Below are 144,179 nucleotides of genomic sequence, written 5' to 3'. Positions count from 1 at the left end.
GATCCCGGGCGGAAGAAACAGTGTAAATACGCATACCGAGAAAAGACAAACGGGGAAATCTTCTCGACACCAATTCAGTTAAAATTGGATGCGACCGCCGTGCAACCCACATCTGTGGTCCTCCGGTGCACCCCAATGGGCTTTTTCTTACGCGTTTTTCCAGTTCGCCCCTTAAGGTTATGCTGGCCGGTTAAGCTTCGCTTCAATTTCGCTCTGAAATTGTATTCGTTTCCACGAGAGGCAGCATCATGTTTCAGTTGTTTACGGGTCTTCTGTACTGTAGAACCGTTGTACGGGTTCCGCTTAAACGATCCTTGTTTATTCGATACTGCGGACACGTTACGTAAAACAATATTGGACCATAAATATCTCGACGAGGAATAAAAGTTGGAATTAGAAGATAAAATATTGACGGGTGATTAGGCTGTGAGATGCAATGAATCCTTTACTCGATTATTTTTACATTTCGTTCTTGCCTTTTCGCCTCCGCATCTCCGCATCATCGTCTTCCCATTGCCCGTTGAATTTGATTTCGAAGTCGCTTCCTTGTTCCGGAGTGGCGTGGTGGGTGGACGTTGCTGCAGGATAGATGTGAGGGTGGGCTGAAATTGAGAGGCGTGGGTTGTGGGAGAATATGTGTTCGTAGATGATGGTGTAGGCTTCGGACACACCCAGCAGCGCTTTAACCGAATGTGGGCCATACTGCTCAAGAAGAAGTAAGATACAAAAGTGAAATTTATTGGCCTTCAGAAATCAATTGTGAGGCGTTAAGAAAGCCACAGTGGGCGCAGCACTGCGTGGCTACTTTTCAGCCACGCGGGAAATTAAAAAGCTGCATCGAAGTCGTCGCGCTGGTGCTGAGCCGCTTGATAAGTCGCAAAGGGATCTCGATACTGTATACACAGTATCAAAAGCGAAGTACCGAAGAAAACAGGATTTCCTTTTTGATGTTACATAAGCGGGCTTTCAAACTATTTCCCAGAAAACAAATTGATGTCACTATTGCTTTCACGAGAAGGCTTACCGTCCAATCTCGAGGCCCACATATCGCTCTCGGAGATACGTTGCGCGAGAATACAAAGAGAAAAAAAAAATGGAAACCGTACGCAGTGGTGGAAAACGTTCGACCTCAAGACACGTATCACTTGAATTTCAATTTGTGGGAATGTTGCGAGACGGCGAACGAGGTTTGGGTGGAGTCGCGACAGTCGTTATTTATGGAGTCGATTCGGAATGTCGAAATGAGCTTCCTCTGCGATGCCCGAGTGGGAGCCCCAGTTGCAGTGTTTCCGGAGCGAAGGTGAAATGACAAATGATTGAGAAAGACTCCTTAAGCCGGGGGTAGGGCGATAATGAACCAAAAAAACTTAACGATATGCAGTTAGAGTAAGGAGCCGTTATTGATTTGCAACGATGCGGCTAAGACTTGTGCCAGCGAATTCGGCCACAATCTGGTAAAATTAATCTCTTTAGCAACAATTATCACACAATAAACCGAGGTCAGATAACGGTGCTGTACTCATGAGTGCAGTCGTATGTTATTGCTTGTGTAGAAAGTTTTACATTCAAAGCCAAAATAGTCACGTATGAACTTGAATTCCGACCAAGTTTAAATAGTTTTTTTTGCATGGTCATGATTTTTGTAGCGAAAGCTACATTGGCCACAGTCTCGCCAATTCTCTGTGCCTGTTCATGCCTGTACGAAGAGCACGAGCCGAGAAAAAGAAGAGGAAGAAAAATAGATGAAAAAGAAAAAGAGATGAAAACGAAGAAGAGGAGAAAGAAGAAGAAGAAAGCGGAGAAGAGAAAAAGAAGAACCTGTTCGAAGAAGGAAAAGAAGAAGAAAAGAAACAAAAAGAAGACGAAAAATAAAAAGAAGAAGAAGAAGAAGGAAAAGAAGTAGAAGAGGAAGAAGGAGACAGATAACTCTGTAGTTGCTAGAGGCGAACGACAACAGCGAGTTGCTGGGAAAGAAGGTTCGTTCGAACGTTGTGACGTCGCCGTGCCTCTGAGTTCGACGTAGAGACGATTTCATACCACTAGAAGTCTTCTACAAGCATATGAGAATGGTCAACGACGAGAAGCAAGTTGTGCTCATACGTGAAGTGATTCCCTTATGGCATAAATAAAGCTGAAACTATAGAGTAACTGCTATGGTCTTTACTTTCAAGCTGAACCTAAGCGTAGCCACGCAGATTGCTCTTGCGTAACTCCGAGGTTAACCACAAGCTAAACCACAGGTAATTGTTTTACTTCGCGGCGACTAAAGCTTCTTCTACTGAGCGGATGCATTCCCGCCTTTTTCGACTCCCTTACCTCTGTTGAGTGTCTGGAGTGCGGTGGGAATCAGTCGAGCTACAAAATGCACGCTTGGCCTTCATCGGGACCACTCGGCTTAGGATCTAAGAGAGCCTATCTCAAAACTGACAAACATGACAAGCTACAGCCCAAGCATGAAGGGCTGCTTTTTAACCGTTTTCCTTTGAGAAAACGGGGCCCTGTGCGTGTGCGCGGATCCTTTGAATGTGGTGGCAGCTAGAACTCAACAGCGATCGTTATTCGATTCGAATACATTGCAGGCAAAGAAATGGAAAAAGCGGGGGTTGGGGGGGGGGGGGGGGGGGGGTCATTTTATGGAATGGCGCGCGCTAGCTTCCGAATCTTCTACTTTACGATCTGGCTCGTCAGTACAGAACTCAATGAACTTGCCTTCGCGAACTCCCCCCGCAATGAACTATTTACTCTTTTTTCCCCCGATTTTTTCCAGCTACTTCCACTCGAAAATAAGATTAGTCGCCGTACGCACTCGTTTGCATGTGGGCTGCCACTCCGAGCTGTGCAACATCTCTGAACCAACCAGATAGTTGCTGCGAAAAAACGAGTGCACAGATAACAGAGACGCGGAAACTACAGGTTCTTTTGCATTCATGAAATCCTGCATGAAGGATAGGAAGCACAAAATGTGAGGTGAGGCGGGAGAGAAGCATGAAGGTGCGGCCACGAGGTATTCCAAGCTGAAGACGACAGCGTGCTTCTTTTTTCCGCGGATGCATGATGAGTGCTGTCGCAACGACGATGAAATGAACTGGTAGTGGCAAACCCCCCTCTTCCCCCACCCTCCCCCCGCTCCTCTACCACCACTCACATTTTACCCTCCGTCAAGCCCAGCCAACTATGTGCCCCCCGCAAACCAAGCGCACGATGAAACCGGAGCTCATTACGCAGTTGAGTGACTTTGAGGACTGCTTTATGTCTCGGCTAGGGCATAGCTATTTGTCAAAAAGCAGAAAAGCACTGGAGAAAAAAAGACAGTGGCAGGCCCACACGTATGCCGAAACTGCCTAGAAACAAAAAAAAAACAAGAACAAAAAAAAAAACTGGGTTTTAACTTGAAAGCGGGATCAACCGACAGATGTACATGCGAATACAGAACCACTGCAACCCCTTCGTCGGTACCTTTCCTTCCTTTTTGGAGCACTGAGCCGAATATATTTTCCACGAGTTTCAAATGCTGAAAAAGGCTCAAATAGAACAAAAGATAAAAGCTGGGAAGGGAAGGGTCTGCAGAGACTAATGATGACGAAGTTAGCATTTGTTGGGCGTGGTTGTTCGACAAAGGGCAAGAAGTGTCACGCGCATAGTAAGCTTGACAATTGAGTTTCAAGAAGAGTCTTGAGCCATAAACGGAATTTTATTAGGTTTACTGTGAGACAAAAACTGTGTTTCGCGACATTTTATGATTGTTAGGTGCAGCCTAGAGGAAAAAAAAAAACGAGCATGATTTACAAGTCGCTGTACACAATTGACTTAGCATCTACAGAAAAAAGAAAAACATTGCCTTATCTGAAGCGCATAATGTTTCCCTTGCTCTTGTGTAGAAGGGACAAAATGAGCACTGCGGCAATATTCGAGTAAACACCAGGATAAGTACGGGGGGGGGGGGGGGGGGGGTAAGGGTTGGGACGCGGGAAGGTGTACAGATTATATATATATATATATATATATATATATATATATATATATATATATATATATATATATATATATATATATATATATATATATATATTCTAAATCATACGCGCACTGTTCGTTTTCTTCTAAGCGTACAGAATATTGGGTGAATAATGGACCTGCATAAAAAGAAAATTCTCGCATGCAACAGTGACTCAACATCGTCAATAAGCAGTATTCTCACACTGTTCGCAGAAATAAGATTCAAGAAAACATTTCAGTTTGGTTAGGTGCCGCCCTTCATTTTATTCAGCGCTTGCATGCGTGAAAAAAAAAAAAATAAAAAAGGCCGATGCAGAGTCGTATCAATGGCCCGAAGGAAGGTAGCTTTCTCCGTTCAACGACCGTGGCTAAACAACGGCATCACAGAAACTAGGGAGCCGCACCCTGCAGTCGCTATCAGTGCTCGCGGAGGAGCAGACGGCAAAATAAAACGAAGAGACAGCTTCGACGAGGATGCTTCAAACTCTAATGGCGTTCCCATGTCGCCAACTTCATGGACAGGTTTTGAGCAGCTGCTATCAGCACTGGGAGGCGCCTTCGTGGCAACATCTGGACTCCTTCGCAATGCTCCCGAGTTCTGACTGCAGGCGGAAACTTCTTTTTTTTTTTTGTCCTTCGTTCGGTTGAGTCTGCGATACGAGTGTTGTCTTCTTCTATTTTTATTCCTTTTTTCTCACAGTACATCTTTCCTCCATATTACACAACGTACTGAAGAATGAGAGCGGCAGAACGCAAAAGATATAAAATCCATAAGACGTGGACTCGTCTTTTGAACCTAAAATGATTCGCCCATACAGCTATACAGCAGATGGTCTTTGATAAACGCGAAGCGCATCGCAAGTCGAAGCACATCGTCAGCCGAAAAAAAAAAAAAAAAAAAAAAAAGAAGTATACTTTATTTTTTCGCAACAAGCTCGAACACGAACATTGGCGAACGCATGTGATGTTTTGCACACCACCTTGCCCATTTTGGGGTGACGTCCCTGAATAACCGACTTGAAACGGGCTTAAAAATAATAATAATAATAAAGAAAACGGTAAGAAAAGTTCAGTCTGGCTACGCCCTGTGTCTCGCTCGGAGGGTGAATTGAGAAAACACAACGGAAATTTTAAAAGTGAACACGAAACAGGGAAAGGCAAGTCTCGGAACGGTTACAAATGTTGCCGGTATGTAATAGCCGCTCTGCTCTGATTTGTTTGTTCTCGCATTTGCTTTTCAGAAAAAATAGTTTCGCGTAACATTGTCTTTGACTGCCATGATCTACAAATAGCTACTGGTTCTGGGTAAAAGAAGTGAACACAACACCTATTACAATGTTTCCGTTAAGAAGAAAAATACACATATACACACAGTCTCAGTTTATGCACAGGACTCAATAACTGCGAAACCCACCTCGTTCCCAATACTGGTAATACGGCACCATCCAGCTTTAGTAAAACGGTAAGCGCTACAAATTAAAGCTCCAGCTTATCGGACAAGAAAGCAAACCTCCCCCACAAAACATACAATCTAGCGAGGATCTCACTGCCTTGCTTTCCTACTGAGAACGGAAAGACAGAAGGACGAATGACCGCAGCATTTCTGGAGGAGGTCCACATCTGAAGCCGAAACAACTCGTAGTAAAACGTGAAGAAGATTGCGAAAGGCAAAAAACAAAAAACAAAAACGGAATCGCAAATAGCATGAAGAAGAGCAGGAAGTTGAAGGAGACAAGATGGCCATGGCCGCTGCCGTAAAACAAGTGATGCATTTGGCCGAGAGCAATTAAAGATACACGAGGATCCGTGATCAAAGCGACCGGTTCGGGGACCAGAAACGAGCTTAACATGGCTAACGATCCCGTGTCGGCCGATTGGCTTCGAGCCGTTCGGAGCCAAAGGGGACCCGTCGGGATCATTAATCCGTGCCTCGTTAGGGCGCGACGCCACTTGTCTCTTCTTCATTGTCTCGCACAACCGCGAGGCTTTGGAAGGAGTAAGTAACGCGCACACGAACATACGTATGTTCTACGCAACGCGCGATCCTCGCCCTGTGCCAAGCGGGGCTTCGGGACGGCGCGGCCAATGCAGCCGGGGATCGGCCGGGGCTCGTTACGGCTGTCTCGCGGAGCTGTAGGCTGCTGCCCGCTTTGCTGATGTAAGACATACATAGACCGGGTCGTCCCGTGTAGAGCGCTCGAGGCCTCGAGAATTGCTGTATACGTTGCTGATCCCGGAAAAACCAAACGGCAGGATCAGTCGTAGTCTGGGCGTGGTGTTCGCCCCAGTGGAACAGAAGAAGGATGCTTGGGACGGATACCGGCCAATCGAGAGAAATGGTCCAGGCGTATGAGAGCGGAATGCTGCGAGCAGTATGTTAACATCCTTGCTCAGCTCTTAGTACGGTACAGATAGTGGGCTTGGCTATAAACGTTTCTGTGTTGTGACCATATCGTTCAAAGCGAACACTGATGATCAATCATTATTGATGGAACGAGTGTGTCTATAATGAAGCTTGAGACATTTGGCACACCGTCCTGTTGCACAAGATGATCCAAAAACATGGCATAGACTTGTCTCTCTGTTCTCCTCGCAAGCATATTTTAATTAGTCATACCGTCTGCACTGCAACTGTCAACTTTCTCGCACCGGTGTGTTATGAAATTTTTGTAAGCGCCTATTTTTTTTTTTTTTTTTGGTGCCGATTTTGGCTTGAATCAATGTTGAAAACACTGGAAGTAAGACTGAAAGACAATTAAAGGTTCCCTCAGGGGTTAAATACACACTTAGAAGTTGCTGCTTAGAATATCGCCAGAACTCCACATCAGCTATCGGGAGCTATCAACGCACCAAGCATGCCCTGAACCTTCGTCCTCGGTCGCCTGTGACATTTGCATGTATGTTCAACTTTCTTATTACAGTGGCGCTCTGTCTGAACTCAGTAACGAGCGGCTGTAAGTTCGGCTGTTTGCACTGCACTGTCTTGCCCACTGGGGCGTGGGTGCTGGTTGGAGTCAGCAGCTGCGAGTGCCTCTTGCAGGAGGTCATGTGTCTGACCCGAGACACTTTTCATCGCATTTCGTCGTTGCTTCTTTTCCGCTAATTCGCTAATTCGCTCATTCTCTCTGAGCCTTTGAAGTATCACCGTGTTAATTCAAACGGCAGTCTGCTTTCTGTATTTAAAGCTACCAATTTCTTATCAAGCGCGTAACCGTGTTTTACGGTGTCGGTCACCTCTGTTCGCTATTGCTTGTTATTATACGCCGAAAGTGCTGTCCTTAAAGGGCAATAAGTGCCTTACACCTCACAGTACAGTCAATACGGGCCATCCAGATTTCGACTCATTTCGCTGCTTTTGTGCAGAAGATACGTCCAAAAAGGTGAGAGAAAGGTCCCCGAGTTCTTGCTAGAACATTCCTTCCAAGCAGCTGAGTGCTTGCATAGCTGTAAACGCTAGCGCTGAGCAGAAAGCACATATTTGACACAGCGTAGAGGACGCAATGCACATGTGCGTGTGCGTGTGCGTGTGCGTGTGCGTGTGCGTGTGCGTGTGTGTGTGTGTGTGTGTGTGTGTGTGTGTGTGTGTGTGTGTGTGTGTGTGTGTGTGTGTGTGTGTGTGTGTGTGTGTGTGTGTGTGTGTGTGTGTGTGTGTGTGTGTGTGTGTGTGTGTGTGTGTGTGTGTGTGTGTGTGTGTGTGTGTGTGTGTGTGTGTGTGTGTGTGTGTGTGTGTGTGTGTGTGTGTGTGTGTGTGTGTGTGTGTGTGTGTGTGTGTGTGTGTGTGTGTGTGTGTGTGTGTGTGTGTGTGTGTGTGTGTGTGTGTGTGTGTGTGTGTGTGTGTGTGTGTGTGTGTGTGTGTGTGTGTGTGTGTGTGTGTGTGTGTGTGTGTGTGTGTGTGTGTGTGTGTGTGTGTGTGTGTGTGTGTGTTTTCAACATTTCATCCGTATATTCCCTTTGGAGTGCGCTTGTGGGATGCAAATACGCTCTCTTGGGCAAATGAGCGGCAGCGCCCACTGATGCTGGCGGCTGACCACTGAGAGCCATCGCGGATGACCTCTGTATAAAAATCAACGTGTGAAAGAGAAATACATCCAGCCAACAAGAATTCCTACGAATAAATACTCTTACCGATACAAATAAAATTGACGTGCGAGCTTTATAAATCCAATTGCCAGACGCGGTTTTCATTACACAAATTTGCATAGAATCGATATGAATTTCATCACTCAAGTGATCTCAGCTCTGGTACACGCTGTCGCATCCAACGATTTTTGTCGTGGAAAAAGCAAGCGTGCTGGGCAAAAGGGAGTTCACAACACATTCGTAGTAACAGAGAAACACGCTCAGCAGAGCACACGCTGTACGCATTGACAAAGAAGAGGGCTCGCTATTTGCGTGGCACTTCTTCCTTTTGCCCTTATTTTTCAATCGATTCGATCGGGGCCTGTGCTATATCTGGCTGGAGAAAACTGCGGATGTAGCACTCCTAAAAGCGATAAGACGTCGCAAACAGAAGGGACGACGATTCTTCAGCCACGGAGCTGAAAAGCGGCTGGAAACCCAACACAACGTTATCTATGTTCCATCAAACGCGGCTAATGGTGTTGTAGCCTTATATGGGGAGCCAAAATGTTTCCTTGCTTTTCCACTGTGGTCTACCCCTCTGTGTGAACGAGCGCAGCCGTGATGCACTACGGATCTTGTGACGTATCAGTGCGCAGTCGTCAGGAACCGTTTGTTGCCTCTTTTTCGTGTTTGACGACTTTAAATCGAGATACTGTCCTCAGTTTTAAGAGCCATTTTACGACAGCTGCTGTACTGCGATACGCGGCATACTAATATGCTGAGCAGTAGCATGTCGTGTCTGATGCTTAGACATGGTCACGTGCTCACGATTACCTTCCGCACTTACGAAGCGCCCTGAAAGACGTCACATGCGCAAGGGATATTTGTAGTCAGGCTATTGTAGTGTGACGAAATATTTTCCGACTTCGTCGATATTCCAGGCTACTAATGCATAGATTTTAGGGTAAGATTTGATAGACTTCAAGTGGCTTTGAAATACGGGTATACTACATCACGATATCCTGGTCTGATCAGTTGTTGCTTGTTATAATTTTTGTGGCCAACTATTGCTTGCAGACAAAAAATTATTCCACCCTTTCAGGGAATGCCAACTCTAGAATGAGTGGTTTAGAGGTTGGATGAAATAAGTATCTGCGCCCTTAAAAATTACTTTTTTTCCCGTATATGTACGTTATTTGTCGCCTTAGGAATATTGTCGACAAACCATTCAGGTCTACAAGGGTTCACCGGGCATGCTTAAACTGACGTTTCTTTTCATTATCGTTATCAGTGTATTATTCCCCTTCTTCCTCTGAAAGTACAAATTTTATCGATAAATTTAGAGCGCGCTAAGAGTGTTCAGAGCTCAGAGAAATTCCTTATAGCATGGATACGAATGCAGATAAATTCCCGCTTTCATTACTGAAGTTCCAGCGAATACAGGCCGCTGACTCGCTCGTTTAAAAGACTTAGAAAAGATTACAGACTCTCGGCGAGAATCTTCGTGCTTCAGGCTCAGGAGCATTTTTAGTTAAAGAAAAGAAAAAGGCACTCGAAGTGCATAGTCGAAGGCGTGGTCTTCACTCCATGTTTTTTTCTTGGTGAAGACATACAGATCTGTACAAAGAAAGGAGTCGTCACCTATATTCACTGTCTGAAATCGTTCCTGTATACTCATCGCCTTCGAGTTATGCTCATTCTTAATTCTGGAGGGGACAATGGAATGCAGCTGACATCAGATATGCAAAGCGCCCGCCAGCGATCTTCGTGTGATGGTTTTACGTCAACTCTTTGCGACCCGTAGCTTCATTGTGGGTGCATAATTTCTTTATTTTTCTTTCCCTGAGAGCGAACTACGTACTGCATATTTTCTGTACCCTGCTCCCTATACGCCTTGTGTTACAGGAAAAGTAGATCGTGCCTTTTGTCTTTCGTTTTCCTTTACTGCCCCCTCCTGTTTCGCTTAAAGTAGCAGTGAGCGCTTATACAGCACATTTCGGAAGCCGGTGTTTGCTTTCTTAAGCGAGACTGGGGTCCGTGGGAACCTTGCTTGCTGTTCTTCTCTTAACACGGGCTTCGGTACGATTCCGAAGAGGTTACGTCCTAAGGCTGATCTCCTGCTTCGAAACAACGCATAAAAGGTGAGGATAGAAAGCTTGTGTATTTCATCACTTTAAAATATATTTATGGATTTATATACGACGGGAATGGAGAATAAAATGTTCTCGATATATTATTTTAGTAAATAGAGCGCACGCATTTAAAATGAGGAGTGCTGTCTTTTGCATCCATTGTAGTAGATTTTTACGTAAGCATTACTTTGAAGGACTCTGGCAGTTCATTGAAGGTCTTCCTGTCCACCTAGCAGCCAATCGTTTCGCCGTGTGGAAACAGTATTACTTCTGCGCTCTTCCATAGAAACAGTGTGTTCGGTGAATGCAGCCGTATGCTTTTCGCATTTCGGTCTCTCGGAGTGATGATGTGCGACCGGCAGTGGTAGTGGCGGTAGTAGTGGTAGTGGTGGTTGTGGTGGTAGTGGTGGTAGTGGTGGTAGTAGTAGTAGTAGTAGTAGTAGTAGTAGTAGTAGTAGTAGTAGTAGTAGTAGTAGTAGCAGTAGTAGTAGTACAGTGAATGAGCGTTATTGCTGTGCAACAGAAAGGCACACGCGGCTCATCGCGGTGAGTATGAGTCCGGAAGATTCGTCAGGATGCTTTTGTTTATGTCTATGGACATGGTAATATCGTTTTTACTTTCTTTGCCCAAGGGGCGCTGTTATCACAGAGGCTTCAATCGCTTTACATTGCGTGCGTATGCGCAGCGCGTGGTTCATTGATTTGTTTTTTATTACATAGTTGTAGGAGTGTTTGGAGACTGCTGACGTACTGCGTGTCGTAAATGACATTCGCCCCTTCACATGGCTGCTTTAGGGAGCTGTCGAAGCTTTAGGGAAATGCTTGCTAATGAAGTATAAATATTAAACTAAGAACATTTAGGTATTTTTTTTTAGAAAGGTCAGAAAGTAGAAATTTGTTTTCTGCAATTTAATCGGAAAGTTTGTTTGTTTTTCGCAATTACACCACTTACTGAGTGCGGCAAGAGGCACGAATGTTGAGATACAGAAACTGTGATAAAGGGCTTTTAAGGGCGATGGTACCTAGCTACGTGCCACGACAGACAGTAGACAACAAGATTGCGGGAGATTAAAATTTGCTGCCTAATTGTTTTTCTCGAAACGTTCAGCCTTAGAGCGCGCCTGCTTTGATTTTGTACAGCCAAGTATGATACTTGTCCTAGCTCCATCGAAACACCGTGCATCTACAGAATGCAGGAAGCCTTGAATTGTTATCAATTGGAAACTTCTCTTTATAATCGAGTTGACTGAGATCGAACTTATTGTTGATCCGATGTTGCTACGGTATCAGTTCAATCACTATCAAGAGCCGTCTTGCTGGGTCTCATGTCAGATTACAAGATCGACACTTTAGATAACGTTAGAGGGCTTCTACCCCTTTTGCTTAATATACAAACATGTTCAAATGAAAACAAAGTCTGCGCTAATATATCTGATCAAAGTAGTAATACTTCAAAGCAACATTAATTTTATTTATGATGGCTTCATTCTTATAGCTTTATTAACACTGTAATACTCACACGTTGGACGTAATTTGCAGCAACAGCGTGCAAGCAAAAACGCAGTAACAACGTGAATGCGCCGACGGTACGAAGATTTGTGGGGTAATGTGGCGTAACGTACTACATCTGCTAGCTAAGGAATAAATTATGACAGGCGTTCATGCACTTCGTTATACTGTATTGGAAACTAATTTCTCAACAATCTGCTTCGCAGCATTCGTTTTCCTCACCTGCCCTGTAGCAAGCCTACCCATCAAACGGTCACGAGTGTCTCAAATTGACACAGCAAACTTTCAAGCCAAACGGACTGAGTCGAGGTCGGAAATGAAACGTGACGGTAGTATCAGCAAATGAGAAAAGTAAAATCATTTCTAATGCTCGGCAAGACATTTTCTATAGACGTATCAATAGCCAGCTAATGTTGGAAAACAGCTTTCACTTTGAACAGAAAAACCCTGACTCTGATGACTGCAACCGGGATACCAGCCACAGACTATTAAGACTTTCTCAGCAAAATCGCTACACACTTTGTTCGCAACATCAGCACAGCCAAACTGGTCAGTTCTGGTAACTTAGCAACACGCGCCGCCTACGGACCACGCTAGATCGAAGCGCCACTTCCAACGCGCCAGAGTGGTCATCTTGCATTAAAATCGGCGCTCAAGAATTCGCAGCTCGCGAGGCGATGTCGCCTGAAGATTAACTCCACGACGATGCTCGCCGCCCTCTTAGTACCGTTCCCCGGGACCAACCCCATTCCTCCTCCTTCTCCTCAGCACGTCTTTCAGAACGCGCTCTGCTACTGTCAGTGATAGGCCGCCCGCTCATCGGTGGGGACGCAGCGGGCATGGGTGATCGGCGATCGCAGAGCCGCCAGCGCCCAATTTGCATGCGACGACGCTTAACTCCAGAGCCCCGCCGGGCGAGCGCGCGTCTGTAATGATAAAATCAATGAAGGAATAATAATGTCGGCGCCTTGTAACTAAAACCCTCGGCCTGCGCGCCGTTAATCTTCTGTAACGAAATGCAGCGAAGCAAACCTCAAAGGGCACTGGGCCGCTGCTGCTCTGAGGCAGGGAGGGAACCCTCTTTTCTTTTCGTGCATACTTTCTGGGCTTCTTGTTTTATCTCGTGCGCGTGCCAGTGCGTTTGGATTCACCGCGACTTAGCTTTCTCGAGCGAAAAGAGAGCAGCAAGATACGATTTGACCCTAATGACCTGCATCTGCGTTTTTCGTCTCTCGGCCTATTATCATAATGACAAATGATGACGGTGGACCAGAGGGCGAGCAGTGGATATCTTGTGGACGCTAGCCTGGCTGATATCATTGCTGCAAATATATAAAGCTAATGCAAGAAATAAAGCGTCACGAGAATGAAATTAGCGGCCATGAAGAGGCGTGAATGTTTTAACAGCCTCTTTGTTTTGTCAACAGCTGCATTTAGGTCGCGAATTAACGATTGCTTCAATTAGGCATGCTTTTTGTCTATCCGCTTGCACAAATCAAACTCAATTCCATAGCTAGCAGAGGTAGTACACAGGAACCTTCCAGATACATCCATCATCTTAGCGCAGCTGATATACTAAACCACTAACGTAACGAAACTTGCTATTTGATGCTTTTTTTTTTTTTTTTTGCATCTCACTTGCAGAAATCTCAGCCTGCGGTAGCCCGCGGCAGTACTGTGCGCTTTTATTCACGTGTTTAGAGAAGGTTTTATTAGACATAAGACATTCACATTAGACATACACATGAGCGGCGACAAATGACCAAAACAGGACTTCCACATGATTAACAACAAAGGAAAGTGTACATAAAATACATTACAGATCAGTATTTACATACAGAATAACATTTGGGCAGTTCGTGATGATATATACAATTGTGAATGGCAATGTACATGAAGGTATACACATGTGTAGAAAATTTGCCACATAAAATAAATATAAACATATACATATACAGCAATCATATGCACAATACGTATTGAACATGTGGGTTGCAATATGAACAGCTGTGAGTGGACATATATATTTGCATTATATTGCAGCTACCAAGGTGTGTTAAAAACCACTAAGTACACGTCCATTCGACATGTCTGGATGCACATGAGTGTTGCGATGTATACAGGAGTGAGTTGACATAAATATTTAGATTGTATTACAGGTACCAAGGTGGTTTAAAGACCACCCGTACACGTCTATCCGACAGGGGGAAAAAAAAGGGCAAGACCATTGGCGAAGGAACTCTCGTTCACCAAGGTAGAAAAGTTCCTCAGCCAGGAAGCTTACGATCTCCATTCGTTGACGCGCCAGGATAGGAAAGAGCACACTTCGGCACCGGCTCGATGCGACAGCCTCACAACGATTGCGCCATAACGCGAAAGCGCCAGCTACAATCAGAAATCGTGCAAAGCAACTGCGAGGACATCTACCATTTATCTGAAATCGATTAATACCTGGACATCTGAAACCGGCATGAACTGTTAGCCAAAAAACACGAGCAACGACGCATTGCTGGGCCATCTAACGATTGGATTCTTGAAGTGGGCAGTTGGCGCCCTGCGCTGTCCGCACAATACCCATCGCTGCAGCCGATCTCGTGTAGGCAACCCCCCCCCCCCCCCCCCCCCTCCAAAAGCCACATAAAGTCACGTAAATGCCCTGGCAGAAACGACGCTATGAGTGGTAACCAAGAAGTGGAATCCACCCTTCGCCTACGTTCCGCAGGCACCAGGGGAAATAGTAGCGTTCCCATTGACTCCACTACTCTGCTCGCCGAGACGTCTAAGTCAGGGCTCACATGGCGGACGTGGCGATGAAATGCCACCATACACGAATAAAAAACAGGCATCCGGAAAGCCCGAGATCCCCTATTCAGTGGTATGTCAGGGACAAGCTCCCTCACATTTGTGCCTAAAATATAGAAGGCAAGCACCCGTGCTGGGCACTCATCACCCTGCAGCAAACGAAGAAGGAAGCGTAGAGCCAGCAGCCGACAGCAGAATGACAAAGAAGGGAAGGCAAACCCACCCTTCGAACGTGGCTGGCTAAAGTGCCGCACGGCATACTAGTTCCGTGCGACCTGCCCCCCCAAAAAATGAACTTACAAGAGACTGAAGGGAACGCAAAATTCTGAGAGGTGGATGCGTTACATGTGCGAGGTACCATATTCGCCCGCAGAAAACAGTGTGGACAAGGTAGCGTTTCTCAAACATGGGTAGTTCAAAGGAACTGGCTGTAGTCATCTTGATGCACACCTCGTTTAAGACGGAGGTCCACACCGAAATTGATACCCCACGTGCCTTATAATCAATGCCAAGTATGCGGATGGTGTCGCTGTGAATAATTGGTAGGCCACCATAGGCGCGCTTCTGACCTGCCAATTAAAAGATATTTACTTTTTTTTTTCAAAATTGAGAGCAGCCCCAGATAACTTGCCGTATCTGTCAAAAAGATGAAGGCAGCGCAGCAGGCTCGCTTCATCACGCAGATACAGCGTAATATCATCCGCGTAAGCAGTCACACGCAGCGTCTGACGCCCTGGGAGAGGGAGGCCACGGATACTTTGGTCTATTATTGCCCCCAAAACACCGATAATGTAGCCAAGTTCTATCCGGTCAAAAGCTTTTTCTTGATCTAAAAGAACAGGGATGCCACTAGCTAAGCGTCTCTGTGTGTAATCAATAATGTTCCGAGTGGCATACGACAAACTATGTATTTCCCTGCCAGGAACAGAGCACACCTGATGACAACCAATAAGGGAGGCCATCACACCCCTCAAGCGCCGAACCACGATGGCTGCGAGAGCCTTGTAGTCTACGTTTAGAAGGGTGATCGGCCTCCACTCTTCTGGTCGAGATGATCCAGGATCACGTTTTGGGATCAAAATTATTCGCCCTCTTCGAAAACTGGCCGGAAAATCGAAATGCTCAAAGCACTGTCGAAGGACAATGGTCAGTGCTGGACCGACAAGATCCCAGAAACCCAAATAAAGTTTCACAGGGAGCCCATCAGGCCCAGGCGATGACCCGCGTTTCATTTACTCTAAAGCTGTCTTTACCTCTTCTAAAGAGGGAAGTGCACAAAGCACATCATGCATCTCCGGGCTGACCAGCGGCAACCCAGCTAACATTGGATGCGTCTCTACAGCTCCTACATCATTCGTAGCATCTGAACACGCCATGCTTTTTAAGTGCGTCAAGAAACGCAAGCATTCCTTAGCTTGATGGGACGCAGAGTGGGGCGCTCCGCTCAACGCTGAGCTAAGGATGTAAGTTCTCCGTGAAAATCTAAGCACCTCAGGATGTGCAGATGCACTACGTCTTCCACGCCAGGCCGCCGCCGAAAGGGACGAGGCTCCAATAAGGCACTGATACCCCCAAATTAGTGATAAGTACACAGATCTTGGCTCCGTCAAAAAAAAAAAAAAAACTTAGTTGTTGTCTTCCGGCCATTTTACACGCTGTTACACGATGAAACATACTCAGCAATTTCACTCCCTATGTGCCGGTGAAAAAATAATTATGATGAACATTGTCATGGTCAGCGTTGTGACCCGCACGCAATTCAAATGTAGTCTAGGTACTTTTAAAGCTTCCACGCTTTAATTAATACTGTATAAAATAAAAACCTTAATCAACGAGGTGTGTGTGCTTACACAGAGGATAATTCCATAAAACAAAAAATACCGGCTCATGCTTTTCTTTACTCCTTTTTGTTTGTTTCTAGTTGGAATCGGCGCATTGTAACTGTGGTTAAATTAATTAAATTGATTCACGGGAAGGGAAAGGCGCAGTAACTGTCACACTTGCTCTGTGGACACCCGAACCGCGCCCTAAGGGAAGGGAGGAAGGTGGGGTTGAAAGTGGAAAGAGAGAAAGAGGAGCCGTAGTGGAGGGCTACGGAGTAATTTCGACCACCTGGGGATCTTTAACGTGCGTTGACATCGCACAGCACACGGACGCCACTTCGTTTCGCCTCCATTGAAACGCAGCCGCCGCGGTCGGGTTCAAGCCCGGGTACTCCGGCACAGTAGTCGGGCGTCTTACCACTGCACCACCCCGGCGGGGCCAATATAACTGTGGTGCAAAGCGGAAAATTGAGAAGAAAAAATAGGAGGGGGGAGCCTGACTTGAACCTAGTGATAGAGCGAAAGCTGTGAGTGTTACAACGATAGCCTCTTTCACACCCGCATTTCAATCCGCGTTTTTTTTTTTATAATTTATATTTAAATTAGGTTTTGGGGAACGCACAAAATCGAGCTTATTCACGTGACGTCATTGCAGCTTTACTGATTGATTGATTGATTGATTGATTAATTGATTGATTGATTGATTGATTGATTGATTGATTGATTGATTGATTGATTGATTGATTTATAGGAAGGGAAAGGCGCGGTAACTGTCTCACTTGTTTTCTGTCGACACCTCAACCGCGCCGTAAGGGAAGAGAGGAAGATGGGAGTGAAAGTAGAAAGAGAGAAAGAGGAGCCGTAGTGGAGGGCTACGGAGTAATTTCGACCACCTGGGGATCTTTAACGTGCGCTGACATCGCATAGCCTCCACGCCTCTTCGTTTCGCCTCCATCGAAACGCAGTCGCCGCGGTCGGGTTCGAACCCGGGTACTCCGACACAGTAGTCGGGCATCTTACCACTGCGCCACACCGGTGGGGCTTATGGTTAGTCTTTGAAGTCCTTTTGTGCACAATCTTTACTAGCCAATTCCACCCCCTCCCCCCCCCCCCCCCCCCCCCCCCTGCCGGTGTTTCTGCGAGTGTGCTGCATATAGTAGCGATTTATTTGCTACAGCTAAGGACGTCCTCTGTCAGTTTCACGACGACAGGTTTTGCCAAAACTTGAAATATTTATTTTCATAATCTCAAGGCTGACACGCATCTTAGAAATACCTTACGAATCAGTTAGATGCTGATGGGATGGCGCAGTTTCTTCGGCTCTGGCACACGCGGTATTTTGTTACCCGGACATGCTGGCACCGTTGTATTGAAACATGATTGTTCGAATTTTATTTTGTGCTGTATCATAATTGTATTGTTTTGCAAAATTGTTATGAATTGTTAATGTGCTAAGACTGCACAGAATTGCAAATTGTACTGAATTCTAATGTGCTAAACCTATAGATCTAACACATCTGTGTGTCCTTATTAGTTGAGAAATGTTTTGTATGTTTGTAGAAATTGTTTGGTGGAAATAAAACTTCCCTGTGTGGAATAAAAATGGCCGTTCCGCAATCCCTGGGGTATATGCATGACTAATGGACTCCGGCACTTTGAAGATGCAATTTTCAGTATTTGTTACGGCATTTTTTCGATGCCTATATAAAATTAGGAATTGATGCGTAGTGTTGTGAAACAATCAATTCGTTTCTGAGGCCTGCATGTGTACCATTTACGCGGAAGATGTTAATTCTTAATTTAAAAGAAGCGCGGCCAGAAAGCGGGAATGTAGCCTTGCTGCGGTATTGAAACGAGTGAATTCCATCTGAGAAGTCCGATCATCTGGCTGGCAAATACAAACCGTTTTTTTTTTATGTACATTTATGGCTGTAAACAGAAAGCACTGCGTCACTAAACGAAATCAAATGTACTCGGTGATCGTCGATATAAAAATGCAGATCGCCTTTTTTCTCGTTCTACAGCAAGATGTCTGTAAATACCCTCGAATATCGCAGAAAAGGCTGCACACGATAACTACGGCTATACAATGCTGTAGTCGCGTCTCGTATACAACCAATAGGAAGGAATGGTTCAGATGACAGCGACTTCGAATCTCAGGTCTGCACTGTAGCGATGGAAAGGAGGTAATATAGCGCAGCTTGCCTAAACCGATGAACAATGAGCATGCGAAAGCAAGGAGCATTATAAGATACACAAAACAAGATGTTTCCGGATTTTGTTACGCTCTCACCACAAAAAAATTTCACAATCGTCCTTATTCAAGATCTATTCCCGCTAGCCTCCCTGCCTTTCCTCTTCCTCCTTGTACTCCTTCTCCTCCGCTCGGATAGAGAACCGAAAATAGACCCCAGTAATAAGAAAAAACACGGACCAATTCAGGGACAGTGTTGAGGGAAAATTTCACGCATCGTCTTTCCCTTTCGCGTTTTCACGCACTACGCCCTCAAGCGAAGGAGGCGTTCTTGAAAAACACGCATCAGCGCGGTGCCGACGGATCCGGGGCGACAACCAATGCGTCATGGTCTACGCGGCTTATCCCCATCGAACCCAAGGTAGCGCCGTCAAGTTCCGTGCAGCAGCCCTGAAACTGCCTTGCTTATCGTCCAACTCAAATTGCGAGCTCGAGACCGTAACCATCAATAATATCGGGTCACTGCTCAACCTCTGGTGGACTACAGACGAGATTAATGGAATTTTAGCTCCTAAGTTTAATTGATAATTTTACAGCGACCTTATGCTTAATAGTTGTAGCATGCAACAAGACTTAGCCGGTGACGAGCTGTTCACGGGCTAAACCTATGTATAGTATATGCTGAATTTTGAGCATTCATGGTGAGGTCCCTGGCACAGCTGGCATCACCAGTCGGCCACTTCATCCTTAATGAGTTGCTTCCGCATTTGTCAACTATTGCAAATGATTGCGTTGAGAAGGAATGGTCGCAGTCTATGACCCCTGTTTGTGCTTTCGTTTATGGTTTTCTACCAGCAATGACTCGAACATCACATCAGAGGCACCTTCATTGTACCAGACATGCAGCTTTCTCCAAGTGCCCACGAACGAGCAGGCATTCTCTGCTTTCCTATTGGCCAACATGGTGACAATTGTGGCGTTAGTGAAAGACATCTTACCGATGTTTCTTTAGCATAAACCAAATGAGGCATGCGTTCAAATGCTATCGAAGAAGGTGGCTGTTCTTCACTACTTGTCGAGCGATGGCTCGAAATACTCTTTGCACGTGAACTATATCAAAAGGACTGCATGGTACCCCAGTGAGCCAGGAAATAAAGGAAGGCTTGAGATGGAAGTGGGGCTTGGCGCAGCGGGGAGGCTTGGCTTGGCTTGGTTGACTTTCGCTTTGGCCCTTCGTAAGCGGCAGCTCCATCATAGCGCGGCTCAGCGCGTTCTTGAAAGCGTGAAATCTCCGGGGATTTGAGTGCGGCTCGGCGTGTCACCAATTCGCGCGTGAGCGCTTCGCGATATACACACACGCCTTCATTGCTGTGCCGCGATAAAGAAATGAGGACAGGAAACAGGAAACCAAATTTCTCATCGCCTCTGTGGTTACAGCTATGATGGTGCCGAGTTAGCAAAAATGCGAAGTGACAATCTTCTATTTATTTATTTTTTTGTATTGAGGGCCATATAACCTTTCTTTTCACATTACAGTCCTGATCATTCAGAGTGCCCGGTTTTTCAGCGCCCACTAGTAACATATTACCTCCCTGAACACACATCTGATTTGCAACAATCATTTTGTAATATTTGTGCATTGCGTTTATTATTTTAAGAGCGTTTTTTTTTCTTTACTGCAGCACTAGCTTTCACAGTACATATGAACGAACAAAATTTCATGAACCCTTGTGTTAAGCACTTGCACTGCGTCTAATTCTTTATTTCGGCGAAGGATCGAAATATTCAAATTGGTATTATAGGTAACGCACTACAATCATTACTGATTAGTTGCAGTAAAATACGTTTTATCCTCATTCTGCAATAAATAGATTACTTGGTATATGGTGCAACATTCTCTGTAACTCATTTACTTTTTTTCAGTAATCGATTCTTAGTAATCAGTTACATATTTTTCCCCCGAAAACAAGTTGTGCCTAGTGGTACACGTCAGAGAACTTAAACGTACTAACCTCGTGGCAAACAATACGGTAGCACTGAATCCCCTCGCATTAGAGCAACGATAGAGTGGCTATGGAGAAGACCCACGTGAGACGATGTATCTGAGGTGCACGCTTCGCATTTCGCTACGACGGAGCAACAAAACATCATCTTTAATGAGCTTAGCATTTTGCTCCCCAGGGCGCGAGTGCGAAGCAGTACGCAAGGTCTACGATCAAATCAAGGCCACTTTTCTCCCCGGCGTCTATATCGATATACTGTTCACTTCCATGACTGATGTGTTGGCGAAGAAACGTGAAAAAAAAAAAAAAAACAAGAATGGCGGAGAAAACTTTGAAATAAAAATCGCTGATGATGATAGCAACATATTTGTAGCCGCAGAGTAGACTATATGTAAAGGAAGCCACATTCTCATCTATATACTATATTTGGGACGTGCTAATAAAATTTGCACGAAAAATATTGTATTAGAAATTGATTACCACCCCATATTTGTTTTAAGTTCTCATGCGATAATGTTTCCCATTCAGAAATAGTAATCGGCTATTTGTTCTCTGTTACGTGCACAAGCGTGATTGACGTTGAAATCATTGAAAGCTGTACAGTCGTGAGTAAAAAATATTAGTACAAATGATCGGCGACCAGGGCTGTGATATCTCAAAAAGCGGCACTGCTAATCGCAGGCATGATTTTCGGGCCTTTCTCATTTTTGCAGTGGTTGAGGAGGGGGGGGGGGGGGGGGGGGGACCTTTATCTCGAGCGTCGAAATTCCGCCCTTACGCGACTGTGCGCGGCATTTCTTTTATTTCAGTCATGATTGCACCAACGATGACTGATTTTTTCTTTCTTTTACGTCAGCAAAAGTGCAGTTCGCTGAGCCCCCCTAATACTGAAGAAAAGGAACTTTCCGGTACTCTCGTTATCATCCTCTTCGTCAGCCGCAGCGCCACGCGTTGTCATTCCCGTCATTCAATGATCCGTGACGTGTGATAATCTTTTTTTACTCGTAGCAGCTTTAATAAAATAGTGTGTTTGCTCATTTGTGCGTAGGCCGCAGGCGCAAGTGGCGATCAGCAATAAGGCCCATCTTTGAATAACAGAACAAAGAAAAGCATACCCATAAACTAAAATGACCGAAGCAAAGCTTGTTATCGCCAGTGCTTATTTCAGGCGGACGGCCTGTGAGGTTGTATTTACAATTTAATATAGGCAGATCCTTCGCGATAAAAGCTACGCGCTAAAGACGGGGCTCTGAAATTTATAATAATTCATCTCGCGGTTCGGCGTGAGGTTGGTTTTCGCGATGTGCTCGATTGCCTTGCAACTGTTCCTTTTTCGCTGTGGGTCCCCCAAGTGTGAGTTATGCAGAAACCCAGAAAGAAACTCAATTAGCGTAATACCTCGACGTTATATTTCACCTTCGGGGCTTCCCGTTGCAATAAGCCGATTAGAAAGATACGCCATATGGTTCGCGGCGTTGGGAGCTTAAATGCACAAAGCTTCATTTCTTTGTTCAGTGGGAATCTAAGAAACTTTCGCGCTGTGCACGGGTGAGTAAATTCATCGCGAAGTTTTGTGTGCGCTTTCTTCTCGTTATGATCTCCAGTTTTCTTATCACAATCGACTTTCTAGCTTTAAGCAGAATATTCTCAAAGAGGAAAACAAGAAAGGCACCTTTTTTTCCGAAGTGCAAAGCAGGGAACTAGCAGGTCTGTCCAATTAGCTTCAGCGCACAGGATCTGAATTGAAAGATAAGAAATCGGGCCTATTGTATTTTCAGTTCGCAGTAGCTTTCTTAAGAAGCGCAAAGGATTTTTAAGGTTGTTCAGCCTCCCGCAGAAGTCTCGAGATATCCTCCCATGAGCTTTGTGTTCGCCTTGACTACAATAAGCGCTAGGCGTTCGCACGAATTGAAAATTCTAAACCCTTACAAAGCAGTTCGGGAAAAATATAGGCTGTCGTTTTCTAGCCAAGTGTCAATACGCTAGTGACTTGATACATATTGCATACTGCATTAGATATACTTGTCACTAACAAGACAAAAAGCTATCAGCATTATTTATGCGGGTTGCTGCTCGCTGTGAGCGAGTTATGATGGCAGGATTGGCGTTTAGATATAGAGAAAAGGCACTAGCCGCGAGGCTCTTGCCATTAGTGCATTAATGAGAAAAAAATTATTGACTAGTTTAAGGCATACCTATACGATACTACGTTATAAGCAATGAATTATTTATTCGCTTTGTCATACGCAAACGGCGTGTTGCTTATGTAAACTAAGTTCCCTGCTTTCAGCTTTGCATCAATTGATTCCTTAATAAGAGAGACTACCCTAACTGTATTTATCCCTGTTGTACTATTCTTACAGTCCATCAAAGGTTAATTCCACCGTGGTTTTCATAAGTAATGCCTCTGATTCCAGATTTAGCAGCTTGAAATCTGGGCCCCGAAAGTAACGAAGCAGGAATGTCAGAAAAAAAAAAAAAAAACTCCTCTCTTCTCCTCTTCTCCTTCTTTAAATCCATCACTCTTGCTGCTCTTCGACAACTCCTTTTTGCGATTTCGACGTGAAGCGCGTGCTGGGCGCGAAATATCGAAAAGCGAAGACTTGATACGCCAGGGAATGAGCTTGCACAAGAGCCTCTACGCCGAGCTCGAATGATGCGTTTCGCACCTGATTACGCAAACACCGACCGACGAAATCAGGTGCAAGCTACCCGCTCGCACAACGGGACGACCCAACGGGCGAAAGGCGAGAAGGACGACGTAGCTCGATACAAATGGCCTCCTACTCAGTTAAAGCAATATTGATGGAAATATCGGGAGTGGATTCGCTATAACTCGCCACCTTGTATCGGCCTTCGCAGACCGTCGGCGCATTTGGCGCGCGCTGTGCCGTAGCCATCAGGCGCAGGTTAAAAAAGAATACGAAAAGGGGAGAGGTAGGTATCAAGTAAAAAGGAGTCGGGATCCCGGCGTGGTGGGAGACGTTGATGCATATTGATGACACTGTCGGGAATCCGAGAGAGGAGGAGAGAGCGTGAGAGTGCCGCCATCAGCGTGAACGACGGGAGTGGCACCTTTTATGGCGTCGTTGACTGGACGGCTGCGTTCTTTGCCGAGCTTTCGACAGTGAACCTGCGCAGCAATGGTCGGTCCGTGAAGGGAGCCGTCTACGGCACTGAGCACGATGAGTCGCACAGGGAAAATCGCAGGGAGAGATAGAGAGGGGGGGGGGGGGGGCAGCGAGTGGAGGGCAACAACACTGCTTGCTTCTCGTTCACTTTGCGTAGCGCATATGACGTTCGGAATCGTGCGAAAAGCGTGAGATATATCGCTTCATATCATGTCGCAAATCAAGAGAGACGCTTGCTGTGATAAAGGGGACAATACTTGGTGCAATACGTTACGTTGTAGGTCGGGACCGGGTTGAAAGAGGCTATAGCTCGACCGATTGAAAACACTATATCTGGCGTCTGAATTGATTCTTACCATAATTGCTATATAGGCTTAATTTCAATGAAGGGTACCTGCCTAATGCGGGTAGAGTTCAGTTTTGTAGCAGAATATGTAGCCGAATTTTTTCTCTTAAAATAAGCAGAACATCTCCCAGGTCCTTCCCCTGAGAAAATCACATGTTTCTGTTAAACACTGCCATATGATGTCGGCACCCATTTCATGTGGGCAAGCCAGTTTAAGACGTCAGAACCTACTGTGACATTTGGCGGACACATCTCGCGCAATTTTCACCATGAGCCTTTCTTAGAAAGGCTTGCGCATTCCGAAAATAATATTATTTGTACATGAGCACATTGCTGGCATGCGACTGTCCCAACAAGGCTCACGCAGTGCCACGGACATTTAAAAGTGAATTCTCAATTTTATCTGTACAAATCCTCTATTGAAGTGGCATGTGCGACCATAACGTGGATTACATTTGCTAAGATTTTATCTTTTAACTGATTGTGAGAGGACTGTTATGGCAATTCTTCCTCCGCTCAGCTTGAAGCCTAAATCGATCACATCAGCAGCAAGTACTGCTAGAAAACTAGAAAACTATGGTTGCACCTTCTCTCTGAGCAAATTCAAGGGGCAACTATAGAGCTATTTATTTTGATCTCTGGCATTCCTGTGACCTTCGTATGCGTGTCGTAACGTGGTATTCACTTGCATTGTTGCTACTGATCTTATCTTTTTTTATCTTGATTTCGACTTTCACCCTTCGAACTTAGACAGCAACACTTCCTTCTGTGATCATAGTGTTCGCATGGTTTTAGCGCAGCACCACATTACTGACGTCGGTATGGGAAATATGCTGCGTTCAGTGTACACGATGACAAATACATTATTTGAAGATGGTGCTTCTGGCCTTGCCGCTGCTTCCAGCAATGATGACTTTGCACTAAGCACGCTTTCTGAAATGCAAATGAATGATATTTACTCATGCACCATCCCGCAAAAGCAGCCGTAACAGTAATAAACCGGTTCTGATCGGCGGAGCTTGCTAGAAATTTCGCGCACGCTCCGACACTAGTAGTAGACAGATAGCGACAAGCCTGGGCTTCGTTAATGAGCTGGATCAGCTCGCAAGCAGACATGATGCCTGACGCCAGAATAGTGCTTCGTCTACGCGCTTTCAAGCAGTGCAGAGAAGCAAGCTTTTGCGACTGGCTCCAACCAGAATACAGAAAGGAAAACCCACGAAATCACGATATCGCGGAGCAATTTTGTTTGCCAGTGATGAGGCCAGCTGAATAATCCCAGAAGTGCGTATGCAAACGGACTTCAACAACGTGCATCTCTAAGCAGCCGAGACCCGCAGATTTGCGTGGTAATGAGCGCGATGGCACGCATTTTAGCGGGCTAATTCTGCTCCGTCTCATTGGCTCTCGATCCTGGCATATGACGCCGCTCTCCCTTCCCTAATGAGCGAAGTGCTTCCGAAGCGATGAACAGGACGTAGAGCCAAGTGTTTCGGTCTCCCGTTTTTCTCACAGCTAGCTCGTCTAAGCGCCCGCCATCAGACGGGGCATATTTATCTGCTTTGTGGAATATAATGCGGGGCTAGCGCCAAAATTTAGTCGTTAACAAAAAATGCGAGCTGTAAACGCAGCAGCCAAGTGGTGACTCAGTTTGTGACCATACAAAGTACTAGCAGGAGTTAAGCGTAAAATGTCCTCTCTTCTTGCAATTAGGTATAAAAACGCGCAGTACGAGAGTATCAGGCATCTACGGACCACGGAATGCATAACGAGCAATGCTACTTTTTATTTATTCTTCCATGCACGGAGAACGTTCCCTGCGGCAGCTTAAATGACGCAGTCTCTCTGGACATATACATTAAGGCACTGTAACCTAAGCGCCGAGTCCAGAACAATGCTGCTAAAAGTACTACAGCAGCGCATATTGTTGCCACATATGGTTTGTGTTCACAATGCCCACATGAGGAGTGTTCTCTTTATGTCTCTGTGGCCACATCACCTAAGCGTAGCACGCTAAGTGTAAGCGAGATATCAGCTAGAAAGGCAAAAGGAAGAGAGAACCCGACACAGGAAAATATCGGGGGAAAAAAGACGAAGTCGAGCTCGCAGCTGTCACCAAAGTCACCCAAGACGCGCTAGTTTTTTCCTCAGTGTCTGCCCTGGTTCCCTTTCTGCAGAAAGAAGTGGGCACACGAGAGAAAGGATGGAGCCCTGGCGTCGGGTGTCCCGTACACTTTCAGACCCTTTTCATGCACCCTGGCTCCTCGCCACTGACTTCGTGTCGCGTTTCAGCAGGGGAATGCGCGAGCTAGGGTTTCTAATGGACCGTTCTTCTTTTGCTCGTTTCAGCGCGCTTTACTGCGCTGCATTATATTCTTCTTGCTGCTGTTTTTCTGTCTCTTTCGGAGACTCGTGCACCTAGGTATCTCATATCTTCGCTTGTGAGACTTCTGGGCATAGGCTGAGTGAGCTTGAGTGTTATTCTATAGAGCATGAGGTTGAATCACCGCGAATTCAGAAGAACCATACAGGAGGCTACCATTAGAATACCTTGCATGATTTGCAAGAGGCACTGTATAGCTTTGTGTTTCGGTTTTTTTCATTGTTTTACTTATTTATGGCCCGGGCTTGAAGCTGAAGTAAGGAAGTTCTATTTTTTCTGGTTTCTGGGTGTTTTTGATTTAAAGCTTGTGACGGTCAATACTCAACATACGAAGAGGAGGACAGCGTCGTGAGATAATTCGCACGTGAAATTTAAGTTATATGTGATCAAGCTTATTGTTGAGCAGTCATCAGTGGACGCATCTACTAGCTTTACTGACTCACAATTCTCATTGTCTAAGTACACACCAAAATACGTTTTGCGCCGCTAAATGTGTACGTGAAAGGCTTGGTGCAAGCTGTGGTGGGCAAAAATGTGGGCACCGAATTTCTTGCCTAGCTTGGCATTAAGAGAAAGTGTTTGAATGCGATTGAGTAACGAGCGTATCAAGAAATTTCTTCTGGGGTTGTTGAGTCGCTGTTGTGGTCGGTACTTGGTGTGCATTGTCTCGTGTGTGTCGTATGATGAGGCACGTGACTATATGCATGCCATATCATGACTCGTCAGCATTACTAATTTGATAACAAATAACTGGTGGCGATTGCTGTGTATAGAATCCACGTAACAGAGCAGTGTACAAGTCCTATGATCGTTAATGGTTCATTGCTCTGTAGTGGATAACCAAGCCAGAAGTGACGTCACTTTACCGGAGGTGAAGGTTCCTAACCAGAAACTGACGTTTTTTTAATCTGAAGTTTCGTTGCATAAACAGATAGTGGCGTTACGAAGATGCGTCGTTAAAATATTCCAACGGATACCTTGTGTTATCGTAAACCAGACTTGCAACTATCTAATAGGATTCCAGTAATATTTGAAGGCGCTAACCCTTACCTGGGTAGAACGAGAGGAAGAAGATGGTTTACACGGTATGAAGGAGCACTGAACAAGGGTGAAATGGGTACGTCTCAGTTCGCAGGTCGAGCCAATGTTTCGACAAGTGGACGTACCCATTTCACCCTTGTTCAGTGCTCCTTCATAACCCTTATCTGAAAATCTGCTTTGATCGGTGCTTATATATCAATTTTATACAGCGTGATTTACTTTTTTTGTTTCAGCAGTGTGCACGAGCGTATTTTGCTGATAAAATTTCACCTTTTTATCGTTGGTCGTCTGCATTTTCCGGACGCTTTAATTGGTATTGTATTCGTGTCATATTATGAGAGAGCTGCATTCTTATAAATAATTCTTGCTATTTTTTCGTAAATTTTTGGTTGGCCTGCACATTGACGAATATAAAAGGCGAAACAGAAAAAACATTGGGAGCCCGGGCATTGCGGCAGCCTTCATAGTTTGAGACGTTTAGGACATTGAACCGTTGAACCCAATCAGACTTGATATAGAACGCTTGACGAACTTACCTTTTGCCGAATTCTGCAAGGATTGTTTCCCACGTGTCATGTATGACCAGAACAAGATGACGGTGCTATCGCTGGAAGGCTTCCGAGCGGTAAAAAATGAACACCATACTGCATAGAAGCTTTGTATTAATTTTCCATGATCAAAGCCGCCCAGATGCTGCTTTCCTTGTGAGTAGATATTTGACCAAGACCCGGGTTCTAAAATTATCCATTACCGATTATCCATTTTTGTTAGATGCGAAAACAGTGACCGAAGACAAAAACCAAACTAATAATTGGCTCACAGGAAAGGAAACACGCAGTACCTGTCACGCCCCGCCGGGGTGGTGCAGTGGTAAGACGCCCGACTACTGTGCCGGAGTTCCCGGGTTCGAACCCGACCTCGGCGGCTGCGTTTCGATGGAGGCGAAAGGAAGTGGCGTCCGTGTGCTGTGCGATGTCAGCGCACGTTAAAGATCCCCAGGTGGTCGAAATTACTCCGTAGCCCTCCACTACGGCTCCTCCTTCTCTCTTTCCACTTTCATTCCCACCTTCCTCCCTTCCCCTACGGCGCGGTGCGGGTGTCCACAAAGCAAGTGTGACAGTTACTGCGCCTTTCCCTTCCTGTGAACCAATTTAATATAGTACCTGTCACATTTGCTCTGTTCATACGTGGAAGTGAAAGCGAAGGGAAAGAAAGGGGGGCTTTAGTAAAGGGTTTAGAAATTACACCGGAGCCCTCCACTACAGTCCCCTTATTTCTCTAAGCTTTCATTCCCACCTTCTTCCCTTCCCTTGCGGAGTGGTTCAGGTAGGGCACTGTAGTTCAGGAGGGAGAGGTGGTGAAGGGTGGCTGTTCCTGGCCCTACGGGGCTGGGACTGGTAGATCAACGCCTCCTGCGGCGGGGGCTAGCCAGCCACTAAATTTTAAGGCGAAAGCCTTTAGTGGTTCATTGTTTCGTGGACAAGATGTGTCCTGCTTTTGCGGCGGCTCTGATTGGCCGAGGCTTGATGGCATCATAGAGGTATCGGCCATTCACAGATCACCACCGCAGTACCAGACGGCATTCTTAGCGCTAAAAATAACCCGACCTCGGCGGCTGCGTTTCGATGGAGGCGAAACGGAGTGGCGTCCGTGTGCTGTGCGATGTCAGTGCACGTTGAAGAACCCCAGTTGGTCGAAATTTGCGGATAACTCCACTACGGTGTCTCTCATAGCCTTAGTCGCTTTGGGACGTTAAACCACACAAAACCAACCAACATATTAGCGCTAAAAATACACACGCACCTAATTAGCGCTAAGATCATGCCGTCTGAAGATGAAAACCATATAGCCCGTCTACAAGTTCTTTTACACCACAGTATGCGCGAATGCGTGCCTTATGTGGCCATATGCCAATCAATGATCAATTACTAAAAACGAATAATAATTGATTAATGATTATATAATAATATAATCAAATGAGTAATTAATTAATTACCTTTTTTGTGACTAACTAAACAATCAATCAATAAATAACTATTTTCTAATTAAAATGATTACTAATTAGTGCTAGTTCCGTAGCAGAACGTCGCACTCAGGCTTTCGCTGTTCACTACTTCAGTCGCTAAAGTCCCTCGTAATTGTTTTTCGTTGTAGGCCGTCATTGCACCCGCTACAGCTTAGGTGGTGAACGATGGCTGTGGCGGCGCGAGTCTTTCTCTTCCTCTTCTTTTTCTTTCTTACTTCTCTACCTTCTCTCTTCTGTCCGCACGAGGCAGCGGAGGTGGCTCAGCTACAGAGCCAGTAGCAGGCCCGTGCATTTTCTTTTTCCTGCTTCCTACCGCCACAACAACAACACGAAACAATTGTGACAGATACTGTTTCTTTTCTTTCCTGTGAACCAATTATCAGTTTGGTTTATGGCTTGACTATTGTGCTGGTATACCCGGGTTCAATTTCGACCGCCTGCGGCTGCACTTTGATGGAGACGAAACGAAGAGGCGTGTATGGTGTGCGATATCGGCGCATGTTAAAAATCCGCAGGTGGTCGAAATTACTTTGCAGCCCTCCACTACGGCTCTTTCTCTCTTTCCACTTTCACTTCCACATTCCCCTTCTCTTACGGTGCAGTTCAGGTGTTCACAGCCACAAGTTTCAGGCATACTGCACCCTTCCCTTCCTTTGAACCAGCCATTATTACTTATTAATTTTTGGTCACTTTTTTGGATCACGAAGCCAAGGCTTTAAGCGCCAATGCGAAGCGAGCAGATGACTTCTTCATAGGTGACCAGCTATCAGCATTGGCAGTATGACGCAGCCGGTGCATGCAACATGTGTGAATGCAATCTGAAGCCAGCCGCCTTCAGTTAAATGAAATGAAAAATGGATTTTCATTTTAAAAACGATCCTTGCAGTACGCACAGACACACACGCACACGGACGCGCGCAAACACACACACACGCACACACGAACACACACACACACACACACACACACACAGACAGAGCTTTATTCCAGCTGCTCAGTCTCACGCAGCTGCTTCTAGAATACTGACCGAGTTGCTTTTGAGCTTATTCGCAATATTTTTTTTTTTGTCGGCTTCAAATTAGTGCAGCAGAGAGCGTAAAAATGCCGGTCTTCAATGACCGACGAGCACGTCTCATGCTGAGGCCAGCATCGACTTCTGCATTTATTTGCGTGTTCAATTCAGCAAAACAAAACTTCCTTTCGAAGACACCTCTTTCTTCTCGTTCATTGTCCACAGTATTATCACCAAGCATGAAATACATGTTGGAAGAATCGAAAGAAAGCGAGCATTTTCCTGTTAATATTGCTCGGATCCTGTTATCTTGACTGGGTCATGAGATTGTGTGCCGCAAGGTTCGCTTCATAAATTTCCAGTAAGGTTTTCCTCTCAGCACTACAGCTTTGCAGGCTAGTCGGTTGGCGTACTTAGAGAACCTGAAACTCTCCAAGTACGTTATCGTAAGGAAAACAAAGAAAATAGACTATTCTAATGGTAAGTTTCCATCGCCAGTAAGATGCCACTGGAATGGAGAAATTGAAAGGTTCACGAATATGTCCTTGCGAACTGAAGTGTGATGAATTCGAGGTGGGGAGGGCATGTTTATTCCAGTACACCGATGAAGCCAGCATTCGCTGAGGACATGAAGAAGCAGAAGAATGATGCCGCACTCTATTATTGCAAGTATAGACAAGGCATAGAACAGCGTAGGAACTAAAATCGCGCCTCTAGAAGATAAGAAACCCTTTCCTATGCATGTAACCTGCGTTACTCCGTTGTTGTGAGCCACTGTAAGAGAAAAACTGACCACCAACATATTGAAAGGTCCTAAGCCCTACGTACTGAAAGCGAAAAATGCACAACTTGCCAACTGATAAGGGAGATGACACGGCACAAAGTGCATACCAGAGAAACGGCCGGTCGGCTGTTTGTAAATGCTGCAGAATGCCTTACTTATCCACATGATTTTATAGGAACAACATTGCTTATCATGCGACAGAATAAGTCCGCGAAAGGATGCATCAAATGCCGATATAGCAGCCAGTATGGTCATAAACCGCCCGTCTGAAGACCTGTCCTTTATGTGATAATGTGAGAGAACCTGTACAGATAGATCTGATCTTGCTCTCGAATGCAGCACCGCGCTCCGAGATTAGCACCTGTTGCGAGCCACAAATTACGAAAGTGCATGGCCAGGACGTTTCCAAATTCGGGGTATGCAACAATACGAGGAACCCTGACGAAGCGTGATCCACTCGCGCTACAAATGCAAGCGAGGCAACTCTAAAGACCGAAACGGGCCAATGGTGTATCATCTTAACCAACGAAACTTAGTGGTTTCTTTCGATTATATTACATAATACCCTCCGCATTATTGCAATACTCCAACAGAGATTGGTTCTGCTAATATCTGTACAGCAAAGCAACGCGAACAAAAACTCAAATCAACCAAGCTGTAGCTGCGGGCTGCACATACATTTCTTGCGTATCCGAGAAGCAAAATTGATGCAGAGTTTTTTTGTGGTCGTTGTTTGGTAGAGCAAATTCTGCGAGCATGACGACACGTCCCAAAACACAGCCACTGAATGAATAACATACTGCGATGGCCAATTTTTAGGTCGACCGTTTCAAGCACGTAACTTACTTAAAAAAGCATGCTTGTAGGCCATTTGGTGGGACATCGTAAAAATAAAACCGTAAGAATGATAGGACAGACTCAAGGAGACAACACAGGGCTGTACTCACAACTGTTGTCAATGGCGCCCTGTATTGCCTTCTTGCCTCTTCCCTGTCATTTGCGCGGTTGCATTCTTACGAGATAGAGTAACACTACTGCGTTCCCACCTGGTTGTAAACTTTTTCTGTGCCCCACAAAAGTTTGTTTTTAACGCATGTCACAGATTTAAACGCTTCACAGCAAGCTATGCAGGCCGAGCACTCGATCCGCGGAGGCAGCTGGAGCTCTGGAGACACGTAGAGAGATAGAGATAGAGATATATATTTTAATGGCAACAGGAGATGTCTGCCTGGTGGTAAGCCTAGCATGCTACTCCTGATGAGGGTTGAGGGATGAGGGTGACACGTAGAGTACATCGCATCTAGTGATCATTATTCTGACCGCTTCTTACCCTCTTGTTTTTAGTGCTTTCGTAGACAAAGCAGTGCTAACCTAATAACTTCTTGTGCTTGCAGGCGCGTGAAAGACTCATGTGTATGCGTTTACAGAGGTCACAACGCCCGAATGTTGCGAATGGTGCATTGGCACGCTTCCGCGTCCCGGCAGCCGTCGAGAGATGGCGCCGGACGTCTAGGTTTGAGAGTATATGCGAGCCGGTATCGGTTCGAGAGTACCTTACTCTGATCTATTCTTGAATCGTAAAGTGTGCAGGTTTCAAATTATAGGACAATGTATTGCATTTCTAGACGATATTTCGAGTTAACATAAATACTTGGGGGCAACGCTTGACTAGCATGCCAGCAAGTTCGGACATGCTTTCTCGCTGACGTTGTTACAAAAGAATGAATTTGGTGTTCTTCATAAAATGTGGGCGCGTTGAGGTGCGAGCTGCAGTTCGAAATCAAGGGGAACATATAAGCTCCGCTTTTAGGGGTTTGATTCGATAGCGTAAACGATCACTCGACTTATAAATCTCCGCTTTGACCAAGCCTGCATATGCTAAGTATAGCGTACTTGTCTTGGCATCCAGAAGCACTGGAAGGTTGATTCTTATTCCACCTTCCCAAATCTAATGAGCAACTCCAGCTGGCTGTTCCTCCCAACTTTATGATATCATGTGGTCTTCTTAAGGCGTACAAATGACAGAAGAACCAGTTTCAGGCCATGTCAGCTGCCAGTTACCAGCTGCCAGTGCCATTGCCGTGATATTTCGCTCACTTAGCCAACGCTGGATTTTCTGGGTAACGTACCTTACAACGGTTTCGAAACAGAAGGAGAGAAATAAGAAATGTTTGCACGCATAATATATCTGGACCAGGTTCGGACACATAACAAGGCAACCTTGCAATTCTCTCAGGAACAGAATAACGTCGCACTAGAAGTAGTCTACCAGAGGCGCCCGAGACTCTGTCGAAGATTCAGCCATTATGTCGTCACATGAGCACAGACTTCTAAGGGAACGTCGCATGTCAGTGAGACAAAGCATCCGGTCGTGTGATTCGTGCAGATATAACAGTCTTCTCTAGGCTTTCAGCCTACCCGCGCCGAGAATGAAAAGTCGACAAGTGCTAATGTTGCCAAATCTCGCTATTGTAACCAACCGTAAGGCAACACGCTGAGACTGTACATGCTTCTGATAGAGCCATCTATGGTGCGCCTGCCCACAGGGGCCTCTCGTTTTCCTTTGCGATGTTTTTCCAGCCGGTTTTTTGCTTCGCCGAGCACTTTTGCTCCTTTCTCTCACTTAATCCTGCTCATACCGACTTCTGCTTCACTTGATTGAGACGGATGAGCGCGATAACGTAGCGCCCGAACGAAAAAAAAATCGAAATAAAAGCGAGCAGAGGAGGTAGAAAAAGAAGAGTCAGCCTTGTACTAACGGTCGGCGCAAGGAGGAATTGTTATGAGCGCACTTGGAAGCGATTAGCGCTAACAATACCGGGCATTAGTCCGCCACCGGGCGAGTGGGTAAACACATGGGCTGCGAAAAGGCAGATAGCGCTGCTTGAGCCCCGCTGCCGCCCGCGGCTTAATTAGAGCGACGCGAGTGCGCCGCAAGCGAGGATAGACTCTCAGGACGAGAGCGCAGGCGCCTTCTCCTCTCTTCCCTTCTCTCCTCTGCCTTGCGCCATGTACACATCCCGCAGTTTCTGAAAGTTCCGTGCACCATGCTGCAACAAGCGTTAAGACCAATCAGGAGCCGTGAAGACTTGCCACCTGATGTGTTACTCCGCATTAAGGCGCAACTACCAGCGCCTCCATGGGACCAGCTAGACTCTGCTCTTAAAATCGCGCAAGAGTCATTTATGTCCCAATCTACTGAGCGATAGCTCTACACAAGTCTTGTCGTTGATTTCACGTGTATTATTGAGCACGGAATTACATTACGTCGCGCATTTTCGGAGGGCCGGCCTCATCACGCCGGATTTGTAGCGCCGACGCTGCTGACGAAAATTAGCGAAACCGAGTTATACTGCCATCGGCGCCGCCGAGATAAGTGGTCGCCGCTGCGGTCGCGTGCGTGGTTTCGGATAGTGCGGCATCATGAAGCCTGGCCCAGACTTGCGTTGCAGATGAGCACAGCCGCCTCGGCGTTCGAGAAGAAGGGCCCGAACGGCGCGGCGGTTGCCTCTTTCTGCCAGGCTGAGCGTGAAGCACGATAACCCGCATCAATAGGCGCTCCCTCTCTTTCTCCGTCTCCCATCGACATCACATCACCACCGCGCACTCTTTACCGCACTTCTCTCTCAGACGAGACGGGCGTGCGCTCGAAAGGGATGGTGGTATAAACTGCGTTTAAGGGAGCACCGCGTTTAGAGTGTTCGCTGAATAAGCAGGGTCCACCGGCGAAATTCGTGGTTGACGGGAACGCGACGCTTTGTTTCCCAGGTTTATGGGGTGATTTCTCAAATGCTCTTTTCTTTTAGATTGTTTCAGGTTGCGTGTTGTTAAGGAAAGCAGTACCTACTCGCAGAATGCTGTCAGCCGAGGATAGGGGCCTCTCAACAGCACACGAAATAAACGAAACGTCGGTATAGAAAGCTTCATGGCATATAAGCCAAAATTCACGGAGAAAATAAGATGGATAATTTTTGTTTTCTAAGCGCGAAGTAAACCACAGATCACTTTCTTTTGCTTTCCAGTCTGCTCTTACCTTGAGATTTTGCCGGGAGATAAAAGAAGATATATATATATATATATATATATATATATATATATATATATATATATATATATATATATATATATATATATTGCAGATTCACATTGTCAATGAAATGCAGTGTAGATACTTCAACAACTTAAGCTAAACTGAATGAGCTCGCTTTATTCATGACCGCACTATGCCTATCTAGATACACTGTGACCATTCGCTATTCAAGGGTGCACGGAGAAAAAAGAGCTGGCGCTTCAAACAGAATAACCAGAGGATAATCTGGGTTGTCTCGGGCATATCTTTCTGTGGGCGGGCTTTCACTCAAACCCCAAAGAGCCGAGCACCAGAACGGGGGAAAGCTTGTACCCATTGAAAAACCGGTGGGTACCCGGCGGCACCAGAGATCGAACCTGGTACCTCCCGAATACGAGGCGGATGCTCTACCACAAGGCCACGCTTCGGTAGGACGGGACACAAAAAATGTCAGCCTTGAGAATTAAGCAAGTCTAATTTCAGAGGAAAAAGGCTGTGTTAGCGAAAGATGTTTATCTTCTTTCTTATCTTTTTATTGGGTATTCATTCTCTCATTTTTTAAATAGCTTATTGGCGCTGCTATCTCCGCACTTGACCCTTGTAGACAAGATATAGGTACAATATTTACAGCGGGTTAACATTAAAATAATGTGTTAAGAGCCTGATAAAGGCGCCCCTTAATGAATGGCCTCTTATTACCTCTGATTATGTGGATTGTGGCAGCTCGCGCGGACAACCATGGGGGTCTGAAGGCAGCCCCGTCGAACTAAATAGTTTCACTACATGTGGATTTCTGATGTGCAGTACCTTGGCAGGGGCGAAGTGTTGTGCAGGTCACCGGAGAAGCAATGTGTAGAGGATCAGAATCTCCTTCAGTGTGCTTCATTCGTCCCCCTTCTGGTAAGCTCATTCATAAGGTTTCATATGGCGTGTTTTAAAGACAGCCCGAGGGGTCGACTGTCGATTGAGCCAATCAAAAATGCTCCCAAACCCTTTTATCCGTCGGCTGTGATTGCTCTCTATCAATACACCAGAGTGGCCGACGGAATGAAAATCCCTGCGGAATCGGTTATAGGCACGTTTGCATGGAAATTGTGTCATTCAGAGATAAAAATGTGGCTATTAGTTTTATGCGTGCATCCCTTATGTGTCACAACTGCTGAGATTTGGACGTAGCTTCGAGGTCTGCAAATCGACCTTGCGTTCCTGTGCATGTCAGGGAAGTCTTGGAAGGGGCGAATGTTGTTTGCGTGCCATGGCTAGCTCTTCCGATTGCCCTAGACGTATTGGGGTCTAGGGCAATGAATGGACAAACGCCGGTTCACGCGGCGAGAAGCTTTTTCCGCTGTGGGACAAAGCTTCGTATTTCTCTTGTGTGGTAGCCCGAGGCCTATCTCTAATGGATTCTAGTCTTACACGGACGATCACAGCGGCCGGGTTATGGAAACATTATGTGCGTGCATTTCCGAGGTCAGAGTCGCAGGTGTTTAATCTGATGCAGACGTCTACTATTCCGATCTATTGTTTGGCTTCAGCTTCTTGCCCACCTTCTGTAGTTACGTCTTGCGCTTCACAGGGCCAAAATTAAAATCAGTGGTTAAAGACTTCCGAAAGCTCTCTGCCGAGAACAAGATTAGCGGCGTACATATCGGCTGCTGAGTGTGTTGGTACAGAATTTAATATGGACGCTCGGAAACGAATTGGGGACCCTATGTGTACTGCAAGTCTATCTAGTCCATAGTCGAAAACAAAGAAAAATCACACTATGCAAAAACTAAAGATAAGTATTCTAGAGAAGGCAGTCGCCGCTGCGGTAACCTTGCCAAAAGAGGGCTTTATGGTAGGATTGCCGCTCTAGATATACCTCTTCCGCAGATTTAGGTATTCAATAAAATCAGCTAATTTCTTACTTAATTGCACTAAAGCAAAAAAGAATCACCCCATATTTTACTTACCATTTCAAATGTTATCTTTCGTTCAGGCTTGGTCGGTCAACAAAATGGGGAAGATTTTTATGTTCAATTTTACCAAAATTTACAAGGCTTCTGTGTTATACAAATTTACAACCTATAAACGACAGCAGGTCTTCTTCATAAATTACAGTCGCTTTACAGACTGCCCAAAATCGGCTCCCTTTGTCGCTAGGAACTGAAGTGCTGAGTTCAACGCCACGCATGTATTTTCAAATTTTAAAAGCGAGTGGCAAAAGTCTGACTCTAGTTCAGGTAAATGAGGATGCATCCGTTATTAAATGATGCATTGCTGAGTACGCGCGTGGCCATACAGAAGACGGGAAGCACCCCGGAAACAACTCCTCGTGAATCAATACCCCAAATATTGGTTGGATTATCGGTTCGTGGCACTTAGTTTTAAGAGTACTACCTTGCACGTAAAATAGGAGTATAAATATACGAGGCGCTTCGGATTCTTTTTGTTTACCTTTGTTTACCTTCGTGAGGAGCAGAAAATGATTCCGCCGTCTGTCAATGTAGAATGACTAGTTTAATCACCTGCTGAAGCACCAACGCCTTAAAGGACATTTCATTAGGATTGCATATCTTCTCTTCTATCCACAACTACAGTCGCATGCACCACAAATGAGTTTGTTGATATATCAATGCCTGAAGTATCGGAAATTCTACTGTGCCTTCCACGAGCATCCCGAAACGCGGATAAGGTTATTTTTCTATCATTGTTCTCCTATAACGAATCCCGTATAGACCGTTTGGCTCTATCGTAGAAGAATGAAAGGGCAGGAGGTTAACTGACAGAATAAACCGATTTGATACAAAGCTCTGGGGGAAATGGAATAAAGGGCTATAAAGCAAAAGAAGAAAATAAAAGAAACGACTCCAGTTAATCAATATAATAATAGTCCAAGGATAATTTGACCTATGTCTTGCGAAAATCGTACTGCTGCCTAAAGAGCAAAAGAGATTGGGGGGGGGGGGGGGGGGGGAGGGGGGGTGCTGTGTTTCTTAGATATTGTATACACCCCATTTTTTTAACGTATTAGTGAAATTGGCGTAACGGGTTTTGCAATCCGTGTCGTGTCTTTATTCTCGTCCACTGATCGGCTGCGATAGTCTCAAGCTGCATGGTTTCAGCCCAGGCTGCTCCATTTCGTATGCACATACTAACTTCAAGAGTCGCGTAAAGTTCGCACAGCACACGGACAACTCTTCGTTTCTGTTCCATCGAAAAGCAGCCGACGGCGGTTTAAGTTCGCAACAGTAAACAGTTTCCGGCAGTTGTCACTCTCGATTACAGTAAAACCTACGACATTCTCGGGTACTCGACGTTCTTGCACAGATTAAAAAAAAATTAATTTCTTACCCTGTTTTTCCACCATGACGCATGTTTTCGTTTTGGAAGACAGAATACTATTGGCTACCAAAACGACGTTTCCTCTAGAAGATTTCAACGAACAAGAAGTGCACTTCAAGATTCAATCGTATCACCTGTAGCATGTAATATTTTCCTTAGCTCCATTTCTATAAAAAAAAAAAAAAAAAAAAAAAAAAGCTTAGGTGTACGCCGATCACCTTGCAATTCTTGCCTCCACGAATGATGCCTCACTTTAACAGACCTTGCAAAATTACTTAGAATCCCTGGACAGGTGATTAAGGAGCATTCATCTGTACATCAACGTAAATAAATTCGCATGGTTAACTTTCGCCCTTACTTACTCAAAAAATATCTACTAGGCTAACTAGAAATTACACAATGCCTGAAGAAGAGACAGTTAAGTATCTGCGAGTTAAATACGACTGTATTCTATCCTGGCGAGCCCACGCTGATTAAATTTATGTGAAACATGTTCTGGCCATTGAAATCCTGCGTAGGCTTTACTGCGCTAGGTTAGGCATGAGAAAGCACACACTATTGCTTATTTACGAAATGTACGTTCCGTCAGTGTAAGGTTGCGGCAGTGTCTTATTGTGTAGAGCTTCTGCCTATAAACTTATTCCCCTTGTGCTTTTAGACCTTGAGCTATTGCGCCTCTTTCTGGGGTTTTCAAAAATTGTCGCCGATGCAGTTCGGCACCTTGAGGAGGAAACCAGATCTCTCTCAGCCAGATTTTGCCTCGTAACAGTTTTCAAATTACTTTTCTCAAGCATTCTCAAATTTGGGTAGCTCACCTCTTCACATTTTGTTTCGCCTTTTCACCTTTATGGCTGCTGTTTTTAGCACCGTATTTTTTTAATCTGCACACTCCACAGGTTTTCTTCGTGAAATCGCTCCTGGATCCCTTAAATATTCATTCTACAGCTTCCCTCCCTAAGCATGAACACTGCTTCTGTAAAAATTTCATTTGATGTCGTTATTCTCAAAGGGTACAAATTTAATCCAATTCCCTCATCTTTGCAGTCATGCTTCTTTAAATATTCTTATTGCGGCGGATGCCTCGTAGTACCTGAAAAGCAGGCCTGGGCAATATTTCACATTCTTTGGATTCATCGTTATCCCACGGTTTACCCAATAGGCTGCCATTTATCTGCCTGAATTATTAGCAGTGATATTGGCCTTACGTAAATTACACAACTCTTTTTTCTGCAGTGAGAGTTATCAAAGACGATCTCTCTCTAATCTTCGTTATTCACACGTACAGGGTCTCGCGCTTTACGCAAACTTCATATCCTGATCCCGATTCGCCTAAATTCGGTAAAGCTGCTTTCGTTACCGGGAGACAAGCGGTTTCTTTTAAACGAGGCTACATATTCCCTAGCAAGGGTTCTTGCTTGAGGCCCAGGTATTGCAGTACAGCCAACCTGAGCATTTACAGCTGCGGCCATGTTTCGCAGCTACACCATATTTCAGAATAGTACACCCTCGGTAATCAACTCCCGAGTACCGGGATCTGTTGTATCCTTGGAACAGAGGCGGCTGGCTCATCCCGCACACTGGACGAACCGTTCATGCGCTAGGGTTGCAGAGTTCCAATGCTAAACTTCTGCCTTCACAAATCTGGGCAGGCGCTGTTCCATTCGAGCCCATTTTGCGCGCAATCTAAGCCAATAAATCACTTCCAGCGGCTCTGCCAGCACTTCTCTTTGAGAAAGCGCCTTTTAGAAATTCAGTTCCAAAAGCTTGTCTGTCTGCGTCCACTGCAGCTGTTCTTTCGATTGGCGCGTCTGTTCTTCAACTAAGAAACATTAGTGTGCTCCCTGCTGTACGAAATTATTACCTTCTATAGAAATGCAGCGACTCCCATTCAGAGAAAACGCTATATTGAAACGTTGCATGCAATATATTCAACACCGCGTGTAAATCACGAACTTCCCAGGTTCCCTTAGCTGCGCTGCTCAATCTGTCTGGTAATATTATAGTGCACGGATTTTTTCTATTTATTTTAATTTTATTTTTACAGAATGCTTCCATCTCATACAGTTCACCACCCGCGCCTTAGCCAGTCAGCATACCCTTAGTGGGTACGTGACATAGTTCTAAGAGGCCAACTAATCAACGTCCGAATTGCGGTGCGGTTGTGTTTCACATATGGCCGGGTCTGAGTGGGGCAGCGTGTTTTTATGCCGGGACGTGACGTGCGGGAGCTCGACATGTAAGGTCAGCTCGCCAGATGTGGCCGTACCTTCAGATACGGAGACTAGCACCCCGCACGGCCCCACGGTGCCCTCCCAGTCCCTACATCTTGCCTCCGCCAGGTGAAGGGTGCTGCTAGCTGATACCTCTCTACTAAGCGACACCCGCCACCAATGGAAATCTCGATGACAGCGACCTGATATTCTCCGCCCGTGCGCCATCGTAAGCGGTTGCTAGTACCACAACCGACGCAGGCCATTTTGCGCCACTTGAGCACCGTGGAAAGTCTTCTGTCCTGGACGCCTACCTGTCGGGTAAGAAGCGGTCTGTATGTTGAACGTTGATTTCCTGTGATGTGTTTATGCAATTTTTCTTTCCGTCTGCGTGTTGTTAGGAATAGGCTCCTAGCCACGGTTCGCGCGACTCCTGCCGCGGCCGATGACTGGAGCCGAGCAAGCGCCGGCGAGCGCCGACGATCGTCGAAGGCCACTAGTCCCGGTGCTGCTCAGCATGGCACTGGTGCATTTATAAAAAGCCTCGGCGTCAAACACGTCTAGACACGTTCAGCCAGACATCATAGCGCCTCAACCTCCTCGCCGTCGACGTAGAGGCGCGCTTCCTCCCCCTAGGTCCGCAAAGGGATAGAGTAGATTGAGATCCTAAGTGGGATCTCTCCCGCACCACTAATGTATCGCGGGTGAGGAAAGTCCAATCAAAATGCAAATAAAACGGTCTCTTACCAAAAGTGCTTTTATATATATAAAAAATATAGTAGAGGGGGAAAGGTAGAGTAGAGGTTTAGAAAGAGGAAGAGAAAGATAGAGAGAAAAGGGAGACCATCCCATTCGTTTAGTAGTATTAACTCTATACCTTAGTAGTATTAACTCTATGCCTTCGCTATCGGGTCTCTTGGTCCGCCGCCAACTGCTGCGACCGGATTGGACAGATCAAATGCCAACGCTTTCCTCTTCTATAAAAGAAAGGCGCTCGGTCGGTTGTCGAGAGAGATCGTCGTGAGCGTCCATCTTGTGTTGTGCTCATCGGGCCGGCGTTGTGCGCGAAGACACTCGCGTGTAACCGTTACGTTTCGGCCCCCGTGCTGATTTTTTCTATCCTGTTCTTACTTTTGCGATACTTGATCCAGTAACTGTAGGTAGCAAGCAACATGACTTAACGCTGCACGCGCTATGCGGCTTAAGAAGGCGTCGGTTTATCTTGGCCAAGGATTCCCAGCAACGGCTGATAGTCAGTGTAAAACGTAAATTCCCTTCCGTATAAATACCGATAAAATTTCTTCATTCCAAAAGCCAAAGCTAGGGATTCGCGCTCACATTGCGGGTACTTCTTTTCCGCAGCAGTCAGCATTCCAGAGGCAAAACCCGTTCACTACCGTCTGCTGTTTCATGACAAATAACTCCCAGGCCATAAGATGAGGGACTGCGCTTTATGCCGATAAGCTTATTGACGTCGTAGAAGGTCAAAACTTTGCTGCTTGTGAACAGCTTTTTGGTGTAGCGGAAAGCATTGCTGCATTCTTTAGACCATAACCGCTTTTCGTCCTTTCTTAGAAGTTGGTAAAGTGCCTGTGCTACTGTGGACACGTTATCCAAACATTTTGAATAAAAAATTCAACATTGCCAGATACGCTTTCAGTTCAGAAACTGAACGTGGCTCCGGCGCTTCCAGAATTACCTTTATTTTGGCGCCAATTGAATAAATGCCTTCCGCAGTCAATTTGTGAACCAGATATATGTCACAGAGTCTTGAAAAAAGGGCACTTTTCGGCATTCAATGTGATGTTGTAGTCACACAGTCGCTGCAAGACACGTTCAAGTCGTGATTCATGATGAAAAATAGCGCAAAAAGTACACGAAGGACGGATGGACGACACGGACAAGCTCTAACTCGCAACTGGGTTTATTGCTGAAGCCCGCAATATACACTGGTTACTTGGAAAAATCACAAAAAGAAGCAGCCTCCTTTTTTTGGGAAGCTAGGTCATAACATAGGCAGTAACAGACAGTACCAGGTGCCACTCATTGCTGGGGAATGAAGAAAAAATAAGGGGAAGAGAAACCTAAGTAGATAAGTAGATCAAAGTAAAGTAGAGGCTAAGAAATCAAATTCGCAATCTACCAAGTTTACAGATGGCTCGCTGACACAAATTTTGACATTTTTTTTAATATGATAGGCCTTCATAATTTCACAAACCAGCTTGTCACGATGTCTAAAAAAACGGTGGCCCTAGAAAAAAGCCACCAACTCGCCCAACTTTCGGCATTACTTAACGTTCAAATGACTTCTGGCACTCATCTATGTCCGAGCCTGCCACATTGACGTGATCAATGTAGCATCCAACTTTTAGAAGGCCTTTCAACACTTGATCCATCATGGCTTGGAGAATGGCTGGAGCGCTCGCCACACCGGACGGAAAACGTTGAAATTCTAAAAGCTCCAAACTGGTGTTAATGGTCAAAAGGGGTCTGGCTTCTGGAGCGAGCGGCCCTTACTTGCAGGCAGCAGACAGATCGAGCACGCAATAAATATTTCCACCTGCTAGTATTGAATACAAGTCCTTTGGTCTTGGTAGCGGATAGTGTTCGGTCTTCAACACTGGGTTTACCGTAACTTTGTAATCTTTGCATAACCGCAGGCTACCATCTTTCTTGCGGGCCACCACAACTGGCATTGCTCACACACTGTGTGAAACGTGCCGAAGCATGCCTTACTTTACCATGTGGCTGAGTTGATTTCCTACTCTTTTACGTAGCGCGAAGAGAACTGGCCATGCGTGACTTAAAATCAGTGCAGCATTCGGTTTTAGCACCATCCTTGCCTCAAAGTTTTGTACGGCACCGAGCGTGTTCGAGAGCACCGAAGGAAATTTGTCGCGCAGTGCTTGAACGCGGCTTTGAATGCGGCTTTCACTCGAAAGCTGGCCAGTCTGCCGCCATTCCAACTGAAGGTGCTCAAGCCACTCAAGGCAACAGCGACCTAACAGTGCTGGCAGCTGCCGCCTCCGGTTATCGCGCGTTACAAAAACGGGCAGATTCATGCACTGGTGCAGTACGCGACTGATACGTCGCACTGGCCTTTGAAAGCTAACTGCTCTTCCTTTTAAGTGTACAGTGGCATGCCAGTGGTGTGTGTGTAGAAAGACTGAATTGTACACACTCTCTGGGACAATCTAAATAGCCGCGCCGGTGTCGATCTGCATTGTCAATGGCTTGCCTTACACTACAACGTTCACTCCGTAACTCGATCGTGTCACGTTTTTAAAATGGTACACGTCTAACTCTTCCTCATCCTCAATACCATCCACAGTATTCAGGCACCTTGCCTTTGGGCACATTTTCTGCAAATGACCGATTTCAAAACAATTATGACACTTGATGTTTTTGTACCAGCACTTCTGTGACTCGTGCTGCCTGCCACATCTTTCACAAGACACTTTCATTGGCACTTGGTCAGGATTGGACTTCGGCAATCTTTCGTTCTTTGCGCTCTTGTTCTTAGCCTGCAAGGAGTGCACCGATAAGTTTGTTGCTTCTCTCGCTTGTATTATAGCGTCACCTTTTGCTACTAATGCTCGGTCAATTGCAATTTTGCATGCCCCCTGAAACGTTAATATATAGGCAGCGAACAATGTGCGCTAGTTTTCCTCGTTCCGCAAGCCTGCCGCTAATCTGTCCCACAACGCATCTTGCGGAAATGCGCCAAAGTCGCACTTTCTGGCGAAGTGTTGCAATTCAACAATAAACTCTTCCCCCCCCCCCCCCCCTTCGTGCTCTAATTGTATTCGGTGGTTAAACTTGCAACATTCGGCAATCACAGAGCTCTTCGGACAGTAATGGCTTTGAAGCAGCCGCTTTACCTCAGTATATGTTTTCTCAGCGGGCGTTTTCAGAACACTCAGGCGTTTCCGCACCTCATAAGTTTCCGCGTCAATCATAGTCAAAAATACAATTTTTTTCCCTCGGTGATTTCGTTCGCGCTAACAAAAAGTTCAAAACGTTCCACGTATGATTCGAAGTTCTGCGTTTTAGCATCAAACTCCGCTATCTTTCCGTAAGAAGATATTTTTCAGTACTCATCATACGTTGCGTCCGTAGTGGTCACTTCTCTGTGTCGGCATTCCTGCTGGCCTTCAGTCGACGCTTTGTTCGCTGTCGTGCTCCTTGAACAGGTAAAGCGTAGTCGACGGCCAGACGCTCGACAAACATGCCGGGTGCTTTGACTGGTCTGGCTGCCCGCCCCGCGCATGCGCAAACTGCCTCGTCGCCAGATGATACGACTGACGCCAGGCGTGGACGACGAACCACAGAGAAAGAGATTGGACGAACGAAGAACTTGTATTGAAATCACGCAGGCCTCATATAGGCCCGAGCGGCGTGATAAAGCAGGTCGTCACAAAGCAGCGTCCCGCTATCCCATATACCATGCCTCTAAATATGATATAAGGACGCCTTTCGTTCAGCTCGTCTCGTGCAGTCGGAGCCTTGATACACGGATTAAAATTGTGACTGTGATTTCCTCGCTCCAATTTGGACGGACGTCCTCTTGGCAGTGGATGGTCCAAGCGTCACCGGCTCCCGACATCTAACACTGGGGTCAGTGGTGGGATCGTGAAGCGGCTCAAACCCCCTAACATCTAACAGCCTGCAATATATTCGTGTTGTGTGTGCTCTCGCTGTTCCTCTGTTCGGCGCTCCCGGGTTAACTTGGGCCCACTGACATCACTTTGCCTATCCTTCTGGCTACACCGTACACAACAGCAGCGACGTTTCCGAAACCCGGATTTTTTTTAAAATCAAACCGTCATCAACACCATATTCAGCAGCCGTATTCCGCCCCGAAATTCTTATTTGCATATGTCTGGCTTGGCACTTTCCCCCGTTTGCGCCTTCTGCGGTAAACAGGAATAGGTAGACCAATTCAGTATGAACTTTACTGTACTCCTGCGCCGGCTTTAGGGTAATCTAGTTTAGGATTCTGTGTTTTGCATGCGGATCTTGCTACCGCGCTCGTGACTTTCGACACGGTCAGCATTCTGTCGTCGGTTTTAGTGACGTTAGTTCAAATAGCAATTTAATATCTGGCATTTTCGGATAGTTACAAGCAGGTCAGTGTTAGCAAAGCGATATCTCGTGAACACCTGAGCGCTATTAGGCACATTGTTTTATTGTCATTTCCGGAGCCAAAGGAAATCAAGATAAAGATTGACTTATTAACTGATTGATTAAAAAACACATCATTTATTTAAACCTTTGAGTGCGCTGTTTTGCTATAAGCATCTGTGCGGGCATATCACTACCTATCCTATGCACAGTCATGGCAACTGAGGCTGAGGCTGGAACATTTGGAGTCGATTGCCGTAAAGCTTGGCTATTGGGCTTGCATCGACAAACTTTCTTAGCATTGCCCAGAGCATATAGCGACAGCCAAGCTGTCGAGACAGGGAGGACCCAAGATGAGGCCACTTGACTTCCATAACATCTGGGAGATGTATAAGTTCACAACCAACAACACCACGGCAGTGATAGTGATAATTTTTGTAAGCTGGACTTTCCCGAAAATGAATCAAGCGCACACACTGAATCAGGATATTATGCTGACGCTCACTGATTATGCCACTATTAGGGATATTCTCCCTTGACAGCATGGGATATGCAGTGCCTAGTTTTCATTCCAAGGCGGTCCAACCTTGTGTATCGGGTGCCTCAAAATAGGTCACATGACTTTTGACCTTTTTATATTATTATTATTATTATAATTTTTAATATAATTGTTGTTATTAATATTGTTATTATTAATATTATTATTATTATTATTAGTAGTAGTAGTAGTAGTAGTAGTAGTAGTAGTAGTAGTAGTAGTAGTAGTAGTAGTAGTTGTAGTATTATTACATAGTTGTTTATTTGAAGTATAAAAGGGAAGATTGCCGACGGCTTTAATGTTGGAAAATAATATCCAGTCATTGAAACGCACACAGAAATGTGCTGTTTAACACTACTTCATAAATCCATATCTAGAAGCCTCAACGCACCTACTCCGGTTCGTCTTAAGACGACTAGCAGCAGAATAACAAGGCGTAGTAAAAAACTTTCTTTGACTCCAATATTCGCCAAGACTAACACGTAAAAACACAGTTTCTTACCAAGAACAATAAAAAGAACTGAATAATAACTTTTGTGTGCCTCCGTCCAATTACCCTCTTCGTGTAAACAAGACGACGAGCTTACTTACACTCGAGCAGCATTGTCATTGCCTGATGCTCGCGCATGGTCGGTCTGGCAGATCTCGGGCTGATCTTACGCTTACTTGTATTCCCAAGCTTCTAGAAATAAATCTCCACCTTACATTTGGTGCAGGTGCGGGCTACAATCAATCCTCTCGCCCTGAAACTCAGCAGCCGCACGTTTTACCACCCCCTGCGATGCCAGAAGACGTCAACCACCAAGACAAGTGAGCGTGACCGTCATTTGGGCCGGCCCTTTCCGTCAACGAGACTCCGCCATCTTCAGCGGTACCGATGACCACGACGTTGAGGATTGGCTCATATCCTATGAGCGGGTTAGCACCTACCATAAATGCGACGCGCGAACTCAGCTCAACAACGCGATTTTCTATCTCACCGGCGTAGCAAATCTATAGTACAGGAACCATGAAGCGGACTTTGCATTATGATCAGTGTTCAAAAGTCAGCTTCTGTGAAGCCTTCGGCCGCCCGGTGGTCAGAAAACTGCGCGCTGTACAGCGCTTGCGTGCGCGATCTCAGCAGGTTGGCACGAACATTATAAGTTACATCGAAGGTGTCGGCGACCTGTGCAAGCGCGTGAAGGCACAGATGTCAGAGGCCGATACGATTAAGTACATTCGCAAAGGAATCGATGACGGCGCATTTCAGACTTTGCTAACGCGAGAGCTGCGCACCATCGCAGAAGTCACACTGTGACTGAGTTTCGACGAAGTGCCCGAGAGCATCAAGTGATGACGCTGCGGCTGAAGCGTAAGCCAGTCTTCGTCTTTACCCCGCCTTATATGCATGATTATTTGTTGTTTTTGATGCCTTGTTATTTGAAGATGTTTTTGATGTATATGCATGTGACCTCACTTCTTATATAGTGCTCAGAACTCGCCTGCTTGGGCCTGAGTATTAGTTAGCAGTTGTGTAAACGAAATAAATAAATATTCATCGACACTGTCGTGCTTCACGCTGTGGTGATTGGTGGTTTTTTGGCCACCGTACTGAAGAAGGCGTAGTTCCCTAAGCGGACAAGCTGCGCGGTGGCCCTCGCACTACGGCTGACACCTTACAGGAATATTTCACGAAATTGTCACCGTCACCCGATCAGAAGCTGCGCTTATCGCAACAGTTAAAGCAGCCGCGTCCGAAAATGAAGTTTCGACTGCTATCACCGTAAGTGGCACGGACATGAAGGACATGCACCAGCCTTTACAGCAAAGGTAGGTGCCTCCTGACACCAAGATTCTAGTGTGTTCTTCTGCAGCAAAAACACCTGTTGCTTTCAATTGTTCCCGATTAGTAGCTCTTTACATACCACGGCATCGTCTAGTCAGTGTTTTTCAGTGGAAGCCGGAGGTGCCTTGCAAGAGCCTAAAATTAGGTGCTTTAACAGCCTGACGAACGTCCAAATCTGGCCCGTGCAGTAAACGTCTCGATGCGAAGTTTTGCGTTTCGCAAGCATGTGATCCTTAAGAGGAGGTGGAGGACGTCCTCCTGCCACACAAAGTTGCCAAGCGCAAAGAATCACTTTGCTCAAGATTGAGGAGCAAGGGTGCTGCCTCAAGGGAAGTTTCGCTCTCTCGCTCTTTGCTTGGCTTCATATATGAGTAATTGCAACTCTAGTTGGCAATTACTGGAAGGTAAACAAGCAACTTCACTTCGTAGGGAGGAATGGATGCCTATGGAATACGGACTTGTTCACACTTTAGAAAAGTTACTGAAAACGCCTTACAACTTTATAATTTTCAAGGCGAAGCTCTTGGACGGCATTTGAAAGAAATGTCAGGTGTGAAGTGCTGGCTTCAAAAGTTTAACACGAAACGATACAGGTGTGCCCGCTTTCGGTCTCGAGGCAATTGCGCCTTGCAATCAGAGAAACTGACTATTCAGATGTTACTTAATGAGCACCGTCGTGTCGTTGCTAAGATCAGCCTTTCATTGTGGTAAAGACTCGGCCGCTGACATGATTATTATACTTCTAAAGTCCAGAAGTAGTCAGCGCGTGTTTCCCGCTTCCTCGTACTACACTGGTGCCCAGGGTGCGGCGCGCTTCGACTCCATTGTGAAGCCCGGCTTCAGCTGAGGATGATTGCTCTGCAATAAATGGTCCTTTAAAATTAACTAAAATAGAAGATGCCACTAATGGGGCATCTCAGTGGGGCGCCTATTCAAAGGCGCCCCACTGAGCCTGATATTGTTTCTCTAGAATTTTCTAACATTTTAAGCAATTATTGACCTCATTTTTCTTTAGATATTTACCGGACTTTAAACACCGGAGTCCAGCAGCAGACACTCACAAAAACTAACATTTTATTGATAGGTTATAAGCATTGAAATAGAAAAACTGCTATTAACAGAGCGCTATAGACCTGTCATGCTGTCCAAAGCTATATGCTATATGTCACGCTGTCTGCAAACTTTCTTTCATTCAAAAGTGTAGTCGAGTAGGTTGCAGTTTGCAATATCGACTGTATATTGGAGCTCATTGCACTTTTTTCTTGAACTTTAGATTGGGTGCGTCAATTCTGTTTTACTCTCACTAATTAAAAAAGTTGATGTTTATTCATTTTTGTACAAAGCAATACATATTTTCTCTAACAGGTGCCCTACCCTCTTAACTGTTATTGATTGTTTTTTGCCGCCCGTGTCTTTTTTATCCTTGGTCAAACAACGGTATTTATTATCTCCAATTCTGTTCGCAGTTTAATTGAGCTCCTATGTAGCAGCAGTCTGCACGTAAATGCTATTGGAGCTTTCCGCATCCAAGGCAACGAACTGAAAACCCTAGCACATGCAGATGATATCGCCTTTCTCTAAGCAAATAACCCTAACGTGGATGAAATTTTTCGCGCAACTGGCTGCCCAGATGAACCATTCCAAAAGTTCCTGTCCGTAGCTTTCATTGTGGGATCTACACCAGCTGAATATATGATGGCGTGGCGGGGACAATGTGCCCCTCAGGTACACTGGCGTCACAATAGGGCCATGCAACCAGAATGAAAATTATTGAAAATATTTTGTATCGGCTGTGCAACTCTATGCTAAGAGACTTGTCCCACATGGTTTAAGGGTATCCAGCAAGGCTGCAGCTTGTACCGGATGTAATAATTTAGCACCAAAAATGTATTATCACAAGCAACTTATTCACTACGTCCAACTTACTGTTCACCGCTTCTAAAGAGTATTTGCAGCTTACGTGGCGGTTTTATCTTTAGAACACATTAGCCGAGATTATTTTTTCTGGCCTGTCATTTCAGGTGTAGTGCTTCTTTGTGTACGATATATGTTCCTGGTGTTATGTCTTTCCCCAAACCTTCCCACCCAATACACTGTGCTTTCTTGCAGGCTAATTCAGTTAATAATTTACCTACACTAATTGTCTCCTGTCAATTATGCAGCCGTCTATGACATGGAGGTTAATGTATTTAGGTAGACTTTCCTGTGTGCTTCTCGCAGCCCGTCTCAAATATTTGCACAGCCTTGATTTCTATGATTTTCTCTTCTCCTGCGTGCAGTTCAATGCAACTTAGATTTTCGGGACATGATATACTTTCCGGGGAATACTGAAGCGTCAGTTCTGCCGAGCACCAAGACTTTCATCTCCAAGATAGATACGGAGATATTACCCGTGAATACATGGCTTTAAAACGGGGGAATTGTTCCTTAATCGTGAAGTACAGACTCTGTAACGCTTCTTGCAAAGAAGTTGTTCTGCTCTTGTGTGTTTTGCGAGTAACCTTAAAAAGAGGCTTAATTTGATGCCCCATATTACCAGATACAGTACAGTATGTTGGTGAGCTCTTTGCATTAATTTTTGTTCTCACTGGGCTGTACAGCTAACAGAAGTAAAAACTGATGGACCGGTATTGAAACTATGAATCTGTAGTTTCCACGGAATATCATTTCTGCCGAATTATTGTTCATCTATATGTATATGAGCAGACGTACTACACACCGGAATAGCACTCCATCTTTGTGGTTTGTTCAAGCTTATCTTTCTCCACTGCTTTATTACTCTAGCATTCATTTTGAAATGTATTTGACATCATTTTCTTCAGCTTTTTAGAACTATATAACACCGTAGTAAATACTACGTATAGAAAGGAGTCTTTATGGCCTGTGTGGAGCGTGTTCTTTCTCGCAGCCAAAGCTCCTCTGTTTTGAATAGACTCTAAACTAAATGCCTAAATCTAAATAGCCAATACTGAAGTTTTTGTGTTCTTCTTTGCCCAAGTTACAGAAAACTCCTCAGAAATTTTGACTTTACTTGGACCTATCTTCAGTTATTCGGCCACGAACGACGCATTCGCCGACGCAAACAGGTTATCTGCGTAACGGACCGTTACGCTATCGCGTGAAGCCGTCGATGCGTGCACGCATTGCGACACGTCAAGAAGTACCCCAAAAAAGCTGCCGCCGGCATTTTCGGCAAAGTTAAATTCTCGTTGAACACAGTTATGCGTCAATACGTAGGAAAACGAACTGTTCAAGAGGGTCCGAAATGTATGCCCATCAAAAGGACTGCAAAAGTTGTTAGGAATCGCAGCTGATTACGATCGGGATGGGGTGCTTTTGCGCTCCACTGCCCTGGCGTTGAGGATTTGGAGGCCGTCTTTAATTGCGTCTGCAAAAACAGGCGTAACTACATTCCTTGGCCTCTACGCAGGTGGTGGCGTTGAGAGACTCGAGCAAAGATCTGTTGATGCCCGGCAGTGTCGTTCAGAGGGTGTGAGGAAGAGCATGCCGTCGTCACAAGAACACAGCTGATAGACACGCATGTCTGTAGAACGAACGGAAGGATCAGCCACTTCCAGATCTTTTACCTCCAATCGATTGCAGTCCACAACAATCTGAAATAAAAAAGAGGTAATCAGTGCGCTCCTGGGACAAAACAAAAATACCGGCAATCAATGCGACAAATGCCGGAATTTATTCGTTAGTATTAGCGTGCCCGCAGGCAGAGCAGCCGCTTCTGCTGAGGGTTGAGAGCGTGAGAAAAGTTGACATGGTCGCGCCCTTTATTCCCTTTTGTGAAACGTTCCGATTGCTATGAAGTCCAGTATCATGCCCTATACCCCATCTTATTCTCCCTAACCTCCCGCCCGCCACCTGACTCAAGCCACACTTTCTTAATCATTTCTATACCTCCCAGTTTCTTCCGAAAGTGGAGAGCGCATTTCTCTTTCCCTAATTTTGCATCTGACGACGCGGCTGCAGACCTTTGTTGTGTTTCTCTTTACGTGTTTGTCTACGTTGTGCCGCAGTTCTGGGTATTATGCACCAACTCGCCCCACAAGCTGGTATTATGGAGCCTGTAATTCTAACACACACAAAAAAAGCAAGTAAGTATGATAAGGTACACTACAATTTAGTAACTAGTGGGTGCTATAGAAAGCAGCAAGCCCGAAGAGTGAGTGTGCATGTGTCACAACTACACACCCAACTCCATTTGAGGCAAGCTTTATTAACAACATTTGCTTGTATCCGTAAATAAAGTTTAAAAACGATATGCCGTAATTTTGCACGTGTTTCTATACCAAAACGCATAATGATATGATCAAGAACTACAGGTGCGGATCAGATATGAAATTGAGGGGCAGGAGCTATTTTATTTCAACACGCACCGCTCCTATGAGCTGCAACGGCTCCCACGATCGTCGACGCACTGTTGCGTTGACGAATCATCGGAGTATGCAAGTCACTGTTGGAGATGGTGCACCTCAGCTTCGCAATTCTTTTGTTAACCCCAGGCTTAATAGATAACAAAAAATATCTTCGCACAAAATAAACTCACCCAAAACATAATATTTTTGTGTAGCCGTTAGTCTTCACTAAGAACATGAGTGGTGCTTAGAACTGCCATACGTACCAGCGGTGCCCCTTTAGTGTTTTTTTCCGCAAATACATAAGACCACACTATTCAGTTGCACTGCAGGAGCAGACATTATAATTTGTGATCACAAGTAGGTTCATACCTGTCCTTTTCTGGTGTGCAGATGAATGTCTTGAAGTGACGTCACGAGAGTATCACCGGCGCGAGCAATCATCGACACCTCTTCTTCTCCATGAACACTTATTCGCTTTGTCGGAGATTCAACCCTGCATTCAAAAATTATAGGGGACACTTAAACTCCGTCTTTAAATGTATGACGCGATAGAGTAATCGACCAGACCAAATATAAAGCCCCGCTTTAACCAAGCCGTATGAAAGTGCCTGCGCGGACTATAGGGTTAAAATGAAAGCTAGGATCCGCGAAGCTTCATTCTGATATCGCCTTCTGAAATGAAAGGGGAGACCCGAGTTGGCAGTTAGTGCAAAACTTCCAACTCTCCGTCCAGTCAGTGATCTGCCGTATCAGCTGGCCGCTACAACCTGCCAGCACTGTGCTCGAGATTCTTTAACCACAACGCCAACGTTTTCTGTGAACGATTTTCAGTGAACCAGGCCCTTAGCGTTATCGCGTTAAAAGCTTTTGCATTTTTGTGTGACTTTGTTTTTATTGAACTTCTTTCGCTGAAGAAAACGCTAACATTGCTTGCTCATATCCTGGAACAAAAGCTGTTTCCGCTGATGGGAGCTTCGTAAAGGGCATGCTTGATTTCAGGGTAATAGTTTTACTCCACGGAGATTAATTAATGAAATAATATAAACTTTTTGAGGCTATGAGGAGGAATTCGCTCCTTTTGTTCTCTTTATTTCATCATACATTCATATCCTGCATTCTAAATATAGCCACCGCTTCCACATAGAACGTGAGGTTCCTGTCAACATCGACGTATATGAAATTGAAATTGTGACACTAAAATTGTCCGAAATCATCATTAGCAGCATTCGTTCAGGAAAACGAATTCCTACTCAGTCAGGAACTTACATTTCATTAGCCCGCGTTTAATTTTAAGTGATAGCAGCTTTTTTGTAGCTAGACAGGCCATTGAATTTCTAGGAAATAAGAATACATAAAGAAGATAATTTCGTTGGGGCTTCTGTTGAAGGCAGTTACAAGCAATGATAAATTGTATATTTTATGGCAATCTTTTGTTGATGAAACTTACTTTAGATCTTTTATTGAGCCACCTCGGACAACTTCGGCGTGCAGAGATCCATCTAGTTGGAAACCGGCCTTCGCTGCATAGTGCGTAAAGAAATATGTAAGGAAATTTGCTGGCCCTGAGTGGTGTTTGACGTTCGAATTGAGGCGCACGGAGAGTGTCAGCAATACAATAACTCGCTGGCGTCTCTAAAACATTATTACCGTTGTGTTAGAATTCTTAAATTCCCTGGGATATAGGGTTGCCACAGTTGACAAAGGATGGGGCTAAAAGGAGATCAGGGGGAGAGGTCATGACCTGTTGTGTAAGTAGCAAGTGTAATGATTATCAGATTATATTTATGGACAGGAAAACGTTTACGCTCTGCGTTCAGGAGTATGAACCAAGAACGTCATTGGCTCCCGTCTGCAGCTTCCGTCACGTACATGAAGTTTGCTACTCCCTTAATCTCTCATCCCTTAACTTCTTCATTTATTATCTTACAGATGTTATAATCATAACGTCATATGCTGCCAGGTCACGTGAAAGAGCACGCGACGAACATGCAAAGACCCGCTTCAATATAGCCGCACGAATGTAACTGCGTAGCCTAGAAGTAGGGTGTCTGACACTCTATCTAAAGGCCCCGCTGGGTCCGATTCCGATGACGCCCCTCCATCTCGGAAAAGAAACCCTAGTTAGTAGAGCGATGTGATCACATCTCGCCGACCATATTATGCCCGGCCATGCGGCCATATCACTTACGAACTACAACCTGCGAGAGGTATGGCCTTAATCTTTCGCACACAATTCCTTCTCCTTCTATCACCCTGCCTCCATCCCTCATCCCCCCCCCCCCCCACCCCCCGCCAGATTTTTTGCAAAAGAGGGCTTTTTACGCTACCGTTTTATAAGAAATATGTATGCAGCAGCCCAACATAACCGCGTGCTTTAAAGCCTGAGGGCCCTTCATTCTAATCAATACGCCAATGAGCCAGCCCTGCATAATCACTTGCGTTAAAGCCGCATGAAGTTAAATGGCAACTGATGTTTAAAATTCAACGAGCTGAAAAGCGGTCGGATATGTGAAACATGCAGGCAAAGTATGCGAACAGTACTTGTTCAAACATTTTTTAATGGTGATGCTATCGGGAACGTATGGTCGCAATGACTTTCAAGCTTCGCCTTTGCATGTAACGCCGTGCGGAGAGGCATATTTACGTAACTCAAAAATGCTTCTTTGACCGAAGGCAACCAAAACCATCCTTTGACGCGCCGCATGCGCCGCACCTTCAGAATTCTTCGCTAAAGTATACTTACTTGAAATCCGGAGATTATCGGTGGCAATTACGACTTCAGATGGATCACTTCGAAACAAGACATTGTCTTGAGGATTCCTAACCAAAAAGTGACTTCCGCGGGATTCCAGAATTCCAGAGCCTATAATATAAGAAATGCTATTATAAAATATGTTCACGCTACGTGCGTACGTGCGTGTGTCCGACCCAAGGTTTAATTAGGACCTTAATTAGAACATCGAAAGGCTCTCTAAGCTTATTGTGTTGATTGAAATTTGCTCTCTATATCGCGACAAGTAATTCCTAATTGACTAAATAATTCATATAGCTATGCTGCGCATATAACGCTCAATGTGAACACACGCTCAGTTCTTTACCCTATAACCCGCACATTGCAATAGTTCAGGGTTCGGAAAAACTTACCAAGAGTCAATGTGTTGTGATATCGGCCCTGTCGGCTTAGTGACTGAAGTTTCACGTCACCAGCCGATTCTATTATCAGGCTTTTTTCCTAAAATGAAAATACATGTGTTTTATCCTTCGTAAATTAGGTCAGTAGTTACACTTTTGAAACCGCCAAGCAGCCATTTAAGTGCTGTGTTTACTTTGAAAGTATTTCTCCTCTACTCATTCAAAATTCATCACCAATCTAGAGCAAGTGTGAAATGAACAGGCGGTTATTCACAATATTACTGTTTAGAGAGCTGGAGTGAAAACGTTTTGTGTTTAAATATTTGGTAGTACTTAAAGAGATTGTAGGTTGAGATTACTGAGAAAAGTCTACCAGGAGAAGGCAAACAGGCAAGAATCGAAAAGCTGTCACTGCGAAACGCGATAACTTTAGGAATTGAGCTGTTATAAATCTCCGATTTTAAGGATTAAATTCTACATTATTAGCTATATGTTGAACTTCACACCTGATCTTACTTTAGGATTGTTATATCGAGTCAATGCGTTCAAGCTTACTCCTCGGCCCTAAAACCGAATTGGGCTTCACTGACGTCGATGGCAGCGTTTGCTTTCTGTGCTTAGAACAGGGGTTCTTCTTAAACCGCAAATTTGACAAAGGCATTGCAGAGCCTTGCGTCACTGAACTCAACTCTATTCATTTCCGATTGCGCGGGAGGACCATATTACCGCAACTTCCCTTTTTTGGTTTCACCGTTGTTTTTCAAATTTGCTCGCGTCACACCTGGAAGCCATCGCTTATACGGTGTAAACTTACACCATTTTCTTCTCCAGCATTTTGAAAAATTTATTTTCCAAAATCTTTATCATCGCTGCTAAATGGTCGAGCCATCAAAACAACAATACGTACCTGCGAACTCGGTTGAAGCTTCTTTACGGTGAGAACATCTAGGAATTGCCCATGCCCGCTGACTTTCACACCGCTTGTTGTCAGAGACAGAACGCCCGGTCCATCCTAATGAAACGAAAACAAGCGAAGAGCCACGTAGTTTAAAGGATTCTTCTGAGCGGCCAGCGCTTACGTTATTTTAGTCCGAAAGCCCTAATGCAAGGGGTAAATCACAAATCCAAGAGGTACACAGGAAGATTCCACTTTTGATATTCCCGAAAGAATGCGGTGGAGCGGATTCAAAACCGTGAATTTCGTGTGGAAAACATTTACGGAACCTACACTCTATCACCGGAAGCGATCACCCTACGTGCCAAGAACCCAATCCAAACTCAGCTCTCAAAAGCATCGCAATAAAAATTGCACCCTGAAGGCGCTGACTTGCCCGGATGTGCACATGCCCAAAGGCTGACGGCTGGCGTCGGGTTACCACCGCAAGAATGCCTGTGAGACGTGCGATGTGAGCGATAAATGCAAGATGTTACCGCTTTCTGTAAGAGCTGACACCGAAAGCAATAAGGCAATCGGGAACATGTTTAAATATCGCGCCGAGAGAAAACGTTGGCAGCAGGCGCCGATCAGTTTACATCGGCTGTGGCGGCAGCGTAGGCGTGAACACGCCATGGTAGCCCGCAGACGTCTCGGCACAAACTTTAATCCCGATCAGTCTGCTCACGAAATAAATGAAATTTTAAATTTATTTGCAATTCGCATAATTTTTCTATGGGGAAAAAAATTTGTCGCCGCCATTTTGAATTTCGGTGCCACTCCGGGAAAGCACTCCCCTCATGTCGGCTGTAATTTCGGCGTGTGAAAGGCGGAGGGGGGGGGGGGGGGGTGTACTTGCTTGGAGTTTTATGGTAATCACATTCTAGACTGCATGAAAAAGAAATGGGCATGAGCAGATATGTAATGCGAAAGAATAAAAATCAATGATTGCTAAAGGTAGTGCAGTGGATTCCAAGAAAAAGAACTTCGCGCAGCAAAGGCGGGAGAAGGTTAAACGGGCGAAAGAGATTACAGGAAGTTTGCGAAGGTGAAGTGAAAGAAGCTGACATGGAACTGGGTTAATTGTAAGGATACGGCAGATGCCTTTGCCCTCCAATTGTAGAGCATTCCGTTCATGATAACGATGTGGCCTCTGAAAGATTAGGCTCATGGTAGTTGTAGCAGGTGGAAGTTTGGTTGGTGGTGGTGGGTGTTGAATGTAACTTCAGAAGGATGAAGATGGGCGCTAGTGCGGCAAGAATAAGCGGTGCTTCTGAAGGGTGGAAGTTGGCAATGCATGGTAAAGGCCTTATCGCTTCTAGTGGAAACTTAACTTCTAGATAAAATATTTTCAAAATATGGTACAGTAGAACTAATTTCGGAGTAAACTGCCTGTCTGCTGTGCAGACTTAGCATAATCACGAGCCGTACTACACCCATTGGAAGGCAAAAGTCTTTCTCATATGCCTCCAATTAATCCGGACTTTTAACAGCTGTAATCGCCTCATTCCCGCAACTTAATTCCCTTTTGCCGTCCCCTGCTATGCTTTCATGGTCTTAGAGTCTATTCAGCTACCCTTACCGACCGCCGGTTCTAGTACCTTCGTACTGTATGACCTGCTCATGTCTATTTCTTCTTGATTTCTAGCAGGTTGCCAGGAACTTGCATGTCCACTTTGACCCCCTTGCACGCTTCTTGACTCTTAACGCTACATCTCTCATTTTTTATTTCCACAGCTCCCTGCGCTGTCCACTGTTTAGTTTGAACCCTTTTCGTTAACCTCAACGTTCCTTGCTCTATAGGTGAGCCCTGGTAAGATAGAACTTTTGTAAACTTTCTCCTTGAGGGATACTTGAAAAATGTCATTCATGGCCTGAGAGTACTTCCAAATGCACTGCATCCCGAAATTTTGTACTAGTTATTTCAATCTTGTTGGCAATATCTGCAGTCACTAGCTGTCCTAAGCGCTCTGTTATGATCGGGATTTTAGCCACGGTTCGTGCGGTTCCTGCAGCGCCGACGATGGGAGCTGAGCGAGTGCCGTCGAGCTCCTAATGCCCCTTGACAAGCCACGGTGCTTCACCGCATAATATTAGTGCACTAAGGAGAATCTTTGGCGTCGGAGAAGTCTGCCTCAGCCCGCCGCCTTAGCGGCGCCCCTTCCTCTCGTCCTCGCACCGCGGTAGATTCGAAGCGTAAGACCTTTTTGGCTGCCGCCAACTTCCTTCTGATTGACAATTCAAGTGGCATTCGTTTCTCGGTATATATAAGAAAGAGCACTGCCACTTGGGAAGAGAGACCGTTTAGCGTGTCCGTCGAGTTCAGTGCTGCTCGCCTAGATGGGACGCTGCAGAATCTCCCTGGCCGTCGCGACCAGCGAACGGAGCCTTGGCTCCCTGAACCGAGGCGCAACAACTCACATTCCCTTCCCAGTTCCAGTGCCTCGCTACCTACCCTGCTTTTCCTATCCAAGGCTGCTCACCATTACTATATAGTTTTCTACATATTAATGTTTATATTTGCTGCCCTTGTTTCATGTCTAGGTGTCACTTGTCCTTGGAGTTTGTCGCATGATTAGTTACATATAAAGGCGAACAGGGCAGCACATCGCACATATTCACAAATTCTCTATTGACTCTCATCCCTAAATATTCTCAACCAAATGTCTCAGAACTTACTTCAAGCAAGCTGTGAACAGCATTGAAAAGTTCTTGTCTCCTTGCCGAACGCCACTTCTTACTATGATCTTACTAAATCAAGAACTGTCAGTGGAGTGTTTCTTGAAGAAGGTATATGTGTGAAAAATAAAAAAGTGTAATTGTGCATAAACGTCTTGCTCGAACTCTGCCTCAATCTATCGAAAAGCTGAAACAGCTGATGAGCTGCACTGAAATGTCGCAATAGGAAGTAACGTGATCCCTGGCAATTCTTTAGTCCCCTCATTCGAGTTCATCTCCCCGTCGGTGATTGCAATTGCTCAAAAAGGTACTCATATAATGATTCGTTATTTTTTTATTCAGCAAACTCTTCTAACAATTCGCTCGTGATGTTTGTCGTGGCTATGACATAGTCACGAGCTTTCGGGTTTCCAACCTACTTCTTGCCTACATTAGCAATAAAGTCACCCACCATACAGTATAATGATTTCTTTTTTACTTTACCCATGGCAAATTCTACGTCTTCATAGAAGCTTTCGACTGCCACTACTAGATCTAGGCGCTTATGCCTTTAACCGCTTCAATTTAGAGCTTCCATTAACAGTACTTGCGATAAATGACGCCCTCTCGTCAATGCCGTAGCACTCCTCTATATGTTACCAGCTTTAACCTTATACACGAGAAATCACGCGCACTCTTCTTGTTTTTCCGTTAAACAATGATAACATAGTACGCGCCCTCTAGTACTATATTCATTTCCTTTTTTACTCAACCTGCGGTCTACTGTGCCCAAGGATGAGGGATCGAATCCCGGCCGCGGCGGCCGCTTTTCGACGGAGGCAAAAAACAAGGCGCCCGTGTGCTGTGCAATGTCAGTGCACGTTGAAGAGCCCCAGATAATCGAAATTTCCGGAAACCTCCACTACAGCGTCTCTCATAGTCCGAGTCGATGTGGGACGCTAAACCCTACAAACCAGAAACAAACGAAACCTTTTTCCTGCTCTCCTCATCAAGCCATATGGTATATCATTACCACGAAGTTTTTTTTTTTTTTAACAATACTACAAGAATCGCCTTCAGTTCATTTCAGTCGTTCAGTCGTGTCCGACTCTTCGTGACCCTATGGACCATGTCACGCCACGCTACAAGAATCGCCTTACATGATGTTATTGTAGCGTTAAACCTTGACAAGGTCAGTTTTCTGTGGTGGCCTGCATGGAGCCCAGCATTCCTAGTATCCTCCGATGCAGCATAGGTCTGACTGCCGTCAATTGCCCTTCAGTTGTTAGAGACTGGCGTCGTGAGGCGTTTGGGATGCGGATTGCCAGTCCACGATTAAGAGCAGTAGGTTGTCGTAATTAGCCCAGAGCACTCCGCTAGGACGGCTCTCAGATCCTTCAGCTGCCAGTTTCGGAACATTAAGTCTCACATGCCAAGTTACAAACAGTTTCTCTTTTTGACTGCTGTACACGGGTTAGCAATATGATGCGATAAGATACTGGCTTTGCAGATTCTCAAATGAAGGCTTTTGTAAGTGCCATTAAAGATGGAGAAATGAAAATAATTTAATGCTTAACGTCAAACATTCATGCAGTTATGCTGTGTCTTCTTTGACAACATTTGCCTATGAGTGAACTTCTCTCAATAGTTTAATGCAGCTTCGCGCTCCCGTGATATTAGTGCAGAATATACCACAGAGCTTCCGAAGGATATTCTCTTTCATTCCAAAGTAGGCATTCTGAAAATTACTTCTACACGTAACTCCGAACAGTGTCTTGAAGATTTAAATTGGTGCTTGTAAACGTCATGTGACGGAAACATAACGATTTCCGTGCAGGTACGTGAAAATTGATAATAAGGCCGAAACGAGCATTTCGATTATGCAAGAGGGGTCAACCATTCTTAGTAGACGCTACAGTCCTGAGAAACGTGGCAAACAGACCTCCTTTTTGCCTAAGGAATTGCCTCCGATTCTTACCGAGCTTAAATCCAAAACCTTGATGGTCCACATAAGCAACGATGCGTTCAGTGACGTTATAATGATTGTTGTTGCCACAAGCATGTACAGCATTTTCTTGCGCCATCCGCTCAGTAGCTCTGTGTCTGCTTGAGGTTCTGCCACATGCACGCTCATTGTCCCGTTTCTCGAAACAGTGACGGATGCCATTTTTATGGCGCAAGTGCCACGTGCAAGAGGTGCGGTCCTGCGTAGTCGAGTCCTGCGAAACAGCTACCAAAAACATACAACGTCTGCGTGAGATACATATTACTTAAGAAACAGAGAAAATTTGTAATGCTCAATGCTCACGACATGAGAAATATAGGTGGCTAACAATCCTCGCACAACAGTTTTGTCAATCCCTCGCACTCCGAAAACTTTTCTGCATTATTTTAATCTCGTGATCTAAATTACGACAACTATTTAAACGCAATTTCACAGAATTATATCAACCAAGTGATTCAAAAATGACTGATTTTTTTTATTTTACGTACGTGTATAAATAACTACATACTAACAGTGCGAAATTGCTCTTCGTTACTGCAGTGAAGGAAGCTGTTCACAGTGTGACATTTATCTCAGTGTGCTTACGGCGTCTCTCATAGCCTGAGTGGCTTTGGGACGTTAAACCCCGCAAACCAAACCAAACCAACCAGTTCGCTTACGCTCCTAGATCGTGTTAACGGAAGTCGATGCACAGTGTTTATGAAAGCACGTACACTTATGCACAGTGGCAGATATTTACAAAATAAATTGAAGGGCAGCACGTAAACATGTTATTCGAAATTGCAAAATTTGCAGTTCATGTACAATCATAAAAGAGAGCTTGAGACAAGCAAGCACAGCGATCTATAAGAAATTTCGTTCACCGAATTGAATAGTAAGACTTACTTGAATAAAACGGAGCTTCGACTGAACGTCGATCAATTCCGAAACCACTAGCACTCGGAATCACTGGCCTCGGAGGACAAATGCTATGCTGTATGGGCTTGTACGACCCTCATTTCACCCAAGACCATTTTTATAGAAGCCCTACGCCAAATACAAAGAAAAAAATGTTAAAATGAACCATGCGAACACTCCTTACTTTCCGTGCACCAGTCAAGACAATGCACCTGCAGCTGAAGCGCGCGGCTAGAACCCGCCTCCTTTTATCGAATGTCGAGCCATCTAACGGCAGTAAGGAAAAGCATAGTGAAGTCAGATCATTCGTACGGCTAAAAGAGGGCGAAACAAACGCCGTGTGCTTAAAGCCCCTGGGCTTTACGTATGCTTGTATTTTGCGTTATTGAATAAAAGGCGCGTAATTGAAACAATCCACCACTGTTAATTTTTCGCGTTTTGAAAACATCGGTATGCAAATATTTTTAAATTTATACTGCGAATTTAACACAATACATTTACGATTCTCTCTCGATTCAGAATGCTAAACTCAGGCTCTCATGTAGAGTTCTCAGATCGACGTATGGATTGCAAATAGAGTGTTTGCAAGTCCTTCCTAATGACTTTACATTTATATTCGGTGTCAAACTGTGGCGACCTTTACCGATCACTGCTGAGCAACAAAGTATCTCCGTGCGTAGCCCCGTCACCATTATACGTTTGCAATGTATATTGTTATTACTAGATGCACAACGTTGCATAAAAACGTGTGATATTGTTCGCCCTTCTAAGTAACTTTTTCGTACCCTATGAAATTTCGAGCACTCCACTCGGTTCCCAAAGGGAGCATTCGGAAAAGTGGACGTTGCGAAAAGGTACTGGTTGGTCCTTGTTTCCACCTATCATCACATTGTGTCTCAACCAGTCATTGCAAAGGTCCTAACCGTGCTTTAGCGTCGAGTGTTTCGGTCTGCGTACAGTCCCTTAATAAGACGTACCACAGTAACAGATATGTCTTGAATGGTTACATCTGGATTTCATTAATTGTCGAGCAAGCCATACTCGATACTATTCGTATGACATCTCCCCTTGAAAATGTTGATATTCGCACTCCTGCACATTTGGTGTAAAATGTTTTCCACAGTGCTGATATAAATACTGCCCGCACAACAAAGTGTGCAGGTTAATAGCAAAGCAAGAAAACATTCAGATCTAGGCCAGCATGCAGAAATTTCTTTCAAAACTCACAGGATGTTTGCTAGTTTTCAATGCGAATAATCCAGCATTCGCTGGCTGCTGATCGCAGTCGTCTTGTATACATGAGTGGCTAACTGGAAGGTGCTGGGCTCGTAAGGGGAAGCGCATTTCTGCCTTTGAGCAGAAACCCATACCAAGGGCAAAAATACAGAAGCGAGTAGAGCAAGATTGTATACAACGAAAGTGAATATATATATAAAAAAAGTGGGCATATAAAGTTGAGAAGTATTAATCACTTCACTCCACGCTGCTGATGGCTCATAATGACTCACAACTTCTCGCTCATAACGCCTACAATGCCTACGCCGGATTCCCTGGAAAACGAGGCCTTTTGCTCTGTAGCATTAAAAATTTGAAAACTGCGCTCCCTTTCAACGTTGATGGCCTTCCACCACACAGTATACTATTGCCCATTAAAATGAACATAAGAAAATGCACGCAAGATTTTAGTTTATTATTCACCTAACGAATATGCTCCATCACTGACCTGGACAGACCGCAGTAAAGTATCTTGGTTTCTTTCTTATTGATACTGCCAGCCCTGTGAGGGTCATTACAGGAGTGGGAACACACACACACACACACACAAAAATAAAAACACAGTCTGTGGGTATTGAATGAGTGAATGAATTGTCTTTTTTGATTGAAGGTATGACTTTCGGCTGCTGTTTGGGTAATTAGGAAGTTAGGAGGGAAAGGAGTGTAGCTTCTCGCTTCTTCCCGGTTCTTCAAGCTGTTTCTCGTTGCTTGCCATGCTGCCGATCTGCGCGTTGTAAGTCGACCTCTCTCACACTACTCCAAGCAAGCCGCTCTCACTGCCATATGTGGCAATGGCATATTTTATTGCGCTGCTTGATAGTATCTGATTTGCTAGGGTGGGCATGTTCTCGTGTGAAATGCGCACAATTTCGTTTCATCCTTGTGAAAAAGATACGCATGTGAAAAAGATACGATCTGCTGTACACTGTTCCTGAGAGCGGGTGCATATGTTGTAAAAACAACCTGTAATCTTCAAAAGAAATGACAGCTTTTATAGAGGTTTACTGGGTGATTTTTATAGCGTTTGCAAAAGTTTTGTTTAAAAATCAGGAGGAGGCTTGAGGTTTGCCTTAAGAGTAGACGCGATACCGCTTTGAACCCACCCCGCATTTACCACTGCGTTATCATTCCGCGATACCGTTGGCATTGAGAGAGAGGTGATTTGGTTGCGTTAAAGGTCTTTAGATGGTTTAGTTCTGGGACAAAAGCAATGCGCAGTATCTGTATCGCTTCTCTGTGGACACATATCTATAATTAACGGCACAGAAGGTACATATCTCAACATCTCGAATTCCTATCGCAGCTAGTCTCCAATTTCACTACCAAATGGAGTTCGATGAGAAACAGTATGACACCACCCTAAACACTGCACAAAGAACGGTTGAGTCCGAATTTTAATTCGAAACCACGAGCGTATTTTTTCCTACACGTTTTTACCATTCCTGGGTTTCGGCGGTGGTGAAGGCAACGACGATGCCTTTTGAACTGATGAAGGTGTTCACGTTCCACGTAATACGCTTTTCATTGCTTTTGAAATTGAGTTTGTTACGTTAGGCATATATAATTTTGTGCATCTGTACGTAGAAACTCCGCGTAAAAAAACGCCAAAATTGTTTTTATCCGATAAAACAAACTACTCGCGTTAAAATTTCCTGCAATAGGTATGAAAAATATTTCTGAAAGATATTCAAAGGGGGAAATCCATTCAGCGTGATTTCAAATGCTTTCTAAGTTCGATATTTCGTGCCACGTGGCCGATTAATAACGTTTAAAAACAGGGCTCACCTGCAGAAATGAATGCACTAAATTTGCAATATAGTCTTGCCCCGAAATATGAACGGTAAAAGGCAAGTTATTTTATCAAATTGTCTAAATACTGAGCTCCAGCGTGTATGTAATGTCCGTCTTCATGTATAATCCACCTGCAAAGACCACGCTTATGTATCTAACACATTTTAAAATATAAAAAACGTATAAGCGAAAACAACCTCTCTGGTACTTTCTACCTTCTGACTCCTGTTATTATTTGCATTCCTACAGATCTGGCTGTACTACTTTTTTTCCTGTAGTTTCCCGTAGACGGTGTATGTCGGCTGAAAAAGAACACGAGCCTTATAGTAACATCGCAGTCATTCGACAGGGAGCACAGTCAAAACAAGACCCCAATAAACCACTGCAGTAGCCTCTTGGGAAAGCATTCTGCGATTCATCCCCTGTTTACCTTTGCAGAGTCATGGCCGGAATCGACCGGATGCGGCGTGCTCGATTCCGGCCATGGCACAGATTAGGCACAGGCTTCCTGTTGTCCATGCTGGCAACATCAGTATCAACTCCAGGAAGAAAACACAATTAATCCTCGACATCGCATCAAGGAGATGCTTCGGGAAAGAAATTAGTCATCATGAAACACGGACATCGATTTGGGAGTCAGCCGGTAGAGTAGTGTCAAAGCGATTTACACCATATGTATACTCATTTCACTGACTACGCACATCGAGATGCAAGACACGGAAGCGGCACACAGCGAATAAATGCAGTGGTTAAACTCAATAATATGCATTCTCTTTGCGTTCGCGTAATCGTTAGCCATGAATTTACGATCTTCATTTAAGGAGCCATAACCATACTTTTCATGTGGTTCATCATCATGCCTACAATAATTTTCCGCACCAGATAGCACTGACAACTCTCTGTATGTATAATGTAAGTGTTCATCCCTTCACACCTCGCGTCTGTTTATCTACCCTAATTATTCTATTTCTGTCATCTCCAGGAAAAGCATCCAGTTATTACCAGCAGTTTTCTCGAACGACAGGTATCACACTTTTCTTTCTATTTGTTCTTATTGTTCTTAACAGATCGCTACCTGCTCTTCCCAACCCGTTTGGAATATGCTGGAACTTTCCTTTGAACTCGCGACATGCCGATATGTGCTAACATTTAATGCAGGAGTACCGAAATTCCGCGGCAGCTGTCTACGTTTGGTTCGTGCATTTCTAGTGGACCCACCCTCGCCGAGTCGGGCTCGGCCACACTTAATAATTTGTGAGCATTGCAAGTCTCACATGGTCGAAAATCATGCAGTGCAGTGAAATTTCACGTCAGTTGAAGAGGCCATGTCGTCATTCCATAGGCACTCAAAGGACCTAAAAAATTTATATGAAGAAAGACAAGCGATTCTCTGGAAAGAAAACAGTGGTCCGGGTGGGAATCTAATCTCCGTTCTTTGTGTTGAGAGCAGCGCACACTGCTTATCACCATCACCAAAGGTTGTTTGCTCGCCGGAATAGTTGGATGTCTTTTATGACCACCTCTCAGTACTGAGTAGGCAAACTGAATTGCAGTAAACGTTTGTTCACTAGGGACAATAATCAGCGTGACTAATACCTGGGAGGGATCTATAATGTTGGCGCATTGTACTCGTAAGGTTAAAGGTAAGTATCTAAGCATTCTTTTTTTTTTTTTCTTGTTACGATGAAGCGACTTTGCTGATTTATGTCGCGATGCATATGCACGCAAAATAATCGTATATTTCAAGCAGGGGAATACTTGTCATGTTATCTTGCTGCTTTAGGCAACGAAAGGCTGCTACATTATCGGTTTAAATTAGGCGACGAGAATGCCCCTTCCTTGTCACCTTTCGTTCGTTATATTCCAATAGTATTCACTTTTTTTTACTTAACTCTGGCGCAAATTCTTTTGTTCTTCTCGCACGTACGTCTGACGACCGCTGTTGCTTGCCCCTTCTTTCACCAAGACGAAAAGGTTCCAGACAGATTGTTCTTATCAACCGCCAAGAAGCTCCAAGCGTTATGCTGGGCAGATGTCTGAGCACATGTTTTATTCTATGCAGACACCGCTTGTATCCGAAGATAATGGGGCTGTTGGAAGAAAGCGATGAAAGCCGCAGGCAGAGTACTTTTATCGTTGCTATCAGCGTTACAGCACTCTCAGAAAAGAACTTGCGGTTGAAAAAAGCAGTGCTCGTCTCAAAATACAGAATGTGACAGAACGGTATCAGAGCTCCACCTGACACGCAGCAAACGCCCAGTAGTTTGTGCTTCACTCTTAGCAGCATCGCTCTACAGGTAAGCAGGAAGTTTCATTCGACCCCAAATTTAGTGGCCCTGTTTGAACCACTCAAGGATTACTTTGACAATTCTAATATAATTCGAATCAGGAAAAGCAATTAACTTGATTTTCAGTTTAGCTGCAATCGTGGTCTACCCCGTATCCGTATGAAACCCAAAGAACCAAACTGTTCGTTCTCAACATTTATTTGTGCTTTATACGTCACGTTGTTTTGATGGTTTCTTTTGAATGCACTGTCATTTTCGTCAGATGCCAATGTGCCAATGTCTTGCGTGGAACGCGGAGATAGACGAAAATCTTGAGTTGCAATATTGATGCTACTTTCTTCGCCTATAAAAAGATCACTTTCGCACCTTATATAGTCTTGAAGCTCTAGCGAACTTCTTACGAATAACTAGGAATATTAAATAGTACTGTAGACGATAGATACGTGTGGGAGAGTAGCCCGGCCGGATGCGCTAGGCAGGAGTGGCAGGGAGCTGGCCGGAGACAGCTGCGGCGGGCTGTGCCCCGAATATGCAGCCGTAGACGAGAGTGATGCTGGTGAGGTTGCGGATGCTGGCGGCGGCGAAAGCGGGTCGAGGCAGGGCAGGCAAGCCGGCAGAGGATGTCAGGTGGTAAGATTTCGGAGAGGACTGCGTGCTTGAACTGCTGGATGGTGATACAGTTCTGGTACATCGCAGCCTCCAGTTGAGCGAACCACCCGCCGACGCCTGCAGGCCGGAACATCGGAAGCGGCGGGTCGAAAGCCGGGCCTTGCCAATATGCCATCCTAGGACGCCACCGGGGTGAACGCATGTTTCTCCGGGTCACCACACGTATCTATCATCTACATTTGTGGTGACCCGGACGTGATAGTGGTGGGGTGAACAGACGTGTGGTGACCCGAGTCAAATGTCGCTAGCGTTCCTGCCTGGCGAACTCTACAGTACAATTCGCGCAGGTTGCCATAATGGCTTTTTTGGAGCACATGAGGAGAAATCCGCGCTGTTTAGGTGGCATGCAACGCCGTCAATTCAGACCACAGAGAGGTCAATGGCCGGGCCTATATTGCGCCACAGCGACTATTCTCTATCGTGTGCGCGTCGTTCGACCTCAGAAGTGGATGCCCACAGTTATCTTGAGTTGTGTATTACGACACATTTTTTAAAACTCGTTTCAAAGCATGCAGTTACCCCGTTTAAATGGCAGGTCGATAAAACAGGTGTGTTTCTAGAATATATTACAAGGTAAAATTTGACTTCCAGCGAACTACTTGTTCAAGGAAAGATGGAGTCCAGACGAGGTCCTGGGTATCAGGTCGTGGATGGTCTGAAGTACGCCCCTGTGTACAGGCCAGAGAATTTGCGGAGTGCACGCGCCTACGTGCCACAGGACGATGACCTAGTGCTGATGTCCTACCTCAAGTGCGGAAATAACTGGCTGCAGCAAATCATTCTCCTAATTCTGCATGGGTAAGCTACACGCGCTTTCAATGAATTTCAGTCCTCTTTTAGCTTGCGCTTGGCGCAGAAGTTAAAATCGGAAACCGCAAACACAGTTGCAAAGCACCCAAATTGCTTTACTTTGGTTTGTGCAAGCATTCGTGCCCTAAATAAATATTCTTTCGTGCCCTTGATACCTGAGATTACACTGTAAATGGCGGCTTTATTTAATTGTAGCTTCTCTTAGGCAGGGCAAGTTATATTAAATTATCTGGTAAGCTATTCAGCTTAGGAAAGTTTATGAGACTTTTCTTGTTATACGGTTATTTAGACTCGCCGCCACTTTATCAGGGCCACATATTAACACCAAAAATCATCTTTTTTTTTTATAAAACTTCACCCTTGTCACGGGATATATTCTACTCAAATAACGACCTGCAAACAAAAACTTAGTTGTGGTTAAGCTCTGGTTAACCCTAGTTGAATTGCGAAAGCAACGGCGGAAGCTTCTTTTGCCTGCTACATTATTCCCCTGTCACTCCCTATCAGAGTAAGGTGCTACATTATTTTGGACACTTAAGCTCATCCTTTGAGTGTATCATGCGAGAGCGTAAGCTACCAACCAACATATAAACTCACGCTTCAACCAAGCCGTATGGACGTGCCTGAGTGTCGTAGGGGTAACGAGAATTCAAACGGTTCTGGCAGGCTGATTCTGATATCACCCTCCCATATGAAAGGAGCGACCCGAGTTGTCAGCTTCTACCCGTGGCATAGAGGTAAACGCAATTTCAGATGTCATGGCAGGCTGATTTTGTTTATGAGGAGACCGTAGCTACGCCTCTTCACGGCGTATCTGCGGCCACCCGAGGTCTCACTTTGGCTGTCGTAATGGTGCTTTCACAACAAAATATCTTGTGCGCTCTCACGAGCAACTTAAAAGACAAGCGTGTCTTATGTGCCTTCCCCATACCTGGACCTCTATATATTCAAACCTAATCTTGTTTTGTGCATCCAGGGGAGAGAGTGCCAGCAACTACGCCGAGTTCCATCGATGGTGCCCTTATCCGGAGCTTACCGGAATGCGCTATATCCACGAGATGGAGCCACCACGCTTTCTGAAAACGCACCTCCCATACGACCATCAACCAGGGAACCCGAAAGCCAAGTTCATTTACCTCACCCGCAATCCGTTGGACGTGTGCGTGTCTTTCTACTACTACTCGCGAGGTGGCCCTGCCTTTGGCTTCCAGGATGGGAGCTTCGACGACTTTGTAGAGGCTTTTGTTAGCGGGGAGGTGGAACGCGGAGACTATTTAGATCATTTGCTCTCTTGGTATCGGCATCGACAGGACGAGAACGTATTCTTCCTTACTTACGAGCAGCTCAAGCAGGATTTCAGAAATACCGTCCTAGCTTTAGCGGGTTTCATGGGTGAACAGTACCACAAGGTGCTTGAGAACAGCGAAGATCTTTACCAAAAGGTAGTTGAAAAAAGCAGTTTGAATTTTTTGTCCAAATTATGCTCTATAGATCCGGTGATGGTTGAAAAACTGACAGAGAAAGATAGGCCTTTTATAGAAGCTGTTCACCGGTACAACGCGGCTAACCGTGAGCAGGTCAAGGGGCCAGTTATTGTAAGAAGAGGAGTCATCGGTGACTGGAAAACGCATTTCCAGCATCGTCATCTGGAGTTAATGCGCGACTGGATTGAAAGAAAGCAAGCGGCTGGTGTGATTCGCGCTCTCTGGGGCCACTTGGACTTGGGGGAATAGTGTGAAAAACGAATTGTCAGGCTAGGCTGGCACAGTGCGCTTCAAAGGGCGTGAGTTGTCTATCCGCGATGTTCAGTGGAAACAAATTAAAACATCTGTGATGTAATAAAACTATACTTTCCTTCCGGATAAAACCGATGCATTATGGTACAAGAAGTGAACCCTCAGTTAGTTCCTCAACATGAAGCCTAAAAATCACACCCCAGAGGAACGATTGGGACCATTATAGAAATTAGTCTTCGCAAGGTAAATGGAACCAATGTTTCCAACAATTCAAGAAAAAAAAGTGAAGTTTTATGAAAACTTATCTGAGGCTCGACTGTGAAGCTGTTTGTTCATCCTACTGAATGTAAAACCACTGTACGTAAGACGCAGGCAATGATGATCGTACAACAAACCACTTTGTAACAAAGTAGACAATACAGAAGAAACTCTAGGGAGCGATCACTGCATCCTACAAATCGAATTAGATTCGAACAAAATTCGCAAAAAGAGGGGAGCAGCTTGCGTCATCGATTGGACAAAGTTCAGGGAAGTGGCAACCCCAGCACTCGGTGCGGACGCATCAAAATATGAGCATTTGGCCTAAATCGCTAATTCAAACCGAGAACCGTTTTACGCGCAAACTCCAGACCACTGAAGACACCCCGGCAGTAGACAGCCGCCTCCTACACTTGTGGGAAGCCAGGAGATCTCTTACTAAGAGATGGAAAAAACAGAAACACAACCGTAAGCTTAAAATTAGAATTGCCCAGATAACCAAGGAGGCGGGAACATACGCGTGGTCTCTAGCAAAAACCAACTGGATATCCAGATGCGATTCCTTCCGAGGCACCCTCAGCACGAAAAGTACATGGAGCCTCCTCAGGTGCCTGATTGAACCTAATAAATCAAAAGGCGAACAGAACAGGAACTTGAAAATGGCACTTAATGACTTCAAAGGCACGGACGAACAGCTCACCGACAAACTAAAAGAGAGATACTTATGTACGACCGTAGATGAAGATGAGGAATTTAGAACATACACTGGAGATAAAAACCCAAAATTAGATGCAGAATTCACCGTCGCCGAAATTAAAACCGCATTAATGAGTATGAGGCGAGGAAGGACACCGGGAGACGACCAGATAACGGTCGGTCTTCTGGCCAATCTCAATGATCAAACTCTACAAGATTTTACCACCTACAGTAATGATTGCTGGGACACGGGAGTGATAGCGAATGAATGGAAAACATCCATAGTGACGTTCATCCCCAAGCCCGGCAAAAAGATAAACACAGACAATTTAAGATCAATCTCTCTCACGTCCTGTGCCGGTAAGCTCATGGAGACGGTAGTGAGGCAGAGGCTGTCCGATTATTTGGAACAGCACGAGCTGCTGCCACCCTCTATGTTCGGCTTCAGACCCCATTTATCAGCGCAGGATGTACTGCTCCAAATCAACAGGGAAGTCATTGATCCCCCTTCCGGGAGTTCAGGAAACAGGACTATTTTGGCCCTGGATCTGAAGGGGGCCTTTGAAAACGTTAAACACAGTAGAATTCCAAAAAATTTAAACGCCACCAACTGCGGCGAGAAAACATTTAGCTACATGAAAAACGTTTTAGAAAATCGGAAATCTTATATCAGATTGGGCAATGAAAAATTCGGAGCCATCGATATGGAAAACCGAGGAACGCCCCAAGGAGCTGTTCTCTCTCCGCTGCTCTTTAACGTTGCCCTCATAGGCCTCCCAGAGAGGCTTAACGCTGTGGATGGCGTACGCCACGCCATCTATGTGGACGACATTACCATCTGGTCGCCCCGGGGCAACCTAGGGCAGATGGAGGAGGCCCTCCAAGAGGCCGCCCGGGTAGTAGAAAACTACGCTCGGGAATGTGGTCTAGAGTGCGCTCCGAATAAATCAGAACTTTTGCACATTGCAAAGCATAACGACCCAGAACAATTACATACACATTTACGTAAACGGCACTCCGATACCAGAGGTGAGCACACTTCGGGTATTGTGATTGCTAATTGATAACCGGGATAACGATGCCACAGCCCTGAAAAAATTACAGTTCTAAAAAAAATAAAGTCCACCCCCGAACAAATCAGTAGGATGATTGGCAGTATATCCGGCAAGCACGGTGGACTTTGGGGGATTTTTCTTGCGTTGCCATAAGCAACTGTCCGAAGTCTTTGAAGCAAAGCAGTAACCTGTGCCTCTGTTGGTGTTTTTTTTTTGTGTGTGTGTAACTTGCTTTGCAGTGCGTTTGTGTAAAACAAGTATGTTTGATTCCTTGACTTAATATAAAATACAGCAACACGACATAACACATTTTCCCTATAAGAGTGCATTTGCTAATTATTCAATCCTCAAACGCTCGCTAGCTGACGTGACATCCGTTGCAAATAACCACGTTAAAACAGAAGCTTGGGGACGTTGGTAATCCATTGTGTAGAACAGCGCGAAAAAATGACAGGGGCGAATGAAGACAAGACGAGCGCTGACTTTCAACTGACAAGTTTACTGCATGCCTGCATCCATATACATGAACACGTTACGGATGCAGGCATGCAGTAAACTTGTCAGTTGAAAGTCAGCGCTCGTCTTGTTGTGTTCCTTCGTCCCTGTCGTTTTTTTTTTTGCGCTGTTCTACACAACGCAAAGAACCACCACTCTGTGCCATCGACACCATTACGATTTTGGTTCTCGAGCAAGTTATGATATCAAGTACAGAAATATGCATGTTACGCCCGGTGCTAATAGCATCTACATAACTCAACAATTGCAACAAAGAAGCAAAATAATGCACTCAAATTTAGTTGCAGGACGCGTTTAAAAGCGTTTAAAAACATTAGTCGTGGTTTAATTCTGGTTAACTCCAGTTGAATTAAAAAAGCAACGGCGGAAAATTCTTTTGCCTGCTACATTATTCCCCTATCACGCCCCATCAGTGTAAGGTGCTACATTATTGGGGACCCTTAAGCTCATCCTTTAAGAGTATATGACGTGAGCGCGTAAGCTACCAGCCCACATATAAATGAGAAGGGTTCAATGCTGCTGAATCAAATGTGGAGCGAAAGCAACAATTTGCCAAGATACTTTGTTGGGCGAGTTAGTACTTATTCATTAATAATTTACACAGCGCGAACAAAAGACAAAGGACAAGATAAAAGAAAGCCACAGTACAAGCGCTGACTCACAACTATGCCTAAGCCCTTTACTCCAAGGCCCAGAAAAAACAAACACGTGTTTGTTTTTTCTGGGCCTTGGATTAAAGGGCTTAGGCATAGTTGTGAGTCAGCGCTTGTACTGTGGCTTTCTTTTGTCTTGTCCTTTGTCATCGTGTTCGCGCTGTGTAAATTAATAAGGAAAGCAACAGTTGCCGGTGACCGAACGTTCTTCTTCTCCTTCGCGGCTGTTCAAGGTCAAACGTGGCCCTTCCCGGGACGACGCGACGGGCTTGCACGATAAAGTCCGAGCTAAGTCCAGACTTAAATGGTGTCTTTAGAAAGACCAAGCTTATTTAAGACGGCTCGTGTTCCGAACGTCGAACGCTTCGGGTTCATGTTCACCAGAGTGGCTTCCCAGAACGACCTCAGCAACCACTTGGGGCATTTTTCCTCGTAACACAATCTTAAGCCGCAAAAAGCAATGGCACGGATTTTACACAACGCAAAATTGACGGAATGTGTACATCTTACAGCAGGGACAGTGCCAGCGCATCCCTGTATTTCCCTAATTTCTCTACTTATACACCTGGCGTCCTTGTGTCTTAACCAAGACAGCACTAGAGTAGTAATCATACAAGCGACTTATTCAAGTCAGGACTGAAGCCTAGTCTTGACTCCAGTCTTAAGCGGCCATGCTAGTGGCCTATTCTTTAGACTCCAGTTAGGTCTGGACTTAGCTAAGACAGTCTTAAGATTGTTTTGTGCAAGCGGGCCCTGGAGCCCAACCAGCCCATATTTCTTCCGTGGTTACATCATTTCAAACTCAACCTTAAAACTTCGCCAACGAACGTAGTCATGAGCGAAAGCATCCAAATCTTGACTGTCTATCCACATTCAAAGAAATTCCTACGTAATTGTAGAGGTGGCCAAGCTGGTTTTCAATTTAATTTTCGAATTGGGTGAAGTCAGTTTTGGGGATAGGCCACCCAGATATAAAGAGTGGGCAAATTCCATTTAAGGGGTCTGTCAGGTCAGGGCCGTACGTGGGTCAACTCAATTCTCGAACAAAGCAAAGTCATTTTAGAAGTGGGCGACCTAGCCAAGTCAATTTTCGGAGCAGGTCAAGGTTGTGTCGAGGATGCCCTACCCAAAGTTTGGTCATGGCCCAAGATAGTTCTTACCGAACGCAACTAGACTTATCAACGCTTAAATTCGGTCAAAGTCGTTCCGAGGTCGTTCCAAGGTCCAATAAATTGTGAGCTATGCTATGTCCTTGACATTCTCATTGACATACACTGCCATTCATATCCTGCACGATCATTACCAAAATATGCATTGATTGCTCATTGTCATGCTATATATGCAGGTTCCGTAGTCCAGCTTAGACTTCATTTTCTCCGCGGAGGGTGGTTTGGTTTCTGGTGTCAACGTCCCAAAGTGACTCAGCCTCTGAGAGATGACGTAGTTGAGGGGTCCAGAAATTTGGACCACCTGGGATTCTTCACCGTGCACTGACATCGCACAGCACACAAGCGTCTTGCTTTTTGCCTCTATATAAAATCGGGCGCCGCGGCCGGGATTCGTTCCCGCATCCTTGGGCACAGTGGTCACGTGCCCTAACCACTTCACCACTGCGGCGGGCTCTTCGCGGCAGATGTCGAAACCACTGGATTTAGGCTAGAAGGGCTTTCACACTTCAACTTCGCAGTATTTTATTTGTAAATCCTGCACATTCCACTCCGTCAAGCTAGTCGATTTCTAAAAGCTTATCAGTGGCCTTTTCAAGTGACAGGGCCATGTAGGTGGTTGTGGCCGCATGACCAACACCGCTTCTCAAGTTCTCAAGCGGCTAAGTTCAGACAAAGCAGTTCGCGTTAATATTGTGCGCCGGGCGAGTGCGTAGTAGCGCTACAGTAATTCTGGACGGCCTCGTGACAAACCTTGTGCGCCGGGCGAGTGCGTAGTAGTGCTACAGTAACTCTGGGCGGCCTCGTGACAAACCTGAAAACAAAAAGCGTTCGATTTGCTGCGCACTGCTCATTAACATCGCCGAAAAAATAGGCATAGAAATAGGTATAAATAGCACACGAACAGTGTAGAAGAATCAGAGCATTCATACCACCCCGATCAATTACTTCATAAGTGCTTGAATTTGCCGCTACAGCTATCCCAACTTGTGCTTTTCGCCGACTCAAAATCGGACCGTGACTATACAAAGGCACGGCCTGCGCACAGTTAGCCAATCTGCCGGAAAAACGTTGCCTCGGCAGACGCTATAAACACTGATAATGGCAGCTAATGCGGAAGATCTTTCACCAGCACTCGACTGAGGGTTCATATCAGTGAAGGCGACAATGAAACCCCGTGATACGACAGTGAACTAGGGCAACAGTTTATCACGGCATGAAGTGGCGAAGGAGCCAGGGTCGGCTTTAATGTCGACACATGCTTTCTTGGACGCAGTGCGGTGCAGTTCCTAGAAGAGTGCACAATTCTCGTTGTTGCTATCGCCGGCATAGTGCTGCTTGCAGACAATTCGTATAACGTTGCGCAAAGCCATGAAAAGCTTCACACAGAGCGTGCACAGTCTAGAGTCCTCTGAGGCTATCGTGTACACAAGTTGATATGCTTTCCAGAGAGCGAGGGGCTTTGCAAGGGTCGCAGTACTGTGTGCGTTCGTTTCCTCGAACGGCACAGCCTTCGTGAGGGCACTCGTCTGTAGTGTGTTGCAGCCACTTTCTGTAACGCGAGATCGTTGGAGCCACTATGGTGGAGAAAAAATAGCCCGGCGGCGTCGGCATCGAATGTTTAATCCCTAGCGGCCTGAAAACAATCACGAGCACGTGACTGCGCCTATGACAGCTGGTAGGGGAGTGTCCCCTTCACTGACCACGGCTGTAACGGTTCCATTGACTTCAAAACTTTTATGTAAAAAAAAAAAAAACACTTCGACGGCTACAGGACCGCTCATGTAGTACAGGTCACCTAGAAGGACATCGCCGCTACACACTTGATCAGAAACGAGCGCCAATATTTATGCCATTTCATTACATCTGCAATGCAGCATAGTGCATAGGGCATAATGCAGCATAGTGCGGAAAGGTAACTCATAAGCCAATTCGCCGCGTGAATCTAATTGATCATCCACCAATTTCTTTTTCTGGTTTTATTGGTTCGCGCTGTTATGAGGCGCTAAATATATGAACATTTTTGGGAGCAAAAGCTATTTACCAGCCCCATTCATTGAAAGGACCATCAGCATGCTACCACTCTTAAGGTACCAATACTCCGCTGTCCGTCGTCAGTATACGAAGAGAGCGGGTGCATGTGAACAGAGGGAGAGATATGTGCCCCATCCAGACGTGCATGAGAGTGCAGTAACGGCGAGTGTCTAAAGTCATCGTCTAGCGTTCGCGCCAAGAACACCCCCTACGTAAATGCTTGTGCGTTCCTAGCATTCACGTATCAGTGCACACCAGCGGTGCCGACTATACACATCGGCTTAGTCTTCGGAGGGGGGGAGTCTCATGCAGCCGCAACGGTCAGTCGACATGTGGTACCTTTTGAAAGAACGTGTGCGTTTTTGGAGTAAGTCTAGATTCCGTCCGCAACACGACAGCAACAGTTAGTTCGGTTCAAATTAGCACCGGAGTGGCCACCATGCAGGTTCTTTAGGCAGCAATATGAAGAGGCTTCTGTTGCCTTTGCGTTTGGGTTCGTGTTTTCCCGTCACCACATTTATACAGTCTTAAATGTCTCTACAGTTGTTTTTTATTATTATTATTCCAGTTGCATTAGAGTTCCTATTCCGAAAAAGGTTGGCCTGTGTCACGAAATTCACTCATTGTTGTCATGTGCGTCGTCATGAAAACAGCTTACGACATCAACATCTCGACTAATCAGGGACTTTTAGGACCCAGCTGGCAATGACAGGCGCTATGTGGCAGATGGCAGTTCACAGGCACATGGCAAAGCTTTGATTAGTGGGCGGAGTGTGTGACGTCACGACACCAATTTATTTAGATCATCAACATTTAGGCTAGCCAGGGAATTTCGCTCCTGATTTGGTAAGTGCTAACGCAAGTACATAATTTGGGAGACACTCGTTTCTGCATGAGTTAGATAAGGACCTTCTCTATAGTTACTCCCATTGTCATCCAACTGGCACTGAATCGATTCTCAATTCTTGGCTATTGTAAAGGAGGTGTCGGTCACATTGCGTCGAACTCACCTCGAGCGGCTCGCGAATGACATAGGAGCGTTTTTCTTCCGCGCATATTTCATCGCGGTCATTTTGTGCATTAAAAAAGCCTACAGAGAGAACAACGTATCGTGAAGTGAATTTGCTAGAAAGGAAAGCAATAGCAAAAGTTCTGGTTATAAGGGGAAGTGTATGTAGAGATGTCCTTTGTTATCAATTCTATTTATGTTCTACATCAAGAAGATTGAAAGGAAGTAGAAGCTGAAGGGATTAGGGTATAGTGTATCACGACGACTAAAGAACCATCTGAAGACAAGCATATACCGCGAATATTATGTGCCGATGAAATCGTTGTTCTAGCAGACCTTCTGAGAGTTCTGCAAGACTTGGCAGGCATTTACTGGAAAGAGGCTGAGATTTTAGGACTGAGATTTATGGGTCAAAATGGAGAGCAGTGGCTTATAATGGTAAGCCAAGAAGGACAACCGCCACAAAACATAAGGAACTACTAAAGAATACGTTCAGATATGCATAAATAATCGCGGAGACTACAGGCAAGGTTTGAGGGAGAAAATTATATAGCAAAATAGAAAAAGAAACGCAGCTGTTATGAAGAGTCGGACGCTTAAGAGATATCGCAAATATGCAGTTATTCAGGGGAATCTATAAAACCGCAATGGTACAGGGCTTGATGTTTGCAAACACCGAAGTGTGCCTAGAATCCGCCTTGACTTCTCGCCTTGAAATAAAGTAGAGGGCACCTGGCTGGCTTGACTTCGGGGCACAAGGAAACGCTACTAATAAAGCAGTTCAATAATATATGCGGCAGCCAATCTTCGAAGCACGTGAGGGAAAAAGTACATTGCACTAGGAAGAACAGTTAGGTCAAATGAGTAAAGAGCGATAGGTGGCAAATATATTCTGGGGCTTACACCTATGCAATATCGATACATCGTGGAGAAAAAGGTCTACACGACTACGTGATTAATGCAAAGGCCGAAGGGAGGGAAATGATAGTAAACGAAACTCGAAAGCGAAAGCCCAAAACATCCACTTACAAGCAAAAATTCTTAACAAGCCCTCGTCGAAACTATATGAAGGATAAAAGCGTTAAAAGGGACATGTTGTTGCACTATCCTAAAGGGAATGCTTTATTTTCGATCCTTGGGCAGAGTGCTTAAAGGCAAAGTCTTACCGGCAAACATTTAAAGCTGTAAATGCGCTTTTTTATAAGCAAACTTCGGTCATATTCTGCCTCACGTATGCATGTCCTTCCCTGTGTGGCATCAGTTTGTGTAGATCAGAAAGGAATCCTTTTGGAGCCTATTGCGCATATATCCTAACTCTCGCTCAGCTTCATTTTCGGCACAAGATTCCACGATGCTACGGGAAGATGTTTGCCTTAGTGTGCCAAATGGCTGTTTGATTAATTTATCGACAGAAGAGTCAGCGATCGGCATTCTAACGAGGGTAAATACCGATGCCGCCTTTACCCAGTCGATGCGCTTGCGCTGACAATAAAGATCATTGCTTATCAGTCCTGCCTTCAATTGCTCGAATGATGTGTGTGGTGTTTTCAAGCGTGATCGATTACCGCAACCGCACCACAAGATGTGGAAGATTATTTAGGCGTTTACCGTGCTATTGATTAGGGTTATTGACGAAGGAAAACTAAACTCCACGTGTGCCAGTTAGGATATCGTTTGTCCGGATTTGTCACCAATAATTACGGCTTCCGTTGAAAGGTTGTGAGGTTCGGGGTAGAGTCTGCTTTCTAGACTGAGCGTTCCTAGGTGTTCGTCGTAGTTTGGAGAGTGGAGTGCGGCGTTCACTCGGTTTTATTAATGTTCAAACTGAACCGTTCTCCGCGTAGTTTTCATTAAGCGACTGTTTCCAGAATTAGGGATGAAACGATGTTTTGGAGAAAGCGAAGGCGATGACTACACCCTGGAGAACAGGGCTACCGCCCCGTTCTGGATTCCGCTGTTTGTGAATCCTCGACATGCTTGCGCTTAGTCGGATACAATCGTTAGCGATCGCCCGGTAGCATGACTGAGGGCGAGGGTGACAGCTACTGTGTCTGAAATATGGGTTACAGCTCTGTAGACATGAGCATGGTCAATGGTCAAGAACCAGAAACCACAAAGGTAGACGCTTGGTCATGTTGGTTATACGTTGTCGGTGCAGCGCATAAAACGAGGACGAGGGGAGACACAGACACAGCGCTGTCTCATCTCGTCTTCATCGTATGCGTAGCACCGATAATAACAAAAACTACCGCCGCTGCCTTCTAGTTTCCCGGGTAGACTAAGTTCACCTCCGAGTCGTGTTCAAGGCGCTTTCGCAGATTCGAATACGCCGCTCTAGGTAGACGCTTTCCCACGTAAGCTTGCTCATGTATACATTTGTAGATTAGAGCCATCTTGATTATGGCCTGGAATAATGCTGGAAGGATGTTCTCTCAGACAATAGTTTTCAGTCCGCAAGTGATTCAATTTTTTCTTAATGCGGCATCTTACGGCCGTCGTTGAATAGCGTTATCGCGAGTTATTGGTTCGCCTACAATATATCACTGCAAATACAAGCTCGCAATATCGCTTGTTTGTTCTACTTCAAGGAACAGACAATAAGAACAGTCGCTCTTCACAGGTGTTCGGTACAGAACGGTATAGAAAAACAGTGCATAAACGACTGAAAACCTGAGGAACAGTCTTTTTTTTTTTTTCAGAATAACAAGCTTCGCCTTTTGAATTGGTGTCCTGTATTGCCCCTTAAATGATTCTTCATCCGTTTACGTGACAGCAATTACTGCATTCCCTTTTTGTCAGTTCTATTTGTTTTATTGCACCAACTCAAAATCTAATCGTAAGGGCCATCCATAAATCCCTGGGCCTCGTGCATCAGTGGCTGCTGCTGCTAGCAGTAGCGCCGCTGATTCTGATTATCAGGTAGACAATAGAGCCATCGCAGCTCTCATTGCAGCGAGATATGGAGCTGAAATCAGCGATGAAACGTCCCTTTTACGACTTTCACTTCAGCCACGGCCCCACAAGGGATGACACCGTGTGCGTGCGCAGCGAACGTCCGTCACGCCAGTCTTGACGATAGCCGGAAAAAGCATCGCCGATATACTCCGAAAGCGCGTGTTATCGCAGAGCTCAGGCGGCTGCGAAAATATATGGCGTTCCTTTTGTTGAGGGTGATAGGAGAGCAAGTGCTCAGAGGGCTAAAAGACTTGCCTCTAATCAGACGCTCAGTGGGTGATGTTCAGCTGAGGCCGGAGACACCCGAACGACGTGAGTAGACTTTTAACCTTTTCATTCTCGAAAAAAATTCTCCAATTCAGCTTTTTACAGCCAAACCTAATTGCAACTTTCCGCATGAGTACTTGACTGCTGATTACACGAAGCTTTTGTTTTTTTACATAGAACAGTCGCTCTGTGATGCTGAGAATAAAAGACGAGGTATTAATGTAAGCAAATTTTAAAAAGTTGACTTGAACCGAATCAGTTGACGATAGAGAGCGCCAGTTCACTGTCTGGCCAATCTTGTCGCCAGAGGGCAAGACCACGCTGCCCTTACAGCGGGAAAACTGGTGTTTACAATATTAGGACGCCTTTGATTCATCTGAGCAGAGCTTTTATTTTCTTACGTTGTTTATTTTCTTCGCTTTGTTGGGATAACACGAGACCTTCTAGTTCCTTTCATTTTGTATTTGTTTATCTATTTATTTATCGGTGTGCCTTGAGAAATACATGAAATAAAAATAAAATATTACACCTCTCTTCTTAGCCAGAGTAAAAAGCATGAAGACCAAAAGAAATATAAAGCACATTTATAAGACTGGAGAGAAAAGCATCATTTTATGGAATACCCATGACTTTCCTTGACAGCCTATTCATTCAATAATGGCTCTAGGAAAGAAAACAATCCTGAACGATTTAGTTTTCGCAGCATTTTCATAGACCTTACAATTATGGTCAGCTCGGTTAGAATGCTTTTCGTTCTCAGCATGAACATTGAATAATAAACAGCATGAAAAAGCTTGAAGCGTAATTTCTTTTGGCTGCCCAGCTGGCTGCGTCTTTCGTAAGCGATGCGCTGTACTGAAACCCACGTGTGTCAGAAAAAACGAAAGGCAATGTTTTGCACACCCTCCAACTTATCTTTGTCTCGAGCACTTCGCGGATCCCAAACCATGCACACGTATTTAAGAGTTGACCTGAGATAAGTCTTCTATGAAATGCCCTGGCATGACATTCGAAAAGTGCTCGCATTTCGGTGAAGGAAATCTAAGGTTTCACATGGCTTTAGCAGGGACATAACTGATATGAGGCCGCCAGTTCAAATCAGGAGCAAAACACATACCTAATATTTATATTTGAATACTAGTTTCAACTATATATTGTCAATAATGCATCAGTACACGTCCGAGTTTTTATTTCTTTTAAAGCTCATATGAACTGTTTCAGGAAAATTCAAATTCATATTTAATTTAATACGCCACTTTGAGATTCTGTTCAGATCTTCCTGATAGGTTCCCACGAGCGATCGCAAATTACTACTCTAGCAAGCATACTGCCTTGAACATTCCCATGGTAACGACGATCGTTTCGTTAGTTTTGAAAATAAATGCTTGTACTGGGTGATGCGGTTACAGTTGTAGTGAAGTGATAACTACATGGTACAGCAGCAAGAAAATAATAAAAACAAATTTTTTTTATTAGTTGTTCGAAAGTACTAACTGATTGTATCAAGAATACAGGATTTATTAGGCTGTTTGTGCTGACAGAACTCCATCACCTCTCATGTGTGTTATTTAGATGAGTAAGATCTAGAGAATTAAATATGTGTTATATAGAGGAATAAGCGAGTGTTTTAGTTCCTCAGATATTCGGACACGGCGACGACGTAAGAGCAACGCATTGTTTACGTTTTCATGCTAAGTTGATAAACTCCATAAGTTATGGTTGCACGAGAGATGGGGCTTTTTCTAAAGTAATAAAAGTTATTGAGTAAAGTAAACCTTTCTCGGTTGAGGTTCGAACTCAGGCTGTCTGTAGGCCAGGTGGGCACGCAAGTATAGTTCTCAAAAAAAAAATTCTTTTTTTCTTTACTGCATGGAAAAACTTATGAAAAGGAGAAACCCAGACAGCTCATATCTTAAATCATTCGGCTGCATGATTGCGAACCCCCAATACCCCAACAATTCCTCGCCATCACAAACGGGAATATTCTTCGAGGCGCACACAACCATACAGATATGGTTAAAACCATGCTTCTTAGAGGCACCTAGTGAACGCATTGTGCTGCGTATGACTTACTGAGCTGTTTTTTGGATGTGTATTGATGTCACAGTAATAATATTGGTAAAAATGTTTATATATAAACAAAATTTATTTTAAAATTCCCGGAATGAAAAAGCCGTGTTGAAGGCGCTATCGCGTCCACTCTTAAGGCAAAGCTTCAGCGTTCTCCTAATTTTTTTTTCTTCTGCTGCATTTACTTTAATAAGCGAATGATAAGCTGGGTTTAATACGCAAATGATGTGCAGTTCAGTTGCACTATGCAGCTTTCTGCAAGCCTTCGTCGCATCTGTTTGTACCCAGCATATACCCTTGCGGAGAAGTGACCTAGATCATGAACCTGAAACGAACTACCCTGGCGTGAATGTTAAAAAAAAAAAAAAAAAAAAAACGTTTTCATGACATGAAGCGTTATTCTTGCTGCGAGCCAAACTTTATTATTTATAACTCATTTCACGCATAAAATCACGTGCTGATGAGGTAGCATTGAGAACAATTCCTCGTCTGTTTTCTCTTTCCAGTAATTAATGGCTCCGAGACGATTTCCTGCCTACCAGGTGATTGACGGCCTCAAGTATGCAAAGACGTACTTGCCAGAAAACGTACGAAGCACCCGTGCCTACATGCCTCAGGATGACGACCTCGTCCTGGTGTCCTACCTCAAATGCGGGAACAACTGGCTGGAGCAGATCATCCAGTTGATCCTTCACAGGTAGACACAATGCTTACAACGCGCAACTACATAGTCTCTTATGTAACCTATAACTGAGGACAAGGGACCAAGCGCTTTGCAAATAAGCATCAATGCTAAAGGCATTATTATAACAAACGAGTGAATCCTTCACGCAGTGACAAATTTCTTTTTCCATGAGTACTTCCTATCAAACCCCAACTGCTACAGAGTAGGAAAAGAGACTTTTTCTTTTCTTTTCAGAGGAGAGAGCGCCGACAACTACGCCGAGTTCCACCGATGGTGTCCATACCCGGAGCTGACGGGCATGCGTTATCTTAACGAGATGCAGCCGCCGAGGTTTCTTAAAACGCACTTCACCTACGAGCAACAGCTTAGGAACCCCAAGGCCAAGTTTATTTACCTGACACGGAACCCGCTGGATGTCTGCGTCTCCTTCTATTACTACGTGCGAAATGGTCCTATTTACGAATTCCAGGACGGAACTTTCGACGAATTCGTTGAGGCTTTCGTCAGCGCTGAGGTAGAGCGTGGGGACTACTTCGACCACCTACTGTCATGGTACCCGCACCGCCACGAAGAGAATGTGTTTTTCGTTACCTACGAACAGCTGAAGCAAGATTTCAGGACCACAGTCCTGTCTATGGCGGGATTCATGGGAGAAAAGTACCGCCGAATGCTGGAGGACGACGAAAACGTGTACCGCAATGTCTTTGAGAAGAGCAGCGTGCCTTACATGTCCAAAGTCTGCTACATTGACGAAACCGTGCTGAACAGGTTAACCGACAAAGACAGGCCTTTCCTTGACGCTGCTCATCGTTTCACCAAGACTAACCCCGGAAATTTGAAGGGCACAGGGATAGTGAGAAAAGGTGTAGTCGGAGACTGGAAGTCACATTTCACGCAATGCCATCTGGATATGTTTCGCGAGTGGGTTGCACGGAAGCAGGCGGCTGATGCGATCCGGGAGATCTGGGGTGATATGGACCTTGGTGGGATCGCTTAAATTCACACTCCGGTCGTTCCAAGTACAGCTTCTCACTAATCAGAGCAACTTGTACATATATTCTCATCTGTGGTGTCCAGCTGGAAAGCATGCATGGAAGCTTCGTTATTTCTATGTTGCGTAGCTTTTTATGACTTTTTGTAACCTGATTTAATTAACGATCTTTTCAAGCAGCTCGAGTTCTAGATTTTACTATTTGGACCATCCGAACCTTCTAACGGGAAGGCGTAAAAAAGCATTTAAAACGAAAAATCGAAATTACTTTATGAGCATCATCAAGAAGGCTACAATTACCTTAATTCACTTGTGGCCAGAGCAACTCTTTGTTTACTTAGCTCTTTGACGGTTGATGTTTTCTTGTTTGAAAGAGAGCCTCGATGGTCTACCTTCGTTACATAGTTAAATCTTCCTGTCCCCGCTGTGAAGAGGAAGGTGGCGAGCGGCCGCAGCTCACCCTCCAGCACATGGAGCAAAATTCATACGTTGACTGTGGAAGCTAAGCCAGCCTGTTTGAAAGTCTTCGCCGGGCTGTACACTTAGCACAACCACACTGCAAAATTAATAAATTCGAGAGAAATATAAAAATGAACCAGCCCTTTTTTACTCATATTGAAGGAGCGCCGTGGCGTCTCACCTGCTTCCACGATGTTGCGGGTATATCGGGCTCAAAACCAATAGTGTTTTCACGTAGCATTCGAAAATAATCTGTCGTACGTTGATTCTCATTCAGTACTTGTAAGTAGTCCGAATCGATACAGCCATCAAGCTGTCATCGCCAAAAAAATAGACTGCGCGCGTGCCCATAAAGGAACTGCCATATTATGCTTCCTATGTTAAGTGAGTTCTCTCTTTATTTTGCTTTAGCACATTACCAACTTCAATTCGGTTTCGTTCTCCTCCTCAAAGATACATCTGGAGCCGTCTCTTTAGGATCCCATTATTATCTTTCCATTTCGGATTAATTTCGCCCTCTGCAACTGATCCCTGTCGCTCGGTGACGTAGTCGCAGCTTTCAAGCGACCGAGGGCAGCGGCCGGACTATTGGCTCATGGGCGCCGGACCCTATCATTTGCTGCGTGTCACGGCGAAATGTGAGCCGCGAAATGAGACAAGACTGTACCCAAAGTCGGTCTCCGCTAACTTGCGTTCCTGGCGTTTGTAGGCTTGCTTCTTTCCTCTGATATGCTGGCGTCGTGATTACGTCGTGACAAACGAAATGAAAAAAGGAAACGGAGCACTTGTAGAATGATTGACTCGATTATTCAATTTCCACAGCTCGCTGCGCTATGCTTAACTCAATTTTGGGCCTTTTCATTGGCCTCTACGAGAAGAAGCATCGTTTTATCTGGTTTCGATTTGATTAGGCTGAAGTTTAGACATGGGCTTATAGCGATAAAATTTTCGAGAGTATGGAGCCGAAGACGGTGTCAGCTACAAGAGGGAACCAGTGACGCAGTATCTGCCGTCAAAGGCAAAAGGTCAAGTGATAGTACACCATAGTTGGCACCACGGGTACGCTATATAGCCAGACTCTGACTTTGGCTATTTCAAAGACAAGCGGCTTGTCAGGCTAACCTTTGCTGAAAAATGGCATAGTGAAGCTTTCGCTTCAATAACTAGATGGCACATTGGCCTAAAAGCACTGGCCAGCGAAGTTATCTCTTTGCCTCGACATCGGTTCAAAACCCATTGACATCGAGGCATTTCAAACGGTTGCTCAGGGGACAATATTCAAGCGTCCAAAGACGTTAGTGTAGTCCATGTAACAAGGATAGGCGACTCTATGATGTTTTTGTTACTAAATACAGGTGCGGTGACAAAAAAATATTGAAACAGCGGAGTGTGAAACCACCCCGCTTTTGTAATCACGTTTCATCACTCCTCTTCATGGTTCAGCTAAACTGCCTACGTGGATTACCTTAGAAAGCATAAAAGAGAGCTTCAGTCGAAGTGGTCAGATGTCAACTTTTTTCAAATCTTAAATTTATTACCACTCATCAACGCAAACATGGCTAAGTTAGTATACCAGAAAGGCTAGAAAGAAATAAAATTACTCAGTATTACGAACCATTTAGACGGGCGTTTAAAATTATTCAATACAGATTTGCCTTCAAAAAAAAAAAATATGAAAGATATAATTCAGTGCATTCTCTTCAGGTTGATTGTGAGGTAGGGTTCACATTAGTAAGGTATCAAAGTGCAACGAAACGGTGGTTTATTAAGTAACATTATTCATTACTTCGTTCTTTTTGCCTTTAAGGCACATGATATTATAGTGAAGTCGAAGCTTGTGAAAATCAAAGGTGAGCCAAGTGCTTGAAATTTCATACGCGTCAATCGTGGTTTACGGTACTGAACGCTTTAAGTCACCGTTCCCCAGCTACATATAAATTGATGCCGTATAAATGAAATCAACACCCAGTTTAGACATTTTATGACGTAAAGAACGTTTATGCAATGCCTGTGACCACACAGCGCTTGAAGGCAATTTTAGCGATGTGCACGGCGGCAAAGCAAGCTTAGGCTACTCTCAAACCCTTTTCCTTTCTATACTTGAAACCAAAACTCGGATACAGAGCGTTTTTATAATTACCTCCAGTGCTGAATGCTTTTAATGTCTAATATGTCACCGCTTAAAATTAAGAACTGAAAGGTTCATAAATATTGCATTTTTATTTCACTCAAGCATGCAGCTAAAATGTCCGCTTTACCGTACAATACCCCTGAAGAGACTGCTTCGACGTATGTTTCATGAATAATTTGAAAAATTTCAGTGTATTAATTTTTTCTTCAGAAGCAAGCATGTTATCGAACAAAAATGTCACTTTCATTGTCCTTAGGTTCAAGAATTACAAAAATATTGTTAGAATATGAACACTTATTCACATATCCAACGTATTGACAAAATATACTCCTGGCGTGCAACTGAAAGAAAATTGCGCTGCCGTTACAAAGCGGATTTTTACATATGACATGAACGAATGCGCAACTACAGCTGATGGTAACTCCACCAAAGTATTGTTTCCAGTAAAACTCGATTTTATCGTTGCTTTCTAGGACTGTCTTTTATTAGAAAGAAGCCTGTATTTACAAAATTCTTTTTATTGGACAGAAATGCGTTAAGGTAGTATCGAAAAGAAGGGATTGCCACCATTTTGAAGTGGGCGACCGTGTAGGGTATAGCCTCCGGTTAGATTGCAAGAAAAAAACAGCATGCCACGCGTGGCACATGTACTTGTTTTAGTCCTATGTACTTAATAGAATACCTCCTTTCAGTGAGAGAGGTCTGTGTAGATACAAAGCTGCACCCGATTGATGCAGGTCTACGTTAATTCCTCCAGTGTCTCTAAGAAAATATAGGCGGGCTCTTTTCACTCACTCCGGGATTATTTCGTTTTACTAGTAACCACCGCTTGAGACTTCAGGATTAACACGGTTTCAGCAGTTTGTGTACTTAAAAGCGCCCTAAAAATTCAAAAAGCAAATAAAGCCCAGGCAAATATTTAAAGAAAGGCCGCCCGTGGAGCGGTGAGAACTGTTGTAAAGCGCAAGCGATGGTATCCAGTCAGACTGCGTGACGTACTGAATGCGATCAATCCATAAGCTGCACCATCGCAAGGGCCGGTAATTATATGCATGTCGGAGCATGCGGACATGCAGTTACTCTAATTGCCCAGTGGCCATCTAAAAATGACATGCTATAAAATTCACAGCAATCATTTTTTTTTTTTATCATGCATGAAGGTGTTCAGTACGCGTATGCGCGGCCCAGCTTCACCAAACTGGCTGGCTCATGAGAACGCTGGCTCATTCGGCTGGCTCATGAGAACGAATCTATCCGCATGGTAGTCAAATTGCTAGGGTGTTTGCCGGGTAACGATCTATGCGGATAGGTAACCGTTCATTTGAAGAACGGGTTTTTGACATGATTCTGCTTTCTCTAGCAAATTAGCAACGCTTTGTTTTTGTCGCTAAATAAGGATGGCTTCATCGGGTCTCCACTCCCGTTCAGAACAGCGCCAATGGCTGTTCTATATATTGCAAACCCTATTTATTTTGTTAGCCACTTGGGAAAGAGGCCAGTGGTAGCGAGAGGACCTGTGTAAGAGTGATGTGAATTTAGCAAAAGCTGCAGTACATCATTAAGGTACCTTCTTTCATCACAATTGGCTTCCATTCGCCTTCTAAAACGAAAGGAATATGAAATTAAAACAAAATAGTTTCCTCCCCTCATCTTTCCTTAAACAAACAAACAAACAAAGATCTCCGCGCTCACAATCAGCCAGCCAGCGAACCGTGCCTTTTAAGAACACGGCAATTCACGCGCATATTTTCTTTCTATTTCTTGTAGTTTGCAAAGAACACTTTGCGCCGCGACGGCGGCGACTGGAGCGCGTCGCTGGACTCGCTGCGCGGCCGGGGTTCGCGCGCCGCGTAGCGCGAGCTGCTGCGACTGCGCAGCCTGGCGGGGGGCGCCTCGTCCTCCACATCGTCGTCCTCGTCGACCGGATAGCGCTGCGAGGACTTCTCCGAGCGGCCGACCCCCGGGAACGAGCGGAACGAGGACGCCTCGTCGCTGCACGTGGCCGCCAGCGGCGAGCGCTGCAGGTGATGCGAGGAGCGCCTGCCTCCGCCGTACGCCATGGCCCGCCGGATGGGGTCCGGCAGCGGCGCCGAGAGCAGCGACGCCTCGCAGTAGCGCGACGACGCTTGGGGCGCCGGGCTGGCGGGACGGCGAGCGGTCAGCGCCTGGTGGGGCTCGGTGGACGAGTCCGGGTAGGAGCTCGAAGCGCCCTTGCCGGCCATCAGGCGCTTGACCAGCTTGTTCTGGTAGAGGGGAGAGGCGAGCGTAGTGAACGCCTGCTGCGCCCACATCACCCGGTTGGGCTCCGCGGCGCCGCCCCCGCCTGTGCCGCCACTCAGGGTGCACTGGTTGTTCCTGAAAAGAATGCAATAGTGTAGCTCGCACAAGGGTAAGCAACGCTCGCTAGTTTCGGTTTTAACTGCTGCAACGCACCTGGCGACTGAAAGAAGCTGATGTTTATAAATGAACGACTCCCTGTGCACACATGCGATGCGGTAACATACGGTGGTGGCAGAGTTATCTGGCATCGGGCAGTACTCATTTTTCGTCGGTACTGGTCCAAACGAAGTTATTTTACAACACTTTTATAGGCTTTCCTCCGGTCGCTATGAAAGGAATTGGTGCTAGCGTTTTAAATGGTATAGTTTTCTACGCTTGGATCGCATACTGAAGGGTCAAATGAGAAACGATATGGGAAGTCTACCCAATATGCTACCCGCAGAATTGGTACTTATGGTTCTGTTATTATGCGGCATGATATAGGGGCCTGATGCTGACTGAGCATATAGGACGTGAATTGTGCGCAGATACCCAAAGACGGCATTACGGATGTTTGTTTATTACATGCCCTCGTCCTATTCGCGCAGTAACAAGCTTTATCGTCATGACCAAACTAGTCGCAAGTATGTTCTGCTTAAAGATTTAGTGTTCTAGTCTACACAAGGGCTCGGCGAGAGACTATATTGTCCCGTAGTGGTGACAAGCCCAGTAGCCACAAATCAAGACACTGGCGATTCACTTGACGGACACTTTTTATTGGGCTGACTTGCGCCTGCAAAAAGGCTAAGCGAATCGGCGGCGGCGATAACAGCAAACGCGCCCGTCGGTCTTCGAATTAAGAATGCCCGTTTCGCGTGTTTCTTCTGAAGCGTTCACTTAATTCCTAAGGAGAAGGTTATATCGAACTGGCAAAAAGGGCGTGAGAATATTCAGTGCGTTAAAAATGGCCAGGAAAAGCTAAAGCTCACAAAACACTAAAATAAAGATAAATAAATGAACAAATGATTATGAGATGTGATGCTACTAATATTCGGCTTCTCACTGAGTTCTTGAATTGTATGTTTTTCGTGCGCTTTTGGAGGTTGGGGTCGAGATGGCTAGAATAAGGGCGCCAGATTTCCAGATGCAAGGCACCATAGATACTTGCTGGAAGAGTACCACAATCTTAACGCAGCAAAAGTACAATAATATAGGCGATTGATGAGAAGCAAGCGGAAAGATTTCGTAAGCAGTACCCCCCTCCATCTTCCTTTCCGATTTACCATATCCGGCTGCCCACCCCCCTCTCTGCACTTTCTGTGACCCCCTGCTATTCCCACAGGCTTCCGAGCTGGTAGCGGGGGGTCAAGTCCACCAGCCGACGACAGCCGATTCCCGTAGGACTGTGCTGCAAACGCCGTAAGGCGAAGCAGAAACCTTTTCATACATTCGCATTGCGCCCACCGGATGTCAGGGCGTTTCACACAAACACACATATCACGGTCGAAACTTAGACACGTAGACGCGGTTGCACGGCTGGCGCCTCGACTGCTGGTAATTACCCCACTGCAAGGGCTTAACAAAAAAAATTAGAATGCAGAGCGTGAGAATATAGCGCGTTTTATAGCAACGCAGCACTGAATCCGGTGCAGAGACGCTACAGCAATGTGGATTTAACCGGTCAAAATTAGGAGAACGAAGCACCGACTGAACGTTTTTTCAAGGCAGTTCAAAGGGAATTAAAAATTACAAAGTACGAAACTTTATTCTAGAACGCCTTTAAACTTGGTTCAAAAAAAGAAAAGCACATTTTCAGCCAATGAGCATACATACTGATATGCGCCGGTATTCCTTTTTTTTTTTTTTTCCCCGAAGGTCCTCGCTATATGGAAAAAGCTGCCAAGTGATGAGGACGCTAAAGACGTACAAAACTTTCAATGAGGTGTTGTCGTGACGCTGGGGCTATCTCGACCCGGCCTTCACTTGGTAGCGTGCGGAGACTTCGGGTTGAGGAAGGATTGAAACTTCGAAATGAGTAAAACGAAAACAAGCGGGTTTAATTTCACTTTGAGAAAATTTATTTAGATGGCAAAAAGGTAGGAACAGCAAAACGGCAAGGGTTAAGAGTTCATTGCGAGAAGCGTTTGGATAAGCCATTCACCCAGGGCTCAGAGTGTCATTTCGTGCTCTGCACTGCCCTTAAATCCCCTTTGTCCAGCCCCTCTCTGAAGATGGTGACCAAAAAATTCCAGGGCACATCCCTCAGATATCGGCACTCAATCGAACACATCACCGCACCGATAGTCTGGTGCACTGACTGGTCCTGACTGGTATTGTTTCATCGGGCGTGGTCACTTGTCGTGCAGAGCGTGGGAACGGCGATGAGGTAACAAACTCCGCTTCTGTAAAGATCCGCTATGACGGTGCAGGTGTTTCCCTCTTAGAAGCACACGTATACGAGCGGCGCCACGGAGACGGCTTCGAGCCCAGTCGGGTTTCCAACTGTTTTCGCGGTCACTGGTGACGGCCTCTAATTGCCGTAATCCCCCCTGCTCTGTTCTTCCGAACGTCTTCGGACAGGTCACTCCGATCGTCCCTCGCTGAAGATGGGCGCCCCTCGACGGGAATGGTCAACAGTCGAACGAAACATGGGAGAACATTTTGGGCCATTTCTCACGGGACGGCGTTTCTTTATTTTAGTTTTCTTAATTTCACATCGTCAGACGAAACGTCGCCGACTTGGTAGTTGTACGGTCATAACAGAATCCATATGTTTTTGAGAACTGGTGTGCAAAGATCTGCGTATTTTTTTATTACTGTAATTTGTTTGCAGTATTTGTAAAATGTTTTTTTTTTTCTACTTTGACCTTCGCTGTAAGACCCCCGATAGGAGGTTAACAGCATAATCAAATAATCAATAATAATAATTTTTATGTAGGGATTTCGGTTACTGCAACGTTCACGCCCTACAGCAAAGCTCCATAAAAGAAGATTTCATTCAAACAGGAGCCATAGGTGCACTCGCCTTCGGGTGGAGGCTTCCCGCTCAAACGAACCGCGGGCTTTTCTCGAAAACAAGAACCGCAATGTCAACAGAGTGAAAATAATGCACCTGTCACTCACCCCTTTATTCCTCTTGGGACAGAGTAGATTGAGATCCTAAGTGGGATCTCTCCCGCACCACTAATGTATCGCGGGTGAGGAAAATTCCAATCGAAATTTAAATAAAACGGTCTAGGACCAAAATTGTTTTTATATATATAAAAAAATATAGTAGAGGGGGGGAGGGTAGAGTAGAGGTTTGAAAAGAGGAAGAGAAAGATAGGGAGAGAAGTATACCATCATCGCGTCCCCCAGCCAAGGGAGCAGGCCAGCGCAATCAACGGCGTTTATTCTTAATGCATGTTTAGATTATGCAAAATATTCACTGTTGTAATATAATGAACGTTGCACACAATAAACATTAGCAATTATACAAACACTATATATCCTACGTTATTTTTTAGATACACCAATAATTATATAAACACAGATTTATGCTGAACATAACATAAAATTGCATATAATACTGATGTTGTACACATATTAACATTTACTCCAGGAATATACCTTGTACATTATACATTTAGATACACCATAATAGTTATATAAACACAAATTTCTACTTAACATATGGATAAACATAAACTTCATAATCATCGTGTCTCTGCTCTTCCGCTAAAAACACACTTCAATACTTGACGCACCCTTGTACTTGCTATCTTCAGTTGATTCCACGCTTCTGGCTTCAACATAGTAGAATAGCCTTCCTTCTGGTCAGTTGTTTCACATCATGCACATTTCGAATATCCAAAGCCGTCTCACACAACACTGCACCGTACTGAAGACACGTTTCAAATATCCAGCACCGCACCTCACAAGACTGCACTGCACAAAATACTTTTCTTCTTGAACACACCAACACTGCACTTCACTGCTGTCTTCTCTTCAACACTGTTGATCTTGCAAATCTTTTTCCTTCCTCGCTCTGCTCTTGACATCCAGTGACGTCATTAACTCTTATGTTGTTGACTGCTATGTAAATGCAATTGGTATTATGAATCTTGCCTTTGTACTTCACAATTTTCTTATTTGACATTCCTTGCTGTGTTTTGTTTGTGTTGTTGTGTCCCAGTTTGGTGTGCGGCTAAAGGGGCGGGCATTTGTGCCCACCTCGGTTGGCGTGAGCTGCCCCTCAGCTCCCACACCTGTTTTACCCAAAATGTATCCTATATGATCTAATTATTTTCATACGATTTTTCTTATATTATTTGTACCATTCTTTCTAGAATTTTGTATGTTTCCAGGTTTTTAATTATTTCTGGTTTACGTAGTTGTAAATTAGGGCCTAATATTTTTATTAACTGTTCTCTTTCTTTCTTCGTATCCCGACATCTTTCAATATAATGATCGAAATTACATATATTTTCTCCACATGAACATTTACGTGAGGCTGAAATGTTGAATCTGTGCAGATAAAAAGGAAATCTTCCATGAGATGATATTGCCTGTGAAGTGTAATGATTTGTGGGAAAATGATACGGTAAGTTCTTTACACTTCTGATCCATTCAAATGCACTGCTTCCTTTACCTTCTTTGTTCCAAATCTCATTCCATTCTTCATGTATTCTCTTTTGCAACTGTTTCTTAACAAATATTTTTGAAATTAGGCTTCGAGCCCAGTCGGGTTTCCAACTGTTTTCGCGGTCACTGGTGACGGCCTCTAATGGCCGTAATCCCCCCTGCTCTGTTCTTCCGAACGTCTTCGGACAGGTCACTCCGATCGTCCCTCGCTGAAGATGGGCGCCCCTCGACGGGAATGGTCAACAGTCGAACGAAACATGGGAGAACATTTTGGGCCATTTCTCACGGGACGGCGTTTCTTTATTTTAGTTTTCTTAATTTCACATCGTCAGACGAAACGTCGCCGACTTGGTAGTTGTACGGTCACAACAGAATCCATATGTTTTTGAGAACTGGTGTGCAAAGATCTGCGTATTTTTTTATTACTGTAATTTGTTTGCAGTATTTGTAAAATGTTTTTTTTTTTTTTACTTTGACCTTCGCTGTAAGACCCCCGATAGGAGGTTAACAGCATAATCAAATAATCAATAATAATAATTTTTATGTAGGGATTTCGGTTACTGCAATGTTCACGCCCTACAGCAAAGCTCCATAAAACAAGATTTCATTCAAACAGGAGCCATAGGTGCACTCGCCTTCGGGTGGAGGCTTCCCGCTCAAACGAACCGCGGGCTTTTCTCGAAAACAAGAACCGCAATGTCAACAGAGTAAAAATAATGCACCTGTCACTCACCCCTTTATTCCTCTTGGGAGCCGGACCCACTCCTTCATGGCAGGGAAGCGTCCAGGCATGTCGCTCGCCTGGTAGCCGCCACCACCAGCAGGAGCCGCGGCACCGCCGTCACCACCGTATTGACCGTATTGGCGCGGGCCGACCGCTGCCTGCCCCGTCTCCGGTTGCACCCGGGATGGCTGTACGCGGCAGGCGGCCGCTCCCGCCCCGGTGCCTGGCGTGTTGTCCGTGTCATTATCGTCGCTTTCGCCAGAACCCGTGCCGGTCTTCTTGCTGTAGCCCCACGCCAAGTTAGAATATAACCCCACACCACTGTCAATTGCCACCGTGCTCGACTTAGCACAAATTCTTCGAAAAGAGTCGTCTTGCTGTTGTCACAGAATAAAAAACTTCGGTTGCAGTCAATTACGAAGGCATATGCTCAACTTAGTCTGAACCAGTCCCATAGTTAGTCATCATAGGGCGTATGATATAAAAGGCTTAACGTCCCAAAAAGACATGGGCCATGAGGAAAGCTACAGCGGGAAGCTCAGGATTAATATTTACCTTTTGGGGTTTATACTGTGCACTGATATCGCACAGTAGCGGAGTGCCTTGTGTTAAGCGTTCTTTGAAATGTGACCGCTACGGTCGGAATCGAATCCACGCCTTCAAGCTCAGCAGTCGAGTGCCCAAGACACTGAGCCAGCACGGTGTGGTTTCAGTCAAAGCGAGTGAAATGACTTGATATAGGGTACAGGTAGAACGAGAGGAAGAAGATAGCTTGCACGGTATGATGGAGCATTGAACAAGGGGGAAGTTCCTCAGTTCGCAGGTCGAGCCAACGTTTAGACTAGTGGACTTGTCTTCGTCTGGGCAAAGCGATCATCACTGATACAGGGTACATGTATAGAGCATAAATTGTATTCCCAGTATTTCTGGCACGGCATATTGCCGAAAGCAATAAATATTGAAGTCGACACAATGAGGCTCCACATGCGTTTAATCGCAATCTTGACAGGGTTCGGACAATCGGCAACAGCTGGTTGACCATTTCGGCAGCCGGGACTACAGGAGTACTCCAAGAATCTCACTGCTTTTCGCACCACAAATTATTTCTGCTACTAATGCCAGTAGGGGGGACGTGGTTCCTCAATTTATGCCGATAATCCTTCATTCACGTGGATCAGCGGAAATCCTGTGGACCGACGACGGAAGGGCATAACCCAGAACGATGACAAAAATGGGTCACCAGAGTCAGATTATCAAAAATAAGGCGTTTCACTCTTAAGGACAAAATTTTAAGCTATATTTTCTACGCATATTTTTTATTTAGTTCTCTTCGGAAATGACGCTTCTCTGCTTCTAAGATACAGACGCGAAGAATAAGTCAATAGTTTCTTAACGTCATAAAGTCGTCAGAAAATTATTCGCGGTTTAGCGCCTACCATAACTTTCCATAATCTTTATATCAGCCGAAACGCATTCCTTGCCTCAGAAATATTTTGAAAGCTTTTGTGAACAGGGTGATACAACGCTTCCTCACATTGAAGGCTTTGTGAAAAGAATTCAAAGGAATTAGTGGGTTACAGAAAATCTGTGCGGGAATGAATTCAAGGTATCTGGCTTGAAATTTCTCTACAGTGAAAGCCATACAAAAGCAACTTTTCCATAAAAAATATGCTGCGCTATCATGCCGCTGAAGGGCGCTATAGTTGAATTATGTTATAGTGAAGCAATACAGTATAAAGGAGGCTATAGCAATATACACGTTGCTTTGGTTGGTTTGATTTGGTTTGGTTTGATTTGGTTTGTGGGGTTTAATGTCCCAAAGCGACTCGGGACATGAGAGACGCCGTAGTGGAGAACTCCAGAAATTTCGACCACCTGGGGTTCTTTAACGTGCACTAACATCGCACAGCACACGGGCGCCTTGCTTTTCGCCTCCATCGAAAAGCGGCCGTTGCATGTGAAAACCTAAATGCTCCGCCGCATGTGGAAACCTAAACGCTCTTCCGCAGTGGCCCTAAATAAATGTACCAGTGCTCTCAACTCACCGCTTCTAAATCAGGTAGAGAGCCACGCCGACCCCCGTGGCAGCGAAAACAGAAACAGGGATCAGCCAGGCGAGCCAGTCCTGCACTGAGGTTCCTGCGTTGAGCAAGGGAATGCGTAATGATCACTTAATATGAGTTGCAATAAACCTGTCTGTTCATACGAAATGGTTGAAGTGAGGATTAATATTTATGGCGGTGGACTGACATAATAGGCTGTTTGCGACTGTATGCTAACGAATACAGTAGTAAATAAGTCTTGAACACAAAGACACAAGTAGAACATGTTAACATGTTAAACGAGCAGCAAAGTAAATGGATGCGAGCAAAATTGCGCAAGGGGGAGCCAGCAGCCATTTAGGCTCGCGCATCAAGGCAGAGCTTAAGTGCCTCCAAAATGTTTGTTTTGATGACTGCTGGCATTTTTTGTAACTTAGTCTCTCACGTGTTTATTTCTACGTCTATAGCAACAGCAGGTGCTCGCGCTTCGTACATTAGAACAAATTGCAAAGCTGGTCACTATCGTAGTTTTCTATGAAAAGGCGGGTAAACCTGGCGGTTCATATTACAACCGAGAAATTGAAGAAAATCGCATTACATTGCGTATTGAGAATGCGGTGGTACAAAAGTACGCAGTGCGCTCGGGCTGCATCTCTTTCTCTGTCATTTGTACTCGCCGCATACGCTGAGACTGGAGTCGCCGATACTCCACGTTCACTGACGTACTTCCACGGTCGCCCTACGTGCTTACGACCACACGCAACAAAGTGCAGCTGCCAACTGCAAGCGCATATGCTAATACGGAGATCCCACGTGGTCGCCTCACGTCACACACACTGTTGGCCATTCAGCGCTCGGTGATTTCACATAATCTCGTGAAGACAAACACCACGTCAACCTATCGGCGAATTTTATGACATGGGATGCGCGACGCCGTTGGACGCCACATTTTTTGATCCGGTGAGACTTCTAAAATCGTCAGATTGAGATCATGTAAGCTTCAAGTGCAGCTTACGTCTGGCACAACTGCTAAAGAAAACGATGCAATTGGGAAGGTATAAAGGTTGGTCCCATTTTGGTGTCTAGTAAGTAAACTAAATAGAACTGTGGGAAAGAAAAGGAGTAAGAATAAAAGAATGTAGTACTATGCCTTTGTTATTTGCGATATTGTAGCGGTGAAGTACATAGCGACGAGGCCGCGCTTTGCTCACCGCTGACACAGTCGGCGTGGTCCTTGAGGACGTGCGGCGGCGGGCACGAACACAGCCGGTTGACGCACGTAAGGTATGGGTTGGTGGCCGTGCACTCCTCGGTGCTTCGGCACTCGTCGAATAAGTCCTTGGCTGCGACAGCAGATAATAGTTAGTGCTGAATACTCGCACTGCACTAGGGTGAACAAGACGCACAGTTTGCTACCTGTGACGCATAGATCGCAAATTTGGTTCCTGATATCGCAGCCAGAGTATCGATGTAGAGGGTAGGAAGAAAGACAGGCCTACTAAGAGAGCTATGAGGATGGGGAAAGCCCATAATAATGTAGCGCTAAACGTCGTTGTACCTCTCATCGCTCTGTCATTAATATCTGCTAGATGCGAATGGTTGGTAATCAAATTAATAAGGAGAAAGGGAGGACGGGAGAACGGGGAGGACTTATGCGCATGTAACCAAGTATATATTAGTATGGTGATACCTACATTTATTGCTTAATACGAACAGCACTGATATTTGCAGCTTTTTTATCCCACGTGCCTGCACTGACACTGTCGCGTCGAAGGAGACCGTTTACACGGCTCACATAAAGAGCTACTACAGTGAATGGTTTTGCCGCCGTATAAGTGAAACGTAGTTAAATCTAAGGGTCGCGATCAATGCGGTACCCAATGAAGATGGAGTGCTTGGAGTTTTCATTTGTCCTACCGGTGACGCATCGCACGACGCCGTTGACGGTGGCTTCGACAGGCCGGTAGAAGGGGCACTGGCAGCGGCCGAACGGCTCCCGCGCGTGCTTGATGCAGATCTGGCTCGGCGAGCGCCTACAGTCGCGGTCGTCTTCGCACTTTTCGTGCCGCTCCGGTCGCACCTGAGGCCGAGGTCCTGGCGCCGTGAAATAGAGATTCGTTGCCGGAAGATATTTAAGGGAAGCCATATAAACAATGTGTGGCTCTACAAGAATGTAATTCCCAAATGTTCGCAGCTCAATAAAAATCTCCGATCGTTCAATTTGATACAACAAACAGAGCAAACAAAATCGAGGATGCCCAGAAGGCGCGAAGTTCTTCAGCACTGTACGTGCTGCTCCTATCAGTTTTCAAGTCCATCTCTACAAGATATGCCTGGTTAAATAAACTCGATTTCTGATAAGGGTAACAGGGGCGCAATTCTTATGCAGATGTCCTATGGCCATGCGCATGCAATGAACCTTCTCTGAGCAATGGGCTGAAAGCGACAGTAAACAAGAGGAGCTAAGAGGCGATATGCGTGCAGCGACTGCATCTCCAGATTGATACGGCACTTTACGAAGCTGTGTACTGCAGATTTCTAGAGTCTTAAAAAAAGTTGTCACATGATAAGATGGGTTGCTTAGTCCTCACTTTCAATGAAAGTGTATGGAGCTGAGGTTTTTTTTCACCTCGGCTAATAGGGGGCCTCCTCCTTGGTATTCTGTTGAAGTAGCCTCCAGTCTCGTCGTCTTCTGGCGCCATCTTAGGACTGTCGAAATCGTCGTAGGCCCGAAAAGCATTCAACTCCTTCCCGGCATCGCTGAAAGGAGCCTCCTCACGGTCGCCTCGCACACGGGCGCCTCGCTCACGGTCGCCCCGCTCACGGTCGCCATCTTCATGTTCACTGTGGAAAAAATAATCAATTCATTTCATCAGGAGTCTCGCGCAAACAGTACATACGCTTACGTTATCATAAGAACCACGAGTTGATGACCAATGACAGATATTCATATGAGAGGATCTACATGCATCAAGGGAAGGTAGCAGTCCACGACGGACGTCAAAAAAGGCATGAATTAGATCCAATTTAAACAGCAAAAATTGTATTGGAAAGCATCTTTCTGTTACTTCAAGCTAAATATCTTTGCAATTAGCTGTGACAGTGCAATAGAATAAGAACCTCACTGGAATCGACATGCAATGGAGCATGCATTGCCCCACAAACAACACATGACTGTACGCACAATGCAGCCCCACATTTCTTTTAATGCCACTTAATGCAATTGGAATTCGTCTTCCATTCGCAGAATCATTTTGGTCTTCCTCTCCTCTCTTGTTGAAGAGGATAGGTTTTTTTTTCTCTCTCTCTCTCTCTTCGCGCTCTGCCAACCGCAGCAAGTCGCAGGGCGCAGCTGGCTCTTCCGCGTAAAAACACTAGCATCTAATAGGGTTTTTCATGCGACATCCAGTCACAAGTGAGAACATGACAAGATCATCACAACCGTAGCAGTCTGCGTCAACAATAAACGCAGTAGGACGTGGAAGGTCACGCTCAGGGCACAGCTGGCTCTTCCGCGTAAAAATACTAGCATCTAACAGGGTTCTTCATGCGACATCCAGTCACAAGTGAGAACATGACAAGATCGTCACAACCGTAGCAGTCTGCGTCAACACTAAACGCAGTAGGACGTGCAAGGTCAGCAAATGAAGCTGAGCGTGCGGAGGTGTGAAGTCAGGATGTGCCCCTCGTCCCTTGACTAACTTATGCGCAGTTTTATTTGTTGGTAGTACACTGCGACGGTTCGCCAACTTCTGATCTCTCCCTCTTCTCTCTTGAAAAAAATGAGTGGTTTCTCAATTTGCCATCCATAGCAATAGGCTTTCCTCCGTCTCTCCTAATCGATTTCCTACTAAATACCCTCTCAGACAACACAGAAATCTCGTCCCAAAAACAAGGACAAATTACGGTAAACAGAAGCTTAATTACCAGATTCCAACTATTCTCAAAACCCCTTCCCTATGTTCAATGTTCCATCTCTCTAAACGCAGATTTAAAAGAGACATAAAAAAGCAGTTGATACTCTCCGAAGTGGAATAATTGTTTAGTCTGGTTTTGTATTTGGCAAATGCAAACTTTTGTCATGTTATATTACTGTACAAATTTTTTTCCCGTGTTTTGTGTGCCATATGCTGTTGTTTCTTTTTGAGTGTATAGTGTACACTGTTTCTTTTTTTAGGTTTTACTCCAGTACGTTTATTTACCATGTTTGCTGTAATGTTCTGTTATCGTTTGTTGTCAGTGTTGCGCGCCGCTGTGAACTGTATGGGGAACTGTGACCCCGTCAGGCCTAACCGCCTTTTGTCGCAGTTCCTTCTTTCATTTTTTGAAAGAGAAATAAAGAATATCTTATCTTATCTTATCTTATCTAACCCAGACAGGTGGAAGATGGCTCTCCCATGTACTAACGTGACTGACAGGTGCTCTCGGGCCAAATAGCTCGCGGCACAACTCCTCCATGCTTAAACCTGCCGTCTTCCCTTCACTCCGCATCATATCTTATAGTAAATCAAGCATCCTTTAGATTTTGTGCGAAGTAATCCAACCATAATACGTCGAGAAGGAAATCAGTCACTGACACCGCCTTCCACTTGTGCGGCAGCTTGCTCAAAACGAATGAGGCCAAGTTGGTTTGTGCGTTATTATCCGTTAAGCGCACCAAAGTAATTAGTTTGGAGGCCGTGTCAAAGAGGAGGTAGCTGGCTAACACTCAACATTTGAAAAGGAAGTTAATACAGGTTCAGTTGCAAGAGGCGTCCGTGTGCTGTGCGATGTTCGCGCACGTTAAAGATCCCCAGGTGGTCGAAATTGCTCCGTTATCCTCCATTACAGCTCCTCTCCTTCCAGTTTCACTCCCACCTTCCTCCCTTTTCTTACGGCGCGGTCCATGTGTGCACAGAAACAAGTGTGACAGATACAGCGCCTTTCCATTTCTGTGAACCAATTATTATTATTATGCAAGATTCTGGCTTACGACAACGACACAAACATTTCCTTGCACGGTAGACGTATGCTGCGCAAACTCTTTTTTTGATGATGTGATGCATTATTGAGTGCTAATTACAACTTCCTAATCTAATTCGATGCAAAGCCAGCGGCTGTAACCAAATATCGATTTATTTTCTTACTTTATGACGTCCGCGCTGTTCGTACGTCCCCGTGGCTATATCGACGTCCGCTCTAGTTTGACATAAAACCCCGGAGGCCTCCAGTAGGGTGACTAGAATTTCTAGCCACCTTACCTCCAGTACAGCACTTAAGGCGAAAGCCTTTAATGCCTCATGGTTGTCAGCAGAAGCTGTCGAAAGGTGTCACGCCTTCGATAGAGATAGTTAAAAATAAATCTTGGCTGGACCAGGAATCGAACTTGGATCCCCAGCCCAGCATTTCACCAACTGCGCCACGCCCCGGATTGTGAAGCGTTTATTATAATACCCCTTGTCTATCGTGAGGACAGCGGGATTCTGCGAGTGATAGATACTGCGCTTTAATTTCCTGTAAACGAAGTATAGAACGCCGGTGGACTTTGATGCGTACAATGGGATGCTGGTGGTGCTCGCCTTTCATCTGGCGCTTCCTCGAACGTCGGACCCCACGGCAAACAGAAGCAGACCCAGAGGTGTAGGAGGCGTTCGTATAGCAGGCATCAGCGGCATTTCAGAATGATTTACAGGATAAAAATGGCGCAGTATCTGTCACAATTCTCCGCGAACACAAGTACCACGCCGTAAAGGAAGGGAGGAAGGTGGCAGTAAAAGAAGAGAGGGAGATAGAGGTGTTGTAGTGTAGGGCTACCCGCGCTATAATGGCTTTCGCCTCATCGCACTTTAGTGGTCCAGAAGCGTGGTGCAGAAAGCTGCTGCGGAACCTCCCTAGTGGTTTTCAAAGAGCCTTTGTTGTGTAGGCGTGATTGTTAACGTGATGAAAGCAGTCCTATGCAGGCTCATCACGACGGTGCCGTATGTAAATAGCGTTTTGTACACTTTTTGTTGATTTCGTTTTGGTGAAATGCGTGTCAAAGACAGCTTTGTTGTTGAATGTAGGGAGAAAGAAAAGAAAATGCACGGGTCTGCTACTGGCACTCTAGCTGAGCCACCTCCTCTGCCTCGTGCGGATAGAAGAGAAGAAAAAGAAGAAAGAAAACAAGAAGAGGGAGAGGAAGAAGCGCGTCGCAACAACCGTCGTCCACCGCAATGAAGGCCTACAACAGATAAAAATTTGATGGCAGGGGCGTTGGTCTACCAGTTCCAGCCCCGTAGGGCTGGGAACAGCCACCCTTCACCACCTCATCCCCTTCTCGTCAAAGATAGGCAAAACTTCTAGAGGGCACTTTGGACCATTAAAGCGATGAGGCGAAAGCCATTATAGCGTGGTGGATCGTAGCCCTTCGCTACGGCATATTTATCTCCCTCTTTTCTTTCACTCCCCCCTTCGGCCTTTTCTTTACGGCGTGGTACATGTGTCCACGGAAGATTGTGACAGATACCGCGCCTTTTCTAGCCTGTAAATCAGTTTCAAACGCCGCTGATGCCTGCTGTACTAGCGCGTCCTAGATATCTGCGGCTGCTTCTGTTTGGTTTGTGATGCGGCGTTCGAGGAGGCGGCAAATGAAAGGCGCCGCACGGACGCCTGGATCGAAGCACGGCGGGGTCAGCTTCGTCAATGCATAAATCGCCTGCTGACGTCAAGACCTGTCATGACGGGTCCAAAAAGGAGTCTCATTTCGGTGGAAATGAAAAGTATTTATGATGATGTATGTACATCGCGCGCCCCTTGTCGAACACAACCAGCCTTTCATTGAAAGCATCAAATTTCACCGGCGTTGCATAATTCGTTTACAGGAAAGAGAAGGTGCAGTATCTATCACTCGCGCATTCCCGCTATCATCCTCACGGTAGACAATATGAAGAGAGTTTCACGATCCAGGGCATGGGACAGTAGGTAAAGCGCTGGGGTGGGTATCCAAGGGATGGAGGTTCGATTCCCGGTGGAGGCAAAGTTTATTAATTTATTTTCAACTCTCGCTCTCGAAAGCGTGACACTCTGCCGACAGCCCCTGCTGACAACAATGAGGCATTAAAGGATTTCGCCTTAATAAGGGAAAAAAAGGTGAGCTAGGCTAGCCCGAGTATTTAGCGCGTTCGGCTGGGGATCCGAGGGATAGTGGTTCGATAACCGGTAGAGACGGATTTTTTTCGTAACTTTCTGTTCGTGCGAACATTTCCTGCTATTTTCATCCAACATTTTCGCAGATCCTGGCCCAAAAAGGCTTTTGCCTTAAAAATGGAAATGGCTGCGTTTCGATGGAGGCGAAACGAAGTGGCGTCCGTGTGCTGTGCGATGTCAGCGCACGTTAAAGATCCCCAGATGGTCGAACTTACTCCGTAGCCCTCCACTACGGCTCCTCTTTCTCTCTTTCCACTTTGACTCCCACCTTCCTCCCTTCCCTTACGGAGCGGTTGAGGTGTCCACAGAAAGCAAGTGAGACAGTTGCCGCGCCTTTCCCTTCCTGTGAACTATTATTATTATATAATTATAATCATGCATAAACTTCGGACGGACGTCTGCTACCGTGAATAACTCATCTATTTCATCTCGAATGCACTTTTGTTTTCTTTGAGGATGATTTACCGCAATGTTATTTGCCCTAGCTTATCAGTAGCTCTCTACAAGCCATTCTTAAGTGGCGCCCGTCCGCTGGTTCGCCAGAAGCAAGCGGGCGCCACTTTTTTCCATTGGTAACAGATCCAAAACCCCTTCCAACCAACACCAAAGGGCCAGGAAGAGATCACTGACAACGCCACATAATTGATACACAAAACCAGCACATCGGTCTCCGCATTTATACCGACGCCGCCCTATATCATGACGATGACACCGGCATCACGTTTGCAACCGTGCACCGCTTACTACCAAGAGGGTTCACAGCTGCACGCTACTAGCCACAGTGGTCGCAGGTACTGGTCCGCAACTGAACTCGAATTAACAGCCATCGACGAGGCCCTTCAACACTGCACCAAAGGAACAGATCGTTTCATCCACATCTACACCGACAGTCAAGAGGCTATAAAAACCCTGCAAGCCCGTTCTTACAACACCTCGGTACAACACAGCATCAAAGAGCGCTGCCGATACCTGCGAGAGACCTCACAAGTCTCGGTACGAATTCATTGGACACCTGGACATCACGCGCAAGGAACTGGGAACAGAATGACCCACGAGGCCGCTGGCGCGCAGCTGGAGGAAGACCGCCGGCATAGCCTTGATGTGGGCCCGTCCAACTCGGACCACCCCGTTCTCCCGTCTCCTTCATCATACCTGACTCTGTCATCCCGCGGCTTAAACATGAGCGGAGGGGTTTGTTGCGGGACCTTGTCCCCTGTATTAATCCGCCGATCCCTTCCGGCCTCTCTCGTCCACCCCAAGTTCTAACTCACAAGGCGCGAGCCGGTGCAGCGTACACACCGGACATCCTGAGTCAATGGCGCCGAACCAAGATCAGCTGCCCCAACTGCCCTGCTGACTCCGTTGACCTGCAGCACTTCGTCTGGACCTGTCCTGGCACGGCTGGTCTCCGCGCACGCTACACATCTGCTCACCACATTCAGAGTTACGAAGACTGGACGGCCCCCAATACCAACGCCAAGCGCAAGCTTAGTGCCCTGCTAGACTTCATGTCGGAGTCTGGCGCCCTCAACCTCACCTAACCCACCCCCTTCCCATCTAGGCCTCAGGTCATCCTCATGAATAAAGGTTTATGAATGAATGAATGAATTTCCGTACTAAGAATAGGAGAGTACGGCCTGGAAAAATGTTTTTTACTATTGCTTTCTTGTTATAATTTACAGCGCTTATTTGTTTGTTTTTATGCATTATTTCTATTCTTGTTTTATTAGTTTTCGTTCCCGGGCTTCCCAAGATATGAAAATTTCTCGAGGCTGCCTATAGTTCGTGTATTTTCTTTTTTTTTTTTTTGTTACATTCTTGCAATCTTCAACAGTCTAATAGGAGCTCTTCGCTTGGCTTTATTGTGAAGTTACCATCCCGGAAACCCGTTAGACTGCCTAAGGACGCACGCCTGGGTGTAGCTGTTATCGTGCGTGCATAAAGCCCTTACCCGTGAAATCGAAGCAGTGCGGCGGGCGTCGAATCACGTAGCGGATGCGCATAGAGACAATGCAGAAGGGCAATCCACAAGCACAGGGGCCACAAGTAATGCATGTCTGCAAATTTGGCGAAACAATCAATGAGCGAGTGCACTTCGAGGATAGAAAAATCGCTATAGTGCACAAAACATATAGATGCTGACTTAGAGTGGGCTGAAGACGACTGTGGCAGTTATGCTTCAAAATATGGTGATGAGGAAGGTGGGCGTATGAAACATTATTTACATGTCATCAAATTTTATTTAGATGTCATCAAACACAGCACACACTGATTAAGGTGTTTGGCCTTGAGAGTGGCGTAATTTTTTTTTTGTGCTCCTGTATCAAACCGATGGATCTGTAGAGAAGAATGCAATTGCGAGTGACCATGATTTTCAAGATACACATGGTAACACTCCAGCGCTTTCGGAAAGTAAGGTGGTCAAGCGTCTGATTTGCGTGAGATTAGAAGCGGAGCGACAAATTCCGGTGCCCACAAAGGCTCACCCTTCAGCTACTTCATCATCATCATCAGCCGGACAATACGCACAGCAGGACGAAGACCACTCGCGTATTCCTCCAATTAGCCCTGTCCTCTGCTAGCTGCATCCACTTGACCACTGCTAACTTCTTAACCTAATCTGCCCAACTAAGCTTATATCGCCTCCTGCTACGCCTTCCTTCCCTTGGAATCCAATTTGTTACCCTAAGCGACCATCGGTTGTCCTCTCTTCGCACTACATGCCCTGCCATTAGAATGTCATTAATTCCAGTTATATTTTCTGATTCATTCTGCACGCTTCCTGTCTCTTAACGTTACACCTATCATTTTGCTCTGCAAAACATTCTACGTTGTCCTCAAATTAAGTATTTGTTGTTGTTGTGGCTGTAGGAAGAAGGAAATGAAAATGCACGGGCCTGCTACTGGCTCTGTAGCTGAGCTACCTCCGCTGCCTTGTGCAGACTGAAGAGAAAATAGAGAAGAAAGAAAAGGAAGAGGAAAAGAAAGACGCGCGCAGCAACAACAGCCGTCTTCCACCGCCGAAGCGGCGGCGGGTGCAATGATGGCCTGCAACAGATAAAAATTCGTTGGCAGGCTAGCCCCCGCCGCAAGCGGCGGTGACCTACCTGTCCCAGCCCCATCAGGGGAGTGTCAAATGAAGTAGTACCCTTTTCGTTAGCCTCCCCGTTTCAGCCTCATAGGTGAGTAGAGGTAAGATGCAACTGTTATATATTAACGCGGTAGCGTTAAGGAGCTCGTGTCGCAGAAAAGCCGGTGTCGTCGGCGTCCAGTGAGCGATAAATCCCGGCATGCACTTCATAAATAAACATGAACTTTATAAATAAAAGGCAAGTTCCAAGATGGGCTGGGTGGGAATCGAACCAGGGTCTCCGGAGTGTGAGACGGAGACGCTACCACTCAGCCACGAGTTCGATGCTTGAAAGCGGTACAAAAGCGCTTCTAGTGAATGCGGTGTTGCCTTAGAAACATGCCGTAGGTCGTTATACTGCAGTGTATATCGGTAATTATGAGCATGTTACTTACAGAAGTCGCAGTTACATGAGTAGCGAAGTACGTTTCCGCTACATTTCTTCTGCGCTCTGCGCACATGCGGAGCCATCTTGCGGCAAACACAGAAGAACCCCTCCTCGCAATGTGCGGCGCTGCCCCGACACGTGGCGCGCCACTCGCCCCTGACGTTTCGCCGTGCACCCTCACAGATTGTAGAATCAAGCGTCTTTCCTTTCTTTAGATCACTATCTTCGCTCACCCGCTTCTCCCCTTCGGGCCGCGCGGGTACCGGTGCGAGGATGCCCCAATACCCTTGCGTTTAGTAAGTTTTCGCGACGAGGTGCAATAACGCTATCGCGTTCCACTCTTGAAGGCGAAGCTTAAGCGTCCTCCAAATTTTTTTCCTCTTGAGCGATACCGGTAAGCTGCTAATCATAATCTGCGAGTACTTGCCAAATTAACTCCACTCGGATCTTATTCTCCTAGTTATTTGTTTTTCATTATTCGGATCTGCGGTTACTACCTGTCCGAGTAGACATTCATCAACGACTTCCAGTGATTCTCTACCTATTGCAGACTTCTTAATCCTTCCCTGGGCTTTTGAACATTATCTTAGTCTTCTGCATATTGATTTTAAGCCCATCTTTCTGCTTTTGCTGTCTAGGTCACCAATCATTATTTTCATCATCTCCTGAGTTACTTAAAGCACAAGGGTCCTTTTGCACTTTGCCTCGATCAGAACGTCACTGTCGTGACTGGGAACTGATCCTAATCCACGGACTCAGCCGCCGATTGTTACAGTATTGAGCCACTGTTGTGGGTGGCAACTTTATATGCGCATGAACGTGGATGCATAGCGCAGGGGAAGAAAGCGGTACGGAAGGAGGACAGGCTGGCGTTCTCTCCTGGATTTGATCCGAACGGGAATAGAGGGATGACATACCATGTGGCAATAGTAAGCCAGAGGGGCCATTGATGTGCTGTCACTTCTGTTAAAGGGGGTTAGCAGCCAGTAAGCGCAAGCACGTTGCAACGTCTAAGCCTAACGACACAGTTCAAATCTGCATAAAGCATAATCTGCAGTGCAACTACCGAACTCGGGCTCCGTAGCGTACTCGGGAGGTTCGTTACATTTCGCCGTGAAGTGAACTGAAATTGAGCTTCTCTTTTATCCCTTAAGAAGGTGCAAGAGGACGGCAAGGGCTTACCTGCAACGGCTCAGCAGCTCGCCTTGTCACTAGTGCGCGAGGCACGTACTTCACGTGACCCTTCGATTTCTTCGCCTCGCTTGCCTGTCTTCTTCTTCCTCAGAGCGCTTTTTGCCACAATCTACAGAATATCAGTCAATGTGCGTGAAGAGAAAGGAAGAGAAAAAATTTTATTTTCACAAATGTCAGGCCTTGCCGAAGCTTACATCCAAAATGGTCTGAATGGCCTAAAAGGAAATTACCACATTATAATATATTATCCATAAACAAATACTAATGTCTATGTCATTTCTTACATGCGTCATGGCATAATCATGCAGCATACTGCTAGAAACTAGCGCATTCGCGTATATGTATTCCATGGAAGTACAAAATATATGGGAGACACGTAACATTTAAGCTCCGCGGGTAGAATCCTGACTAAAGCATGGACATTTGTCTTTACGTGCAGCGTATTAAAAAGCTAAATCGTTTGAGACAAATGCCTACTTTTAATTGAAATTAGAAGTGGTATTTTTAAATATACTTGTACCGGACATCATTGCATGATGTCACACTATCGTCACGTGAGTTTCTTGACAAAACGCCGTCGGGGGGGACGCCGCCTGGTTTTCCGTTGAACTGGAGCTTTACGTGGAAACTCAGTCCTTTTTCAGTCAGCTCGGATCTTGCTGAAACTTTCCAAGGGCATTTTTTGAGGTTTATGGTTATTTGCACGAAATTTTAAAACAGCTCGGTGTTTTTATGGAGCGCAAACACTTTCAAAACTCTCAATTTCATGGTCTCAATCGCGCAGATATGAACGGCCAACCTTAGACACGTGTCGGCTCTGCGTTTGCTGCAAGACAAACCTTAGTGCTCCCTTTGGGTACTTTCAGATACGTATAGCGACCCAAGCAGTTACATGCGCTATTCTAGACAATCAACACGCACGATAGCTTTTGTGGCCAGGCCCATTACGTCAAAAGTTGGCATGTCATGACTTCCTAGGCTGGCCGAAACCTACCATCCGTTTCGGTTTAACGAATATTTCATTGCGATAGCAATACTGCGCCAGGTTTTGAGCCGTCGCCTGGTCCCGGCGGAGGCCACGCTTGACCTTGAACAGCCAAGGAGGAGGAGTAGGAGGAGGAGAAGAAGAGGAAGAAGACTGGTAACTTACGCTCTGGCGTCATGCTCTTAAAGGATGAGCTTAAGTGTCCCCAATAATGTACACCTTACACTGATAGGGCGTGATAGGGGAATAATGTAGCAAACAAAATAACCTTCCGCCGTTGCTGTCGCAATTGAACTAGGTTTAACCAGAGTTAAACCACAACTAATTTTTTCTGTTTTAAACTGATACGACTTGCATCAAAACACAGCAATTCGTTACATATTGCGATTGCTCTATGCAACTCCTGTTTCCTTTTTTTTTTCTTTTTTTGATTGCTTAGTAGTAGAGCAACACTGTGTGGCTTATATAGCCTCACTTCAAACAGCCGCATCCTGCGAGCCATAACATCAGCATGCTGCTCTCACTCTGCATCAAAATTCCGGCAAACAACCACATGCATCAAATGAAGGCACACAGACAGAAGTTCGAGATTGCGCAGCTTATACTACCTGTCTTCCCCATCAAACATACTACTTTCAAAACAGGGACTTCGTTGAACGTGGCGGCTCTTTATGGCAATCCATCACTGGGCTGACGTAGCCCTGCACCCGCAACGGCTTAGCGTGCACAGTGAGCTTGCGTTCCAGTCGTAGCAAAACTTCACTGACTTCAGCTTCACCTGCTGCAGTGAAGTAATAATTATATCCACAGCTTTATTAAGAAAATCTCACAAAGGCCTCTCACGTTCATGATCAGCGGCACGATGACAACGGGCACATAGGTGTCTATTCGTAGATTGGGCACAAATAACAGGAAGTGAATGTTTACCGTTTTAATGCAGAAATGCTTTCAACGGCTTCAATTCGAGCTTCATTTGTCTGCCCGTCTGTTTGTGCGTCCTCACCGTGCGAAAATAACTATCTCAACTGCACCATATATACTAAAGAGAAGTTTACATTTATTCGAATTAATGCCACATTTTTCTTGGAGATTCCTGTAACACCCCCCCCCCCCCCCCCCCCCCCGCCCCACCCTCCAAAAAAAATAATTGAGCTGATACGAAAATTTGGGTAGTTTGAGTGTGGTAGGTATTGAACCCAGGACCTTCTGACTGCGAGACAGGCTCGTTGCCCATAGCATGGTGTGCTCAGTATACAACGAGGGAGGTAACAAAAAAAAAACTTACATTGTCAAAAGCAATAAAAAACTTCTAACAGGGCAGGAATTAGGCAAGTCCTAACGTTATTATAGTACTCGCTACTCAGGCGATCCGGGCCGGTCCGGGAGACGTCTCCCAGGGAAAGCAGGAACGGGAAAAGTAGGAATTTCTCATTGCTAGATAGCTTTAACCGCTCTTTGATATTGTTGACGGGAATATATGATTCGGGGATGTTTCTTTCTACCTGATGTAATTCTTTCACTTCCTTCGTGTCTTAATTTGCGAAGCTCGAGGTGCTTTAAGAGTGTGATCCGAAATGATTCTTCAGTACTTGAATTATTTGCATAAAGCTTCAAGATATTCCATCTTTCAACGACTGAGTCATTCAGGCGTGACCACGAGTCGTTCATGAGAGCTAGCAGTTTCAGCAAGCTGAAAGGTCTATCTGAGAGGAGAAAATTATTTAGGTTCCATGGCAATAGAAATCACCCTTGTGCTCCGAATTTAAGAGTATAATGCGATCGCGTGAACGGTTCCCGTTAGCAGGTCATCTGGCAGGTGCCCCGTGTGCCCGCCCCTCATAGACATGAGCTCCCTCCACGCTTCAAAGCTTACCAGAGACAATCCAAGCTACAGGGTTCAAACTTCCCGGCGTTTCGTGTTGGGTTGCTGTTTACGAGACAGCGGTTCCGAACACACTAAAACCAATTTAAATTGCCGATTCAAATCTACACAAATTAAGAGATTTGATGCATGCTTCCGGGAAAGCTTTTATTCCCAATTACCGCTAAAATCTCACACAAGCCATTAGCATTCACTCGTAAGCTACAACCATTGTGTGAAAGACCAAGCGGCATAGATGTAAAAGCATGTTTTGGTCAAATCATGCATATGTTCTTGCGTAGCTTAGAGAGTAGCGTGTCTGACTGAGGATCCAAGGACCCCAATTTGGATACGCTCCGCATGTGAAGTGAAATATTTTCGACCAATAAGAACCTTCCCGACATGCCTTCGCCGGTGCCGCCGAGTTTTCCGCTGAATGGAGTACCTAACTCTGTCGCGTTACTAAGCGTCTTCACTAGACTCGATTTATCTATTTCCTGACGCCGAAACGACAAAAATGAAGCCACACTTAAGCTTCGGCTCTTGAGCTAGAGCGCGATAGCGGCATGTGGTCATAATTCACACTTACTTGCACACAGTCGTCAATCATCGCATCACGTGAAAGACAACACGACATAAGCATGCACTCACTCCCGCTTGCTGCCTGCTTGCTGCCAACCTGCACAAGCATGTCTTGCTTCACCTAGTCAAAATGTGCATCTTTTTATGTTCCTTCGTGACCAGAATTATGGTTGCTTGCGCTGTCATCCAAGTGGCTCAGCGGAATGCTTTGCCCGAGTACAATGTGTCCCGTTATGCTAAACGAAGTGTAAGAATAAAAGGATTTTGGCGCGACATTGTTTCGTCTATTTGCACGTTGAAAGTTCATTTCACTTTAGTGTATTTCAGCCCGCCACCTAAAAAGAAATGTATAAAGATCATTGGATGTTATCGTACCTACAGCAACGTATCGACAGCTAAGTTCTACGGGCCCAGTGCACGATATTCTCAAAAGGGTTGGTTGGTTTGTGGGGTTTAACGTCCCAAACCAGCTCAGGCTGTAAGAGACGCCGTAGTGCAGGGCTCCGGAAATTACGACCACCTGGGGTTCTTTAACGTACACTGACATCGCACAGTACACGGGCACCTTTCTTTTCGCCTCCATCTAAAAGCGGCCGCCGAGGCCGAGATTCGACCCCACGTCCTTGGGGAGCGCCGTAACCACTGCACCACCCCGGCGGGGCTTCTCAGAAGGGTAAAACGAATGCATATGAGACTTTGCTTTAAATGCTTTTTCTTTCAACTACATAGTAATACGATTCACATCAAAACATTGCTAGATAAAAAGGGAGTTTTTGTCGACAAAAACTCGACCACGGCGGCTGCGTTTCATTGGAGGCGAAACGAAGTGGCCTCCGTGTGCTGTGCGATGTCAGCGCACGTTAAAGATCCCCAGGTGGTCGAAATTACTCCGTAGCCCTCCACTACGGCTCCCCTTTCTCTCTTTCCACCTTCCCTCCCAACTTTCTTCCTTCCCTTACGGCGCGATTCAGCTGTCCACAGAGCAAGTGTGACAGATACTGCACCTTTCCCTTCCTGTGAACAAATCATATTATATATATCGTGGGAGAGCGTGCGCTGAAATCGCACACCACACGGACGCCTTTTGTTTCGCCTCCATCGAATTGCAGCCGCCGCGGTCGGGATCGAACCCGGCTACCAGTAATCGGGCGTCTTACGACTGGATCACTCTGCACCGCCGGGGCGGTGCAGTGTCAAGTACCCCACACATGACAATACAGTAAAGTGACTAAATCTAAACGAAAAGCGACACCATCGACACTACAGGCCCTCAACCAAAAGCAATGTACGAATGCATTAGCTAATGAAAATTGTCATCAGAGGAGAAAAAAAAATTGCCATTGGTTTCAGTTCAGTTCAGTTCAGTCGTTCAGTCGTGTCCGACTCTTCGTGACCCTATTGACCATGTCACGCCATTGGTTTAGCTCCAGTTAAACCTAGTTGAGTTGCGAAAGGAACAGCTGCATGGCTACGCTTAGGATAGCTTAGGCTACGCGCTCAGCAGCGGCCGGTCACTCCTTCTGCATAGTTGGTCAATTCTTTGCGGGCGCTCCTAGTTATATATACACCACACACCTCTTCTCGTCACAACCACCGGACAGAGTGATGCGCAGCTGGCGCCGGCTGTGGTTATGACGTCACTTCTCCGGCACAAGCGCGCGGCGAAGCGCGGCCGCGACGACATCTCCGATACGTAATCTGCTGCCTCTGACGTCACGCGGCTCCTCGCGCATGCGCAGCTTGACCCACGCTGTGCCACGCGAACTGACTCGATGACTAGAGTAGTGTTGCTTTCGCAACAAAAGCAAAGTGCAGTACAATGAAACCAAAGTGCACGACAAACACTCGCTAGAGTTTTGCAGAAGTTAGATCTTCTCATCTCTGGGTATATGGCACATACTCACAATGGGAATTGGCCAGTTCAGTGCATGTGTAAGAACTGAATATATGACCCCGACTTAGACAGTGGGATATATAACTTATTGAATACGAATTAATGTTGCTAAAATAATTTGGCAAAAATGTGAGGTGGTACAAATGGCAATCAATAAAAGAGGAATATTTAATAAGACTGCAGATAAAATTTGTAAGTATAATCCAGAGAGAGAGAGAGTAGCTCTAGCAAACAAATCTTACAGTCACAACATAGAGTTTCTTGCTCATACCTAGAGGGAACGTCGTTATACAGTAAAAAATGTCCTCAAATTCAATATTGTCACTATAAATTGCAAAAAAGAGCGAAACAGCATGTCAGTGTGAAATTTATTCAATATAAGCAATGGCTCTTTCTCCTATTGGCTTAGTTTTGAGCAGCACAATTACCGATATGTTGCACTAAAAAGGTAAACATTGAAAGGAAAGAGACGTTTTAGAAATATTTATTTTTGCACAATCACTTAAAGAAATTTTCAGTGGCATTTCGGGAAACAGAAACCTTTTATTGGCGACGTCTGCTTTTGCGCCTTCGCTACTATGGCTTTCGTGGTCTAAGTACGCACCTCGAAATGATGATGATGATAAAAAAAGAAGCATCATAGTAACGCCACTCCGCGCACCCCAGAAAAACCGACTGTCCCGCACCAAGTAGTACACCGGCCCATGATCCTTAGCGCTCCCATGGCGGCTGAAGTGCAGCGCCCTCAGCTTTCCCTCTAGTTAAGAGTGTAAGAAACTCTGAGTCACAATATTATAGCTATGGATTAACTCATACACCGGTTTTAGGGCATTTCCTCAGAAGGTTCCACCAAAGGAGAAGAGGACAGGCATTGAAAACGGCAATCCTAAGCGAGGAAGGAGAATTTCCAAATAATTTCTTCTCTGATGAGCATATCTACAGCAGAAAAGAATATAATGCTCTATGGTTTCCACGCCATCACATGCCGCACAAATATTCAACGGCGTGAATCCAGAGAGATATAAATAACATAGTAAAGGTTCAGGCAAGTAATTCTACAACACAAGAGCGTCATGAGGACCTGACATTGCCTCGATCTACAATACCGGATAATACAGTGAAAATTTAAATGATGAAAACTCGCAGTCGCATGAAGCAGCTCATGGCTCAAAGTGTACAGTATCTGGAGCTGTTAAAAACAGGATATATACAGCAATATGATATTAACTACAACATTGGCAACTGGATCATTGAGAGCCGTATTCGCCAAGAAATCGACCATTACATTGGAAGTAATTCCCTTCCCTGTAATTCCCTTCCCTGTGATTCAAGGGAAGAAAAACATCAGCGTTTGCAAAAGACGCGTCTTCGGCCTTCTCAGCGCGACTACATCTTCCATGTGAGCGCAAAATTATGCTTAGCCTAGTTTTTCACCCCGTGTCATGAGACGACAAAGAAGCACAAAAGAGCAGCCACACGCGCACGTGCACAGAGACGTGCACGTTTTTCATTCGCTGGAGCTTACTGTGACAGGCTGCAGGCTGATCCGAAGGCCAGCTGACACGTCAGCCTTTCTTGGTACCGCCCGGACGTGGAGCTTCCCTGCCTTCAGCTACCTCCGACCGACCCCAGCCGCAGCTGCAGCAGAGCCCGAGTGATGACTCACTTGCAGGGCGACTACGGGGACGACTTCAACTGCAGCCCCAAATCCTGTGGTGAAGCTCCAGCCCCCACTCGTACTGGAACGCCGATGCCGGCCCGAAAGCGCCCGCAGCTTTCGCCAAGGAGAGATGAGTTCGACGTCCGCCGTATCGTCGTATCGTGGTCGAGTGATCAGCTGAGCCAGATTCAACCATGGAAGTTCTTTCTAGACACCGGTAAACTGAAGCTCCCCAAGTCCGCCCATGAAATTGTTGAGAGAATCCAGACCAACTTCGAACGCTTCCGCAGCAACTATGGCGTCGTCTTCATAGGCCTGCTCGCTTGTTACGTGATCTTCACGCCGGCGTTGCTCGTCGGCGTCGGGGCCACGGTGGCGCTGTGCGCCGCCCTGAAGTTGCACCTAGACGACGACACAGCGACCGTGCCGGGCATCAACCTAACCCTCAGCAAGAATCGGCGGCTCGTCATTGCCGGGATCTTCTCTGTACCTCTGCTCTACTTCACGGACCTGTGGTCCGGGCTCGTGTACTCCTTCTCAATCAGCATCGCTCTTGGCATGGCCCACGCTACGTTCTTCTCCGGACTGAGTCCCGTCAAGGCGGCGGCTTCCAAGAAGCTTCCAGATATCTCGGAAATTCCTGGAGACGGTGACATTGCAGGTCATCTCTGAGCAAAGTATTCTCCTGTTGTCAGCTTCATTGGACAGCGAGGAACTACCGTCTAGAGCCTTTTTTTTCTGCTCCAAGTGACAGCTCCATGCCTGCTCCCTTTTTTTCTTTTTGCAGTGTTCTTGTCAATAGTGCTTGTCTGTACAGAGTCTGTCTTTATTTTTTCGTACCTGAGTGTCATTTTGTGTTTTCTTTTGACAGCAGCCTGTCATTTTGTGTTTTTTTTTTTTTACAGCAGCACATGAAGCAGTCCTTGCTTTTCCGTTATCGGGAATAAAAAAATGTTTACTGGCGTTTGCTGTACTCAAGTGTTGGTTATTTGAAATCATGAATGAAACGACCCCGAAAATTGCTTTCACTGATATGAAAATTGATATGGAGTAAATCATTATAGATACCTTCATCTCCGCCGCCACGTCTCGTTGCAGATTTGTGGTTTTTTGTAAAGACTCTTGGTTTAACGCTAGGATACCCAAAGCCTACAGTGGCGCTGTGGTGGTCGGAACGCGTTGTTAGCTCAAACATGTTTCCTGAGGTGTTCAATCAAGATCGCAAGACCAGCTTAGAACAGAAGTTCGCCGCTCGAGCCGTTGTGTGCCGCAAATCTCCGTCTTTGAATCGATTCCTTGTAGCTTCGAACCTGTCCCACATTGGCTTGGTTATCTTGGGATTAGAAGGTCATGCTCAATTTTGGCGAGAAAATTTACTGAGCGTTCCGCGCACTACGTGGCGCTCATTCCTTTTTATTCCACCCGTTACAAAGGGACTAGCTAACACTATCATCATCATCATCCAACCATCCAACATGTAGTGATCGAGTGCCAAGAACTGCGACCCGCCCCCACTACAACAGCGACAACACCAACGGAGGCGCTTTTGACAGCACTCGGTCTACAGTCGACGTCACTACCCGAAGAGACTAGGGTAATCATGAGGGCAATGGAGACGACAAAGCGCCGCCTCGAGGACTGGTGGCGCAACAGGGAAGCCTGTTAGAAAGATGCTCCTAGTCTAGGGTTTGGGATACCACTGTATGCTAATGAACATCTGTATCACCAGGACGGAAATTAACAGAATGAACAGGCGGTATATGCAAACCAACTTTCGAATGTATGCTAATGAGCAGCTGTGTCATTAGAGCAAAAATTCATAAAATGAAAAGCCAGTAAATGTAAAACTGATTTATATTACCGCATGTTAATACCGCGAATTTCCTCTCTAGTGACACAGCTGTTCCTTGCCATACATTCGTACGGCAAAACATGAACTAAACGCATCTTTTATGCAGCTTTCTCAACATCTATACTGCAACAGCGCGCCTTCGTAGTTTTCGGCGGAACCTCCTTGCCACCGGTGTCTCTGAACCTGTCGTGAATGCCGTCATTGCACTCGCCGCCCCTTCGGTGGTGAAAAATGGCGGTTGCGGTGCGCGTTTTCTTTTTTCTGTCATCGCTTTTATTAACTTTGTGCCATCAAGAAACAGCGGTCGCGGCTCAGCTATAATCAGTTCGTAGACCCGTGCATTCTCTTCTTCTCCTTCCCAAAGCCACAACAAGTTTAACGCTATCTCTGTTGTTTATATGGTATGCAGCGTTTCTAGCTATCGGTGAGAGTTTCAACTGTCGGGCTCAAAATAAATCAGCGACAAAAGCAAACCAATGCAACGGAACGCAAAAATGCAATGTGCGAGATGCCAGGAGCAAAATGCTGTCTGTCGACTCGGCCTTGTACGGAAAACCAGCGCCGCCTATGTTTACCACACCAACGCAGCAAGGTCACACATGTTACAGTTTTGCTGCCAGAATCTACTTCATATTCTTTGCCCGTTCACATACCCGGAACTACCTAAAGAAACTACGTTCATAATTCCGCGTGTGAGAGCGCTCTCGCGGCGCGCTGACGTGATTATGCGGGGTTTTTTTCTGAATTTCACGTGTTTTCTTGTTAACGCAGCGTAATAAAAAGAATAAAATAAATTTTAAAAGGCTCCGCAATTTCGCATTGAAATTTTTATCGGAAGCGCTAAAGCTAAAACGCTGTATTGTAAATATATGCAATTATTCGATTCGTTAGTAATAAAATCCTCTAACCTATAACAAATGTCCTTTTCTTCAGCTATCTATCTCAACATACATTTAGTTTTTCTAACCTTTACTGGCACCTCTGTTTTGCCAGGTCGAAGCTAATTAAACAATCTGATTCCCTCTGGCTTTATCTTGCAATCTTAACTCTCTCACATGGTTGAGCAAGGCTGCGCGCGTAAAGGACTTTTTCGTTGGGCAGCTCCCTAATTATGCATGAAAAAGAAATGTGAAAGTTTAAGAATGTCTTGAACATAGTGATATGTGCGAAATCTGTGTTAACCATGGTCATACAAGGTTTGGTGGTTTCTTTTCCTTAAATAGGTCTGAATTGAAGTGATGCCCATGCTTCACCTTCTAGAGTAGCCGTGTAGCCCCTGTAACTCTGCCACTTCAATCCACAATTCTTTTTTTTTTCTTTTTTTTTTTAATTTAGGTTTTCAGAAAAGGAAGGCGCAATACACCTTTGAGTGGGCACCAGGGAATGGTGGACACCCGCGCTTAATTAGGTCATGGTCACACCACGTTTTCAAAGATCAAGCCGCTAGACTGGTTGAATTTCGCTGATACATGGCGTCATGGAAAAAATGACTAACGTTACAAGGAGTAATTTCAACCACATGGGGATCTTCACCGATGTCAGTGCTCGTTAAAGATCCATAGGTGGTCGAAATTACTCCGGAGCCTTCCACTATGACATCCCTTTGTCTCTTTCCGCTTTCACTCCCACCTTCCTTCCTTCCTTAACGGCGCGGTCAGGTGCCCCCAAAATAAATGTGACAGATACTGCCCCTTTCCTGTCCCGTGAACAAATTATTAATTTTTAATATTAGATGACAGTGGAAATGAGTATTCCTCCTCTTATTTTCTTGTCATTATGCATTAGAGCTGTACACTGAGCAGTATGTTATACTTTCCTTCCCTGAAAAGGCAACATGGCGTCTAGATCGACCTGCCGCAATGGCTCAGACGCTCAGCTACTTAGCCGGAGTACCCAGGTTAGAACCCAACCGCGGCGGCCGCTTTTCAATGGAGGTGAAACGCAAATGCGTCCACGAGCTTTGCGATGTCTGTGCACGTTAAAGATCCCAGGTGGTCGAAATTCGAGTCATTCCCTGCGGCACATCCTTCTTTCTATCTTCTTTAAATCCCCTTCCTCACTTCTCTTCCATAACGGTTCAGTTGTTGTTGCGACTGTATGGGAAAGAGAAAAAGAAAGTGGCCGAGCCTATGCCAGCAGGCTCTAGCTGATCCAATGGTGCTACCTCGTACGGACAGAGAAGAATTTAAAGAAAGAAAGAAAGAAAGAAAGAAAGAAAGAAAGAAAGAAAGAAAGAAAGAAAGAAAGAAAGAAAGAAAGAAAGAAAGAAAGAAAGAAAGAAAGAAAGAAAGAAAGAAAGAAAGAAAGAAAGAAAGAAAGAAAGAAAGAAAGAAAGAAAGAAAGAAAGAAAGAAAGAAAGAAAGAAAGAAAGAAAGAAAGAAAGTGCCGGGAGAAGCACCACCCACCTACCCGCATGCCCAGCTAGATTCACGTCAACTCGACTTTGTTGTTCAGGTGTCCGCCGTGAAGTTTGACATACATTGCGCGTTTTCTTTCCTAAAAAACAATGAACATTTTTACACAATTCAGAACCAAAATTATCACACTCTGTCCAATCCGACAATATTTCGAAGCTACAGCAGGGGAAAAAAGTACTTCAAATGATGATGTTTAGGTCTGATTGAGCGAAATTTCGGTTACGGCAAGGAGCACCGCTTTCATGCAACAATTTCTCTTCTGCCGGGCTTACTTGTCTCAGGACGCACGGTTTAACAAAAGTAGAAGCCCCTTGCGGCGCCGCTCATTGGGTAAAAATCAAGAGTCTAGGCAGTTGATCTTGTGATGGTTAGTGCTCGTGCCCTCGGCTGCGGACGCCGGTCAGCGATTGTTCTTGGACACTGCTGATCATGCCACGCCGGTGTCGAGTCGCCAAACTGCACACATGCCCATGTTCGGTATCAAGGTGTGGAAACCTGCCCAATATAAAAAAGCTACAGCGACTCCCCTGGGACGGGACCTGTGGAAGCTGCGGGGGAGCCAACAAAGGCAGCCGACGGCTGCGGAGACCGGTCAACCCCTACGGCGGTGAAGGGGAGGCGAACAACGGAGCTGATGGCTTAAAAGAGGAGACCAACGAGAGAGAGGGGAGAGCAATCACAGGCAGTGAACGAGACGGTCGAACGGAACGCGATCAAGGCAGAAGACTGGGGTAACGCCGGGACCTGGGAGCCCGGGATCTCGCCGCCGCACAAGTTCGGCGCCTGTTATCCTGCCTCCACGCCTGGCAGCATATCTTATCGCCAGCTTGGATAGAAGGCACCAGCGGCAGCATTCGGCAATCCACCACCTGGCCGTGACGAACACCCAGCCCTTCCTCGGGAGCCTGTGCCGCAACACGCCGCCGCAGCGCCGCAGCCCAGTGACGGCGAGCCGTAAGCGAAGCTGAGCCAGCTATCTTAAATAAATATCTTTACAAATATATCCCGAGTCTGTGCCTAATCTTCTCATGCCCAGAGTGGACTCAGGACCACTTTAAATTACCCGAGTCATCACAATCTGGATCACCGATATGCAGCGCTCGACAAGTTCATCAACAAAGCCGTCTAGCGGTAGGCAAGACTGCAAGAATTTACGAAGAGCCCGCTTCGATGGGAGACTCAATGGCATTCATACAGCGTCCCATAGCCGAAGTGAAATGCCAAAAGTCAAGTTATGTGCCTCCGATAGTCAGCAATCTTAAACACAACGTTGATATAAACCTCCCTGATGCGGAGCCATTTCACGTCGTCAGACCAAAGTCGTTGGACACCAGATGGAAGTGGAAATTGTGCTTGGTGCACATTACAAACGAGTTGAGAGCAAGCTTGAATTTGGCGTCGGCATCAATTATGTGTTTGGTTTGGTTTGGTGTGTGGGTTTAACGTCCCAAAGCGACTCCGGCTATGAGAGACGCCGTAGTGGAGGACTCCGGAAATTTCGACCACCTGGGGTTCTTTAACGTGCACTGACATCGCACAGCCCACGGGCGCCTTGCTTTTCGCCTCCATCGAAAAGCGGCCGCCGAGGCCGGGATTCGATCCCGCGGCCTTGGGAATAGTAGTCGAGCGCCGTAACCACTGCGCCACCCCGGCGGGGTGTGAACGCTGACATCACGTGAATCATTCTGTATGCGTGCTAAAAAATTCCATGAACTTCATATCACTCTCATTTAGATTTGCGGGAAGGTGCCGAACGCATGTGACGGCATTGTCCAGACGCATATTGACGGATGTCTTGTGAAAAAGAATGCTTCGCAGGTCAATACACGAACGGTAGGGGAGGTGTTTCAGTAGCAACTAGAGAAGACGGGGGCTCGGTAGTTTGCTGCAGCACCCGAATTTCGACCACAACGGAGGCGGAAGAGGTGGCCATCGCGCTAGCTCTAACACAACAACAGGTCAAAATTATAGTTACAGACTCGAAATCAGCGATTAGAAACTTTGACGCGGGCCGCATTTCGGCCATAGCAGCAAGAGTGTTGGCCAGTGGTTCACCACCGGCAGAGCAGGTCGCGCTCATTTGGACACCGGCGCACCAGGGGTTGAGGGGGAACGAGAAAGCGCACGTACTGGCCCGAGGATTAGCTACATTCCGGGATCCCAGTGACGACTTATGCGCAACCCCGTACCCCTTGCGCGATGAGGAGCCCCTGCAGTTCGACGATGACATTAACACCTACCAAGATATCCTAAATCATTACAAATTAGGCAGATCAGTACTACCAAAAGCGTGTAAGCAACTGACCAAAAGCGAGGAGGTTATGTGGCGTAAGCTACAGACTGGAGTATTCCCGAACCCCCAGCTTTACAGCAAGTGGCACCCGGAAATTTTCAGCCCCAGGTGCAAACGTTACAATGGCATAGCGGACATGATCCATATGATATGGACGTGTCCTAGATTTTTAGAACTTGACCGAACGGATGAGTCCTGGGAGGCACTACTTCTCAAGCAGGACGAAAAAGGGCAACGAGAAGTCATCCGTCTTGCCCTAGCCGCTGCTAAGATCCAAGGGATCCAGGTCGACGGCTGAGGGGGAGGACATGGTTGGGACAGAGCTTCGCCTCGGATCCTCGCCAACCTTTTGACGGGTGCAATAAATGTTATTTCTCTCTCTCTCGCAGATCAATAATGCTAGCCTGTTTTTAAGCGATCGGAGTGAAAGAGGAAGAAGAGAAAAAAGCTCGTGGCGTCTTGCACGCGATCGTCTTGCGAAATTTGAAGCTCCAGTGCCATAACGTTTTTTTGAGCAGTTGCAAGTCCCAGATACGCTTCTGGACCAAACTCGGCTTTGCTTCTGACCATCGGCCATACTGGTATGTGCATATGTTATGGCTGTATGTTATGACATTCAGCTTGTGAATGACGGGCTTGGATGTTTGCTGGGTTTAAGATCCCTAAGCGACTTAGGATTCGGCCGCAGTTTAGGGCTCGAACAATTTGGACCATAAAAGGCTCTTAAACCAGCTCTGAAATCGCATAATATAGGGCCGAATTGCGTTTCGACTCCCTTGAAACGCGGCCACCGTGGCCAGGATCTAGCCCGGGTCCCCGCTTTGCAGTCAAGCACCCTAAACTCTGGTTCTCATCTGCAGGGCGCTTAACTCTGAATGAAAAATATACTGAATACGTCGATGGTATTATCTGTTATATCATATAAGAAATGAAATAGTTTTGGTCGACACGTGTGATCTGACAGCCTGAAGCTGCGGCCGAGTTGACAGCACGCTGAAGTGTGGAGCTGCGAAGTAAGCTCTACCAATTACAGTTATTTAACTTGTGCTTGCATCGTGTAATATGCCAGCATGTTTCCATTAAGCCTACATCAAATTGTGGCCACCGCGGCCAGAATGTGTTCTCGAGACATTTGGTCTCAGAAACGTAGCGCGCTGTCACTGAGTCACATCGGAGGACGTTGGAAGGTTTATCGTAATGCGTGCTAAGAAAAGCTGCTATAGACACACCGCTGAAAGCACCGCGCATGCGGGCTTCTGCCGAGGGTATAAACATCTCTTGGCGTGAAGCTTGTAAACTATTAAGAGCGTTCAGAGCAGCATTTTATGATAGGCCCGCCAAAGCCACAGTGGACTTGCAGGACAGGCCCGACAGGCAGCGGTAATAAACTGGAATGCCTCGAACACCAGACTATATGCTGAAACATTTTAGACAGGAGTATGCAAGCAAAAGGAGTAATAAGGGGGAAAAGCAACTAACAAACCACTGAACCTCGGCTTTTGGTTCTTTTCTTCTCCGTTATTGTTAACATTATCTCACTTCCTTTCAACATTGGCCTCTCATAACAATAAGAACAGTGTGCGTTAATGCGATAGGGGTAGGACTGCCATGGGCGAAACCTTTCCGGCGTCGTCGTCGTCGGTGGCGACTATGCAGCCTCCACCTTCCAACCGTTGTTAGTTGTGTTTAGAGGGATCGCCCTCACTCGACGTGCAAATCGAAGACATTGAAAGCTATGGGAAAAGAAATCCTCATCTACACTTGCCGGAGAAAGGTGGGAGAGGCCGCATTAAAAAGGCTAAACAAAAATGAAAATATGAAGCATAACTAAACAAAGATGATTCCAGGAACCGATTACGGATAGAATGGAATGATAATAGAACCAGCATTGGTAGTAGAACCACAATTAAAATATATCCGCTATTGGAATATAATCACATTCGGAATGGACTCCTGAGCAAAAGACAATGAAGTTATAAGATTGGGAATACCTAACTTGACGAAGGAACCAAGGGTCTTTCTCATTTCTGCATCAGTCCGTTTGAGCATCTATAATTATTTTGCTTTTTTTAATGCCGGCTTGCGCGATCTGACTTGCTGAGTCGTAATATGTGTCTTCTTGGCCCACAACTTGCACTTATGCATTATCTCCTTGCTACCATGTCAGTTTTCAAACCCCCTTGACAGCTCCGATCTTCGCAGTGCCAATTCGCGACTACCGCTCAAGGAAATCTGGTAATATGACCACTGACGAAGGAAGCATCCTCGCCAAAACTGTGGAGCCGCCACCGAACGGAAGCGTGATCATGGCAGCCCATCAGTCCGATCCCGTGAAGGCCGCAGAGCCATTAACCTCCAATATTAGAGGCAGTGCCTCGAGTCTCGAGCTAGCTTCGGAAAAAGAGTCTGCGGATGAAACCTGTCAACCAGTTGCGCCAGCCCTAGAAGGCGAACCTGCGGCTCTTCCCCCTGTCCACGCTGTGACCAGCCCGTTGGCTGATAGCCGCATAGAGACTGCGGTCGTCGACGCCAAGTCGAACGTTTGTTGTGAGTACATTTAAAAGCATCTTGCCATCAAGTATAATGCTCCGATGCCCACCCGCACGCCGCTTTCTTGTATCCTTGATCAACGATTATACGTCTATCTTTATAACTGTGGTGTAACGTTTGAGAAATCAGTACGCGCCAACTTTCCCAAGAAGCGGTTTAATTATTTTCAGTTTGACTGGTATCATGTTATTTTGTTCGCCATCACCATACTGTATATTTCTTGTGTTTCCATTCATCCTTTTGCAAACAAACCTGGGCAGCAAAACAAATGCAGAAATTTTTTTTGCATAATTTACGTAAATTGTTGCGCAGGTAGAAGGTTCTGTTAGCTGTATTCAGCAGAGCTTTGAGGAAGGTGATAAAGAAGTAGCAGTATAGCTTATATAAAGTATACCAGCGTCTTTGGAAGCCCACTCCACTTGGAACGTAATATAGGTTCAAGTGCGCCTTTGTTTTCAGTCTAGAGTGTGTACACAAAAACACATTGCGAACACTCCAAACATTCATGGATACGAAGATAAAGTGCTAGGCTGTCCATATAATTAGGTGATGTTATGAAGAGACGTAGGACGTGCCTGTTTCGAGGCACATCTGGTAAAGTCCCTCAGCGGCCCTGTACTGCCTATCTGGCGTTTTGGGCTGCAGCATACATCGGAGCGTCTAAGTTTCGGAGACGGTGCGTTATTAAGCGTGTGAGTGGACCTCTCCGAACTCCTACTAATTACCAACATCAGAGAGGGCAACAGATGGCCCTCTGTGGGTACTGCCGCTAAAGAACCGCTAAAAATCGGGCCCTGATGGCCAATGGTATATTCTACCGCATTTCATGCACCATGGCAATCAAAGCGTGGCACGAATTCTTGGCATTTTATTTGCTCTATTGGGCCCAGTACCGCGGCAGATAGTCGTGTTACACCGTCCGAGTGAAAGGAAAATGTCCAACCATGCAGCATGCCGCATCATTCACTTAACATGCAATGAGGACGCTAAGTATGTGGTTAAATATTCTTGGCAACGAGCGGGGAGCCGCTACATTGCAAAAATGCGCCGACTGATGTGAAAACTGGCGTCTCGGAATAACTTCTAATTTAGTTCGTAGTGGTAATTGTTACATCCGCAAAACGTTAATTTCACTTCAGTAAAAGGAGGAATTAAAAGAGTGACTTTTAATAAAATATCCTCAAGAGATTAGAACCGTTATTTTTATCCAGTAGTTGGTCATATTGAGGACTACATATCATTATTAGCATCTGATCTGATGATACATTTCTAGCAGTTGAACAATGTTTTATTAGCTGCGGTCTCGAAAAGCAAGACCTGTCGACTAATCCGCATATAGCTAATTCAGCAAACGGTTTATAGATAACATGAGCGAGTCTTCGCAAACGAAGCTTATCAATATATGTGCTGACCCGATGCAAATAATTATCAGTTGTCAAGTCCGCACAAAATTTGTGGAACGGTTGCTCCGAATATTTGAGAGCTTTCTTCATAGCGCTGTGCAGTCCTGCGTTATGGTGAGCTATTTCGTGCAAACCCTAAATTACGAGTCGTTCTGTTAAGTCCACTAATTCACTAAATTAACTGGCACCATTATTCGATCAGCGCAGTGCCCGAACTCGGACCTTTTTGCTGCAGTAGCAATCCGATAAATACTAGCGGTTTTACACCTTCAATTTTATTGCGTTATTAGCGACATTTAAAATGCGGGAAACTTGTAGGTTAGGAGAATAGGATGACAGCGAGCCGAGAGCGCACAAGCGTGCATGCTCATAGTGATTTCCGTTCCCCGCCTCCCTTTCATCGCAGCATTCCGCGCGTACGCACTCTCTCCCGCTATTACCCTATCCACCTAAACGGTTTGGTCTCACTATTCTGAAACTCCCTAATAGCGAGTTTTAGAATACGGGGACCTTATCGGTTATGGGAATAGGATAGTAGTGGGGTGTCAATGCGCACGTGTGGAGTGCTGCGATGAAATGGAGGCGGGGCCAACTTTAATTCTACGCATGCACACTCACGTTTCGCTATTACCCCATTTCCCTTCTGTTTACCCCATTCCCCATTTCGCTATTACCCCGTTACTTCTGTGAACATCTAGAACTTCACAGACGCTTTAAGTAAGTGAATGAACGGCCCCGCAGCAAACTGTCTGGACCGAACAGATTTGGCTAATGTGTTCAGAAGTTATAAAAAAGTGTCCCATCCGGGCAATTATGCTACGGCGCCGTGTAGTCTCGTGCTTACAGCGCTTATGATTTTTTATCATGTTTTATCAGTGGCACGAATGGGAGGTTTGCTCAACCTGCTTTATAAATTTCGAGCTGCTGGGATGCCGTGCGTGTCTTGCTGCATGGCTGCATAAACACTGGGGGAAGACTAAGGCTGTATTTATTTTTTCTTGTTGCTACTCTTGCAGTCGGCGAGGGAAACATCGATGAGTACGAAAAAGTGCCTGCGAGTTCCACCGCTCTAATTGGCGTGCTGTTGGGCCTAGCTTGCTCCTTGGTCGGATTCGCCGCGCTTGCCTTCGCTCTGCTGATCTCACGGCCGCCGGAGGAAGTCTTCGAGGCTGACTTGCCGTGCGATTCTGACCAGTGCAAAGAGGTACGCCTGAAAAGAGCTCCTTTAGGGCCACTTTGTAACCGGTGGAATGTTTGGAAAAGCGTCGATATAAGTCAACTACCATCTTCTCTGGGTGCGAACATCAGCGGAAGCGATCAAAGTAGTGGTGAGAAAGGGCGGCAATCGTAATAGATCTCGCTCCCACCAACTCTGTCTCTCATCTCTGTCATCGTCGTCCTACGTCCTTGGGCGACAATCGCAGCATGCTAGCGCTAGCAGTATTGTTGCTGTATTGTATTTTCGGTATTATTCCTCTAGAATTATTCACACTGTACTTTTTTCCTCAGTAAGTGCATGATTGGAATAAATACGGTTTTTCTTAGCTGTCCTTGCTCGATTCACGCCACATTTCCGCGTATGCGTGATGTACAGGAGGTCCAACATAGTGCTGAAATGTTGATCTGCTTGCCTCTAACACTGTGCATGACTTTGGTTCTCTCACTGGTTATAGCCAGTCAGTAGAAGATTTATTTTAAGCCGTGAAATTGCTCATTGTCGTCGTCGCTGCCCGAAAATTGGTTACGCATGGGAAATGAATGTCGTAGTAAATGTCTCCAACTTTGTGCATTCGTCGGCCGAAAGCCCGAAGGAGGAAGTGAAAGATCTAACAGAAAACGATGTGCCCGTAATATAACCTAAAAATTATTTTATTCACACACCACTTTCTAGCGCTCACAATTAAGTATTCAATACGAGCATGTTTAGAGTTTCTCCCCTTGAAACATGGCAGGAGAAAAATAGCGCACCAGAGTCGCTGCACTACTCTTGCGCTTGGCCGGGATCGCTCGTATTAGTGTGAAGATGGAACAAAATGTATGAGAGAACAAAATACGCATCTTCATACAATAGCATCAATCAGCAGTACAAAATGTGCATCGTAGGCGCATAATAAACTTACTTTCATAAACACTCCATGTTGCGCGCAACTCATAAACTGCACATCGCAACACATTAACTCCTTTTGACGTCTGTATATTTATTCACAAGTAGAGCGAAGATCCTTTCATACCATAGGTTTAGGGTAGTGGTCATGCATATACCCCGTTTCGCAAGCTGTTTGCACCACTTCGAAAGGTAAAGGCGGCCTGATCAGACTGGAATGGCCTACGCTACATAATTATGCCTCAGCATATTATTACGCCGTGATTCGCAGGTGAATATGAACAGTCATGTATTACACGCCATCCTGACTGACCAAGGTCGTCTTCACATATCCCAGTGATGCAATCATTTCGTGCAGAGGAGCGTGATCATAACGTTGGGGTTTCTTTTGGAGAAACTTCCATTACGCCCTATCTGTAACACCATTTTAAAGGCAAAGACTGGTGCTGCTTGTGGGGCGAACATTAGTTTTACTAAATATCAAACAGAGAGTCTTCTACTAATTTTTCAAGGAAGTCCTTAACTGCGGCTACCCGATATCGAATATTACGAAAGCTGTAAAAAAAAAAAAAAAACATGCTGCTATAGTCAGAAATGCATTCTAATATTAGGAAAACTCGAGTGCTGCTTCACTAAGTAACTGTAGTTAAAGAGTATGCCATAATATTTGATATTAATACATGTAAAGCGCTTGCTCTATATAGCACTTTCCGATTCACAGTTTCATTTTTGCCATTTAGTCTGGGGAATCATCACGAACAGAGCTCTTCAATGCTTTATCGTTATGCAGAAAAACGCTGTCTTAAATTATGCCCATTCTCATCCACTTCTTAAAAATTTCAAGAAATGCAACTTAACATACTACATGTGCTCAAACTTCAATCAACGCTCAAATCTTGAATACATAAAAGGCGCACAACACTCCAAAAATAGCAAACTTGAAAGTAAGCAGCTCGTCTCGCCCAACTCGGTATGCGGATATTTGGTTCGTACCGAAGCCTCGCACAAATCGCAGAATGTAGATTATTAGTGTCAGCCGCCCACAAACTCTAAGTATACTACGGCTCACCGCGGAAGGTTTGCGTGTTCTACAGAGAAAACATTTTGTCAGCAATATCGGTTGTGTGTGAATTTGTGTTTATGATTTTCTGAAACCGCACAACGAGTTTGTTTGTTAGTTTTTGCCACTACATATCACTCTGCTGGTATCTACTGTTTCCATATTGTCATTGTTTGAGACGTGGGGCTTGTCAAGCTTAAAATCGCTGCTTTCTGCCGTCTTCCTCAACACTGTTTTTACATTTACAATTTCACATAGTTACGTGCGATTGTACACGTTGTTGTAAAAATAAACCAATCCGATTCAATCCAATCGAAGCCGCCAACATTGAACCTAATTAAAACGCAGTCAAGCGGCAACGTTGCTTGCAGATCGCATTTCAAAGCAAAAGTTGAACTGTTCAGTTGTTTGAAGCACTCGAACAGAGTCGATATTATGTGGATAATGTACAGGCGCTCCATCTTCTCGACGTGTCGGGGGATATGACGGTGAACCCGTGCCAAGATTTCTACCAGTACGTTTGCCGCCGGTGGACCAACGAGGGCAGCTTCATTGGGGACGTAATGGCAGACTTCTACGACATCCTCGACAGCATTCTCACACCGGGATCCCTCCCCTATCCGGACGTCTATGGCTCGCATGTCTTCTTTCACACGTACAGGTAAAAATGCCGGAAGACAGATGAGGCGTGCCTTTAGTGTGCACATGAAACATACTACGTGAAGAGATGATAGTAGCTAGAGTATGAAGGAAGAAATCGCGTAAAAGTGCATTTAACAAAATCGGTTCTTGGTGTTCTCTTTCATAATGCTCAGGTCGGCGTATACGCTACGCCTTAGGAGCCTATGGTTACCGTGTCGTCTGTCGTTTATTGAAGTATTATTGGCAGTATAGCCTAAATACATAACTACACTATAAACACTAACATATGCATAAGGAAGTAAAAAGGGACTATAGCTTCTCCGCTACCACACTTCCTATTAAAATCAGAGCAGGCTTCCCGAGCCCTGGGTTATATTTGTATCACTAGAAAGATGGAAGCCAATTTTTACTTGAAAATATGTATAGTCATAACAGTTACGAAGATTTTAAATAGGGTCTCTCTGTCCTCTTATTAACAGCGTCAACACTTGTGGTGCAGCAGTGAAAAGCTTTTTTTTATCGCTAATTACAAAAAAGAAATATTCTCTAGAAGACAACATGCTTGTGTTGTCAAAGTATAGCATTCAGTAAGTTAATGGTTAAAATGTACCTGAGGGCATCGAGAAAATACCGTGCCCCTACAAGGGAGCGTGATAGAGGACATGCTACTCCCTTTTTGTTCCCCTTATAGGCTTATTCCCGTTAAGAGTGAAGGAAGGTACAATACTCGCTAACAACGCAATGGGTTAGTCCTGGAATGCAAATATTGCAGCGTCTCTCTTTGTACATTTTAACATCCACTCTCAGTAAGCAAGGTTGTATTGCTGTAAATCGAACCCTGAAACTTGTACCGCGTACCTGAGCGCCATAGGCTCCGAGGAACGTGGGCGCACACACCTTCGAAAGAAAACATCGAAGTGTAATCACACAATTGTACATGTAGTTGTATGCACTTGCGTAGTGTGCTGAAAGGTGACCTAATTCTAAGGTACAGGCGAGAAGCAGGCTCAATAGCAGGCAGTGGTTGACTATGACAATGTTTCTAGCAACAGGAGATGGGAATTCTTAATACAAGAATCAGAACGCAATTTTTTACAGATCATAAATATATTCTGTCTGAAAAGTTAAAATCGGAAATTGACACAGAAGGCACAAAATGAATGGGGAAGCTAATATTATGTTGTGCAGAATGTAGAGACGCTCGGCTCGGTGCGATGTAGTGACCATAGGATATTAAAGCTTTATATGCGTCCATACTTGCACACGAAACGGAGGGTATTAGTAAGATAGAACCTCATCAAAGAGTTGGCTGTAAGAGGAAAAGTAAAGGAACTCGGGATCTTGCGGAAGGTATTTGGTTTTAACCAAAGACGACGCTATTGGTATAGAAACAACGAAGGTTAATTTCAGATATACCATCGCGTAGTTTCCGATAGGAGTCAGCAACCTGGTACAGAGGACAGCACGTTTAGTTTCCTCGGGAAGCAAAAGAACCGAGTGAGAATCATCAATGTATAAAGGCCTCTAGCCAAACAAAGAAAATAGAGCAGGCAGAGTTATCAAAGCTAACAAATACAAGTTAACCGACCTGTGCAAGTGTGATATGGAGAGCATTGGGTATTCTTTAAAGAATGGAGGCACCATAAAATCTGCAAGGATATCATGAGGTTGGAGTGAAGATAGATGTATGCGCTATGAGATGAGGAGGGCAAAGCCATTAGCAGCTTGGATACGACAGTTAAGGTAGCTGACGAATTCTACACAAACCCATGCGGCTGCCGATGCAATCAAGACGATAAATTAGGTGTAGTTGTGCGGAAAAATGAGATTTCATGCCGGTAATGAAAAATGAAGCAAAGAAAGTTTTTACGGTAATGAAAGTGGGAAGAACATCCGATGAAGGTCAGGTAAAAGCAGCCTTAAGACAAAGGGAGACTGGGTCAGAAAAGCTCGACTTTCTGCGTACGGAATGCCTGCATCACGAGCTCGATCATGCCTGAATCATAGAACGCTAATATTATCTTGATCCACAAAACAGACGAGGCCAAGGATTCGAAAAATTGCAGACCGACCAGCTTACTTGCGCTTGCCGACAGGAACATACAACGGCAATGGCTAATAAATTCACCACCACTTTAGACTTCATATCAACAGAGGACTAAAACGGCTTCCATAAAGTGTAGTCGACAGCAGTACATATTCAAGCTATCAGCCTGGTTTATTGTGCCAACTATATGCACTCTCTTTATTTAGCTTCCATGGATTGTCAAAAAAACATTTTACTCACTAAAAAAGAGCGAACTTTCGACAGGACACAGGGAGTAAGACAACACACAGCGCTTCACTAACAACTGAAGAAAATTTATTGCATGCTTGTTGTGTGTTGTGTGTTGTCTTACTCCCTGTGTCCTGTCGAAAGTGCGCTCTTTTTTAGTGATCATGTACCAATTGGCCCGGCTACTCTCCTTGATACATTTTATTCGGCAGAAACATCAGCAGAAAAGCCGGCACAGTGGTACCGGGGTGGAGTAGAAGTCATGTGGAGTAATACTGGAAGATATCTTAGCGGCTAAAACGCTCACATAGTTTTTCATGATGACGTAATCTTAATAAGGAAGGGTGTGAAGCAAAGAGGCAAGATTTGCTTCGTGATTTTCACTGCTTGTTTATATGAGGTATTCGTGAGACTTCGATTAGGAACACCTGGGGATAAAGGTTAATAAATATCTTAACAATCTGCGCCGGTCAGGATATTACCTTGTAAGTACTAACCCAGGGAATTTATTGCAAAGCAGGATCAATGAGGTAGGCAACAAGAGCAGAAAGGTGGACCTAAAAATTAGTATGCAGAAAACTAAAGTAATGTTCACCTATCTAAGAAGGAGACGAAGTTACGCAGCGAACCACTAGAAATATTAAGGGAACACGTCTAATTAGGGCATGTAATAATGGTATATAAAAACTATGTCACCAGTACTGAGCCATGGAGCAGAAAGGTGGAGGCTAACAAAAATATTTATATTTAAAATTAAAACTCGGCGATCTATTGAATGAAAATTGGTGGATGTAACGGTAGCGCACAGGAATGACTGGCTAGGCAGCAAACATGAGATGACATACTATGCGAAATTAAAAAAAAAAAGGAATCGACAAAAGCATGGCATGCAATTCAAAGGCAAGCTTAGCAGGGAAGGCATGAAATCAGGTGGGTGGAGGAAAATAGAAAGTTCGCCGGAATAAGAGGGTACCTACTGTAACACGACCGGCTGAGTTTAAGGGATATCTAAGAGGCCTTTTTTAATCTGTGGGTGTATTTAGGCTGGTAATGGTAACGTGCACATGGCCTTACATTCTGATTATCTTTTCAGGAGTTGCTCAGGTTTGATTAACGGCAACCAAGAAAATGCTACTTTAACTTCTGTGCTTCCAAGACTGCTTCAACACGTCGCAAGCCTGCAGAACCTTCCTATGAGTAAGCTGGTCACGGCTATAGCGACACTCTCAGGTACGGCAGGCATCGACGTCCTCTTCGGAATAGGACTCCAATTATATGGAAACAAAACGTATCCTGCCCTTACAAGCGGACGTTCGCTCAGGAAGAAATTTGAAGGACTTCCTGATTTCGCCTCCTATTTGGAGTTATCTCTCGCACAGATAGTGACAGGAACACGTCCAAAGAGTTTGGCTGCCGACGTTCTGAAGCTGGACGATGTAGTGGACGCTGCCTTCCAAAATGACACGGACACAAGCGTGCTCAACATCAGCAGCATTGCCGAGCTAATGCAGGACACGGATGTCTCGACTTGGTCTTCTTTGTTTCAGCAGTATCTCGGCGCCCCTGACACAGAGGAGTTCCTCTGGACAGGCCAGACCCAGACTAAAAACATCCTCGAGAACATTGGCACAAATACAACGAACCCGACCGTGCAGGCTTACTTAGCACTACAAGTAGCAGCGGACGTGCTCGCCCTATACTACAAAAGCCGCTCAAGCGTGAATATCACGCAACTAGAAACGCGCAAGACCTGCCTTGTGGCGGCGTGTCGAGTTTCTAGCCATGCATGCTCGTACCATATCAGCCGTTTCTTAGGCCTTCCCCCTATCGCTGAGGGAGACGCGCAGGCTTTGTATGATGCCGTGATCGACTCCTTCTCGAGAAACAAAGGTCTCGTCTCGTGGATCGACAAGCCACGCTGGGCGGCTCTAGTAGACATGTTAAGGAACACCACTGTAACACTCTTGCACCGTCTTGTGAGACGGCAGAGTAATGGAAGCACCAAAGTGTATCCGAACGAGACCCAGTCATCCGGTGGTGATTTCTTGAACGAGTACCTGACCCTGCTCAAGACTCACAAGGCGGCGTCGATCGCATACCCATTGCCCGTGGACTTGGCAGTGCTCGCCGAGCGACAGATGGAAGGAGCGCTGGTCCTAAGCGAGCCGTTGAAGAAGGTTGTCATCTCAGGGCCCCTTTTGAGTGCTCCAATTCTCTACTCCGCAACGATGCCCAGGTTAGTTTACCTCGTCATCAAGAAGTAAATCACTTTTGTAGTAGTCGCTGATAGTCCCTTCAGCAATAAATGTCTGCTGTTTACTGGTAAAGTGTAGTCGATAATTAAATCTTTCAGACGTAGGAGCCGTCAAAATTTTGAGAGCAGGTTTTTTTTGCCCGTGTTGACTTTCGCCCTTCTGTTTGCAATAGTGCTAGTTTGCAATCCTTTCGCCACCCCACATGGAGGGACGGTATCAGATAGCTTTCTAATCTGATATAGTTCGCTTATAGCATAAAAGCAAATGGTTAACGTTCTTTTATATTGTGTTTTGCATTGCGTAGCCGGACGAGAATAAAGCACGGGGGAACAGGTAGGACACAAGCGCTCTTGCTTTGTCCTCGTCCGGCTACGCGCTTCAAAAAACGGTGGAAAATCAATTAGCCCGAAAGATTGTCCTTTTCAAGATTTTTGTATATGATTCCTAATTGTTGAATCTTCTAACAAAATGTACCTAGATATACATTTGCTAAAGTAGAGCATTTAAATAAAAATTGCTTAGCCCTTAAAACGCCTTTGTTTCCATTTATTTTTTACCTTTAGCCTTTCCCTTTTGTGCCTATAAAGAGGGAGTAAAGTTTCGAGGCAGCTAACACACACTCTTAAGTCTCGCAGCAAACACTAGGGGTTATAAATTGATAAATCAGTTACAAAGTATAGCCCATGCTTCACAAAAAAAAAGTATATATATATATGAAGGAAAGAAGCCAACAGTCGGCGAGGCCGAGGAAAGCGTTGGGGATGATACTTTATGTCTTTCTTTTTTTTTAATGTTTACTTGAATAATCACATAAATTAGTAAGGTAATCTGTTTAGGGGAAAGATAATTAGACACAGAGTAGAAGAACAAACAACGTGCCGACGGCGGGATCCGAACCCACGACCTCCGAATAACGCGTCCGGTGCTCTTCCAACTGAGCTACATCGGCCGCTGTCCCCCCTGCTACTTTCTTGGGTATTTATGTTGTCTGTATACGAACCTTGAGAGTGTTCACCAGCGCCACCCTCTGCCATAGCGGCGGACGTGGGACGTCCTTTGTTACCGCCAGCGTCACGTAGAACGTGATCAAGAGCGAGGGTGAAAGCTGTGCTAGAACCCTCTTACGCTACCTATGGCTTCAAGACTGCCAGAACCGAGACCCCCGTAAGCTACAAGCAGATCAATCAAGGGGAAATGAGGGTGCTCGTTATAATACATGAAGGAAAGAAGCCAACAGTCGGCGAGGCCGAGGAAAGCGTTGGGGATGATACTTTATGTCTTTCTTTTTTTTTTATGTTTACTTGAATAATCACAGAAATTAGTAATGTAATCTGTTTAGGGGAAAGATAATTAGACACAAAGTAGAAGAAAAAGTAAACATTCAAGTAAACATTAAAAAAAAGAAAAAAAAGAAAGACAAAGTATCATCCCCAACGCTTTCCTCGGCCTCGCCGACTGTTGGCTTCTTTCCTTCATGTATTATAACGAGCACCCTCATTTCCCCTTGATTGATCTATATATATATATATATATATATATATATATATATATATATATATATATATATATATATATATATATATATATATATATATATATATATATATATATATATATATATATATGTATGTATGTATATATGTATATATTAGCGCTTCTGCTCAAGGCAAGACAGATGATCGACGGTAGCTGGTTAGGAAAATATTAAAAAGTGATTTCACCTCGCGGCTTAAACTTTGCATCCAGATCTTGGTTCATACCTTTAGGCCGTATTTTGTGCCCAAGTGCCTTTATCGTGCGAATGGGTGGGATTGCAGTGAAGTGGCGAAGCGCCTGAGAACTAGGCTATCACAACTAGCGATGCCAAGGGACTTAAGGGAATCCTTTATCGTTTCTTCTTTGTCGTATGCACCAGTGCGCATTTCGATGGTGAGGTGATGAGCGGCATGCGGAGAGAACGATGACGACGGCAACGCGAAACCGAGAGAACTATAGGCTCAAGAAGCTCGCGCTGTAAGGTAACATTATGCGCATCCTAATTTATCTCCCTCTTCCTTCCCTGTGCCAGGGAATTCAACTTTGGAACAATGGGCGTCCTGCTAGCTCGGGAGCTGGCGCACATTATTACGCCCGCCAACAGTAAAGATTGGTGGGACAGGCGTTCGGAGCAGGCCTTCGAGGAGAGCACGAAATGTCTTCATGGGCTTCACAGGTGAGTAACAATGTTTACTTCCGCGGAGAACAGGAACGAATGTTTCTGTTCTCCTCTCGCTGCACTCTTTTTCCCGAAACAAAATTTCCTGTTTTCATTTTTTTCTTCTCAGTAAAGGTTATGTCATGAGCGCAAGACGGTTGTGATCCCTGTGTTCTTGCATGCAGAAGTGCTGAAGTCTTACGCGTTCGGTTTGAGCCCAAAAAAAGACACGCATTGAAAGCTGTGATCAAGCGTAAATGTGGCGCGAGCTTTCCCCTCCGAAAGCCGATATCAACACTGAACTTGATAATCCTATTCCTAACCAGCTTTCGTGCCGGAGATGTAGGAGGAGAGGAAATGGAAGATTTTTTGTGCTTATGTTGGGCCGACCAGCGTGGAAAAGAAAACTAACAAATGAAAATAAAAGGATGTTGTCACCCCCACAAAAAGAAGACTATAATGTAACAAGGATGTCAGACGCGGTTTTTATCAACTAGTTAGTAGCCTGTTCCATGTCAGCATGAAGAAGCGTCCTGCTGCTTGTATTCACGCTCGACCCACAATTCAAGAGTGATCCATCGTGATGCGTGAACAAAAGCAGGCGCTTAGCAGCCAAAAGAGGGACCTCTGAGTGACTTTAGCAGACGTACAGGCTCACTATAGGTCCTACGTTTGCTCTTGGATGCCAGTTTCGAGGAATGGAGCGACAGTGCACTAATAATGGTGGAAGGATATTTCCTGGAGGAGACCGGCGCGTATGGGTGCATTGACGTTATGTGGAGGAATGCGATCTGATTGCGCCAGCTTAACGGAAATAATTTATGCATATCAGTTATCTCATATTCTTGGTTTGCCAGAAAATTAATTGCGACAAAATTAAGCATGTGCCTACTCGACATGAATGCACTCGATGTCCGGCTTTTTTAATCGTATCAATAACACGTTCAGAACACGGTATCAATGTATCGATTCTTTTAATGTCACAATTACTTCTATGAATTGGCACCACCACCACTTTAACAGTAACTAAAGGAGTGTAATGCTGTGCTAATATCGCTTGATGATCTGAGGAAAGAATTCATGACTTACGATAACTTGCTTGAGAAGGATATAAAACAAATTCATGTGCTGACAAATGCTGCAACAGAGTGGCCGCGTGTATTGGAAATTGTTCGAACTTCATTCCACATGGACGCGATCTTGTGCGGCTGTTGGAGAAATTGTGTGAAGCTTCGGTAGAGTTGCAGGCATAGGTTACACTGACAGTGCCCATTCAAGGAGCTATAACAAGTCCTGCAAGAGCGCTCTATTGTGGAGCTTGTGTTAATTGCATTACTGGCGCAGACAGTATGGCTCCGCAAGCTCTGTCCTATTGAGCGCACAGAGGACTAACAACAATGCGGGAACGTGTTTAGGCTTTTTGTTGCTAAAAAAATGGAACGAATGGTCTAGCTTACGGCATTATTTGATGGATTTCTGCAGCATAACAATAACTGAAGAATGAAAGAGAAAGAAAAGATGAATACGTACTCCTGCCACTAACTCAACCACAGGTGTACTAAAACATGAAAATCCATGTGAAAGAATATTTGACAAGAGCTCTTGATCAGAGATCGCTCAAATGAAACTGAAGTGTCGAGCTATTGAAGGCGCATAAAAGACGTACTTTACGTATATTATTTGATTACCGCGTCCTAAAGGAAAAGAGGCTACTTATAACGAAAATTGAACGCTTATAAGCTACAGAAAATAAAAACCTGAAACACAAGTGTCGCAGTCATGCGTCGTTACTATACTCACAAAGCACGCGATCTTTTACAAATTTTTTTATTATTTTATTTTCATGAAATGTTTGGCAGATAGTAAAATGTCCCAGAAATTGCGTTTCTGAATTCGATTTATTCAGGTCAAGACAGTTATATCGGGACCACTCATTGGCAAAACTGCCCTAGCGTCATGAAAATAAACTCCTTGCCGTCATTTTAGTTTTCGCATTCGGTTACAAACATAACTTTAAGGCGACATTGTTAAAGCCGCGTTGTTCAGACAATCTGGCGTTGGATTTGTACGTGTTATTGGAGTCGAATTCGGGAGGAAAAATCGAGAGTATGAATGCCTCTAGCACATTATAACTGGCAAGTAGCATGGCCGAGAGCTCATTGGTCGGCGGTTTGCGTGACGACACGACATGGTTGAGTTACAGTAGCTGCCAACTCGAGCTTCTCCTGTGAGCTGTGAAGGTGAGGACACAATAAAGCCCCCCGGGACTGTCGGAAGCCGAGTTAGGCAGACACGTTCGTACGTCTTGGTTTTCTCTATCGGGTTATCTTTCACATATGGTAGCATGTGACTATACGGTTCTAAATATTTGTGATACAATAGAGGCGGATATTGAGGGATTGGTTAAAACGGATAGTCATAATGGCATGAACGCGAAATAGGATCCGAAAGGGCAGCCGGTAATGGGATTCATTAAGGCTGTGCTTTTACCACCCTCACAGACGGAGATTCATTATCATCATCTGCTTGACTATATCCACTGTAGAACGGCTGATTGGCGAGTTGGTGAACCATGATGGACTGTAAAATAAGTGCGCAACAAAAACGTGCAAAGAGGAGAAGTGGACAACGACGGCGCAGAACTGACAACTGATTTAATGGAAGAACGGAAGATCATATATATGCATACACTTGGTGTACGCACATGCGCACGTCAATTTGAAAAAAAAAATCCTTTTGAAAAATTTTTGAAAAATATAGTAACAGCATATGTAAAAAGCCCCCATCACAAGCACATGGTGAAACCTGCCGAACGGACTATCGATTGTGCAGCATGGTCATCTCTTTTTCTGTCAGTGCGATGGATGTTTTACTGACACAAACATTTTGCTTCCTGGCAATATGAAAAGCCTCGGCGATTTCTCGAGTAGTCTGGTCATTATGAAGAAATAGTATAGTACTGTGTATATATATGCTCTTCCGTTCTTCCATTAAATCAGTTAGTTCTGCGCCGTCGTTGTCCAATTCTCCTCTTTGTCACGTTTTTATTGCGCACTTATTTTACAGTCTATACCCACTGCAGGGCGAAGGCTTTCCCATATTATACTCCAACTAACCCGATCCTGTGCTAGCTACATCCACTTGACACCTGCGAACTTCCTAACTTCCTCCTCTGCCGCCTCCTGCTACGCTTTCCTTCCCTTCGAATCCCGTTAATATTAGGTCGGTCCCCCTTTTAACCCACAACATAAGTAACTTGTTCCGTAGAAAGTCAGGTGTGTTGTGCGTCTCTCTGAATTAGCGACTGAAATGTCTGGAAATGAGGTGAACAAATCAGAGGAGTGTCCAAGTTAACTAAAACTTGGCAATGAGGTTCCTGTAATAGGGTTCTTTCGTAAACTGTAAACAATTCAAGGCTTCCTCTTCGGCAAACAAAACTTTACCTTCCTCTCTCATGAAATATGATATTGCAATTACCGGTGTTGCAGATCGAACACAAGCCCTCTGCATGCCGGACCCGCATGCTTCACATAGGCCACAATCGCTCCTTGGTGAAGGTGCGCAGAGAAAGGCCTAAAGAATACGGTTTAGTGTTTGATGCAGTAACATGCTTATGAGCACTGCAGTGGCGTACAGTAAAAAAGGGGGAGAAAGGTAAAGGAAGTAGAGCTATCGCGCTTCATCTTTAATGCGAAGCTTGGGCGATCTCCAAAATTGCTTTTCTGTTTTTGTTTTTATTTCCTAGTTCATTCTTGTTACAATACTCACTATATACTCACTATATGTTACAATACTCACTATTGTTACTATACTCACTCATACAGACCTCATCACCGGCAAAGCTTTTAGAAAACTTGGCATGCTAAGGCGCCGTTTACACCTCGCAAATTCTAACACAAGGCATCAAGCTTACACTACACTGATAAGGCCAACCTTAGAATATGCTTCCGTCATATGGCATCCTCACCAGGGCTCCCTTTCGAATCTTCTTGAATCCGTCCAGAATAAAGCAGCAAGATTCATTACATCATCCTACTCAAGATTTCAGAGCGTATCATCAATTAAAGAAGTTTTAAACCTACCATCGCTCGCTATCAGAAGGAAGTTTGCGCGATTATCATTTCTTCACACATTATACTATAGCAATTCGAAATTTGTTCGCTCCCATCTTCTTCCTGCTCCTCACGTCTCATCCCGGCTTGACCATGCGAACAAAATCCTCCCACTTTTCGCACGAACAAAAAAATACCAATATTCACCACTCTCTTTAGCAATATATGAATGGAATCAGTCGGCGTCAAATATCGCTATTTTGACTGATTTATCAGAGTTTCAAGCAGCATTGCTAGCTTCTTCAGACGAATCGTAGTCAATTTGCGCGGTTTTGTCGTTCCCTGTATAGAGCTTCCTTTCCTTGATTCTTTCGGTGTAATCTGTGTTTCTGAGTCGGTGAGATCTCAAATGTTTCATTTATTATCTTTTTTATGGTTTTAGTTTCTGTATTCATAGTCAGCTTTGTAGTGTCTGTCATGCGCGATGTGCATGTTTTTCCCTTTTGCTGAAATCGCTGCACATTTTTATCTTTTTACAGTTCTCTTATTATGTTGAAATATTGCTTGCCCGACTATTTTTTCCTAGTTTTGTATAAAGATTACTATGACTGTTATATACTTCACTCACATACCACCATAACATCATCTGTTATCCTGTTTTTGTTATACCCTGATTTGCTTCCACATCCCCCCCCCCCTCCTATGTAATGCCCTATTGGGCCTTTAGGGTATTCCAAATAAATAAAATAAATAAATAAATATGTCCAGCACCCTCGAAGGGGATGCTTCAGGTTGGGACATCGCCACCGCGTCGAACCTGTTCGCGTGGACAATGGCGGCGAGGACGGCGATGGATGCCCTTCTCAGCGGCGAGGGTGCCATGGGCAGCCTTTTCTCGGCAGTTCACGTCGACAAGCAGCCCGAGACGAGCAGGGACGCCATGAGAACGTTCTTCCGGCGCTTCTGCCTTCTCTCCTGCGGCCGTGACGAGCCGCGGTTGTCCGCGCGCAGTCGCTGCGTTATCCCACTCATGGGCATGGCTGAATTCTCCGAAGCCTTCGACTGCCCGCTTGGCTCGACTATGAACCCCAACGTCAGCTGCGCCCTCAGATTCCCCGGTGTCTGAGGCAGCCAGCAGTGCCCGATCTTATTGCACGCTCACTGATGTCCTGTTTTGCGAATATCAGCGATAATTGCGGATTCACAGCTGTGTGTGTGTTTGATCATTGGCCCTTTCGTTAACTTTTTAACTTTCAGAAGTTGTTGTTGTGGCTGTAGAAAGAAGGAAAAGAAAATGCACGGGCCTGCTACTGGCTCTGTAGCTGAGCCACCTCCGCTGCCTCGTGCGGACAGAAGAGAAAATAGAGACGAAAGAAAAGGAAGAGGGAGAGAAAGACGTGCGCCGCAACTACAGCCGTCGTCCACCTCCGAAACGGTGGCGGGTGCAATGACGGCCTACAACAGATATAAGTTCTGTGGCAGGCTAGCCCCCGCCGCAAGCGACGATGTCCTACCTGTCCCAGCCCCATCAGGGAAGTCCCCTTTCAGAAGTGCACGAGCACCGGTGTTTGGCGTGAAAAAAAAAAAAAAAAGGTATATCTGCGCTAGGTTTCTTTCGTATATATATCTTCTGTATCACTCTGCGATAATTGTGGGTAGAGCTTTCGTTTTAACTGTTGCCATTGAATACAACGAGAAGTGTTTATGCTTCGCTTAATTCCACAGCGTCGGCAGTTCGGGTCTCCGCGTCACTTGCATTCCGTGGGTTCATAATCGTATGATCAAAGACTGATATAGGAGTGTATGTAGCCGTCATACGTTGCTTCACCAACCAATTACACCCTCATTAGGCGCATTTATGTTTTTTGGTTCATAACTGTCGTCAAATGTTGGGCAAATGGTATGGTATGGTAGGGTATGGTATGGTATGGTATGGTATGGTATGGTATGGTATGGTATGGTATGGTATGGTATGGTATGGTATGGTATGGTATGGTATGGTATGGTATGGTATGGTATGGTATGGTATGGTATGGTATGCGATCGTAGGGTACGGGAGGGTATGGTACGGGATGGTGTGGTACGGCGTAGTAGGGGATCGGAGGGCAGGGTGAGATGAGATGGCATGGAACGGCATGGGGTGTTCAACATCTTCAAGCTGCGGGTGCGATGTGAAGGAGACCGCGCATTATAGGGCTCCGGACCAGTTTACACCCCGTTCGGAGATTTCATCTGCACTGAAATATCTGAATGTTAACCTTCATCCTATGAGGCGTCATGCCACCACACCTTAATGTGAAAGCCTTCATTGTAACCTGGCAGCGGCAGGCTCAGGAACCTAATGACTTATCCGTGAATCCCAGCAAAGGGTGGTCGGCTTTCCCATATCTTCTTCATATTCAAAGCCAAATTTTATCCGCAGCTTGTAGCCGGTTTCAGTATTCGTCTTCAGTTCTGCACATGTCCTTAATTATGAAAGCGGACGCAGGCCCAGCGTATGGAGCAGGGACAGGCCGTCTGTTTTGGTTCTTCGTCGCCTTCGTTCCATTAACGTCGCATGCTTTGTAATTCTCTAGTCGATACTTTTGAAGCCGATATACACAACATAAAAAGGGGAGCATAGACACTTGTACTTAAGCTTGGCTTAGACTCAGTTATAAAAACGAAATTTCTTTTAAACTTGGTTTTCCGTGGCTTAGCAAGGTTGTACACAGTCTGCATTTGGG

At 45.3% G+C, this 144,179-nt stretch overlaps 6 protein-coding genes and 1 pseudogene across 6 annotated transcripts; 4 read left to right on the top strand and 3 right to left on the bottom strand.

Moving 5' to 3' along the window:
• Nucleotides 1-44,407: 44,407 nt before the first annotated feature.
• LOC146198846 (uncharacterized) lies at nt 44,408-44,937 on the bottom strand (annotated as a pseudogene).
• Nucleotides 44,938-49,479: 4,542 nt separating this feature from the next.
• On the bottom strand, nt 49,480-62,559 carry LOC146198845 (zeta-sarcoglycan-like). The gene is made up of 8 exons (XM_084592664.1): nt 62,325-62,559; nt 61,413-61,664; nt 56,750-56,854; nt 55,855-55,942; nt 55,454-55,573; nt 54,158-54,230; nt 53,080-53,203; nt 49,480-51,954 (listed from the first exon to the last, which is right to left on the bottom strand). The coding sequence occupies exons 2-8, from the start codon at nt 61,599-61,601 to the stop codon at nt 51,763-51,765; spliced, it is 891 nt and encodes a 296-aa protein (XP_084448790.1). The 5' UTR covers nt 61,602-61,664; nt 62,325-62,559; the 3' UTR covers nt 49,480-51,762.
• Nucleotides 62,560-67,561: 5,002 nt separating this feature from the next.
• LOC146198844 (sulfotransferase ssu-1-like) lies at nt 67,562-71,047 on the top strand. Its single transcript, XM_084594330.1, has 3 exons — nt 67,562-67,699; nt 68,951-69,157; nt 70,146-71,047. The coding sequence occupies exons 2-3, from the start codon at nt 68,973-68,975 to the stop codon at nt 70,900-70,902; spliced, it is 942 nt and encodes a 313-aa protein (XP_084450456.1). The 5' UTR covers nt 67,562-67,699; nt 68,951-68,972; the 3' UTR covers nt 70,903-71,047.
• A 10,278-nt stretch (nt 71,048-81,325) lies between these two features.
• LOC146198843 (sulfotransferase ssu-1-like) lies at nt 81,326-88,271 on the top strand. The gene is made up of 3 exons (XM_084594329.1): nt 81,326-81,559; nt 84,091-84,281; nt 84,504-88,271. The coding sequence occupies exons 2-3, from the start codon at nt 84,097-84,099 to the stop codon at nt 85,264-85,266; spliced, it is 948 nt and encodes a 315-aa protein (XP_084450455.1). The 5' UTR covers nt 81,326-81,559; nt 84,091-84,096; the 3' UTR covers nt 85,267-88,271.
• A 1,298-nt stretch (nt 88,272-89,569) lies between these two features.
• On the bottom strand, nt 89,570-105,843 carry LOC146198842 (uncharacterized). The gene is made up of 7 exons (XM_084591990.1): nt 105,815-105,843; nt 100,128-100,342; nt 99,416-99,592; nt 98,710-98,841; nt 97,508-97,595; nt 95,466-95,738; nt 89,570-90,325 (listed from the first exon to the last, which is right to left on the bottom strand). The coding sequence occupies exons 1-7, from the start codon at nt 105,841-105,843 to the stop codon at nt 89,605-89,607; spliced, it is 1,635 nt and encodes a 544-aa protein (XP_084448116.1). The 3' UTR covers nt 89,570-89,604.
• Nucleotides 105,844-116,353: 10,510 nt separating this feature from the next.
• LOC146198841 (prenylated Rab acceptor protein 1-like) lies at nt 116,354-117,167 on the top strand. Its single transcript, XM_084591989.1, has one exon. The coding sequence runs from the start codon at nt 116,354-116,356 to the stop codon at nt 117,026-117,028; it is 675 nt and encodes a 224-aa protein (XP_084448115.1). The 3' UTR covers nt 117,029-117,167.
• A 3,887-nt stretch (nt 117,168-121,054) lies between these two features.
• On the top strand, nt 121,055-142,579 carry LOC146198840 (neprilysin-1-like). The gene is made up of 8 exons (XM_084591988.1): nt 121,055-121,356; nt 121,452-121,579; nt 125,121-125,465; nt 127,888-128,075; nt 130,440-130,696; nt 134,046-135,188; nt 137,276-137,419; nt 142,222-142,579. Exons 1-8 carry the CDS (start codon nt 121,055-121,057, stop codon nt 142,577-142,579), a joined length of 2,865 nt encoding a protein of 954 aa, XP_084448114.1.
• The last annotated feature ends 1,600 nt before the right edge of the window (nt 142,580-144,179 follow it).

This window comes from Amblyomma maculatum, chromosome 2 (assembly GCF_055883805.1).
Source record: "Amblyomma maculatum isolate TAMU_Amacu chromosome 2, ASM5588380v1, whole genome shotgun sequence".
Classification (NCBI taxonomy): domain Eukaryota; kingdom Metazoa; phylum Arthropoda; class Arachnida; order Ixodida; family Ixodidae; genus Amblyomma; species Amblyomma maculatum.
The sequence above is the reverse complement of the archived record's forward strand: the minus strand, read 5'-3'. Positions and strand labels throughout refer to the sequence as shown.

Bases quoted from the DNA above. Each gene is read 5' to 3' on its own strand.
- LOC146198845 (XM_084592664.1), bottom strand. From the start codon at position 61,601: ATGGCATCCGTCACTGTTTCGAGAAACGGGACAATGAGCGTGCATGTG. The intron at 53,204-54,157 runs GTAAGTTTCATC...TTTTGAATGCAG, and splicing joins GGCTCAATAAAAGATCTAAA to GGTTGAATCTCCGACAAAGC. The intron at 51,955-53,079 runs GTATGAACCTAC...TTTTTATTTCAG, and splicing joins TGCACACCAGAAAAGGACAG to ATTGTTGTGGACTGCAATCG.
- LOC146198844 (XM_084594330.1), top strand. From the start codon at position 68,973: ATGGAGTCCAGACGAGGTCCTGGGTATCAGGTCGTGGATGGTCTGAAG. The intron at 69,158-70,145 runs GTAAGCTACACG...TTGTGCATCCAG, and splicing joins ATTCTCCTAATTCTGCATGG to GGGAGAGAGTGCCAGCAACT.
- LOC146198843 (XM_084594329.1), top strand. From the start codon at position 84,097: ATGGCTCCGAGACGATTTCCTGCCTACCAGGTGATTGACGGCCTCAAG. The intron at 84,282-84,503 runs GTAGACACAATG...TTTTCTTTTCAG, and splicing joins ATCCAGTTGATCCTTCACAG to AGGAGAGAGCGCCGACAACT.
- LOC146198842 (XM_084591990.1), bottom strand. From the start codon at position 105,843: ATGTTTAAGCCGCGGGATGACAGAGTCAG. The intron at 99,593-100,127 runs GTGAAAAAAAAC...TCACGGCGCCAG, and splicing joins GAGGCCCCCTATTAGCCGAG to GACCTCGGCCTCAGGTGCGA. The intron at 97,596-98,709 runs GTGAGCAAAGCG...TGCTCAACGCAG, and splicing joins CCACGCCGACTGTGTCAGCG to GAACCTCAGTGCAGGACTGG.
- LOC146198841 (XM_084591989.1), top strand. From the start codon at position 116,354: ATGACTCACTTGCAGGGCGACTACGGGGACGACTTCAACTGCAGCCCC.
- LOC146198840 (XM_084591988.1), top strand. From the start codon at position 121,055: ATGCCACGCCGGTGTCGAGTCGCCAAACTGCACACATGCCCATGTTCG. The intron at 121,357-121,451 runs GTAACGCCGGGA...TCTTATCGCCAG, and splicing joins GATCAAGGCAGAAGACTGGG to CTTGGATAGAAGGCACCAGC. The intron at 137,420-142,221 runs GTGAGTAACAAT...AAATATGTCCAG, and splicing joins TGTCTTCATGGGCTTCACAG to CACCCTCGAAGGGGATGCTT.